This window comes from Rhinolophus ferrumequinum, chromosome 11 (genome assembly GCF_004115265.2).
Source record: "Rhinolophus ferrumequinum isolate MPI-CBG mRhiFer1 chromosome 11, mRhiFer1_v1.p, whole genome shotgun sequence".
Lineage (NCBI taxonomy): Eukaryota > Metazoa > Chordata > Mammalia > Chiroptera > Rhinolophidae > Rhinolophus > Rhinolophus ferrumequinum.
In genome coordinates this window covers 10507411-10651589 of record NC_046294.1, presented here as the reverse complement: position 1 = coordinate 10651589, position 144179 = coordinate 10507411, and the positions used below count along the sequence as shown (strand labels likewise).

The window sequence follows — 144179 nt, the reverse complement described above, 5'->3', positions numbered from 1 at the left end:
TGCCACTTACTAATTTTGCAATTATGCAAATGTGGGCAAACTTCACATTTTTAACGGCTCAAAGCTTCAGTTTCCCCCCTATAAAATGGAGATAATCATAACCATTCTATAGATTCCACAGAGACATCAGAAGAATCAAAATCAAGATGAGATGATGCAAGTGAAAACCTTTGGTAAAGTAGAAAAGCTTTGCATACATATGAGGAAGTTGCTCTTATAGAACATAAGATAAGCCAGAGTCAAATGACCATAATCCTCCCATTTCCCGCTGGTGAGAGTAAGCACATAGGAGTGTGATGGTTCTTCTTGTCAACCCAGGGTATTTACAGTAGGAAGGAAGAATCATCGGGATAAAGAATATCCAGACCATTTTTCTGACTAGTCATGATCATTTGGATACTTGAAAGAGCCTTATAACAATATATGATAAATGATGTTGCCACCCTGGGACACCAACCCCTTATCCTAACATGTCTTCTCCCAAGGTAGACTGGGAAGAGGGTGATCCCCATCATGAGCGAGAGCAACCACACCAACGTGAAGGAATTTGTCTTCCTGGAACTTACTCACTTCCGAGAGCTCGAGTGTTTCTTGTTTGTGTTTTTCCTTGCTGTGTATGTAACAACTGTGCTGGGCAATGCCCTCATTGTGGTGACCATCACCTGTGAGTCCCACCTCCACATTCCCATGTACTTTCTCCTAAGGAATAAATCAGTCCTGGACGTTGTTTTTTCATCTGTCACCGTTCCCAAGTTCCTGGTAGATCTTCTGTCAGAGTGGAAAACCATCTCTTACAATGGCTGCATGGCACAAATTTTCTTCTTTCACTTTGTTGGTGGGGCAGATATATTTTTCCTCTCTGTGATGGCCTATGACAGATATCTTGCAATCACGAAGCCCTTACATTATGTGACCATTATGAGGAGAGAGGTGTGGGTCGCCTTGGTGGTGGCTTCCTGGGTGGGTGGTGGTTTGCACTCAATTGTCCAGATAATTCTGATACTTCCACTCCCATTCTGTGGCCCCAACATCCTGGATGCCTTCTACTGTGATGTGCCCCAGGTGGTTAAACTGGCCTGCACTGACACCTCTGCTTTGGAGCTTCTCATGATCTCAAACAATGGGCTGGTGACCCTGCTGTGGTTCCTCCTGCTCCTGGGGTCCTATACTGTCATTCTGGTGATGCTGAGATCTCACCCTGGGGAGGGTCGGAAAAAGGCCATCTCCACCTGCACCTCGCACATCCTGGTGGTGACGCTTCACTTTGTACCTTCTGTTTACATCTACTGCCGGCCCTTCACTACGCTGCCAATGGACACAGCTGTGTCCATCAATAACACGGTCGTCACTCCCATGCTGAACTCCATGATCTACACCCTGAGAAACCAGGAGGTGAAGTCAGCCATGAAGAGGCTAAAGAGGAGACTTAGACCTTCTGAGAGCAGTAAACTGGGGTGAGCAGTCAGATTGAGACTGGAAATCTAACTCTGATTTGGTATTCTCAAACTGCTAGCTTAAAGGTAAGAGACAGCTAGCTCTTTCTCCAGGAATTTCTATGCATCCTCATAGCTATTGAACTCCATCAGAAGGAATATAAGAACAAAAGGAAGAGATGAAATGAAACAACAGGAACTGTAGGCTTGTGGACTGGGAGAACTAGAGGGTATAAGATGGAAATCAATAACCTAAATGCTATTTTGGTGTAATCTGTGACTCTCAAGCCAACATTTTTACCTCACGTTCACCACCTGAATATGGAAATAAAATTGTCTACTCACAAGGTTGTCATGAGAATGATGAATGTTGAGAGGAGGACAGTTGCAATGGTTAGCACCACTCCTGGCATTAATCAGGCATACAATCAATATTCCCTATTATCTACCCCTCTACTCATACATATGCACACATGCAGAATATGGAGGCCTTTGTTTCACATATGCTCTCTCTAGTGAGTCTGTTATTTCCTGTTGGTTATTAAAATAACTTATTGATTTTATATTTTGAGTACAGAATTTTCTGTGTATTTTCCCAATTAGTCAAAAGAGAAGGAATATTTTCTCTTAAGCCAGATAAATACATGGACAAATCTACACAAGGACCAAGGATTTCCTATGCTCAGTTCCATTTTACTTATTTTCCCACTGAAATTAATCTCAGAAGTACTTGTGCCAGTTGGGGATATATTGCACAAAATCCACAATGATAATTCATTTTATGTTAACCTGAATTTTCTTTTTCCTTCTATTTCCTCTTTCCATTTCACCTCCAAGCCTCTTATAATTGGAGCAAAACTATAGTCTTTGTACATCTGAAACTAATTAAAAAGTAATAATAATTAAATAAAAATTAAAAAAATAATACTCCCCCCCAAAAATAAAGACAATTTTTGATAGTTTAAAAAAAAAAAAACTCTAGTCTTTGTCTGTGTATGCATAAACAATTCAAGACAAGTCACTGTAGTACCAAAAAAACAAACTTAAAAAATACTGTTTCATGTACTCTAGATTCATTTTGTGTACCAAGAGAGAAAAGATACACATCATGTGCTATTGAGGAATAACCACTGGGTCTGTGTTGTAACCCACCTCTCTCCCAAGGGAAAGATTCCGAAAGAGTAGAGATTCAGAGAGACAATGAATCTCCCTTCCGTCTCTATGCTCTCCTCAAATGCCACCCTTCAACCTCGACTGGTCATTCAAAAATTGGCCAAGAGGAGTAAGGAGCTCAGGAAGTTGCAACACACAGAACAATGTTTTTGAAAATTGTTATGATGTATTAATATTTGGCCAAAAAAGATCCTAGTAGGTGAAGCATCTACGATGTTCTCTGAGTCCTATAAGGCACAGACATTGGGCCAAAACTCCTATCAACTGAAGAAATTGTTTAAATGTTTTAAAGACTCCTAATCATATCCCAGTGCTTCTCAAATTTTTTAAAAAATATTGCCTCCAAGGAGATTTTTAGATATTTTTAAATTTTTTCTGATATTTTATTATATATGTAGCACCCCCAGAAGAAAATTTAATACCAAAGACATACTGTATATCTTTTTATGTCCTGAGACTCTGTAAGGGCCACCCTCATTGTAATATCAAATATTTTTTTTTGCCCCCAAACAATCAGGTTTTGCAGCGCGAGACATTGTGGATTATACATGAGTATGGGGAACGCACCTGATGTATAAGATACTCCAAAGACAGTAAAAAACTTTGGTGACAGAAAACAACAGAAGTGAATGTTAAATATTAGGAAATAAGGAATGTCTTCACAAGAACCCACAGAGATGGGGTCAGCATGGTTACGGGAAGGTAGTCTGTCTTTGATGGGACAGTTGAGTTGCATGTAAGGAACAGATTGTCTCCCAGCTTAGGGTTTGTCCGTGGGGATCACACAGTCTCTTTCCAGAGCATGGGTGCTTCCTTAAACACCTGGTTTTAACTCCAAGTTCCCCCAAAAAACCTGTGGAGCTTTCAAAGGCAGCCCCATATCCATGTCTTGCCCATGACTCACTGGGTTTCTTCTGCCTTTGATCCAAGGCCAGGCTTATTCCTGAATCCAGTGACCCAACACTGAAACTTCTAGTCCACTTGGTTAAGTCACACAAGTTCACTGAAACAAAAATAAGCAAGTTGATTCAAAGAGACGCTATTGTTTTATTGAATAATATTTTACATGCCACAACTGTCTTCATAAATAACCCTCATGATAGACAGAGCAGATACTGTTTTCAGGGGAAAGAGAAAGGAGCCAAGTTAACTGAATGCCTACTATGTGCTGGGTACTTTATAAACAGTATATATTTACTCCTTATGCTACCCAATGAAGTAAGTGTATGCTTCCCAGTTTACAGAGCACAAACTTAAAGAAAAATAAAGGACTTGCTCCAGGCAACAACAAAAAAAAAGAGGCAGAATTCCAACCCAGGTGTACTCTACTCAAAGCTCTTAACATTGTCCAACAGTATATCATATTAGAATGCCCTGATATTTTCATCTAGGCCTCTGGGGCACAGAGAGGCAAGGTGACTTTCTCGAGGTCACAGAGCTATTTTCTAGTCTGAATCAGAAAACAAATTTCTATCTGGTATCACAGTATCTAGAACAGTGTCTGGCCCATAAGAAGCTATAAGTAAGAGTTGGTTGAATCTGTGGAATGGAAGAAGATGAATGTATGTAACGAGATGATACCAAATTCTACTTAATCTTGATTTTTAGTATTTAAAACTGATTTTATTTCTTGAACAAATACTTCTTCATGGAAGACAAAGGAAACAGAAATGACTGAATCAGTGAATTGTGAGCTTATACTTTCTATAAGGACAGAATAACCCTATCCACAAACTAGGTAATAGCACCTAAAGTATCTAATAATATCACATATCTAATTTATATTTACTCAACAGTAACACTTTGAACATAGATGTAAAGTTCTTATAAAACAATAGCAAAGTACATAGCAATGAATTAAAACAACAATAAATGATCATTAAAGAGGGTTTATTCCAGAAATTCAAAGAGAAATATTGCAATTCATTGTAATAAAAGATTAAAAGGAAAAACAATGTGATTATCTCAATGATACAGAAAATATTTAATACAATTCAACCCACATCTCTGGGGAACAAAAAACCTAAAAAGCCAGAAACTGAAGAAAAAATGTATTATTTTCATAAAGAATACCTACAAGAAGTATATAGCAAACATTATACCTAATGATTAAACATTACAATAATTTCCACAATTAGGCAATGATGCCCACTATCACCACTAATATTGATCACTAAATTTGAATTTACTTACAATTCAAAAGCACAAGAAAAAATGAGAAAGTATATAATTTTGGCAAGCAGGAGAAAAAATGTCATTATTCTCAGAAATTGAGATGATAAACCAAAAATAATATAAAGAAATTTACTGAAAGATCATTGAAAATAATAAAAGAACTCAACTAGGTGGTCACAAGCAAAATCAAATTACATACTTCATTGATTTCCTGTACACCACCAATATCTATGAAGAAAATGTAATAGAGCCATTTGAGGCAATATGAAAGACCACATATCATCTGAAAGCCCTGATTTAAACATGTACACAGACGTTAGAATTGTTTCTTGCAAATATCCATTTAAGTTCATGTCAGAACTCACAGGAAAGGAAGGGAAAGGCTCAGGACCAAAACTAGATATAAAGCAGAAAACTAGAGAATTGAACACTCCTCCATCACTGAAAGTGTAAACTGGGGAAAAAATCCACCTAGCAACAAAGAAGATAACAACAAAACCTGTCTGCCTCAGCTTGGCTTTGAGTGAAATAAAGATGATTTCTTGAGAATTCAAAACCCTAACACCAATATGGGTTCAAGTTTGTATTGTCTAGGAAGAATGGGAAACCCCAAAGTGAAAAATTAACTAAAAGTGATGTAGGATTACTAATGTCCAATGATGTCTGGAAAAACACAAATACTCACCCTCTTTGAAGGACTGCACACTGAACCCAAACCTTCTAAGATTTCCACATGAATAGCTGAGTATAAATCCATAATTCAAAATAACAAAATGAATGCAGAAACAAGCCATTATTAGCAAGAATCAAAAGAGACCATCCAAACATAATCAGAATTTCAAAGACTTTGAATAGTGGAGTAATCAGATACAGAATATAATATTAATATGAAAGCTAAAAAAAAATGTAAAGGAGATTTTTTTTAAAGACAAGAAACAAGATAATAAAAGAAAAATAGATTTGTCAAAATAATGAAATGGAACTTCCAGAAATTAAAGCTATAATGAATGGAAGAAATTTTCTGAAATGGATCACATATAGACAAAGAGAGAGAATGCATAAAAATGGTGGTTAAGAGAAATGGAGAAGAAAATGAACGAATCTAATAAATAACATATCTGACATGAGTTCCAAAAGGAAAAAAATAGTAAGAATGAGGAAAAGGCACTATTTTATGAGATATAACTGAGAAATTTCCACAATTGAAAAATACAAGTTCTCAGACTCAAAGCATATCATAGAATACATAAACGGTAATCCACATATAGTCACATCGTAGCAAAATGGCAAATCACCAAAGACAAAAAATACATCGTTTCTATATGCTAACAACAAACTATCAGAAAGAAAAATTAAGAAAATAATCTCATTTACAATTGCATCAAAAGAATAAAATACCTAGGAATAAATTTAACCAAGGAGGTGAAAGCTCTGTTCACTGAAACTATAAAACACTGATGAAAGAAATTGAAGATACAAATAAATGGAAAGATATTCCATGCTCAAGGATTAGAAGATTTAATATTGTTAAATGTCTATACAATCCAAAGAGATCTATAGATTCAATGAAATCCCTGTCAAAATTCCAATGGCATTTTTCACAGGGAAAAAAGAAATCCAAAATGTGCGTGTAAGATTCCTAACAGCCAAAGCAACCCTAAGAAAGAAGAACAAAGCAGTTGGCATCACACTTAAGATTTCAAACCACACTACAAAGATATAGTATCAAAACAGTATAGTACTGGCAAAAACAAAACAAAACAAAAAAACAGACTGATAACAATATATCAATAGAACAGAATCAAGAGCACAGAAATAAATCCATGCATATTCAGTCAACTGATTTACAATGGGAAAAGGATACTCTCTTCAATAAATGGTGTTGGGAAAACTGGATAACTACATGCATAATAATAAAGTTGAACCTCTATCTTACACAAAAATTAAATTGATATAGATTAAAGATTTAAACATAAGACTTAAAACCATAAAACTCCTATAAAAAAAAATAGGGTAAAGTTTCCTTGACATTGGTCTTGGCAATGTTTTTTTGGATATGACATCAAAAACACAAGCAACAAAAGCAAAAAAATAATGTGTTACTACACCAAACTAAAAAGCTTATGCACAGCAAAAGAAATAATGAACAAGTGGAAAGATAACCTACAGAATGAAAGAAAATATTTTCAAATTATATATTCAATAAGGACTTAATAGACAAAATATATAAAGAACTCATACGACTCAATAGCAAAAAAAAATAATCCAATTGAAAAATGGGCAGAGGAACCGAATCGATACTTTTCCAAACAAGACATACAAATGGCCAACAGGTACATGAAATGGAGCTCAACATCACTAATCATCAGAGAAATGCAAATCAAAAATTGCAATGAGATATCACCTGTAAGAGTGGCTACCATCAAAAAAGACAAGAGATAAGTGTTGGCGATGATGTGGAGAAAAGGAAACTCTTGTGTACTCTTGGTGGAAATATGAATTGGTACAGCCATACTGGAAAACAGTATAGAGGTTCCTCAAAAAACTAAAAATAGAGCTACCATATCGTCCAGCAATCCCATCTCTGAGTATCTATCCTAAAGAAATGAAATCAGAATCTCAAAGAGGTATTGGGATTCCCATCTTCACTGCAGCATTATTCACAACAGCCAACAATCTAAGTGTCCAACAATGGATGAATAGATATCTTCTTTATCCATTCATCCCTCTATGGACACTTAGATTTGTGTATTATTATCTAATGTATCTATTATCTATTTATTATATATATATATAATATCAGCCAAAAAATATATGTATAATATCAGCCATAAAATACATATATATAATATCTATTATTATCTACTATATATATATATAATATCAGCCATATACATATATATATGGCTGATATTATATATATATATATATAATATCAGTATATATATAATATCAGCCATAAAAAAGGAAGGAAATCCTGCCATTTGCAACAATGTGGGTGAACCTTGAGGGCATTATGCTAAGTGAAATAAGTCAGAGAAAGACAAATACTGTAAGTGATGTATGACGCGGAGCATTATCATGATGGAGGATGATTTACGGCACACTTTAAAACACACCTTCTCTCAACTGTAGCTCACACCCAACTCACTGCATGGAACAAACTCAAACTTGTCACACATTGTTACTAAGGTCTGAGGCGCTGCTTCCCATATTGAGGATCCCTGCCTTTCCGTTAGATGGCACTTGGCAGCAGCATTCACCATATTTTGTGATCACAACAGAAAGGCTCCATGTCACACATCGCTTCTGGTATGGCAATTTCTGTCACATAAAAACATTCAGGCCGGGGGTTGGGGGGCGACTGGTTAGCTCAGTTGGCTAGAGCAGGTGCTCTAAACAACAAGATTGCTGGTTCAATCCCCACACGGGCCACTGTGAGCTGTGCCCTCCACAACTAGATTAAAACAACTAACTTGACTTGGAGCTGATGGGTCCTGGAAAAACACACTTAAAATAAATAAAAGTTGGAAAAAAAAAACACATTATGGTGTGTCCTCATCCACCTTTTTTACCAGATCTGGCGCCGTGCGACTTCTGGCTCTTCCCCAAAGTCAAAATGATTCAGGACACCGAGGCAGCCACGACAGCGCAAATAAAGACACTCATGAAAGAGGACTCCCAGAACTGCTTCAGAAAGTGGCAAGAACGATGGGATGAGTGTTCAAAGTGAAGGGGAGTATTTTGAGGGGGATTAATAGCCATGTGTCTTTTACCGTAATAAATTTTTTTATTTAAACATTCACTGTATTTTTTTATCACACCTTGTATTGTATACTTGTCAGTTGCTAAAAGAGTAGATCTTAAATGATAGCACCACAAAAAGAAAGAATTGGTAAATATGTGAGGTGCTGGAGTTGTTAGCTGACACAACAATTATAATCATTTTGCAATATATAAATGTATCAAATCAATACACTGTATACCTTAAACATCAAAATAATATATGTCAATTATATCTCAGTAAAGCTGGGGTAAAAAAGAACTAACTGCCCATCTCAAACACACAACCTGCCTCATTACAGTTCTCTGTAGACTAGTTTAATGTATTAAATAAAAGGAAAAATGGTTAAATCCAAAGCCTTCATCATTCTGGAAACAGGGGAGGAGCACATATAATATAAAACCATTCAATTAATCAATTTAACCTTAAATGACTACTGTATCTTAAATTACAGATGAACTGTCTACACAACTAATCTAGCTGTTTCTGAATTGAGAGCTTCCGTGAGTAGAATGTTGGAAACCAGGGAAAATATGCATTCACCAAAATCATCTAATTCACATTTCTCTGCGTGTGAAGACTAATAGCAGCATCGTGAGACTATAACCACCTTGTGTATAATTAGAAACTGAACTAGTAACAAAGGATTTTAGGTCTAGTTCTCTTCGTCCGGTTTTTTTTGGCAATCAAATTGAAACTCACTTGTATATAGTGTCCTATGAGCCTTGCAAGCCATGAAAATTGACACTTGTAGTCTCTTGGGCAGAAAATTTGGCAGGTTTTAACAATGTTCTGATGGAGCTACAGATAAGGGGATAGATATTCTAGACTGCCTCTAAATAATAACTTGGATACTAATCAAAATAGGTCCGTGTGTGTGTGTGTGTGTGTGTGTGTGTGTGTGTCAGTAACTTTTTAATAACTCCCATTGAAGCTTCATCACCAATAGCAGAATCCGGCACTTGACTTCCACTTCCTCGTCCAAACTTATTCCCTTTGCAATTCTTATATTAGGCCTGAAGCTGAGGGATTTGTACATAAGACAGGAACACAGTGGGAATTCTTGAAGATGTGATTCTTTGAATCTGCCCTTTCTCTCCCGAAAGGGGAGCAAAAACACTAAAGATATTTAGTCTTCCACAAGACCTTACCTTCAGAAACAAAATTTTTAAGAATTAATGTCACCAGTATTCTTTTCTGCACTGTACCTAACAGCACACATCTTTGTAATTGGAGTTTGAGGATCAAAGTAATTAGGTAAAGACATTAAACTTCTAGCGAAGGCTACGGTTATGCATAGAGGAATTGAGATGTTATTATTTTGAAAATGTATAAATGCTTTGACTTTGTTATTTTCCAGGTATATTAAATGCTTCAGAGCCGAGATGGTCTCAGGGACAGAAACAACACAGGTGGGTACTAACTATTGGGAAGAGAGATGTTGTGGTAAGAGGGATTCAGAAATACAGTCTATTCAGTGTCAGAGAAGGGATCACGCATTGTGACACTTTGAGTTGCTTATTGGTGAGGCTGCCTCAGACTCAGGTCAATGTAAATTGGGCTTCCGGAGCCCCTTTCTGCCAAATTCTTATCTTCAGACAGACTTTATCAAACATTCTTATTGTACAAAATTAGGCTATATATATATATACACACATATATATATGTATATGTATATATGTATATATATATGATATGTGTATATATATACGTATATATACGTATATATATACACATATCATATATATATACATATATATGTATGTGTGTGCATATATATATATATATATACACACACACACATATGATTGAAGGGAAAAGACAACTGTTTCTTCCATCCTATTTCCATCTCTTCCTTTCCTTCAGCCAAACACAGATACATAATATATTCCATATGAAAAGCAAGAATAACATTAATACTTACTGAAGGATGGTAGTGAAAAATTAAATAACTCGATTTTTCATATCTCTTCACACATAGTAAGCACTCAAAAAAATAGTAGCTTTTGTTACTGCTGGAAATCATGATATCTCCTATCATATCTTCTGTCCCACCCAAATCTACCTCTACTTCTCTCATGACACATTTCACATTTTGTCATGTATTATGTTCAGCAATTTACAAAAATCACCCACGTCTGCTCAGCTGCAAGCACTTTGACAATGTGGTCCAATTTACATTTGGAGAGTGCAACAGATGCAATAGAACAAATCATTGTAAAGTATCTAAGAATGATCAATAATAGCTTATTGAAAAGCAGGCATTATTCTGATGATACCAATGTCCCTCTCTGCTGTGTGACCGCTCCCTCTTTCATCTGAAATCCACAAAGGGAAAGAGGCAGAGGCAGGATATGGATGATGCAGTGTGGACCACCTCTTAGAAGCGGGTCACGGCCTTTCTTCTGTGCCCCACACTCCAACAAGGATCACATCAGTTAGACCAGATGAGTAAGTTCTAGAGAATCTCTACACAGCAGTGTGGCTATAGTTAACAGTACTGTATCATGCACTTAGAATCTGTTAAGAGGGCAGCTCTCACGTTTAAGTGTGATTATCACAGTATAAAAAATTAATGATATTCTTCGAGATCTGTATTTATGCATCATTTCAATCTGTTTCCCAATAGCAAATTATAAATATTTTGAAATAATTACTAAGCAATTAATCTAACGAATATAATCACAATGACGAGTTACCTACATGGAATAATAGGCTGCAATTTTCAGAAATTCAACATTAAACAGCCAGGAGCAAGAAAACTGACTCATGCCATGGCAACCCTGAAACAAGAAACAAAACAACATGCTTTCTTTTTTTTAGCAAGACAACACCCTCTTGAAGTCACCAGAAGATCCACTAATCTGAATATTAAACTGTGGACTGGAAGTCTACACTGGCTGAACCATGTCTTACTTGTCTTTGTACTGAATGCTCCTGACATTCAAATATCTGTGGAATAAAAAAACAATACAAATTTAAAACTAAAATACATTAATTAAAATATGCTATGTAAATATCGTTACTTAACACAAATGCTTTTTCTCTCCAAAACCAGTTTTATAGGAAAAGAATTATTGAATGACTTTGTATGTGATAATTTGATGTGATCACCAAATTGTTTACAACCTTAAAAATTTGGACAACTCAACAAATTGCAAACACTACAGCCATGTGGGAAACACTCTGAATTGCGTGCTTAGTGCTTAGGAAGGAAACCAAGTAAATAGCCAAGTACTTTCCTATGAAGTAGCTTGAAACAAAAACTTGAAAAAGAAGATGATTCAATGGAGCTAAAAAACTGCACCAGAGTAAGAGAATTTATTTTCCTTGGCCTAACCCAGAATCAAGAACTGAGCTTGGTCTTATTTCTTTTCCTGCTTTCGGTGTATGTGACAACTCTGATGGGAAACCTCCTCATCGCGGTCACTGTGACCTGTGAGTCTCGCCTTCACACCCCCATGTATTTTTTGCTCCGTAATTTATCCATTGCCGATATCTGCTTTTCCTCCATCACAGCTCCCAAAGTTCTGGTGGACCTTCTGTCACAGAGAAAGGCCATCTCCTTCAATGGCTGCTTTGCCCAGATGTTTTTCTTCCACCTTGTGGGAGGGGTGGATGTGTTTTCTTTGTCGGTGATGGCATTAGATCGCTATGTGGCCATCTCCAAGCCCCTGCACTATATGACCATCATGAGTCCAGGCCGTTGCCTTGCGTTAATAGTGGCTGCCTGGGTGGGGGGTTTTGTCCACTCCATCGTGCAGATTTCCCTATTGCTCCCACTCCCCTTCTGTGGACCCAGTGTTCTTGACACTTTCTACTGTGATGTCCCCCAAGTCCTCAAACTCGCCTGTACTGACCTTTTTATGCTTGAGCTGCTGATGATTTCCAATAATGGACTGCTGAGCACACTGTGGTTCTTCTTCCTCCTGGTGTCCTATACGGTCATATTAGTAGTGGTAAGGTCTCAGGCAGGGGAGGGCAGGAGGAAGGCCATCTCCACCTGCACCTCCCACATCACTGTGGTGACCCTGCATTTTGTGCCCTGCATCTATGTCTACGCCCGGCCCTTCACTGCCCTCCCCACGGATAAGGCCATCTCTGTCACCTTCACTGTCATCTCCCCGCTGCTGAACCCTTTGATCTACACTCTGAGGAACAAGGAGATGAAGTCAGCCATGAGGAGGCTGAAGAGGAGACTCAGGCCTTCTGACACGGTATAGACAGGTAGCTCGCTCCTTCTCACCACCTTTGAAAATGTTTGTCCATCAAATAAACTGTATTTTACTAAAATTTTTCTAGTTAATGTTTATATTTCCACTAAGATACACATCACTTTCAAAGATTATAATTAGCATGAAATAATAATGTAAAAAGATGGGTTGCATGTTACAAAAGTAGAGAAATTGTTAACCAGGGAGATGGATATTGCTTTTCCAATACAGACTTGGAAGAAATAAAGAAAACAAAATTGAAATACACTCAGACCATTTTGTCACATTGGAATTGTGGGTTTTTTCCAGCTCTACTGAGGTATAATGGACAAAAATGAAATATATTTAAGATGTGCAACTTGATGCTTTGATATACATATATAGTGAAATGATCACTGGAGGAGTGGATTAAGGTGGGGTATCTCTGTGTTATTTCTTTCAACTGCATGGGAACCTGCAGTACAAATAAAATTTTCAGTTAAGAAAAAGAATATGTGTGTATATATATATATTCAGACATTCGCACTACATGGCTCCACTGTTACCAGCAAGAGAGCTGAGGCACACATTGGAAAATAATGCAGCTTGGGCATTTGGATTCTATAACGTCTTTCATGAACTAATCACATCTTAATGTAGTAAACAATTCCAAATTTAAGTTTCTCCTTGGACACCTCCCTCGGGTAACAATCTGAAGAGTTTTCCATCTAAGCCCACACTCCGGTGGCTGAGAGCAGGTGCCTTGAAGTTAGCACAGCTTGAGTTAGAATATGGACCTCACCAATTGTGAGTTCTGTGACCTCGTGCAAGATCCTTCCTCATCCTGAGCTTCCTCTGAACTCCAGGCCGCTGGCCACACACCCACCCCTCAGTGCCCTGTGCTTAGTTTGCTCCAGCACAGCACTCAGGACCCTGTTTCCGATTCCTTGTTCTCTTTCTTCCTATCTCCTCCAGTAGGATTATTCTGGTATGAACTGACTTATTGTTGTATCCGCAGCCTCTGGCACAGCAAGCAGAACATAGAAAACACACCCAAAAATTGTCCAATTAAAAAACTCAATGAGTTAATATTGCCTCTCACTCATTTCTGCTCCACAAATCATTGGAGAGTATGATTAAGAAAACAATTGAGTTGTTTTTATTCTCTGATTACATGACTCCCTAAAAATGCCAGAAACCTATGAAGATGTTTCAGACTATGCATATACATTCAAAAAGGTTGGAATGAAGTGGAAAACATTATTCAATATATTGACTCGGCTTGTATTTACTTACTTATTATTCACTATTTACAGCTCCTGGGGGAGCTCCTCCTGCCTATTCCTGGAGGTAGATCCTAGATCTAAATTTTTACAAGTAGAAAAATGTGAATGTCATGGTACAAATCTCAGTCCACCCATCAGACGTTGCAGAGGCCCTGAGGAGGGGATGTACCCAGAGCATCCAAGAAACAGCTTCGTAATTAGATGTGAAGCATCCAAGAGGACTTCTTAATTAGATGTGAAGCAGCAAGGAGGAGAGAGGAAGTAGTTGAGGTCCAAGAGATCATGGTGCCATGGGACCAGGTAATTAGGACTGTTTCGATCACTGTAAGGATTTTGACTTTCACATTAAGTAAGATGAGATGCCCTTGGAGGGCTTCAAAGAGCAGGAAAATCGTGCATGTTTTCACAGAATTGCAGGGGCTACTGGTATGAATTGGCTGAAGAGGGGTAAAGACAAAAACAGGGAGACCAATTAAGAGGCGACTGCAATAGTCCCATGAAAGAAATAACAAAAACATGATTTAGGGTAGTAATGGTGGAGGTGGTGAGAATTTTGAAAAACTTTCAAGGTTGAGCAAGTGGGATTTGCTGATGCACCCAGGGTGGATTTCCTGGCTATGTGTGCACCCAGGAGAACTCCGTCATCCACTTCAGTCATCAGCCATTGAGCGTTCCTTCACTCTCGCCTATGTAACCCCTTCAGATACAATGGTTCCTTCCAATACTTGTGCATCACACTTCACCCACATGGGTGAAACTGCCTGAGGAAGTTGTCCAGAATCCCTAAGAATAGACATTTATTTCCCAAGAGGAAAATCACTAAGAGAAAATATCAGGGTAAGGGGGCAATTCTGACTAAACCGACCTAACAGGATTTTTGCCGAAGGCAGGACAGGGTGATAAGATATCACTCCAGGGATGGCGGAGGATGAGGAACCTGATTAGATATCAAGGGTGACCAGATATGGAGGGGGGAGGGGCTCTGGCTAAACTGACTTAGCAGGATTTTTGCTAAAATTGGACAGTGCAGAGACAAACATAGAGGTCCAAAAGTTGAAGTCTAGTTGAAAAGTTCAGGGGAGAATACATAGAGTTTGGTTAAGGAGAGATTCTTTGTCACTGCTAGAAAATTTTAGACCCTAAACAAAATGTGTGTTCCTAAGCACTTGTGCCTGAGTGACATCTTAATTACTCCCACTGAAACCACCTCACCATCAGCAAAGTTTTTCCACAGCCACATCCAACTACATGCCCTCTGATAATTTTCACACTAGTTCTGGGATTAAGGAACAGGTACATATGATGGAGAACTATGAATCATCATGGAAGAACCAAAAAAATGTTATTCTCTGAGTCTACGCTTTTCCACATAAAGACAGAAGAGAAGCCACAGAAATCACTGGCCTTCAAAGGGCTAGTTAACAGAATTTTCTGAAGCTGAATGAATCGCAAGTTCATGTAAACATTATTTAAATCGTTGGAGTCCTTGAAAAAAGGCTGCAGATTTTAGATAAGAAACATAACTCTGCGTAAGTGTATGCCTGTGGGTTCTGGGTGTCTACGCCTGAGAGTGAGAAAAATTGAAATCTAAATATAATCATCAATATTCATAAATACATTTTGAGTAAAAATAATGTAATATGAGTATATACACAAGATGTTGCATTCCAGGGGTAATTTTTGGTGACAAACAGTACAGCTGAGAACTATTAACAAAGAGAATATTGTGAAATGACAGACAGAAATGAGTTCAGTTTGGAATTGGGGAAAAGGCAGTTTTTGTTTTCTGGGACCCCTTGAATTACACACAGAAGACACTTTTCTCAAGCTTCTTTCCAGTAGATGGTGCGCCTCAAACTGAAAACTACAGAGGTATTTCTTATATTAAAGGTAAAACTAGACAGAAAATATTTTAAACTTTCAAAAAAGTTGAAAGAATGGTACCATGAATACCTACATACACTTACTTAGATTTATCAAAAATAAAAATTTTATCGCAATGAGTTTTTTCTATGTCTTTCAACACCTTCATGTCGGCATCCTTTCTTCCCAGCCAAACTGAGACAGGTTATTTAACATGTTGTTAGGCAGGCGGACAGGAAGGTTCCTGGTGGAATTAACAAAAGGCAGCCATATCCTGAAACTCCACGTTCTGGAATGTCTCCTTCACTCCAGGACAAAGATATAAGAAGTTTAATAAATTATCTCATAAATCCCTTTTGGCAGGACAAAGGAGCAGACCTGATAGGTGTGGGTTCGTTAATCCCTTTAGGATCTGATAGATAGGGATGGTTCATTCATCCCTTTAGGGTGGGCAAACAGGGTAAACCTGATAGAAGAATTCCATTAGAAGGCACCAGCACCCTTCTCCATGCAGGCAAGGGAAGGTATACAAGTAAGAACTTTTACCTCAGTCACTGGACAACCTGGTCGGGACCTCCTCTTGTTCTGAGAGCTCCAACTCTTTACTTTTTACTTTTAATAGACTGTCCTCTTTTATAACTCCTTGCCTCTCCTTGGTCCATGCTTCCATTCTTCGGTTTCATAAGACAAGATCTCAGCACTCACTCACAAAGAAAATACCCTACATCAAAACTTCCCACATATAAGCAACATTTATATATTTAAATGGTCCCCTAAAGCCAGAGCTCCCTTTCTCTCCATTGCCATGTGCCCCAAACATAAATGTCACCTCCATGCAGGTTTCTACGAGCTTGTTAGAGAGAAACTATCAGTTTCTCATACTGTCTTTAGATGGTCCCCATCACTCCTATATTATTATTAGACTTCAATTCTTCTCCACTGGCTCTAGATTATATTCTTTTCTCTCAAGTATCCTAAAACTCTGCCAATTTTCCATCAATATTTGCTAAATTAGATGGACTGAAAATAACAGAAAGATGGAACAGAAGCTAGTGGATGTTATCTGAATTATGAACGGTAGTTTTGTGAACATGGAACCTATTTCTTTCTGACAAATAGACCTGACCTGGGGGCTTTGGTACTTTCTATCCTTCTGTGTAAACCGTAGTCTATTATTTACGTGGGGTCCCTGTGGAAGGCTTTCATAACAAGGTTGGATCTCCTCAGTCTCTCTAGTAACAATACTGAGTTGGTGTTCTCTGGTGATCATTTCCTCTCTCTTTAACCCAGTCAGCATGGATAGCTCAACTACCATTTGGTTCAACACATTTACGGATGAGCCTCCAGTGGTAAGTTTACTCAGCATACTAAACATAGCATTTCACCAGCCGTGTATACTGAGACTTTGCGTGTGTTAATTCACCTAATCCTCATGACGTCCCTGTGAGGTGGGTATTATGATCCCCATTCTATAGATGAAGAAGTGGAGACTCAATGAGGTCTCTTACCCACCCAAATCACAATGACAAAGCCAGGACTTGAGCCCAGGTGGCTCTTGCTGCAGAGACCGTGCACCAGATTTCTCTGGTTGGCTAAGATGAAGTCAGACAAGAAGCCAAACCAAGCAAACACTCCGCTTACAATCACACGCTGTCACCACCCACTGGCCCACTATTACTGCCAGTGAAGGAAAAAATATCTCCTTGAGAAGATTTCCCATAATGGCCTAAAGGGCTTTATCTTACGCAGAACTAGACGTGTCAGAGTCACATTCTTGTGATTAAGTTTAGACAAAGGCAGAACCTCAGGGATCCAACACAAGGAGCAGTTTATTCTCATTATGTAAGAACTGATTTTTCCAGTTGCAGCCGTATCAGGGCCAATCTCTACTGGCTTTGAGGGTTTAACATTGAGGGTTTACATTCTTCCCACCAGAGAGAGTGAGAGGACGTTAAGGAAGATAAAGTTCTAACCAGTCTATTTTCCAATCTGTTGGTATTTGTGAAGAGGCCATACAGGCTAGTGCTTTTGTCTAAGCATGGTAAAAGTAAAGTAATGACTGCTGAAAGCTCTAACTTGAGTCATACAAACCTGAATCCAAATGCTATCTCTGCCATCCACCAGCTGTATGATATTGAGCAAATTATTTTACCTCTTCACAGGTCATAGTGCACCTATTCAAAGGTACTTGTCATATCCATGTCCTGGAGCTGTTGCGAAGGTTAAAATGAGATGCTCTATGTGAAATATACAATGCCTGGCAGTTAGTAAATGCTCAGGTAAAGGCTAATGTCATTATTAATATCCTTATTGCTTGCTCTGTTACACTCTTCTCCTATATGGCCCATACTCCTCATTATTAGGGAAAAAAACTGATGGGATAAAAAACATGAGAATGTACATTGAATTCAAACCTCTACTATCTCAACATTTCTAGCTTTCTGTCATTAACACATGACAGTAGGTTTGCTTGCTTGCTATTTGTGCAGCTTAAAGAGTCATTCTGAAACTGATGAGATAGAGCATAAGAAAGCTGCTCTATCAAAAGAAGATAATGGCTTAAAGATAAACCCCGACTTTGAGAGTAGCGATAGAGATCAGACCAAGAAGTCAGCTCCGTAGGATAGAAAAGAGCTCAAGGAGAGATAGCCAAAGAACAGTGAATGTTGAAGACAAACTTCCCTATGTCCCTCTTTGGATCTGGGCAGTCCCCACAACTATTCATAAACTAACTGGCTCAATTGTTTGCCATGTCTTGTCTCCTGATCAATCAAGCCTAACTTTTTACAACATTAACTTTCTTCCCTTAGCATGCAAATTCTAATAATTCACACTTGTCAAGTCACCATTCCTAGAGTCCTGCTATGTTTGCTCCGTCAGGTAGCTCTGGTCTCAAGAGTCGCTAGGCTTTTTGTTAGGCCATATTTAGGCCAGGAACAGAAACCTTACCTTAAAAGCCATCTTGAAAAAAAAATAATAACTAAGATAAAAAACAAAAAAAAGAAATTAAAAAAGCCATCTTGTGTTGCTTTGTGCCTTATATCTACCAGCTTGTGTTTGCCTTAGGCCTGGAGAAGCCACCTGGAATGTAGAAACCATCTTATCCTGTCTTGCTTTGTACTTTGTCTCAATGGGCCTAGGCGGGCCTAGGCAGGCCTGGGCGGTCCAGATGGAGGCCTGGGGCCCAGGGTGTGGAGCCGGGAGGGCTTGGTCATGCCCTGAAACCCTTTGTTGCTAGAGACAATGTGCAACAAAAAACCCCTGAAGCATTGAAGGGAGAACAACCTTGTTTACCGCCTCCAATAAAACTCCATACCCCTTTTTGCTGGGGAGGTTATGGTCTTTTCTAGCATGATCTCCCGCAGCTCAAACAAGCCAAATAAATTCTAATAGACCCATTTTGGTCTCCTACGACTCTTTCCTCTGGCCGTGCCTAACACTTTTCTTTATGAAATTACCAATGTAAAATGCATACTGCACACCACTTCCTAGTCCATCGCATTCAAATGTGGCTTTTCCTTTCCTTCCTATCTCTTGTGACTCACTCAAATCAGATTTGTATCGCTATGCCAGAATTGGGTGGCACCAAAGATCTATGGGGGTCTGAATCATTACATCTCAGAAGCATAATCTCTAGGAGCAGGAACCCCTGCCACATGACTGTCCCTGATGAGACAGCTTAGCTAGCATGTTGTTAGGTAAACAGGGAAGTCCCTGGTAGAATAAACAAAGGCAGCCATGTCTTAGAACTCGAGGTTCTGAAATGACTCATTCACTCCAGGGCAAAAATGTAATGCACTCTGTGGGTAAATGGGTTATCTCATAAATCCCTTTAGGTTGGGCAACAGAGTGTCTGATACCGTGTTTCCCTGAAAATAAGACCTAGCCAGACAATCAGCTCTAATGCATCTTTTGGAGCAAAAATTAATATAAGACCGGGTCTTATTTTACTATAAGACCAGGTTAATATAATATAATATAATATAATATAATATAATATAATATAATATAATATAATATAATATAATATAATATAATACCGGCTATAATATAATTCCGGGTCTTATATTGATTTTTGCTCCAAAAGATGCATTACAGCTGATTGTCCAGTTAGGTCTTATTTTCGGGGAAACACGGTAGACAAAATCCATCAGAAGATGCCAACTCCCTTCCCCAAACATGCAAGAGAAAGTATAAAAGTAAGAGCCGTTTGCTTAGCCAGTGGGCATCCCAGTTTCAGGTAGCCCCTCTCGTAAGAGAGCTGTATTTTCACTTTAAAAAAAATCTTTGCTCCTCTACCTTTCCTTCCAAGTCCACGTTCTTATTCTTCAGATGCATGAGACCATGATCTCCAGGCCCCAAACAACAGAATCCTATATCACTGAGACGTCCTCAAAACATGTCTCAACATAAAACATAACCTGATTCAATAATTCAGGAAAAGTGGAAAGCAACTGCATCTGATTACAACACATATCATTTATCTGGATGACATAAAATCACACGCTAAGCTGCACTTTTCCCATTTAAGTCAGTTTTTGTTATTTCTTAAGCTCTGCTAAGAGCCATAGAAAAGTCAACTCATTCTGCACACACACGGCTTTCAAATTACCCTTTCCTACATTGCTCCCTGAATCAAACATTTCAGCTACCCATGAACCTAATAACATAAAATAATTCTGAAGAAATTAAATTGATGAATATCAAGAGCTGTTGCCATGCCACCTCCCTAGATTCTAAGGGAACTGTGGATCTCAGAGATATAGATTAAAATAATTGCATAGGGGCAATGTACATGACACATTAAACAGAAATTGCACATACAAATCTAACCACCCAGTCTCTGAGAGCTGCTCTGAGAGTAGTCAGAAAGCTTTGATTTTCCCATTGCTACCCTTTTGCTGAAGTTTCATTTCCTAGCCGACTGCAGGCAAAGTGATTTTGGAGAGGAGAAAAGCTGCAGTCGTTGGTGTGGTTTAGCATAGCACTTTCTTCCTAAGCCAAGGGGGCTAATGCACTGTCTCATATACTTTCTCTAGAGAAAAGGACATGTCCTAAATGTTCACTAGTGCCTCTGCATGTTCATGTGAGATGAGGCAGAGAGGAGATGAGGGAGAGAGAGCGAGGAGGGCTTGGTGACATTTTAATGACTCCCACAGAAACACCATGAATCGGTCACTCAGCTTCCCCATTCACGCCCAGCAATATTCCCCTTGCTAATTCCTTTACTGGGCTTGTGGCTGAGGGCCTAATAGAGGTAGCTGAGACATTGGAAGGCAATGTGGGAGTCAGGATAAGTGATTCCCTGAGGTTGCCTTTTCCCAACTGAAGGAAGACAGGAAGAAAATCACTAGCTTGAGGTAGGCTTTCCATTAAACATAGAATTCCCCCAGAACCTACTTCTTCTGAGATGCAGTGGGAAACCCTAAGAGGATCCATGTCCCACTTGAAGGCTGAAGTCAGTTAATTTGTGTGTGTGAACTTCTGAAACTGAAAGGCTGTTAGTGTTGATTTTTTTTTTTTTTTTCTAGAAAGCTGCACTGTGTAGACTGTTCACATGGAAAGCGAAACTCTTAAATGAAGCAAAGAAAAGTAATAGCTTTTCACTATTAGGAAGAAGGGAGATATGTCTTGCAAAACAGAAAGAAAGTCAGTTGGCTCCAGAGGATGTCATGTATTCTACTTGGTGGGGTGTTGAGGTTCAAAGTACTTTGAAAGTAGTTGAAAATGTGCTGATGTCCCCCAGCTCTCAGGAGGGTCACCACGTGGGGAAAACAGCACTTGGAGATGGCAATTCCTGAATTCATTATATGCGGTCTGGCCAGCTTTTCTTCTTGGCTGCAAATGAAATTTGGGGGGCTTTGAGTCAGGTGTTCTAATAGCTAACTTATCTGTGCCCTCGTGTGCTACTAAATATAAATTAATGCTCCTACAAATTTTAGGGATTCAATCAAGAGTAGAGGCTTTTCAGTACTGGGAAAGAGAAGCCTGTGCCACGAGGGACCTCTGAGAGACTCAACTCAATGTAGAGAACGGAGCAGCATTTGCTCAGTGGGAAGCTGGCGCGTGAGGGTAACCCTCAGTTTGCAGGCTCTGTCCAAGGTGTTTGATAAGCTTACTTGCAAATGGCAATCCCCTTGGGCTGATTTGTAAGAAATCCTTGAGATCCTTAATTTCGACCTTGCAAAAAAACACATAGAATTGTATTTCTTTATCCATTTTCCCCTCTACCTCTATAAGCGCATGTGTTTCAATGCAATGTGCATAATCCTGCACTTTCAAAATGACAGCAGCCATAGGAACCCACTAAACCCTTATTTTCAAGAGGAATGTAAGGTGATGCTACTGAGAACGTATTTCTGTACCTCATATGGAGAACTATGTAGCTGACCCAGGCTCGTGGTGAAGGCATCTCTAAGGACTGCAAAGTCTGCTTTTTCAAACTCTTCCTTTTTTTCCCAAAGTCACTTCTGACACCTCTCATGCTAAGTCACCATCAGATGCACCTCTCACTCATCATGTGCAGGCTTCTTACACCCGCATTTACTTGATTTGCAAATGATTTTCCTGAGCCCGTTTCTTTGCAGGTTTTTCTGGGAAGGGCTGATCAACACTGGGAAGAAGTTTAGTTGCAGCAGTTGAGACCATAAGTCTTTGAAATAAGACAGGTCTTGGTTTGAGACACGGCTTTACCAGCTGTGAGAAATTGAGCCAGTTACTTCATCTTTACGTGCCTCGGTTTCCTCATCTATAAAAGCGGGACAATAATAGCTATTTCACATGGATATTATAGGTTTTGAAAAAGATAAAATGGAGCAGTTGGTGGAGCACATAAGAATCACTCCATAAATGTTTGCTAAAAACAAGCAGAAACTAAGCAAAACAGAGCTCCATTATTCTGCCCACAGTTCTATAAATTCTTTGACTTTGAACACTGCATGGACCTTCCTGGGGCCTGATAGCCATATGACTACATTTGTAATTGAAGAGTCTATGTTCTTTCTGTAAAGGTTTATAATATAAATACCTATATTTACAATTGCATACAAAAATTATTTATGTTTATAAGCACGTGTGTTATAAAATACTCTAATTTTTTTTTTTACATGTCTTAGCTCAAATTCCTAAACAAAAAATAAAAATATCCCCAGAGGGCAGATGGCATTTTCCACTTACGTCAAAGAGGGCTTTGAATCAGGGTCAGTAGCAAGATGAGCCTCTCTCAGACAAGCCCCCACAGCTGGACCTGGCATGTGTGAGCAAAGAATCAGATTTCTCAGTGGCTTTCAGTTTTCAAAACAGACGTCCAATCTCACCTACTCCTTAAAAGCACCTTCTGTATGAGGTAGGTCCTATCGTCATCATGTTGTAGCTCAATTATAAGGGTGCAGGCTAAGAACTGACTTTAAGCCATGCCCCGTGAACCTCATTTGTACGTCTCATGAGTTTCGCAGTATTATTGAGTAACTTGCCCAAGGTCACACCAGCTGGGAAGTGGTAAAACCCAAACTGCATAAATGCTCCAGATAATCCACACACGTGTATCCAAAATGCAGGTGTGGAAAATGATACTATTCAGCACACCTCCTGGACAGGATTTACAAACATGACACACCCAAACTGGACTGTTTATTATATACATCCCATCCCCATGACTTTGGACCTCCTTGCTTCCTTCCCCCTCCCGTTCCCTCCTCCCCACTGATTCCACAAGCTGCAACACTCTTGTGGTCTTAACTGTAAAGTCCTTAAGGAGAGGAACTATAGGTGAGTCACATTTCCCTCAAAAAGACCATCTCATGAACCATATAATTTCACTCAAATTATCAGCACCTCAAAAGCCTCCCTCGTGTTTCGTTTAGTTTTGTATCTTTTCGTTCTTTATATGAACAAAATAAGAGAGTGTACACATCAGTGTGAGGACCCTGCATTTTGGGGCCCTGCACCTACGTCTATGCCCGGCCCTACCCTGCCCTCTCAACAGATACCGCCATCTCTGTCACCTTCACTGTCATCTCCTCTCTGCTCAATCCTAGAAGCTACACTCTGAGAAATCAGGAAATAAAGTCAGCCATGAAGAAACTAAAGAAACAAGTAAGGCATTCAGAAAGGATTTATATTTTATGAGAATGAGACATAACACCAAAATGTAAAGATAGGCATTAAATTTCACTTTCTTGAAATGGGGACAGATCACGTTAATGCCAAACACAAAGGGATGTCTATGGATGTCATGGAATCCTAAAAGAGGTCAGTCCTATATGTGCTGGGGGCTTATAGGTGACACTGCTTTAAGGTGAGACCACATTCATGTCTTCCTGTACTCACTTTGGACTATTCATTCAGCAAATATTTACAGAACACATATTATGTGCCTGACAGTGCTAGGATTTAAATGTTGCAAAAAGATTAAATACAATCATTGTCCGAGAGGCGTGCCCCAAAATGCTTTAATGAAGATACGAACAAAGTGCTGTGGAAATACTATAGTCACTTTACTTGAGAGCTTCAAAAGACATTTGACAGTGAGTACACCTTTTCAAGGGGAAAGAGACAGAGAGGGACAATCCAAGCAAATAAATCAATATGTGCAGAGGGAGAGCCTGGTGTAAGAATGTTCCAGGTTTATGCAACAGGGAGCTCAGTGTAGGCATGACATAGTACACTCATGGAGTGAATAGTTGACATTTAAAAGGAACACTGGGAAAGAACTCCACTGTGGTCCTCTGAACAATGCAAATCCATGACTTCTATGAGGGAGAGAGGGTGCTTAAAATCCTGGTTTCTTCCTGGGCAGGAGGTGATGCTGTGAGTAGGAGGATTGATAAAGAAATAACGCTGATGGGTAGAGGCTGTGGACAGCTAACCTGGACTTGTGAAAGGCTTAAGCAAATACAGGTGCTAAGTACTCCTTTGGGGAAGAAACTGACTCCTCATTGTAGAACAGGATTATCTCAACTTCAGACTAACTAGGCCCAAATTTCTCATTGTTTCTGCACACAGAACTTCACTACTCCTTTCCACTTTCCACTCATTCCACTAGAAGGTAAAGAAAGGGTAATAAAAAGCATGCAGGTTTAATCAGTGAGTCAGAATTTGTTGATCTCTGCAAAGAAAGCAATGAGAATGGTGCTAGGAGAAATGTTTATCTAACAATCCAACTGATATTTTGCTAAGATCTATTGACTTTACAATGTCTCCCATTGTGATAAAGCTCAAGCCACAGCAGCTGGTATTCATGTATTAATCAGAGTAGATCAAACACTTTGACAAAAACATCCAAAATCAAAATAGCTAACCACAATAAAAGTGTATTTGCTGCTCATGTCACAGGCCAACACTGGTCTTTAGAAAAAGTGGTCCCGTGCAGTCCTTTAGAGAGAAGTGCTTCTTCCATCTTGGGCTCCACCTTTCTCTAGATCCTCAGAATTCTCTCCATTTATCCAACAAATGGAGAAAGGGAGAGAGGATTAAGAATTATGGGGAGAGTGGGGAGGAGGGGGGAAGAAAGGGGTCATTATGGGCCAGTCCTGAAAGCAGTGTGTATCACCATTGCCCAGCCTTTGGTCATGTAGCCCCAATTAACTGCAAAGGAGTCTGGAGAATGTTATCTAGCTCTGTTTCCAGAATGAAGAGGAGAACATGAAAAATGGTAAAGTCTAGCAATCTCTTCCTCATATACAACTCATTGGTTAAAAAAAAAAAATCATGATTGGATTAGATTACAAGGACAAAGACATTATCTCTAAAAGGATTCTCTTAATACACAGAAATGTTTGCTGAAAGTCCTACTTGGACCCTTAGAATGCACAGAGAACCAAACTGAAATGAAGGAAATATGAGAAATTTTTTTAATTTAAAGAAAAAGGAAGATGATCAAGGTAAGCCTGAGGATTAGGATGACAGTAGACTAGAAGGTCAGGTTCCTGAGTGCCCAAAGAAGATGGGCCAAGAAGACAACCCTCATTTATTCCCATACTTTCCATAGGCTAGCTGTAAACAAAAGGGTTACTCATGTCAAAGTTCCTGTAGACATGAGTGTCTTCTTTGTCAATTGTCCTTTTCTGTGTTCTCTTCTATGCCCACTATTCAAAAATGTTCTGAAATATTTTCCAATATTAAACATACTCCACCCAAGCATTAAAATCCTACTAAAGACATAAATTTGTCTTTATCTGAATCCATCTGCAGACCATGTCACCATTTACAGTCTGGCTCCATCTTTGCTCTGGTATCATTGTTCTCCAGATCCTCTGGAATTTTCCCAATGAGGCCTTTTTTTCCTAACTCTGTTGACTTTCCCTCCACCAAAACTGGGCAGAGTTTTAAGGAATCAAAGATCTGTGCAATCAGACTTTTTGGACACAAATGATAGCAACCCCAAAAAAAAGCTGCCATGAAGCTGCCTTGGAGTGTGAGGAAAAGAGATTGAATTCAGGAGAACACCATTAGATTTATTTTTCTTTCAACATGACGTGGAATAATTATTTGGATTGATCTACATTTTTCTTCACGTAGACATTTTTTTAGGGAACTATTAGATATTAAACTGATTTTATTTTACCCTGTACAGGCCACATATACTTGGTTTTGCCATCTATGATTTTTTTTCTATGTAAAGAAGGTAGATTTTAAATTTCACAATATTTTTCATAAGCAAATAAATGCATCTATATACACAAACTGGCTGGTTTAGGAGTAATTCTGGGCTTATTTGAAAAATTTCAAGAAGGTTCAGGTCATTTCAGCTTAATTTCTAAGATGCTAGTATAGTCAGCACCACAAAACTATATTTAAGCATCCATAAAATTCATCACAAAACACTACCCTGGAAAGGTTTGCAGAGTTTTACTGCTATTATTTTTGTTGCATAACTTGTCTTCGAAGTCTGAAAGGGAATGTTGTCAACATCGCTCTTACTCACTAAAGTAGACTATTAGTTCAGTACTGTATCAGTAATCTATTGTTGCATAACATATTACCCTAAAATTTAATGGCTTAACACAACACACATTATGAAGAATCCAAGATGGCAGAGTAGATAAACACTGGGCCTGTGTCCTTTTGTGAACACATTAAAATTACAACTAAATTATAGAACAATCAACCTGGAGAACCACCTGAAGCCCAGCTGAACAGAAGTTCTATAACTAAGGATATAAAGAAGAAGCCACATTTAGACTGGTAGTAGGAGCAGAGATGTGAAACAGGCTGGCCCCAAGCATCTGTGTGGCGGTTGAGAATAAGGAGGGATACCTCAACTGCGGAGGTACCCCCCCAGGAGAAGAGAGGGACCCCAGCCTGGAATACTGGTGCCAGGAAGAGAAGCCTTCACAATATCTGGCTGTGAAAGACAGTGGGGATTCCAATCTTCTGGATGAGACAAAAGGCTATGGGAAACCCAGATGTATCCTTAAAGGGCCCACACATAGATTCATTCCCTCACAAGCACTCACCCTGGGCTCTGGTGAAGGGACGGTGACTCAGGGGCATCGGAGGCATATGAGGGGAAGACTGAGGTGTGTAGCTTCCAAGGGAGTGCTGCAAGACAGTCAGAACTTTCCCTGTGTGGGGTCCTCCTGTGCAGTCGTTAGGTGGGTGCCATTTTTCTTGCATTGAGCCAACTCCCACAGGCCAAATCTGAATCTGATTGGCCTGGTGAGCTCCACTGGGACACCACCCCACCCAACTCACCCAACACCTGGAGGCATTTTCTCTCGAGCGGCCCATCCCACCCACATGGCATTCTTTCTGGGAAAACTATTGGAGTTTGTAGGCCCCAGGTGAGCAACAACCAGCCTCAGTGTGCACTGAGACTTTTACTGAGTAGCTCCAGGCTCAGCACTGGCACCAAACCAGAATTTACATTAACCTGCTGACCACAACTCTTCCTACTGTAGTCACTGCTTGAGACCCTGCCTCACACAACTCATGTACTGCACGAGACTTTACCAGTGGCTGAACCTTAAGGGAGCTGGCAGGTGGCAGCTGGCTTTGAGGTGTCCTGGCTTTTTGTGGAGCTACCCCAGGCCCAGTACTGGTGGCAGCCATCCTCATTTCACAGTGTGTCCTCTCCCACACATCTCTAGATTTAGCACAGGCAGCAAAAGCCACAGATCACTTTGTAGCTCCTACCAGGTAGTTCCCAGCTAGTCATAGCCAGTGGGTGACATGAGCCTGCACTGGAGCTCCTTCTAAGAGGCCCCAGAACCAACATACTTGGAGAGTGGCTTCAGAACACAGCAGAGCATCACTCAATTAGCTCACAAACAGCATATACAAAAGGTGGTCTCAACAGGCACCAGAGCCCAATGGGGTGAATCCCACTCAGTGGGTAAGATCCCTGCACAGCAGCCTATGAGTTGTGGATGTGGCCAAACTACACAGCCAATCAGCCTGAGGTTCAATCCCAAACACTGACATGCCAATAGCAATCGAGGCTCAACTATAACAGGAGGGCACACACAACCCACACAAGGGACACTCCTGGAAAACCTGGAGCAGGTGACCAGGGAGGCTGTGCCAGGGCCCCACAGGGCACCTATTACATAAGGATACCTGGCCAAGATTGGGAGACATAGCAGATCTACCTAATACATAGAAACAAACACAGAGAGGCAGCCAAAATGAGGAGACAAAGAAATACATCCCAAATGAAAGAACAGGAGAAAACTCCAGAAAAATAACTAAACAAAATGGAGGCGAGCAACCTACCAGAGACAGAGTTCAAAACAATGGTTATATGGATACTCAAGAAACCTGAGTGAGAACTTAACAAAGAACTTACAAGCATAAAAAAGGGAAACAGAAACCATAAAAATGAACCAGTCAGAAGTGAAGAATACAATGACTGAAATGAAGAATGCACTAGAAGGAATCACTAGCAGACTAGATGAAGTAGAGGACTGAATCAGCAATTTGGAAGACAAGGTAGCATAAAACACCCTATTGGAACAGCAGAAAGAAAAAAGAATTCCCCCCCAAAATGGGGATAGTTTAAGAAACTTCTGGGACAACATCAAGCATAACAACTTCGCATCATAGGGGTACCAAAAGGACAAGAGACAAAGCAAGGGATTGAGAACCTATTTGAAAAAATAATGACTGAAAACTTTTCTAACCTGGTGAAGGAAATAGACATACAAGTCTGGGAAGTGGAGAGAGTCCCAAACAAGATGAACCCAAATAGGCCCTCACCAAGACTCATTTTAACAAAATGGCCTAGGTTAAAGACAAAGAGAGAATCCTAAAAGCAGCAAGAGAAAGACAACTAGTAACTTATAATGGAGCTCCCATAAGATTGTCAGCTGATTTCTCAACAGAAATTTTGCAGGCCAGAAGGGATTGGCACAAAATATTCAACATGATGAAAAGCAAGGACCTACAACCAAGGGTACTCTACCAAGTAAGTATCATTTAAAATCGAAGGATAAAGAGCTTCCCAGACAAGAAAAAGCTAAGGAGTTCATCATCACCAAACTAGTATTACAAGGAATGTTAGAGGAACTTCTTTAAGTTGGGGGGCGAGGGGGAGAACAAAATTATGAATAATAAAATGGCAATAGCTACATATCTATCAACAATTACTTTCAATGTAAATGGATTAAATGTTCCAATCAAAAGACATAGAGGGCTAAATGGAGAAGAAAACAAAAACCCTTACACATGCTGCCTACAAGAAATTCACTTCAGATTGAAAGACACACACAGATGGAAAGTAAAGGGATGGAAAGTTATTTCATGAAAATGGAAACAACAACAAAAAGGGCTGGTGCAGCAATAGTTATACCAGACAAAATAGACTTTAAAACAAAGGCTATAACAAGAAACAAAGAGGGATCCAGTAATCTCCCTTCTGGGTATTTATCCAAAGAAATGCAAAACACTATTTCGAGGGGACCTGTGCATCCGTGTGTTCATTGCAGCATTGTTTACAATGACAAAGATGTGGAAGCAGCCTGGGTGTCTGTCGATGGAAGAATGGATAAAGAGGAGGTGGTACATATATTCAATGGACTATTGCTCGGCTATGGAAGGAAATGGGTTCTTGCCATCTGTAGCAGCATGGATGGACCTGCAAAGTACTGTGCTAAGTGGAGTGTTAGACAGAGAAAGACAGATGCAATGGAATTTCACTAATATACGGAATCTAAAGAACAAAACAAACAAACAAACGAAACAGAAACAAACTCATAGATACAGAAAACATTTTGATGGTTGCCAGAAGGGACAGGGGCTGGAGGTGTGGGTGATAAAAGGGGACAGAATTAAGAAGTACAAATTGGTTGTTAAAAAGTATTTATAGGGATGTTGGTATAGTATAAGGAATATAGTCAATAATATTGTAATAAGTATGTATCGTGTCAGATGGATACTAGATTTGTTGGGGTGATGGATGGGAAGGGTTTGGGGGGCAGGGTGAAAAAGGTGAAGGGATTAAGAAGTACAAATTAGTAGTTACAAAATAGTCATGGGGATGTGAAGTAAAGCATGGGGAATATAGTCAATAATATGGTAGTAACTATGCATAGTACCAGGTGGGTACTAGACTAGTCAGGGGGATCACTTCTTAAATTATAATAAATGTCTAACCACTATGCTGTACACCTGAAATTAATACAAAATAATATTGAATGAATTGTAATTGAAAATTTAAAAAAGGGGGGAAAGATGAGGGGAATAAGAGGTCCAAATTTCCAGGTATAAAACAAATAAATCATGGGAATGTAATATACAGCATAGGGAATTGTGGTTGAAAAAAAGGCCACATACTAAACCTGACAAGCTCAGCAGAGGCCAGCATGACAGGCCCTGCAAACTCAGAGACCAAATTTAACCACATAGGATAGTCTGAACATAACAATTCCTAACTAAAAGAGGGCCATGGCCGGTAGTCACATCCTTGGCTTATAGCTTCCTTGACAAAGGTCAACCCTTACTTTAAGTGAGCCCATCTATTGTCTTCTTTCCTCTAAGATGACATACCCTTGGAATGTCAGAGTAATCCATTTTTCTGGACCCCTCTACACACAACCCACCACACCAGAGCAGGAAAATACAGAATCCCTCAGAGTTGTTCGTGTCCTCTTATTACCATTGCTGTGTGCTGTAAAATGCTAACTATGAACTATCCTGTACCCACCAATGTAAAAGAAGTATCTATCTCTCCAATTTACTATTCATTCAATCCCAGAGATGTCCCCGCTTTGCTGTCTCCCACCACTTTAATCTACCACCAATGGATTTCATGTAACCCTCCTCCTTTGATTCTAATGTATAAAATAAGTTGCAAAACCACCATTTGGCAGAGCATTTTCTCAACCTGTTGAGATTTTGCTTCCCGGGAATTGTCATCAGTTTGGCTCAAATAAATTCATTAAACTTCTCTACAGGTTTGGATATTTTTTACATGGACAGAATATAGTCAATAATATTGTGATAGCTTACTATGGTGTCAGATGATTGCTGGACTTATCATGGTGATCACTTCTTTAGGTCTATAAATGTTGAATAACTATGGTGTACACCTGAAACTAATATAATATTGTATGTTAGCTATATTTTTAATAAAAACATTTTTTGAAAACTTTATTTTACAGTAAACTCTTTTTCAATGCAAACAGCTAACTGTGATACAGCATAGCTGTGAGAATAGCATGGCTCTGGAATAGCTCAACAGAGTCACAGCTCAACTATGAAGCAGCGTGGCTGGTGAGAAGGGCTGTGAAGTGGCCCTGGGGAGAGGCAGCCCTGCTCTGCTCCACCTGTACCTGTACGCTCTACTTCGCACTCACCTGTTCTGCACCAGTTTGTCTATCTGCTCTGCTTTGCTAAGGTGAGACTTTTTTGGTTTTTCAGCTCCAGCAGGGAAAACACAGACTTCTGTCTTCAGTAGAAAGGGAAAGTGCACTCCCCCGCCAGAGGGGAGCTGACTTATATAGAGAGAAATCCCTGCCTTAGACCCTGATTGGTCTGTCTTCATACAAATGAGGAATCCAAATCCTCAGTATTTTTGTTTGTTTTGTTTTTATTTCTTTTTCTGAGATTTCATTGTTAGTATATAGGAATGCAATGGGCTTGTTTTTTTTTTGGTTTTTTGTTTTAATTTTATTGGGGAACAGTGTGTCTCTCCAGGGCCCATCGGCTCCAAATCGTTGTCCTTCAATCTGGTTGTGGAGGGCGCAGCTCAGCTCCAAGTCCAGTCTGTTTTCAATCTTAGTTGCAGGGGGCACAGCCCACCATCCCATGCGGGAATTGAACCGGCAACCTTGTTATTGAGAGCTCACGCTCTAACCAACTGAGCCATCCTGCTGCCCATCCAAACCCTCACAGTTTGATTGGTCCAAAAAGCACTGTCCAGATTGCTCAGAATGGAGCTGCTCTGCTTGGGCCAGGGAGCTGTGCCCTACAACTAGATTGAGAAACAATGGCTTAAGAACTGGGGGCAAAAAAAAAAAAAAAAAAAAAAAAAAAAGACCAAGACAAGGAGGGTAAAGGAACATGTCAGAAGTAATTTAGAGATACTAAGCCCTTGTGACAAGGAGAATGCTCTCCCAAGCTGGTGTCCCTTCTCTGGGCCACCTTACTTCCTACCCTAGTTCAAAATGAAAACAAAAGTCTCCATGCATTATCTAAAAACTGCATGTGTGTTGATCATTTTATTAAAAATCTTCTTAATTACTCTGAAAAAAACTATCTGCCCCTTATAAAAACTAGAAACATTTGAAGGTGATGAAACCCTGAGTTATTGACGGGTGAGTAGATCGTTGAGAGTGAGCCTAGAAAATTAGCTTTGTGCTGCTTGGGCTTCAGAGGAAGGAGAACAGGAAGAAAGTTAGCAAAGAAGTTCTGCTCTGCTGAGAACATGAGAGATAAAGGACAGTGAGGTCTGGAGGGCTGAGTAGTCTGCAGCAGGATGAGGGGCTGGTTTCAAAACGGGGAGATTGTGGAGGGAAGGAGTACAAAGAAGTGTCGAAGATAAACACAGCCAGACTTCAAAGGAGTGAAAACAACTGTATTCAGTCACTCCACATGGGAGGGAGAGAGCTGAGTCCTATTCCAATTTGCACGGAGGTGACTGGGCATTCTAAAGGGAAAATGAGACAGAGGGACAAGCCATGGCTCAACAAACTCAGAGAAGTGGAAATTGCAGAGTTGGTCAATGTCACTGCAGTTTAGACCAGTTGTGTCTGTTAGCTGGCAGTTATGGAAGATAGGCTTCTACCTTAGCACAGAGGCTGAAGTCAGGCCTGTCCTTTCTGATTCAAAGGGATGGCTCCCAGGTCCTTGAGAGCGAAATACAGATTCACAATTGCAAGGCCTTTTTAGTGAATGCTCTAAGAAAGAGAGGTCAGGGGCCTATCTCAGTGCTGGCTGGAACAAACAGTAAACTCTCCAGGCAGCTTTGTGCTGTCGCAGACAGGCATTTTAATGGGAGGCTGGGGTCATCTGAAGGACATGCTTTATTCTTCCAGAGGCCATGCTGAAGTTTGGTCCTCTCTTGGTGCAGAGGTTTGCACTGAGTCATTATGTGTTGAGAATTCTGTTATTCTCAGGAGCACAAGGAAACTTTTAGGTATGTTCCTTATCCTAATTGTGGTGACGGCTTCATGGGTATATATGTATGCCCAAATGCCTCAAATTGTACCCTTTAAATGGGTACAGTTTACACCTCAACAGAGCTGATTTAATTTTTTTTCCCCAAAAACCTGCAAAGGGCAATGTCATTTTAAGCAGTTGGCAAAACCACAAGTCAGATGCCTCTTAACTCCCAAAATGGTACTTATTTTAAATGTCCTCTTTAAAACAGGGTGGGAAGCAGGTGAAAGTGTTGAATTAGGATTTATAGGAAGTGAAGGTTGGTAGTAAAAGTAAAAAAAAAATTCTGTTTCTTTACATTTTTGTTCTAAATTGTTTTACCTGCTTTTTTAAATTAATAAATTGTATTTCTTAGAGCAATTTTAGGTTTACAGAAAAATTAAACAGGAAGGATAAAGAGTTCCCACACACTCCCTCTCCCTCCACCATCACCATAGCTTCCCTTAGTAACATCTTGCATTAATGCGCTATATTAGTTAACAACTGATGAACCAATATCGATACATTATTATTGTATAATGTCCATGTTTGCGTTAAGGCTCACTCTTACTGTTATTATAATGCAGGGTCTCAGCTCCCACTCCCCGCACAAGAACGCAGGATATGGTGAGGCCCAAAAGGAACAACAACGGAGCCACGGATAGGGGAGTCATACCACTGTATTCTCAATGGCGGCTGGTCGAGACACAAAAGCAAACATCCACCAGTACCCCAAGGAGGGGTCTTCCTGCACCCCAGTCTTGCTGGCAGCTGGGTGAGACACAGGAAATAGGATCAACATGATCTGCAATGTAATCCACAATCCGCTTGCTAACTGCACTTGTTAGCCGCAATCCGCCGTCCACCTCTCTGCCAACCAACCTCCTTGCCAGCATAGCCACTGCAGTTTTAATAGTGGCTAATGGCTAACTGGTAACAGCTAATGGCCACACAGCCACAGCAGATGGCCATCTGATTACAGCTGATGGCCATCTAATAACCAAGCCACACCTTTCCATGTCAGGCCTAGAGCCTGGAAACTGCTCTTGCAGTTTCACAACAATCTTCCCAGAATGCCAGCATCCTGAATAAACCTGCTTTTCTTTCCACCAACCTCTTGACTTTTAACTTTTTCAGTGGCAAGCAGCCTACCTTAGCACAGTGCCAAACGGTAGCCCAAGAGACATGGGTACAGAAGGGTGGAATATTTCAGCATGGTTGCCTAGGCAAAGCAAGGCAGACACTATTGACAAAACTTACATTTACTTATGTCTGATCCAGGACACATGGATGCTTTACTAAAGTTGGAAGATCTTTTAAAAATCTACCATTTGCTTCTATTGAGTTGTTACTTCCTGCCTAGAATTAAAATCATTCACCACACTTCTAATTTTAGCCTTGAATTTTAAGTATCTAATCACCAATGTAACAAAAACATCAAGAACAATTGAAACTTCCCTTGGAGCTGAGTACAGAATCACATTCTGCGGTAACCAGGATGTTTGTCCATCTATCAACAGCAGCAGATATTTTCTTCATTGTAAATCATTTTTATTACAAAAAAACTCATGTTTTGCTTAAAAATTAAACTTGCTTATTCCTTTCTTTAGCATTTAGTCTTTCCTTTCTAGAGGCAAATAATAAATTGAGGGTTCACAAGAGACTATTTAGTTCTAGAAAATATACTGTGTGTGTGTGTTCTGTGTATATACATGTTTGTTTATATATAAACTGCTTAATATGAGAAAATACATAGTATGCAGATAATTTTAAAACGCACACACTTAGTTTTAGGAGACAATTAATTGATTACGGTGTTTCTAAAAGACTATGTTATTTTGGAGACAAGTGGTATACATTGAAATCCATTTCCTATGAGAACATGTTCCTTCTTCTTCAAGGTGATGAGAGCATCTGGGTTCACAACGACCTTTTAACATATGAATTTTAATACAGGATTATTTAGATTTTTGTTAATAGTTCAACATCTCCCACATTGGGAAGCTGTACAGCAGTCCATCCCTATCCACAGGGATATGTTCCAAGACCCCCAATGGATGGCTGAGACCATGGATAGTACCGAACCCTGTATATATTGTTCTTTCTTATACATACATACCTATGATAAAGCTACATTTATAAATTAGGCACACTAAGAGATTAACAGCAATAATTAATAATGAAATAGAACAATTATAATAATATACTGCAATAAAAGTTAAGTGCCCATGGTCTCTCTCCCCCCGCCGTCTCAAAGTATCTTATTGTACTGTACTCACCCTTCTTCTTCTGCTGACGATGTGAAATGACACAATGCCAAACCTACTCCTGAATCTGTGTAAACATTCCTCACTTGTAGTAATGGCTGGGGCATCACTCGTTTCAGGAGATCCCTTGTGAAGTTTTCACATAGGCTCAGCATTTTCTGGCACAACACGTTGTCATCTATTGGAGCAAGTTTTCAGTCCACGTCCTCCATCCACAAATTGAATGACTTTTCCATCTTATCGAAGCACTTATCACACACCATGGCTGTAATTTTTGCAGTATTGAGGTGCAACCGCAAAACTAGCACAAATTTCTTTTTCCTTCACAATTTCATGGATAGAAAATTCATCCTTACCATAGATCTTAGCAACTTCAGCGTACGATTTTTTTTTCTTTCCTTATTAAGTTGAGAACTTTCACCGTTTCACTTTAGGAAGCGCTTTAAGGTGTCTTTTTGGCTACGGTTTCCAGGCAGGAATTCCCGCCCGTTCTCAGGAATCTTTTTCACTTTCCCGTTCCCGAATCCCGAGAAAAATTGGTCAGAAAATAGGGAAAATCAGCTCCTTGAACCCAGTAATACCCACAATGGGAAATAAATGTACTACTCACAATGTATCTCTTAGACATTTTCCCTATTTATCACTAGGGTTTCCAGGCGTGAATTCCTGCCTGTTCTTGGGAATTTTTTCACTTTTCCGTTCCCGAATCCCAAGAAAAGTTGGTCGGGAAATTGGGAAAATCAGCTCCTTGAATGCAGGTGGTTGGTAGTATCAGCCGTCACTTTGTGGAAACGATTCATCGTGGAGAACTGAAGACAGTTTATGTCTCGGGATTTGGGAACGGGAAAATGAAAAAAATTCCTGAGAACGGGTGGGAATTCCCACCTGGAAACCCTATTTTTGGCACATCTGAATTGCCAGGATCACTACTCTTGCACTCTGGGGCCATTGTGAAGTAAATAAGGGTGACTTCAACACAAGTATTGCGATGCCGTGACAGTGGATCTGATAACCAAGATGGCAACTATGTGACTAACGGGTGGGGAACGTCTACAGCATGGAGACACTGGGCGAAGGGATGATTCACGTCCAGGACAGGATGGAGAAGGGTAGTGTCATGCGGGGTCTCTGGTCCCACGCCCCACATAAGAACACAGGATATGGTGAGGACCAAAAGGAACACCCACGGAGCCACAGATAGGGGAGTCATACCACTATATCCTCCCTGGCGGCTGGGTTGGAGACACAGGAAGCAGGAACCACATGATCCGCAGCCTGCCGTCCACTCCTCTGCCAACCAACCCCCCTTGCTAGCCGCAATCTGCCATCCACTTCTCTGCCAACTAACCAAGCAACTTGCTAACAATTCGCCCTTGTTAGCATAGCCATGGCAGTTATATCAGTGGCCAATGGCTAACTGGTTACAGCTGACGGCCATCTACTACCCGAGCCAGCACCTTTCCACATGAGGCCGAGAGCCTGGAAACTGCTCTCTGGGACTCTGTTCCCACACTAGCATGAGATGTCATCACACAACTCAGAACGACAGCACACAATTTAAACTTATGAATTGTTTATTTCTGGAACTATCCACTTAATATTTTCAGAGTACAGTTGGCCACAGGTCACTGAAAGCGTGGCAGAAAGCGAATCTGAGGATAAAGGGGGACTACTGTATTTCTAATGAACCCCCTCTTGAATTAGGAGCCATGTCTACTGAGCACAATGTTTTGTAATGTTTCCTTACCACTAGAGAGGGCTATTCTTTTTCCATGTTTCTCCCTTTGAAGGACATTTAAAAACTTAACCGAGATTTTGATTTCCAGAGATGAAGCCTCGAAACCCATTTCACATTCATTTTCTCTCCCTAAGATTTCAGATCTTTTTCTTAGGAGTGGAAGCAACTTTATACATGAACTCTTACACAAATTAAGAGGAGCAGCTTGTAGATTTTTCCTGAGGTGCTTCTGGTAAAGGCCCCTTGGGCTCCACAGATCAGAGATAGAAACACCTCTGCTAGGGCACCCTGTGTGCTGTCAGGCCAGTGGTCCCCAAACCTCAGTGGGCATAAGAACCACCTAGCGATTTAATCAAAATGCAATATCCCAGACACCATTTTCAGTAGATTCAATATTTCTCTCATGGATACCAGGAATCTCCACTTTTAACCAGCAGCACCCCACCCCCACCCCCATCCTTCCCGTGAGTCTGATGTAGGTGGTCTGTGTAACACCACACTTTGAGAAACGCTACTCCAGATCAGTGTTTTCAAACTGCAGATCCTAAAACTCTAAGCATTGTGATGTCATTAGTAGGTCTGAATATGCATTCTTAAAAATGAAACAGAATAGTCTGAGGTAGAATAGAAAAAGCACACAACTCATCAAATGTGTTTAAAAGTATTATTTCCTGAAAACTTTATTTCAGATATACACATGAGTACAGTGGTCTTGATGTAAATAAAATTTATTTATTAGCATGTGCTCCAGGGACAAATGTTTGAAGGACACTGGGCTAAGATGTACTCTCTTGTTCTCATGCCCTCAGTCCCCTAATATGCAAAAGCATGCCTCGTGCTCTGCTCCAGCACCTTTCCTAGATCTGTCCAATGTCAACATTCAGGAAACGTGTAACAGCCAACAAAAGGAGCCATATCCTGGATCCTGAAAGCCTGTGGGCCTCTATGAATAAACCAGATGATTCCAACAAATCTGAAAGTCTAAGGAAGTAGGGGAAGGTGAGGCCCCCAAGGACCAAGGGCCTTCACACCTTCGTGAGCACCATGTGTTGAACCAACCTCATGGCCCTGAGAAATCACATCATAAAACCATGTGCCTTTGAGAAACAATTGAAGTCAAAGGAAACATGCACCTTTGCTAAAGAAATGAAAATTTGCACCAAACCATTTTAAAACAGTGATTTCTACACACAACTTGCAACTTGTTAAAGGGAAGGTAGTCCCTGAAGACTAAAAGCTCAGAGGCAGGTTGGTGAAGCAGGGCGTTATTAAAGTGGTACCAACGAGTGACACTTGGATTGTTTCCAATTTGGGGAGATTATGACCAGACTTGGTATAAACATTCACATATAAGTCTTCGTGTAAACGTGTGCTTTTATTTCTCTTGGGTAGAAGCAGGATTGTTGCATCTACAGTAAGAGTTTACTTTTATAAGAAACTTCTAAACTCTTTTCCTAAGTGGCTATACCATTTGTATTCCCACAAGCAATATATGGGAGTTCCAGTTGCTCCTCGCACCTGTCAGCCCTTGGTATTATTGGTTTTATGCTCTTGCTTTTTAACAGGTACGTTAAAAAAGGTATGTAGTGGTATTTTATTGTGATTTTAGTGTGCCTTTTCCTAATGACTAATGATGTTGAGTATCTTTGTGTGTGCTTATTTGCCATCTTTGTATCTTCTTTGATATATCTTCTGTTCAGATCTGTGCCCCCTTTTTTAATTAGGTTGTTTGTTGTTATTACACCATAAGAGGTTTTTTAAAAAAAATAAAATAAATTCAACATACAAGACTTTTATCAGAGAAGCCTTTTGCAAATATTTTTCTCCTAGTAATCTGGGACTTGTCTGTTCCTTTAAGAGTGTCTTTAGAAGAGTAGAAGATTTTAATTTTGATGAAGTCAAATTTACTATTTTTTTTTTTTGCATCGTATTTAAGAAATTTTTGCCTAACCAATGATCTCAAAGGTTTTCTCCTATATCTTCTTCTAGAAGAAACACCTAGTAGTTTCAGGTTTTACATTTTGGTCTATGATAAACCTTGCCATTTTGAAGTTTAAAATATAAAATCTCTGGCAAGACATTCCCCTGCAAAGTGTGTGCTGTTTGTAAACCTTGAAAGATGAACTCCAAAAAGCCTGATCTTTCTCTTTCCTGGATATCATTCAATTAATACAAGAGATTGGATTAAATTTTCTTCACAAGAAGATCAAAAATTTTAAATACCACTATTTAAAAAGACCTTTTTTCATACATTAATTCAATAAGCACGAATCATGTGCCTATTACAGAGTAGGAACTGGGTGGGGTACTCACTGAGACTCTGTCCTTGACCAAACTTCAGTCAATTTCCCCTGAGCCCTCTGCTCCACTAGGCCTCGACCTTGGCCCGCATCCTGTCTTCAGCCTGCATTGCCCAGTTTTAGCAAGGATCCTATGAAGTCAGTTAGCAAGAATCTCCCTACCTTTGGCATCTAATCACCTTTGATAGACATCAAATTCCTTATTCCCCACCGTTGAATTTGATCACCCTGCCTGCCTTCACCAAGAATCCTGTTAAGTCGGTATCGCAGGAATCCACTACCGGGTGATGTCTCTTCTTGGATGTTGCCATCTGACCCCGCCTCCCTAACTCTGCTCCTTGGCTATAAATCCCCAGCTGACTTCACTGTATTCAGATTTGAGCCCAGTCTATCTCCTCTATTGCAATAGTCTGGACACTTATTGCAACAGTCCTGTGTAAAGTCTTCCTTACCATTTCAACAAGTGTTGGAAAAAATTTGCCTTTAACAGTACCTAGGGGTGCAGTAGGGGAAGATAGAAAAATGAACAAGGTGCCCTGACCTCATGGGTCTTAAAGCCACAGAACTGAGTGGGGGCTGGGAGGCGTTTCCAGTTCTACTGATGCTGAGGCTGAAGGCAGGAAAGCATTACAGAAGTTGTATCCAAACTGTCTGGGACTGGGAGTAACCGTTCTTTAAAGGTGATAACGAGAAGGGGAAAGGTATTTTTAATTTAAATAAAGTACGAGGTCAGTGGACTTGGAGTTAATCAACAAAGGAGTGAGGTAGATAGACTTCGGGATATTCTCAACTACGTGGTGGCAGCATCTTTTAGTAAAAATAGCCCCAAGCAGAGTTTAGGAAGGAGCAGGAGGAGGGTCCAGGACACACCCCGTAGCACCAGCCTGCGAGCAGCTTGAGCAGTCGGAAGGGCGCAGGCGCGGCCGAACGCGGGGACCCTGCACCTCCGGAGAGTTGTGGGGGCTGCCTGCACCTCCCGAGAAGCTCCACACAGGGGCAGCCTCGGCGACCAATCTGGGAGGGCGCGCAAGCAAGTGGGACTGGCACCGCTAGCACAGCGCGGAGCCCGGGTCCAAACCGCAGAGTCTCCCGCTTCCCGAAGCAAAACGCAAGATCCCCTACGAGACTTAATGTCGTTCTGAGAGAAAACGTCACCACCCCCTGGCTCCACTGGGGCTCGAACCCAGGACCTTCTGCGTGTAAAGCAGACGTGCTAACCGCTACACTATGGAACCGCATGTTTCAGGGGCCTTCCAGAACTGATATCTCTACATAAAGACCGTTTTTCTTCCTGATTTGGAATGCAGCTGAGAGATGATCCCCGACACTCACTCACCGACAGAAACTTTCAAAAGAATTTCAGATTCTCAAGCAAACTTCAATCCACGCTTCTCTTTGGCGATACAGGCAACATAATTTCTCGGGGAAAGAGTGACCTGATCCACCGGACAGACACCGTTCCTGCATTGATGTAAGTAGCGCAGGAAAAGCTGCGAACACGTGGCTCTGTGGCGCAATGGATAGCGCATTGGACTTCTAGACAAACCAGAGGTATTCAAAGGTTGTGGGTTCGAGTCCCACCAGAGTCGCTTTTGTTTTGATTGAGGGAGAAAAGAATGGAAGGAAGTAAAAAGAAAAACTTATTTAAAATTGCCGATCCGATTTGCCCACTATGAAAAGGAAAGACTCTCATTCCAGGCCGTTGTTCTCACTCGGAAAGGTGTGAAGAATACCGTTACATGAACCTTCTCAATCACTCTCACGTGTCTCCAGAGTTTCTGATAACGAGATGAAGAAATTAGCAGAATGTGATAAATACTACTGAATAATGTTTTTTTCCTATACAGTATTGTTCTTTTGCATCAGGAATAAAAATTTTTAATTGTTCTGAAACTTTTCAGTAGATCAGTAGTGCTCAGGTTTTTGGGAAATAAGGTTGGACATGTCAGGTATCAGAATAGCTCAGTGGTTACAGTGTTGAATTTAGGATCCAGTACATTCATACCTGGTAGGTTTGCATCTCACTTCTGGGAGGGGTTCCCCTTGCTCTTCCAAGCAGTAACAGAACGTTTCCAAATGCCTGAAGATTTAACCATGGTGAAGTGTTTGGGTCTCTATCTTGCAACCCTAGGCGGCCAGATGAGAGTGGCAAAAAGAATCTGAATGGTTAAAATAGCAATGAAATCTGCAAGTTAATGACTTTTTGCCAGACATGGAAAGTATAGCAACAACTTCAGAATTGATGGTTTGGAAAATATTACAAAGAAAAGGTCTGCGTGAAACTATACTACGTTGTGGGAAAGGGGCACTGGGATGGAGGGCGCAGGGGGCACATTGTGCAGTAGAAACATTCACTCTGAAATTAGTCAACAGTTATCTCTTAAGATCCTATGGGTCAAATAGTGTTCTAAATCCTGGGGTTGTGGGAATGCAAAAAATTTTTTAATTTTTATTGAAAACTAAACAAAAGAATAGCAACAAAAAAGACAAGGTCCTAACCAAGAAAGCTACTGCCTAGTGACATTTACAGAGTGGCAGAGGGAAGACATGTTTCTAAACAAGCAAATAAATAGAATAGAATTTATAAAGAAAATAAAAGGGGGTGGCACGATTGAGTGGCATAGAACTTTCTCAGGACAAATTTATTCCATTTGTTGATGGAAATCATTCACCATAACCAGAATGTTCTTTCCTTTTCCCAAACAAAAACTTTCAAGGACCAATTCTGCCCTATGTCTTCCACTAAAAGCCTTCCCAGATCTACGGCCCTCTTTCAACTCTCCATTGATTCATTCAACAACAGATTTGTGCTGCCCACTGACCCAGGCACTGGGGATATACAGGGAGTTTCTGTCTTCAAAGCAGAAACATTCTAGAGGACAGACCAATTAAACAGGTGTTCAAGATTGGTTATAGTGGGTGCAGAGACAGGCTCAGAACCCCCAGTAACTAACTCCATCTGAAGAGGATCAAGCAGGAATCTCTGGGACTAGTCCCAGATTCCTATCTTTACAGATAAGCAAGAACTTCCCAAACCAAAGGAACTTAGAAAGTGGGACAACGTGGCAAGTCAAGATGAGGGTGGGGGGAGGACAGAAATGAAAGCACTATGGTTGTGTTAAATGAAATACAAACAGGTCTAGTTAACTCTCTTTATACCAAGCAGGCCTGTGCCATACTATTAACATTTGATTATATATAATTTGACTTTTTTTCAGTGTTTGGTACCTGTCAATCTAGTCTGTCCTAGGAGAACAGGAAACAGGTGTTTCTGCTCACTGCAGCTCCACTCCGCAGCCAATGTGACCCCAGCTCTGTTGTAAAGAGCTGAGGTTAGGCCAAAGGCTCACTAACTACCCCCAGGTTTGACCTCATGGCACAGGAGGCTCCTTTGGAGCGGGGACAGCTGGTTTTAGTGTTCTCCATTGAGCCCAGACTTGTCATCTGATTTTTAGGTTTCCACATTTTCATTTGTGAGAACTGTACCTAAGTAATTTGCGATTTTTCAATACCAGCAACTCTCCTCCAAAACCATGAAGTGTGGTGGAAAGGAAATTTGTGCTTTTATAACCTTCTCTGCTGGGATCTGTAGAAAACACAGGATATGCGATCCCAGAGGGTGGAATAATTTAACACACCATCATTTTTTGTTCTTCATGTAATTTATTACAAAAAAAAATACATGCTTTTTTTTAAACCCAATAATACAGATGTATAATATCTAAGGAAATGGTAAGAGCTTCCTCTAACACACTTCACTGTCATTCCTCAAAATGTTTATCAGGTTTTTTTCTATCCTTAAACATCTCTGATATATATGCAAATACCAAATGTACAAATATACATAATTTAAGGATTTATATACATATCCTTTCAATTTTTCATACGTTATATCATACATGTTGTTTAGCACCTTGTTTTGTTTTTTTTGCTTAACGTAACATAGATATCTTCCCATAACGGATCACGTTTTAAACTTTGCTCATACTTCCCGATACATGTCTTCATAAAAGAATGCCCAGCTCGTGGTTCCCCTATTTGGCGGGGTCCTGAACTCCAGAAGAGCTGAAATGCTTGTGAGGCTCCGCCCCATAGGACTCTCTTCCTTTCAAGAGGTCTCTCTCATCCAGTGCCTCAAGGGATGACATGGAAATGAAGGAGCAGGACGAAGGAAAAAGCTGACTCATCCATTATGTACAGGACACAGCTACCCAGGTTAACAGGACTCCTAAACACAAAATCCAGCCTGTAGCTTGCCTGATCAAAACCTTCCAAATGGACGCTTCAGGAAAAAGTTCAGAGTCCCTAGTGAACGTCCTTTCGCGTTTGCTCAGGATTCTCTTTCCAAGCCTTCAGTGGCGCAGTCACCATGCACATCTCAGTTAGGCATCACCAGCGGCTGGAAGACTTGGAGGCCCCTGACTTCTGGCGTCGGCCGGGGCCGGCTTCCCACCCTCAAAGCGCTCGACTGGGTTTCTGTTCTGCGTGTCTTCCCGCCCCACTGAGGATCGGGACTGGGTCTTTGCAGCCCCGCAGGCTTTGCTTAGGTCCTAGAGCGAGGCATGCATTCAATGAATGTCTGTCCAATGGGTGATTGAAAACTTAATCAATTATTTGTAATGCTCCCCACCCACAAGACGCTCCGGGGCTCTTCAAAGACCAAGATTGGGATTAGAAATCCCGCTACTCACCAGAGGCCCGCTAAAATCTTAGTGCGGAGAATTCCTCGTAAACCGTCTGTTCCCTTTAGGACGGCGGGGGCTGGGACGCTGCCCGGGGGGGGGGGGGATGTAGATGCGGCAAAAAAAAAAAAAAAAAAGAAGGAGAAATAAAGACCATTCTACCAAACACCTGCTCGACCTTGATTTTGCACTTTCACCTCAGGGAATCATCGGCCACTTGGCCTATTTACTACGGGTTGGCGCAAGAAAGAACGCTGCTTGTGAGTCGGGTTAGCTCAGGTGGTAGAGTAGCAGTCTCTCACCCTGAGTGTTGCGGGTTCGAGTCCCTGTTCAGATGAAGGTTTTTTTAAGTTTGCGAAATAAAGTCTCAAGACCACACTCACTCAGCAGGTGTGAGGTTATGCAAAACGCACAGGGGTTCCGCTCTCAAGGAGCTGGTAACCCAGATCTCCCGTGGATTTGAAAAGGTGGAAGGGGAGGAAAGTGCTTGAATAACCACCGCTTCCTTTATCTTTCAACCTTCGTGTGCTATGTTTTCGGATATTTTTTCCTTAAAACTAACATGTATTACTTTCTATACAAAACATCAATAAACACGACAAGAAAAGAGAAAAGAGAAAAAAATAAGAAAATCAAAAATAAAAAACCCCCAAAACGTCAATAAACACATAACCAAGAAAATGTCACACCTGTCATCAGAGTCATGACAGTAATGCAGTAATTGTGCAGCTCAGACATTTTATTAAAACCGCGGTGAGAAAACTGAGCTTGCAAGAAATACCTCAAATCGAGACACGTGCTTGTAAATCAACGCCCCCAGCTGCGAACCATCCGTCAGCAGATTTTTAACGCGCCAGTGGGTCCCTGGCCTTGGGGTCTCTGCTGTATAGACAGACAGACGTTATTCCGTCTGTCGCGGATGAGACTACTTTAGGAACCGAACCCAAGATCTTCTGCTTGTAATCCAAACGTATTGGCCACCACGCTATGAAATTTCATGCCACACGTTACAACCTAATACCCAGTAGTCTATCTAGATGGAATGATTACAGGACGGGTGACAATCGTTACATGATTTATGATTTCCTTTAGAGATTTAAGATCTTTCTCCTCATAGTGCTGTACTAAACACTGTCGTCGCGTGCCCACTAAGAGATGTTGACTGTGGGTGATGTAGGTACAAGGGTCCAGTGGGAATGGGGAAGGAGGGGACCCAAGAGAGGCTATACGTACTAGTAGTATAAGGAAAGGAATGGAGTCCAGTCCTACACCTGGATAGGTCAGCAAAACCTCTGCCGAAACCCGGGATCGAACCAGGGACCTTTAGATCTTCAGTCTAACGCTCTCCCAACTGAGCTATTTCGGCGAGATGGAAAATGTTTTCTAGGCTGTTAAGGCAATTTAAAAGAAGAAAAAAAGACGTATTCTCCACTTTTTTTTTTTTTTTGTATTCTCCACTTTCTTAATTCTTAATTTCACTTTCCAAATAGCATTGTGTTTAGCCCTGCGATTTGGGCCGTGAATGAGAAAATTCCTGTCATGTGAGGAGAATTTCTCTGTCTGCCTTGTCCCAGGTTATCTTTTATTGTCTTCCTAATGCTTTTCTGTACCTCTCCCAGGGGTCTAATAAGAATAAAGACAACCACTTATTACATGTTCCTACTGTGTGCCCAGCACATGATCCACGTGGTGGCATTCAATCCGCTCCCCCACCCCCACCCCCCCACTCTCCCCACCCCGCCGCGGCCAGCTTGATGTGATAATATGACTATTTTTAAATGAAATGACTAATTTGTCCCAAATCATCCAGCATTGAACCAGAGCTACATATCCAGCTCCAAAGCTAAAAAGGTCTTGGGGGAGACAGGCTTTAGGTTTTTTCTCACTTTTCACATAAGGGTGAAAACCATAGATGGAGTGGGAGTGAACTACTAGAGAGGAGGAAGAAGAACTAGGAGGCCTCAATGCTCTCCACACTGTCCTCTTCTTGCCCGTGCCTGTTCTTTTGTCATTCAATCAGAAAATGGAGCAAAGAAACTCACTTTTCAAGGTTGTCAAAAGTGTACTTGATCACTTTCTAAGGGACTTCCTCAGGAAGAAGAAAAATTAGACTGTTTGCCAGAACTTATATTGTTTCCATTCTTGGAATGCATCGCTTTCTTCAAGAAAGAAGCCGGTCTTAACGAACCAGCCCACTCCTCCTTGGATCAGTGACCTTTGGCTGTCCCTTGAGCATATATACCAACCAACACAAGTCCCACGAATATGGGCTTATGATCTTGGACATATTGGGAATACATTTCTTTGAAATGGTTCCTTACCTGTTTCAATCTGTATGTTTCCTTCGTGGCCTAGAAAGTTCTTTAATAATAATAGCTACAATGTATTGAAATCTTACTTTTAGGCAAAGAATCTATTAAGTACGTGTGTGTTATTTTATTTAATCACCGCAAGTTTATGAGATGGATGCTGTTAGTACTATTCCCTTTCTCCTGATGAGGAAACTGCCCTCGGGAGAGGGTGGGGTAATTGTGGGTCTGTGTGGGCCCAGAGCAAGACATTCGTACAAGGACGATGGTGGCCCTGCCTCCCACGTTAGTGCTACCTCCATCTTGGCCTTGCCAGGATCCCCTGGGCACCATAGTCCATCAGCTAGAAGGGCATCAGCCCACACCCCCATACTGTTAATGGGAGATCAAGACCCACTTTCTTCTGTTGCCTGGCAGAAGCAAGGAAGAAGGAAGGCTCAATCTCTAGCTAAGAAAGAATGGTCCCTTCATTTCACAGGGAAAATTAGTCTTGGGGAACCCAGCTTCTTGATGTCCACAACCCAACTTTCTCAAAACCTCTCAGGAGCCGAATGTTTCCTTTATTAATTTGTACTCGGTGGGAACTTTTTTTTGTTTGCTTTCTGAATCTTGGGACTTGTCTCATCCCTTGGATGCATTTCCCCCACGTACCCTCTTCCCCCCACCAGTAGAACCTGCCATCTCAACCTCAATTCCTTCGAGTATTCAGGGTCACACTTTGGGGGGAAGGGGAGAGATTTGACCTCGTTTAGAGGGGGAGCGGGCTCTGTTTGGTGGCTCGGATTCTAGCTGGTCAGCTCTTCCTTTTCAGAGTGCAGAAATATTCTCTAGAAGCGTAGGAAGGTGGCGTGCAAAGGTGCAGGACCCGTGTCATATTCTGCAGGCACCTAGCCGGAGGAAGAGTTCTCAGTAGCCGCAAACACGAGAGCGAAGGGAGGACACAGGGGTTAGGGGGACCCGGGGACTTCCTGAAGGTGTCTCTATTTCCCTCCCCTAATTACAGGCTGTAGCTTCGACCCCGCAGGCGGGCCGGTGGTTGCAGAATAAATTAGCCTACTTAGTTCCTGAGCCACTTGCAGCCTTCCGGAGAGCTTTGCACAAAGGACCGTGGTATCAGTCCTCGTGGAGGGCCCGTCTTTTCCCGGAAAGCGGTTGGACAGGAAGCGTACAAGCGCCAGGATTTTACTCCTTTCTTTAAAGGCAACCAGCTAAAAAGTGTAGCGCCCTAAAGCTGGGTCTAATTTTTTTAATTAAACTGAAAAAAGAAAAAGAAAATGGCTACGCCCGAACAGGGACTTGAACCCTGGACCCTCAGATTAAAAGTCTGATGCTCTACCGACTGAGCTATCCGGGCTCGCAGGGGGAGGTGCATTTGAATCAATGAAGACTGTGTGATCCTTTGCGCCGCGAGATAACGGACACCTTATTGAGCGAGTTCCCGGTCTCCTCTGCGTGGTGTGATTCAATCGGGTTCCAATCCGAGGAGTCTGAAAGGACGGTAGCGAGTCGTTCTTTGGCAGCTGCAGATTTATGAAATAAAATAAAACACGCCCCGTTTCATTTAGAGATCCCTTGGCAAACGTGAATCCAAGTTCTGCCAAACTCTGCGAAGGGAGAAGCCGCCTACTGCCAGTCATCACCGCTGTGCGTTTCTTTGTCCCAAACCAAAAGCACACCGGGTCGGCATTAACAGTTCAGTGTTAATGGCATCAGGCTGCCCTTTCTTCCGAAAGCACCACTTTGCAGTCTCCATTCCCCATTCCAGGCGCCCACCTCAAAAAGGAGCGCGGAGCACATTCGCTGGAAGAGACCACCTGCGCTCTCGCGCAGCAGCGATAGCAACCGCCATTGGCTGGGGCCCCTCGCCAGCCCCGCCCCCACCGGCCCCGCCTCGGCGCACGCGCGCTCACACCGCTCTTAGCTGGCTGAAGCCACGTTCCCTACTTGTCGCTGGTACGAGCCCTTTCAATCCTCTGGGCCTTTGCCCTCTAACTGTAAGGCCACCTCCCAATCACTTCTTCCCTGTCGTCCTTCCCAAGCACCTTTGAGAACTCAGCCTAACTGTCATCCTCCCTGGGAAGCTCCTGCCCTTCTCCCCGGCACTGTCGATCAACTAACTATAGGTCGAGCAGGCAAGGGTGTGAGCAGCCCTGTAGCCAACGCTTTAATATAGAGACATTCAAGTGATTTGGTAACACACAGGAACGACTAGAGGCGGGCAGAGTAGAACCTGGCAGGGAAAAAAACAGGCATTAGCACTGTGCCTTGAAAGACAGGAGTATGCCAGGCAGGCAAGAATGGTGATTCAAGCAGAGACACCCTGTCTTCTCGGAGCTTCTTCCTGGTATCCTAGGTATTTTCCACAGGGATTGCCCCTTTTCTCTTCAGGCTGGAATCTGGGAAATGTTCACCCTTTCAGGCAAAGGCCCAACATTTCCTAAGAGTATGCCACCCACCTTCATGATCCCAAGGTAGTTGACCTTTGCTCAGTGCACTTTTCCCTGGTGAGCAATAATAACAATCTCAACCTTCTCTCTTAACTGTATGTAACACTTTAAAACATGCTGTCAGGGATGGATAGATAGATAGATAGATAGATAGATAGATAGATAGATAGATAGATTAAGAAATTGGATGGTGGGGGCTGGCAAGTCTAAAATCTTTTGCGTAGGGCAACAAGCTGGAAATTCAGGTTAAGAGTTGATGTTGCAGACTTGAGTCTAACTTTAGCAAGGCAGCAAGCTGGAGAGTTAGGCAGGTTTTGTAGGTTACAGTCTTGAGAATTTCCTCTTCCTCAGGAAGCCCTAGTCTTTGTTCTTAGACCTATAGATGATTGGATGAGATCCACCCACATTATGGAGGGTAATCTGCTTTACTCAAGGTCTACTGTTTTAAAAGTTAATTAGCTCTAAAAGGCACATTGACAACACCATCTTGACTGGTGTTTACTGGGCACCATGGCTTGACAAATGGACACACAAAATTCACCACCACACATGCTGACATACATCAAGCCTAGTTTGAACTGCCTAATCTCTTAGTCCACCATTTTGTTTTCTTTCCTTTTGACCATCATTGTGTAAGGGTGAATTTCGGGGAATCAATATCATAGTTAGACCTAGCTAGTTTGCAGTTAGATCCACCTTGATATTTACCTATTTTCTCCCCTCACTGATGGACTTAAGAACTGTGTTCTGTTGATTCTCTTTCTTAAGGCTACACATACTTCGCTAATCCATTTAATTAGCAGAATCCTAACCTGAAAAGAGCCATTTCTTAATCCTCAGGTGCCGGGACACTAGAATCCATTTTGCAACTACTGTACCTGCAGTTTTCACTGGTAACGCATAAAGTCCCAGGCTGTAGTGGCGGAGTCCGTAGATAACATTATCTTAAAACAGACCAGACCCCAGAAAGCGATGTCAGCCCTGGGACCTGCCTGACCGACTCCCCCTCTCCTTTGTTCTTCTTGTGTACCTACAAACCTTTTGATCAGTCTAGAAATGGGGAGATGGTCTTTGGACAGGAGACTCCCATCCGCCTAGAGTAACAGCATTCTGAATAAACCTGCTTTTCTTTCCACCAACCTTGTCTCTCGATTTTTAACTTTCTCAAGCGGCAGACAGCTGGACCCTTAGCATGGTACCAGTTGGGTTTTTCAAAAGTCCATTATCAAAATGCATCCTTCCACCCAAGAACCCAAAGATTTAGGGGATGAAACCCCTCATCTGCTAGCATCTTGGCACAGATTAACAGAAAAGGGAGGGTATATAATGGGTCCAAAAGCAATGTTTCTCCATTTTGCCTTTCACCATACCACATTTTTAGAATGTAAGGACTGGATCGCATTCCTTCCCTCCCCCACCACCACGCCCAGGCCCAGCCTGGCCTGGAGGTGGAGAGAAGATATTCCCTAGGCGCATGTTCCGTGTTCCATTGTATGTACCTTGAGTGGAGTGGCTCATAATCTTAACAAGGTTGGTTTTGTTGTTGTTGTGTTTTTTTTTTTTAGTTAAGATCCAGTCCAGAGTCTCCAAGTTTTCTTCTCCTGTATCACCATTCCCGACCAGTGTGGACAACTCGGGAAGCCTGGGGACAGGTGGGATTGAAACTAGAGGGCAACAGAGTCTAGGGCTCTTGCTGCCTGTGCCACTCAGCCAATACACAGACACCAGGGTTGAGCTATAGGAATAAGATAAGCATTTATTGTCAGAGTACTGGTGATCTGAGAAGGCAGCAGGGTAACACCTTCAAAAGCTGCCTTAATATTCTCAGACTGGCTTAGGGTATTTAAGGGAAAATGTGGGCACTCCTCCAGAGGCTTCTGTGAAGGTTCCAGAGGTCTGCACAGAGCCTTCCCTCTGGCAATGTGGTTCTCCAGTGATGTCAGCAACTGAAGAACAATGATGGGAGGAGCCTGGAAAGAAAGCTAGACCATAGAGATTGTGATCAATGAGCCCAAGGGTATTAATCATAAATTTCAGGGTAATTTACTGAAGCAGGGAACTGGAACAGGGGACCTTCCGAGCTCAAGCCGCAGGGGGATGATTTATTATTGTTAAACTCTAGGTCAAGGAGATCACCACCTCATCCATTGCCTCACCACCAACAGTCATTTTTAGTACCTGTCCAAATATGACTACACCAATATTAAGAGCACGATTTCTCATTCACCCTCCAAAAAAGGGTCAAATTGTCTATAGTAAGCTAGAATGCCAGGCACAGGGCCCCTTGCCCAATGAATGTACTAAGTCAAGGAAGAGAATATGAAACAATGTCGACTCTTTTCTCTCAAACAAATGCCTCTGAAAGATGGTAAAACAAAACAAAACGAAACAAACAAAAACAAAACAAAACTATAGGTCGAGGAAAGGTGAGGCCAGGAAGTTACTACCGGGCTCACAACCAGGCCCTCCTTCAGAATGACTGATTCCAGGGGTTTCCTGAGGATCCCCCCCCCCCCCGCCCCCCGTGGTCTTGTCATCTTCTCCAGTGGTGATGAGAACAAATCAGCTGATGTATGTAAATGCGCGCTTTGGGAACCGACAAATGATAAGAATAAAAAAACTACTGGTCCCCTGTGAAATCCAGTCGGTCCTGAGTGGAGTTTCTGAGTATCTTTGCCCCAGGTGGGGGTGGGGGGTAAGCGGGGGTGCATCGAGTTCAGAGCGGTTGGAGGATACCATGAACAGTAGTGGTTTGCTATTTAGCAAATAAAAATACAGTTAGAATTTCAGAGAAACAACGAATATGTAATTTGCATTTTCCATGCAATATTTGAGATATATACTAAAAATATATTCGTTATAAACTAGAAAGGGCTTTCAACCCTCACCCCCACAACCACCAAAAGCTGTCCCAAATCCTTGTTATTGTTAAACCAGCTGGACCCGGCCGAAATCGAGGATTTCTTTGGTGGAGAGGGGGGCCCAGGCTGTCACCACCCCAGGCGAGTCCGCGCCCACCCCAGGTGGAAGCGGGCGGAGGAGACAGTGTAGCCTGAACCCCTAACGTGGACTCGGAAACAGGAAAGAAGGACTGAGAGGATCTAGAAAAAAGTGAGCGGCGAGTGGTGTCACCCAGACCCAAGATCCAGGAAGGGATACTGACTTTACACGAAACAGTTTAAAAGCAACAACAAAAATCTCTTTTCGGTTTTCAGTTTTCTCTCACCCAGAGGGAAAAAAAAAAGAGATCAGTCCACCGTGTCAACTGCAAGCACATTACCAACCACTTGTGAGTGGGCATGCTATGTCCACCGGGTGGCGACATGATTTTATAGTAAAGAGGCTTGCTTCGGCCGGTTGAAAGGGCAGTTGGTGGTGGCACCTAAAACTGCTGCCAAAACCCGGGAATGGACCAGAGACCTTTATATCTTCAGCCTAAGGCTCTCCCAACTGAGCTATTTCAGCAACTCTTGGGGTGTGGGGCAAACTTTTTCCATATATCTGTAATGAGTTAATATTTGTTTCATTACAAAATAGGTCAGCTCAGAGGTTCAGCGGGAAGTAGGCATTCAATAAATACCATGGAAGTGATGAGACATTGCCACAGTTTATAAGCTACAAATGGTAAATAATTTTACTTTTCTCAGTTTGTTTTTTAACTGCCCTGCAATCCGCTTTTCTCATTTAAAAATAAATCATGGACAATCATGGACTTCATTTCCTGTCAGTTATGTAGACCTATTTCATTCTTTTTAACCTATGCGCAGTATGGGGATTTATGGATATAACAGTCCATTTAATCAGATTCCTAATGATGGACACTTTGATATTTTCCCCTAGTTTTCATTATTTAAAAAAATACTGCAATGACTATCCTTTTGTATTTATTTGTTTTTCTTGTGAGAAGGCAGATTTTCCAAGGTCAAAGATATGAACATTTTGAATTTTTCAGATATTGTCAAATTGGACTCAAGAAATGTATGGAAGAGGACAGCAAGGCTATTTGTACAGGCTTCAAATGTGGATTTTCATTGTTACCTCCAGAAGAGGTATACATAATCATTGTATGTGTATGTTAAAAGTATTGATTTGCTAAACGTAAATATTTTAAATATACCTCAATTTTTGTAATTCCATCTTGGCATTTTGAAATACATAGACATTGTCAAAAAGTGCAATTAGCTCAGGCCTCTCTCAAACTCTGAGAAGCAAGCTCTGGTTTAATAATATCCCCTAATATCCTGATTGTCTCCTACCTCCTCCCATTTCATAATTTTGCATTCTTTGTGTGTGTGTATGTGTGTGTGTGTGTGTGTATTTTACATATATATATGTATGTATAAAATTGCAGTAGTCCTAGCCTTAATTGAATCAGAATCCTCTGCAGATGGGGTCAGGATTATATATATATTTTAAGCTGATCAAGTGATTTTAATGTTCAACTTCTCTCAGCATCCCACTTCTCAGTTCTCACAAAAAGTGTAGTTATACATATAGACCCACGTTTTAAGTTGCTTACTCAATCTGTCCATAGGCACCTCTAACTCAGAATGTCCAAATAGGAATCTTTCTCTCTAAGTTTGTTTATCTTACTACCACCTTCCATCTAAGTTTCCCAAGCCAGAAAAATACTACTTCTTTTCTCCCTTCGTCTGTTCTTCACCCATAATTGCACCTAAGTGCTGGTCATTCCAGTTCAATATTTCTGGAATCCCTCCACTTCTCTTCATTCTCAAATCTTTTTTAACCCCTTAATTCATAACCTTAATCAAGGGAAGATTAATTCACCCCTTAATCTTCCTATGTATGAATCATTTTCCACACTGGAACTCATCATCTTACTTAAAATCCTTCACTGGCTCCTTAGCTGAAAACAAAAATCAAGGCCTCTTTATATGGTATATAAAGACTTCCCTAACCTGGGTTTTACCTCTTTCCAGCACCTTATTAGTGCTCTCTCCTTGACCCAAAACTCTAACCATCCATGCAGGCACCCACACTCAGCATGCATTCCTTGACTTGGCTCTTCATCTTTGTCCATGAAGCAGTTTTGACACTGCCCTTTCAATACCCCCATTAAACGTGCAACTCTCAACTCAGATACTTTCTCCTAAGTTCTAGAAATCTTCTCCCCATTCCTATAGGCTAGTTGCCCCTCTATAGGGCTTTCATACCACTTATCAAACTGGATTGTAATTGCCTGTTTATCTGAGCTCTTTCTTGCCATTTGCATCCATAATGTATATTACATAACAGGCTGGAGTAAATGTTCAATGAGTGAATGAAAACATGTCTAGCCATCTCTCAGGGCCAACTAGTTCTTTACTAACTTCTAAAATCGCCTGGTCAAACTCAGATGTGATCTCTGCAAGGCGATATATAGAAGATTCTGAGCTCTTTAGTTCTTGCCTTTAAAGATGCCTCATCTGACCACCCTGCCTCCTTCCCCTGAGGGATGAATGTGAATCAAAACAGGAGCATGCTACTTGAAAAGCTGGTAGGGAGGAAAGCCTGAGGAGAATATAACTACAGATTATTTTGTGAGTTTTGGAAGAGAAAGCCATGAAAGGCTTGGAATGCTTTCTGCAGGGCAGGCCAGAGTCCTGTGCAAAAGCTTTATGAACTTACAGGAGCGAGCTCTAAATTTTGATCACAATCTTAGAGTTTCACAAGGTATACACCTTATAGTGAATAAATTCCAAAGATTTTTCTGTCTCCTTTTAGCACTAGACTGTAGCTTGGTTTTCACTCATCTTGCTGAAACTAGAACAGACCTTTGTAATGTATAGGTTTAATATTTTTGTGGGACTTCAGATGTCCTGATGAGTGTAGTAATTTATAATTTTGCTGAGTCATAATTTTTGATCATGAGTGTGGTTGACTCCTCAGGACCCATCATGTCACAATGGCCCATTAAAGGGCTAAAGGAGGGATTATTAAAATGTTTCAGGTACATTTGACTGCTCCTAATGGAAGAAATTATAAACCACAGTGGTAATCAAGATTGCAGGATAAGCTCTCACAAATGTCAAGCTTGCCAGAAAACAAAAACAAAAAACATTGCTGAAACTTAACCTCAAGCCCAGCAATGGGCATCAGGCAAATGACTTGAACAGGTAAGTGGCCTTCCCAAGAAACAGGCTAGAAACACAATCTCTGACAACATAGAGCTCTGTCTGTGGACATGAGAGCCTTGAGAAATCAAGGAGCCTGGAGGCTGAACTTTAAGAATGCACCTTCCTTCAGGTGGACCCACGAAACAGTACTAGCCGAATTCATAAGCCTCTGCACAGAGAAATGCACACTTCCGTGTGATGTGATATACTAACTTGGGAGGAAACAATTTAACTATCAGCTGCCCTCCAACCCAGTTTCTCCCAGAACACAAGGTTGGAGAGGTCACAAACTTCGCGGTTAAACAAACCCAGCTTTGAATTCCAACAGGGTGACTAACCAATCAGCTATGTGACCTTGAGTCAGTTTGTTAGGTGACTTGTTTGTGCCTTTCTTCATATTCAATGTGACGATTTAACACTTACCTCTTATGATTGTTTAAGTGTAAGCCAGACAATGCCCAGAGCTCCTGGCCCGGCTCCCCAGACAGAAGCAGATGCTCAGGAAGTGGGCGGCCCTCCCAGCCGGCAGGTGCGTGCGCTGATCTGCGGCCTCTCAAGCCCCTTTGATTGGCTGCCCCCGCCTCCCTCCCCTGAACTCGGCAGAGAAAACCTAAACAGGCATTTTTACCATCTTTACTTCTCTCCAAGGTCTTCAGGTCAGTACTCAACGTAGGAAGTATTCATGTAGGGATTCAAAACCAGCTAAGAATTGGAGACTGCAAATGGGCAAGAGGAAATAAATTCAAGATTTTTATTTTTTGAGGTGAAACAGGCCCAGTATCGATAACACGAGACACAATTTCCGAATACCAAGGTGGGACACTGACGATTACGTTACATTGAAGCGGTAGGTGCTGTTCAAGCTACTCTTTTGAACATTGGCCCTCCAGATGTTGTCGAACAGTTGAAACATCTGGAGATCTGTGCCCAGTTTTTCCTTCAGTGTCTCACGAAGATCAGCCCCCCAGACTGGGCCAGTTCTCCACCTCTTCCCACCACCATTTCCTACTTAGTAGGAGTGAATAAGACAAACAATATGACTTTTTAAAAATTATTTAATTTAGTAGTTTTCTTGGAAAAAAACAGTAAGGCAAAAAACTGAAAATATATATATAGTTTTGTTTTGTTTTCATTTGACTTTATTTCACCTGAAGGGCTTGAAGCTTCTTCCATTAGTAGGAATCTGACTGGGGATCAGGCTGGAAATGTAGTGCAGATGGTGGAGTAAGAAAGGGGAAGACAAAGCAGGGAAGTTGTTCAGTTGGGGGATTCCCACTCTGTCTAAAGCCTCAATTCATCAGGTCGTGCTTTTATGGGCTTCCTTGAAAGAAGCCCCAACACAGCCCCTTGCTTATGCTGGGAATAGAATCTGGTTCTTAGGAGAAAATTCCAGAGCAGTTGCCCGTCTCAAGTTCATCACAGCTGAGAAGGGAAGGAGGGTGGGAAGGCCTAAGGAGCACTCATTCACCCAGTATAAATCCAACTGCCCTGGAGGGCTGGCTTCTTCTGGAATGACACTGCCCCCTAGGACCCACACTGGCTGAGGCTCAGCAGTTAAGGAACAGAAACAAAAAAATACGAATGGAAAGCATACAAGGAAGGCACCTCACTCTGTGATCCTCAACCAAGGGTGGCTTGCAGGGGGGTGAGATTTCTGAACAAGACAACTAGAACAAAAACAGAACGAAGAATGAAGGCAGCCAAGGGCCCAACAGGAGCAGTTCTCTTACCACCCCGTGTGATGGTGCTTTCAGCCCCATATTCTAGGAAGAAGGCTCTTTTGGGAATCAGCTGTGTGCTGTGATTTGGACTGCATTTGCTTCCATGTTAAATTGGAAATTACCCTCCTGACTTTCGACCCAGACTCTCCGACAAGAGCAGGAAACAAGGCAGGAAAGAGGTTAGGATTTCATTTCCAAGAGTCAGGTACTTAGGAGAGCAGACTTTAGACAGCAGTGGGCACCCCATGATACAAACCATGTTCAGTAGCTGCCAGACATGATCCTAATCAGGGTCTGAACCTGTCTGACCCTAAAGAACAGAAAGCAGATGAGGCTGCAATCCACATGAACGTACGTATCCAAGAGAGTCCCGGGGAGACAAGTGATATCAAAAAACAAGATTCTTAATGGGAAGAAGGAAAATCAAACAAAAAAATTAGATTTTTCTCTACATATATATAATATACAGATATTTAACACATTATTCCATAGGTGGCTCCAGTCCTTGGGGCTTGAGAGATGGTGACAACTTTTATTCCAGATGAAGTCCTTCTCTCAAATTCTGATGTCAATCAGAACGGGATAGGTAATGCTTTGCTCCCCACTGGGGCATACACCCCAACTGGTATTGCGCCAAAAGAGAAGAGAAGCAAGAAAGGCAATGAAGGATGGGGATGAGGAGATGAGGGGGAAGTGGGAAAGCAAAGTGGCCCGCAGTCTTCTTCCATCCTGCCTTGTGTTCTCAGAAGTTCTTTGCCTGAGCAAGTCCGTAAAACCCCTTTGTGAGGATGCCGCAACCCTCCTACCAACCACCCAAGTGGCCTCTGCTTGCTGTCAAAGAAGACAGAGAACAGCAGAAGGGTGTTTTACGTGAGTGAAGATAGAAACTTCCAAGAATGTAACAATATTCCAACAGTACAGAACAATCCCCCTGGTGAGTGGTCCAATACGCAGCTGTCTAAGTATGGACACCCCATGAAACCGACCCCACTGGTAAACATATTTCATATTTCAGGCCTAAGCTCCACCAGTCTTTCATGATGCCTGTTGGTAAGTCTTACACGTTTCTTTTCAAAGGAACTTCTAAAATCAGCTCTTGCTCTCAATGGCACCAAAATGCCCGATTCATAATCTTGTGTAGATCTTGGCTGAGCAGGACACTAAAAGGGGAGGGTGAATGACATCACCTTAAATGGGGGCAAAGGGAGAAGGAAGAGCCAAAAATGCTTGACTTTGCAGAAGTGGAATAACACTAACTTGCAGCCACTAAACCTCTCCCGTACAAACATAGGTATCTAGTATGTTGATTTCAGTTTCAATCAGCTAAGGCAACCAGCCAATCACCACCACTGGTGTCTGCTTCTGGTGATTGATTTGGAAAAAATGATTGGTTAAGACAGACAAATTTGAGGAAAGCACTCAGTAAGGGAGTCCCAAGTGCCAGCTTTCCCGCACATCCTCTGTCCTCTTCGCCTTTGGCTCCTCCTTTTCATTACTGCCAGCTCAGAAAATGTCCGGGCATGAGGTCCAGTCCTGTTTTTCTTTACACTCCCAGTATCCTCCCCTGTAAATATGGGTTAACTCCTTGGTAACAGGGTCCTTCTTCCGCTCAAACCACAGTGCCTTATAGGGATCATAGGGAGTGCCTAAACGGGAAAGAGCGTAGAGAAAAACAGAATCAGAGCCCAAAGCACAGCAGTATTCCCTACACATCAAGAAACCGACTGGAGGGCAGCTGCATTACCATCCTCTGTGGCTTTCATAGCTTCTGCTTCTCTCTTCTTTCTGGAAAGCCTCTGTTTTTCCTCTAGGCGTTGCTTCTCAGCATTTGCTTCATCCCAGCGCCCATTTTCCATCAGTCTCTGGTCGGGCCGTAACCGGCTGTCTGTGGGGGCAGTGCCAGCTTCCCAGGCATTGAGAGTGAGAGCAAGCTCTGAGAAGTAGTACATGTTTTCTGCATTCTTCCTAAAAGTTAAGAGGAGAAAGAGAAAGGGTAATGCCAGAGTCCAGGCCCCAGTTAGTTAAGGAGCAACAAGTAAGCACACTGCTGACAGATTACATCACCAAGGCTGTTCTACAGGTGCCAAGGCACAGGGACCACATCCCCTTCCCCCAATTAAAAGACCCAAACTGAACCATTCCTCATCCTCTCCCCAGCATCCTCAATTCCATAGTTTTCTGGGCTTGTGTTGTGTTCAGCTGAAAGCAGAGAGAAACTCATTAGGAAGAATGAAATATTCTAGTAAATGAAAATTCCTTACTCCTGGATCCCTGCTTTCTTTTTAACCACTTTCTGGGATAATCTTGGCTGTTACTATAGACTGAACATGTTAAATGATGATGGGAGACACATGGCGTGTATCTTAATTTATTTCCAAAGTCCTGTACATTATCTCAGGAAGCTTTACATTGATGCTGGGCCTTTAGGCCAAACTGTTAACAGGTGGTGGCATCTTTCTCCTCTAGACCCTTCTGAATAATTTTGCTCTAAATTATAGAAAAATATCCTTCTGAATCCAAAGGACCCGACAGAAAGCACCAAATGTAGTTTGATCAGTTTGAACTTTGTTGGGACAAAGCATGCTACAACTTCAATCATACAGTGACAACCTTCTGGTAATCTCTCCAAAGGTTTGGGTTTCTTTTGCTCAATAATTAAATCGGAAGGGAAGCAGAAATGCCGTCAATATTGATCCGAGGTTGAGGCCAGAGTACTATCTGGGCAGCATGCATATTCATACTCACGGTAAAGGATTCCTTTTCCATAACATGACCCTGCTTTCCTCCACTTCATGGCCTCTCTGTCGAGCATCACCCCCATTTTCCCCAACGACCATCTGTACTTTGAAATAATCCATTTTCTCATCCCATGTCCCCAGCAGGACAAAGTGAACTTTTCCTGATAGATCTGTCACTTCCCCTGTCACCTGTAAGGATGAAGAACACGGCTTTGGAGTACAGATCAGAGTCCCTGTGGGCTAGCTTACCTGACTCTTCTGGAAACCAATGTTCGTTAAATCCTGTTATGACAAACACCATGGAGTCATCCAAATTATTTAAATTTTCTTGAGATGCTTAAAATAACTGAACCATGAGTTGGGGGGTTCATTATCATTTTGTTGTATAGGAGTTTTTGTTGCAATGATATGTAGGATAAGGATCTGACTGGTACTGAGAATTACAGTATTTTCTTCTCTCCAGAAATCAGAAAGAGGCACAAACAGATTTAAATCCCCAACTATTCTTCACTCCCATCGACAAAATTCATGGCACAGTTAATTCCACTGTGGAGTAACACACAGCTCTCACTCAGACTCATTCACAGGTCAAAGTGACCACGCCTCTTCCTGTAATCCCTTTAGTCCTTCTTGTGTCCATTTTCAGTCTCTCATTGCTCTTGACTTATTTTCTAACTTCTTTCCCAGAAAAGAGAAGGATATGATTTAGTAATGCAACATAGTCTCCTTTCTTGCTGACTTTCTCCCTTCCCGCTCCTGTTTTTGAAATCACCATATAGATATCGGGGGGTGCCAAAAATGTACACATTTTAAGAGATGTTATCTATCTATGTATTACTTTTCGAACTTGAACTGAATTATGGTAGCAATGTGTAGTATGATGTTCGCTCAAAACATGGCATTAATCGAATGCTAGCGTCATTCACTGTATTACAATTAGAATACAGTTTTTCCTTTCCTAAATTGTGTATACATTTTCTTGGCGCCCTCTATATATATATTTAGATTATCCATCCATCCGTCCCAGCCCCAAAGATACTCCTTTCGAAGGGATACACACTAAATGAAAAAATTTAAATTCCCACTTCTCTTACCTTCCTTGCTACATCCCGAGAGAAGTAGCTATAAGGAACAAATTTAAGATTGCACTTGTCTCCTGTCTTGTGATTCACAATATCAATTTCACCAGACTAAAATGAAAAGAATCATGGATTAGTTTTAGTAAGACCGGATGACCTGAATATCTGCCAACCCCATCCATGCCTCCTGATTCTTTACTTTTCAGTCTTACAATCTAGCACTCCCTTGCTTAATGTTCAGGTCTTTGCCAAACTTGAGAGACTGTGGAATCCCTTTGTAACCGTGGTTTCCCAGGTTGGGATGAAGATCAATGACCCTTTTTTTTTTTTTTGAATTGTGTGTCAGCATATACAGTGATATTTACATAATAATTTACTTTTGTAAAACAGTCCTCCACTAGTACCCTTCAGGAACCCTGTGCTTAAATCAAAGTACTCTACTCATTATTTCAAGGCTGCAAACGGCAGGCCTTTTTGCACTTTATTCATTTCATTTTCTCCCTCTCTCTCTTCTGAATGCAAACCGCTCTTGAAGACACAGCTTAGTTCCCACACCTCCCAGGAAGCTTTTCCTGACTGCTCAGACATTCCCTCTCCTCTGCACCCATTGTCATGAGAGCATATTGATAATTAAATAGGTATTATCTTAGTACATCTCTTATATTACTGTATTTTGTTAAATACTTTTCAACTTACACGTATTCGTCACATGTCTCCAATGATACAACCTCTCTTTGAAGGACAACGTCTCATCTGACTTTGTATCCCTAGGACCTGGCAGTAAATGTCTAATAGTAAATGTCTGACTGGCAGTAAATGTCTAACGAACAACGAAAGGATAAAGAGTAGGCGCCATGTTTATTATTTTCTTGTATCCTTTATAGTGTCCAACACCGTCCTAGGGTCCCTGAATGAATGTTATACCTTGGTCGTTTATAATAATTTGTGCTATAGACACTCAAGGAGATTGGGGTAGGGGTACTGCCTGAGAGAAATTCCTTAGGAGAAACTGAGAAGCTAGTAACCATGGTCTGGGGCCAGTTCCCATGTCCTAAATACTGCAAAGATGTACCTAAGAAGATATTCGGAACTTGAGAAGCCCATTGGGCACCCCTGCTCACCTGGTCTATCCACAGCTTGCCCACGATAATGTTGTGCACTGTTGTAGTGACCTTCTTCCAAGTGTAGTGGTGCCCGGTTGCGTGGAAAATACAGTGGATGCTACCTGGAAGCACAGAGAGGCACACACATTAAGCCAAATATTAAAAAAAATAGGACCATGTTAGCTAGAAATCATGGGTTGATTTTCTTCTTTCGATATTTCTTACTTTTAAAAGGAAAACAATAAGTCAAAAAGGATTTATAACCTTCTTAAATGTTGGAAGTACAGACTGATTTTTAAATTTATGAATAAAACATAACTAAATGATGACAAACACTGATAAATGATACAGCTTAGCTAGGAGGCAATGCTGTGCAATTGTAGAAATAAAAAATGAAAGCAAGATTTTCAATATTTTCGCCAACTATGCCTGCCATACCAGCTGCAAAATTTATAGGAACAGGTCAAACCTGACCCAGTATGAAAAAATAGAATTACATTGTGGGAAGGAGCACTCCTTGGGATTGGGGACCACGCCCTGTTTTTAGTAACTAGCTGTCTGACCTTAAGGCCACTTATCTAAGGACCTTAACAATAAAACAGTAGTAGATAGAGAAGGGGCTTTGCAATCAGACAGGACTGGATTCAATCTTGGCTCCACTGCTCATCAGAGGTGTGACCCTGTATTGCATAATAAAGAATTTGTCTGCTCTTTGTCCACAGTTCCTGGGAGGAAACCTCTAAATTCTTGGAATTTCCCAAGCTACAGTAATGTCTTTGATACTCATAGAGGCCCTGACAGTTTATGCCAGGGAATCATCATGGTGGGCCCCTAGATAGGGATGCTAGCAAGATGGATCAGGATGAGGATCAGCAGAAAGACCAACCACGTAACTAGTCACCTGAAAGGGGTTGGACCTCCGGACCTCCTGGGAATGAGATTCCTTTCCCTCCAGCGAGGGAAGGTGGCCTGGATAGTAAGCTCAATCCTGTGGCCAACGATTCAATCATTCACGCCCATATAGTGAAACCCCAATAAAATCTCTGGACAACGAAGCTTGGTGGCACTTCCTGGTTGGTGAACACATCAGTGTGCCAGGAGGGTGATAGGCCCCGATTCCATGGGGAGAGGGGATCAAAGTTCTATGTTCAGGACCCTCCCAGTCCTCAGCCTATGTTTCTTTTCCTTTGGCTGGTCCTGATTTGTACCCTTTATAATAAAACTGGAATAGTGAGTACAGCATTTTCCTGAGTCCTGGGAGTCATTATAGAAAATTATCGAACCCGAAGGATTTGTGGAATCCCCTGAATTTATTTATTTGTATTTCTTTATCCATCTGTAAACTTGGGGTAAACACGTCTTGTTGTGCCTTATATGTCTGTTTGTTTACCCAGTAAAATACTTGAAAAATAATAGGAACTCAGGAGTTACAGTCTTCTCATGTTCCTGTGAACATGTTCAAATGAACACCAAACCAGAATCAGTGGTTTGAACAGAGGTGATATATGATCGTATATATACTCTACATAAAACAGTCAATTCCAGTCATGTTATAACTCTAAGTTCCCTCTGTTCCCACTAGTGAAAAGAACACTGTGGCTTAGGTTGTCTTTCTTGCACCAAAGAGGCAAGGCCCTGGTAGCTGCAGCAGCAGTGACAATGCCGACAGTGGTGATGTTAACAATAATAATGGCATCTCTGGGGCTGTGAGTTGTGCTGTGTGTGACACTGTGCTATGTCCTCCTCACACATCATCTCATTGAACCTTCACAACCATCTTCAAAATATATCATATGTCGCTGGCTCAATACCTCTTCCAGCACTGTAGTCTAAAGCACGACCATCTCTTGCCTGTACCTCTGCAACAACTTCGTTTTTGGTCTCCCAGCTTCCACTTTTGCTCCCTTAAAGTCTCTAGTCAAAATGATCTTTTTAAAATGTGTCATATCAACTCAGCGCACTGCATAAAATCTCTCGATTACTTCCCACTGCAGTTAGAATACACACCTTCTGAACTCATCCACCACGGCCCTCGTCGCTCACTGAGCCAGCTGCTGTGGCCTTACTGTTTCTCAAACATGTTAGGCTTGCTCCCCGCTCAGGGCTTTACCTTCAGGGTTCTCTGCCTGGTAACTCTCTCCCTCAAGATATCTTTTGGTTGGTTTCCTTTTGTTATTTAGGTCTCTGCTCAAATGTAACCTTTTCAGAGAGGACTTCCCTGACTACCCCACCCAAGGAACCACACACATACTCGGTTTCTCCATTAACCCCTATCTCCACTTACTCTATTTTCTTCATAGACTTACCACTGTATAAAATTAAATTATTTATATATTTACTTTGTTGTCTACTTAAGAAAAGAATGCAAGCTAAATGAGAGCAAAGTGGCTTCTGTTCACGGATGTATGCAGGACACCCAGAATATTTTCTGGCATATAGTAACACTCAAATTCATCTGTTGATGCCTCAGCTGCAGGCACTATTATCCCCTATATTTGTTTCCTGTCGCTGTTGGAACCAATTGCCACAACTTAGTGGCTTAAAAAAATACAATTTATGCACTTACAGTTCTGGAGGTCAGAGTCTAAAATCAAAGTGTCAGAAGAACTGTGTTCCTTCTGAAGGTTCTAGGGTAGAGTCCATTCTCTTGCCTTTTCCAACTTATAGCAGTTACTTTCATTCTTTGGCTTGTGGTCTCTTTCTAGCATCACTCAAATCTCTTGCTTCTGTTGTCACTGATTCTGATCCTCCAGCTTCCCTTGCTAACAGCCCCTGTGATTATATTGAGCCCACAGAATAACCCAGGATTATCTCCCCATCTTGAGATCATTAACAAAATCACACCTACAAAGTTCCTTTCATTATGTAAAGTGATATAGTCATAGGTTCCAGGGAATAGAATGTGGACATATTTGGGGGGCGGCGGGGGGGCCTACTACATCCCTGTTTTACCACTGCATACTCTGAGCTCAGAGAGATTAAGTAATTTGCCCAAGGTCACACAGCTACAGAGTACCAGAGGTGAAGTTCAAAATAAGATCAGAACATCTGTATAGCCAATATCGTAACCCTTATATCTCACCATGATGATGTACCTGTTGTTCTGGAGGGTCCCCTCCAGCTCACCCAGTTCACAGGGATAGTGGAAAAACAAAGAAAGCCTTATGACTGCCTTCCTTTATATAATATTTGTGTCTTGAAAACTTGACATTATGTTAAAGATCTAAAAATAGAGCCATTTAAAATGTATGAAGGGGAAGGAAGACAGCCACTTCCAGAACGGTGGAGTAAGACTTCCATATATCTGCCCCTCAATAAAATCAACAACACTAACAAAAATGATCAGAATCAACTTTTTCAGAACTCTGGACATTAACCAAAGGCTTACAAGAATCCCAGAGGCATTTATTAAAAATAAATAAATAAATAAATAAATAAATAAATAAATAAATAAATAAAAAATAGCTGAATCTCAGTAAGAAAAATGAACTTTGTGGCAGGCATTTCAACTTGTTCTATTCCCATCCTCCTCTCCCCCACTTGGCCATAGCCTTGAAAACCAGCAAGCAGCCTCACAAACATTTTTAGGGAGCTTCACACTTCACCAGCAAGTATGAAGCTCCCCAAAAGCCCCATCCTCAAAGAACTGTCATTACGTGACCTATGCGGTGGTTCCTTGTAAACTCCCGCTCACAGGGCTTATCTTTATTTGTCCTGACTCAGCACCTGGTCACCTCAAACAGCCTTTCCCCCCAGGGCTATTATCGAAATCATCAGTGTTTATACAGCAAGTGTTAACACAGCAGCTGCCTAAGGTGGTGATAATGGTTGGAGTAGTTGAAGTTGAAGAAATATTGGCCAGAAAGTCCCTAAATTTGATGAATATATTAGTCTATACATCCAAGAAGCTCAATGGACTCCATGGAGGATAAACTCAGAGCACCACACCAAAATCCATCATAATCAATCTATTAAAAGACAAAGAGAAAATCCTGAAAGCAGTAGGAGAAAAGTGATCCTCAATAAGATTATGAGAAATCGTGGTGGCCAGAAGGCAGTGGGAGGACACAGTCAAAATGCTGAAAGCAAAAGACTGTCAAATGAAGAATTCTATACCCAGCAAAACTATTCTTCATAAACACAGGAGCACTCAATACATTCCCAGATGAACAAAAACTGAAAAAATGCATAGCTAGCAGATTTGCTCTTTAAAAAATACTAAAGTCCTTCAGGCTGAAATGAAGAAATACTATACAGTAACTTAAATCTACACAAAGAAATAAAGAGACCAGTAAACTACAATTAAACTATATAAAAGACACTATAAATGCATTCTTTGCTTACAACTCTTTTTTCTCCTATATGAGTTAAAAGACAACTGCATACAGCAACAGTTATAAAACTATGCTGATGCAATTATAATATAAAAAAATATAATTTGTATGAAAATAAAAGAACAAAAGAGGGAATGGGGAATGGATCCACAAAAATGGCAACATTTTTGTATACTATTGAAAAAAGTTGGTATTAATCTGCACTAGATTAGAAGTTAATTGTAACACCCATGATATCCACTAACACCCATGATAACCACTATAAAAATACCTTTAAAAATATAGTAAAAGAAATAATAAGAGAAATAAAATGGTAAAGTAGAAAAACATCTACTTAACACAAAAGAAGGCACTGATGGAGGAAGAGAGGGACAAAAAAGACAAAAGATGTACAGAAAACAAATACCAAAATAGCAGATGTAAATCCTTCCTTATTGATAATAATAAATACAAATGGATTAAAGACTCCAATCGAACAAACTTAGAAATTGGAATAATCGATAAAGTATATGAGGGGAATTTCTCGACTAAAGTACCACTCAGGGGCAAATTCAAGGTCCTTGAAGCCCAGTAGTGTCATTGACACAGAGATGGACAGGCTGGATGGTTGTTTTATTCATATTCTCAAATTGTGATTCTTCTTGGGCCAGAGAACTCCAAAACAATAAAATAATTTTCTTATTTAAATAGATCTCTTTAAACCTCAAGGCTATCATCTAGTTCCAATACGCTGGAATTTGATGAGAAAATTCGTATTTATCCTCTAGCATAGTCTTCGTCATTTTGCAAACTCCAATCATATTTTCTAAAAGCATTCTTCTTTCCAGGTTGCCAGACTTCTAACCTGTTTAGTCTATTTTACAGGGCGACTCAGATCCCCTGCCACCACCTCAAAAAACCATCTATCTGCCTATCACTCGCAACCTTGTTCCTGTATCTTTCTTCAGCAACATCGAATGGCTTAACAATATACCCTCTCAGAGATGAGTGCCACTGCAAATGTAAAAATTTCACTGCATGATTCTTGTTCCAAGTCACTGATCCAAAAAAATGCAATACAGCCATCCCCAGGGCTAAAGTTTGGCAATCCCACTCTTTATCCTTCTGTGTTCAGTGTCCTGTCACTATGTCAATTCTTTGTTCAATCTCCCTAAAAGGCTGATATCTTTGTTTTGTTCACTTGTATTTTCCAGGCAGCCAAAGCCATGCCTGGTACGAGGCAGGTACTCAGTGTCTAACAGATGAAGGGACTTCAGACAACACATCCCAGTGACCCGAATCTTTAAATAACCATAGGAATGAAATCCTATCAGACTCTTTTAACTCTATAAAATTAGATCACCACTATGACCATGTTCATCCAGTTATTTATCCCTCAAAGAGTTGCAGATTAGTCAAATTACAGAGAAATGTATAGCACATCACTGGTAAGTTAGGTTTATTGCTGTTTATAAAATGTATATACAACCCTCCTTACAATTAAATATAATCCCTCTCTTTAGAGATCCTCAAACAGCCTCTGAAACTCTTCTCCACGGGTGGAAATCATACTGCAATATGACCACTGACACCCTAGTTGAGCAAATTAGTTGTGAACGTCCCAGGCATTTACTGCTCTTAACCCTAATATCAGGGGTGCCAAAAAACATGTACACACGACTTGTATTTATCTTTTGTTATCAGTGTATATCAAAATGTATATACATTTTTTTGGCACCCTCTGTACTTACGAAATTATTAGCTTCAAAGATAGTTAAGGAATTAGAAACTTTTTAGGTCCTCAGTCAAGATCAAGACCAAAATCACTTAGTCTCCTTTTCAACTAAGAGCCTTCTGCATATTAACCACGAACTGGAAGTTAACACTCTAGTTTCTTTTCTCCTTTTGTAACAGCAAACATTCCTGGATTTTTTTCTGGCTAATTTCTAGTTTGCACTATACCTGCTTCATTTTGTGTTTGAGAGAAAGAGAAATTTATTAAAGACGACGACTATACTGCAACAATCCAGCACGGCTATGCCTCATGAAAGCCCAGAACCAGGAAACAGAAAGCCATCAGAGTTCAGACAGGTACTGTCAGCTCTGTCTCCAGGGAGCTACTTGGTTTCCCTCTATCTGCTTTGTGTTTCTTTTTCTGTAGACCAGCATTCACTCTTCAGTACACACATGGCCAAATGCGGCTGCTCTAGTTCAACAGAGTATCAAGAATCTCTGCTACACTTTTTAAATAATCTCATTTCCCTTAAAGTTACAGACTCTCTAACATTGCATATTAGAATTGATCTTTTTGATGTTGCTGCAAAATTAATTTGCAATCCCGTAAGATCTTTAAAAATAAAGTTTCATCTTACCTGGAGTTCAGCCATGACATAAATGATACCTGATGCATCCGGCAGAGGAAGAGAGAGAAAGGAGAGGAGAAGGGGGAAGGGTAGCTGAGAAACCTAACCTTGTAATCACCAGAGTTTTGATTTATAGAGAGAACCTGATTTCTAGGGTAATGGGAGAAACAACACCAGTTAAGAGACGGAATTTTTTTTTTTGCAGCTTAGAATTTATATTTTAAACTACTACTTAAAGATGCATTAAATATAGCTGAAGAAACAAAATACTGATGATTGGATGGGTCCTTAAAGAGTCCCATGCCTCCTCACTCTGATACTGAGAAATTAAATGACCGGCACAAAGTCAGCTAGAAGGCTGCCCAAATCAGACTTCTGGTCTCTTGACTCCGGAACCAGTGACCTCCTCTACCATGCTGAAAAATCTCTCATTCCTGCAGCACTAACTCTTACAAAGACAGTGGGCTTACCGAGGGGCATAATGGAGAGGTATTTGCCTCGAAACTTGCTGGTGATTTTGATTTCCTGACGCAATGTCCAGCCATTTTTGGACTCGGCATGGTGCGCAGCAGCAGGGGGATGATGACTCACCTTGAAGAAATTAGTGGTTCAAATTAAGAAGGAAGAAAAGGAGAAGGAAAAGATACTGCTTATTAATTGGTGATAAGCACCCAAAATCACACTTGACATTTTCACACCCACAACAGTAGGTGACTAGCAGGGCCTCCAGTGTGGAAGCCCTGGAGGAAAAGGCAGTCGGGGCAATAGGGACTGGAAACATAACAACCGGGGGAGCAACCAAAAACTCACGTCTTTCACTAAAAAGGACATGTGTCACAGTCCCAGGTGCCCTTACCTGTTCGCAGAGGGATCGGTATCCATTCTCCTCTAATCGATCTAGCTCGAAGGTCTCCCCAAGGAGTGGGTTGAAGGGCTTGCTGGTACGGAAGACAGTAGTGGAGTAGGAGGACACGGTGAAAGCTGCAACATAACAGAGCTGTTCTAGCGAGTTCTCACATTTTGCAGCTCGGTCTAACAGCTCATGGTATTCCAGATCTTCAGTGAGGCGCTGAAGCATGGATAAGGGCTCATTAAAGTTCACCTGTCAGGAAAAGAACAGATATAAAAACTTTGCCCACACAGCTACAAGAGACAGCTTAATTTTTGCAGGTGGAGAAACATATTGAGGTGTGGAGATGAAAGCAAATCACTGGGAAGAGAAGAGGCCTCTGTTCAGTGGAGCAGCTATAAGATCTGCAAGCAATCCGTTCTCGCAGGTCAACTGCTCATGTCAGTGAGTGGTCTACACTGCCATTTCCATTTATTTCACTAACTATAAGCTCTTTGAGATGGGAACATGCCTCTTCTGTTCATCACCGCACAGGCAAAAGTCATCAATGCCTAGCACACAGGAGACCGTATCAAATACGTACTGAACGAATGAATAAGAGAGGGAATATATTTTAGCACAAGTATACCCAGAGAGGAAGTTAAATATTTACAATTCTTGAGGGAGGAAAGAAAGGGCAGTAACGTTTTAGTACAGGCATGTCCTGGCCAGTGAAACGAAAACATTACAAAAATCAGCTTCCACTCCTGGACTAGATGATCGCTAAGTGTCGGTTCACTTCTCCAGCCGGCCAGGTTTCTGAGTTCTTAGCTCTGAGGTTGGACGGTTGGTTTTTGGACCTGGAGGGCTCATGATGAGGACTGAGACGGGCTGTGAGTGCTTCTACCTTTCAAGGTTCAGGGCCAGCTTACGGCGCTCAACCACTGGGTATTTGTGAGCTTCTGTTGGGGAGAAGATGTTCATTCATTCATTCACTCACTAATTCATTCCACAAATATTTACCACGCCCTCATGTGTGCCAGACCCTAGCTACTCACCGGGTATAGAGAAGTGAACAAAAGAGACATTGTCTCCCCACCCTCTGCCCCTCGCCCCTTAAAAAAAGAGTTACCCTCTCAATTGACTATTTAGAATTTAAGATGACATTAGTATTTTATAAAATGTTATAAAAAAGGTTAGGTTTCCAGGCTAGCCCATTAAAGCTTCTTTAACCTGCAATACAGCTCAACAGGCCTGGATTTCACTAGCCCGAGTTCTGAGTCCAGATAACAGAGGAAGGGAAAAAAAATGTCCTTTCTGTTGAATGGTGCTGGCCTGAAGCAACATTTCAGTTAAACAAACCAAACAAAAACACTTTTCTTTCCTATGGTCCCATCTCTTTTTCTGCATTTTTGTCCAACTTCCTACCTGCCAATCCCTGCGCCACATACTCCCTTAATATTTACTGTCCTCCCAATTATGAAATATCTTGTAATTTTCGCTATAACAAATATTGAACACAAAGTATGAAGGAAAAAATTTACTTGAAATGCCATCATCCAAAGATAACCATTATTAAGATTTTCATGTTTGTTTCTATGCATTTGTACATTTCTAAAAAAATAAAAAATGTACTACAGCCTGCTTATGCTCTGAGAAATATACCAAGCATTTCTCTGTGAAAATTTCCCAGTTAAGACAGACCCACAGGACAAACATTACAATATCCCACTTACTGGGAAGTAGGATCTATTGTTACTCAACCAAAATAGAGTGCCACACTCCAAAACCATCTTCTTGACACTGAGAGGAGAGCACTACGATAAGAAAAATGCACGCTAAGGGGGAACAGACTGATAAAACTTGGATCCTCAAAAGTTTTTTTTTTAAAGAGGGTGCTTATTTAACCATGCCAACAAAACCTATTACTGGCAGAATTTCAGGCAACATTAAGTAATATTTCCACACATTTTGAGGAAAACTGAGGATGGGTGGTGTCCCCCACTGGTGACTACAAGACATATGAACGCTGCCTGGGACTAGAATCAGTGCATCCTGACACTATCACTGATTCTCACACACACAGCCCGGTCCCCCAACAACTGCTCCAGGAACCGCAGTTTCTCTAAAAGGGCCAAGCTTTTCCTATTGGTCATTTGATGACTCAGAGGACTAATAGGCAAACAAATGAATCTGTGAATTTAAAATGGAAGGAAGCAGGAAATTAGTTATATACCTGATGGACAGTTGGGCAGCCAGAAAAGACAATCTAGAGATTAGCAATAGTAGGAAGCCACGAGCACTGGTAAGCTGGAGGGGCAAAGTACACTACTACTGCAGCCCAGAGGTGGAGGCATCCAGCAGAAGCGACAATCCCTGTAAGGACCCTGGGGTTTCTCCCTTCCTCCCCACTCCAAACTTCTACTGGTGCCTTGCACTGTTGGAGCCCAGCCAGATGCCACCAGACATGGAAGCCCAAGAAACACTGCCTAGAGGGACCAGCTTTCCTGTGACGCAGCACAGAGCAGGGGAAGGGCGATGACTAGATCTGAGGCAAACAGGTACAGGACTGTACATTCCTAGGGGCAAGGTCAACAAGGAACTGATGGTAAAGGCGGATGGAGAGGTCACCTAGATGCAAGCTGTTTTTAAGCAGGATCCTCATTTCCGAGGCGGCAGAGACCTGCCTTTCCAGACTACCTTCCCAAGGCACTTCCTGCAAGGCGCCAACGAAGTGGGGTCTTTTTAGACCCCAGTGAACCAATTATTTTAAGTTTCTGCAGTGTGTTTACTCATGGGCTTTTCTTGTCTGGAGGTCAAGATTTTTCTAACAAAAGTCCTACACATTTACATATACATCTATTTGTTTTCCAAGAACCAGTTAACTAATTACATCAACATTTGCTGCATAGTACATACATACCAGGCCCTGGGGAAGCATCAAGATTATAAAGACCACTAAGACAGTCTCTGCCCACAAGGAGCAGTCTATGGTGAGACAGAAACCACGCACTGGGCCATAAGCCCCAAGAGCGGAGAATGCTTTCTGTGTGTCTATATGCCACGTAACCAGCTGTGGACAGAACCTGCAGCCACCCTCCACTAGCGATTCTTCCCTTTTTCTACAAGTAGTAGAACCCCCAGTTTTAAACTAAGTGATGCCACCCAGAATAGAAGTCTTCATCTCTAGCTTCTTCTTCAGCTTGCTATGGCCATATAACCAAGTTTTGGCCAAAGAGATTGGAGTGAAAATGGTTTATGCAGCTTCCAGGAAGCACTCGTAAAAGGAAAAAGCATGCCCTCCTTCTCTTTCCTCCCTGCTGATTAGAGTGAGACCCTAATGACCCAAACTACAGCAGCCACTTCGGACGTAGAAATTGAGGCCACAGGGAGCAGGGCAAGAGGGCAGAAGAGCCTGGTCCTGACACTGCAGAATACAGAGCCAGCCTGGAGCCACACACTCTGGACTTGATCGTGAGAAGGAGTTCAGCTAGTATTTGTTTAAGGCAGGGGTGGGTCAGCCCTTTCTGTGAAAGGCTAGATAGCAAATATGGTGACTTTGAGGGCCATGCGGCTCCCGTCACAACCACTCAACACTGCTCTTGTAGGATGAGCGCAGCCATAGACAATAGATAAACGAATGTTACCGTGTTCCAATAAAACTTTATGGACATTAACAACTAAATTTCATATAATTTTCATGTCACAAAATATTATCCTCCTTTTGATTTTTTTTCAATCATTTAAAACAATAAAATGACTGTTAGCTTGAGGGCTGCACAGATAGCAGCCAGATTTGGCCCAAAGCCCATAGTTTGCTGCCCCCTGGTTTAAACCAATATATTTTGAATTCGTTTCTTTACACTGAACCTATACCCAACCGACACACTAGTACACCACTAGGCAGATAGCAGGTACTCAGAAATGCTTGTGGAATGAATGAGCAAGTGATATCCACTGCCCAGACATAAACAATGGAACTTGCTGGAACACAGGGCAGATATCCCACCCTGACCGGATGCCTGGGTGAAACTGTGCTGAAAGAGATGGTACTATAGGTGAATCTTGAAAAAAGGGTTTTTGGCCATGGCAAGGGTGGGTGGTGAGCTGATGAAAGTTCAGTGTGTGCAAATGCCCTGAGTGCCTGCAGGTAATGCCCAATGACCAAAACACTAGACGTGTGGGCACAGCCTTGTCCATGGGGAGAAAGTACCAAGCCCACCAAGGAATCTGGTCTACCCTCAAAGCCATAAGGGTCCAGTAAAGGATTTTAAACTAAGGAGTGACACAACTACATTTTCAATTTGAAAAAGATCACATTGGCAACAGTGTGGACAGACTGGAATGGTAAGACTGGCGGCAGGAAGTCAGCCCAAACACCTCCTACACCATGGAGATGGCCCTCATCTTCCTGGTCGGAATGAACTGTTTCTGCATCTGTGCTCCCCAAACCATTTCCCATAAAGTACTTCAAACAACACTATCCTAGAAAACAATGTTTTCTACCTGTTTTCATGTCTGTCTCCTTTAAACTACATGCTTCCTGAAAACAGAAGCTATGCCGTGTTTGTCTCTACATGCCCCCAGCGCAGCTAGCTCAGGAATCTGCTCTTAAGTAATTTACTGAATAAATGCATCGGGCCCTAGGTGATCTGGGAACATACCAGATCCACAGCCCACATGAAAGCAGATCATTTTAAGGAATAGTTTATGATGCTAAAGGTAACAAAGACCACGCCACAAATTGCCACATGTGTGCGTGGGGCTGTCACGCCACCACTGTTCCCACCGAGGCCCGGGAGGGGAGAGCCTGCTGGCAGCACCCCGGCTGTGCCAGAACCTCACCGGCATGGGGATCTTAGAGAGTTCTTTCCCGATGCAGTTCTTCATGATGCTCCATAAATTGAGGCTATAGTTTGGCTTGTATGGTATTCTAGTTCTCTTTTCCTTCTTGGTCTCTTCCAGCTGATGCCTGGACTAAGAACAAAAACAAAGCCACTCAATCTCCCACAAAGAACAGAAAACCCAGTATTTATAACCGTCCTTTTCCCCATGCTAAAAAAAAAAAAAAAAAAAAATCAAAACCAAACAAACAAAAATCTGTATTTTCTGTTTCTCTTAGCGCTTTAACAGCAAATCCTTGGGAGGTACACCCCGAGTCCCTCATTCCTGATAACACCCGAATAAGAGTTACCTGTTCATCAAGGCTGATGTCACTGCTGGCTCCGCTGATGTTGCTGCCAGTACGCCTACCCGGATGGGAAACACAAGCATTAGAACAGAGACCTGAACTAGAGTGTGGTCCCCACCATGTCATTACAAAGCAGACTGCTAAGCACACTCCACAAACTTATTAATGGGCGATGGAATGACCCTTGGAATATGTGTTCATTTAAACATCTCTGGACAACTTGCTCAGGTAAAAAACTAACAGTTTTGTACTTACTTAAGGAAAAGAGCCCAGATCTCAATGAACATTGACAACTATGGTACTCCCGCTGAAACATTTCTAACCTGCTGATGGTCAGATACATTCATTTTTTTTCAGGGAGTCAAGGATAACTTACTTGTGGCCCAAATTTTCAGGCATGGTGATGATCTCGGGAGCATCAAAAAATTCATTCTCATCATCCTCATCACTCATGTCTCCCTTGCCCGAGCAGCACTGATCTACAAGGAGAAAAGCCTCATTCGTTACCTTCGGCTGTATTTACCAAAACCTGGCACTGCAGGATCTTTTCGGTGCTAATCACAAAGATAGCTACAAATGGTAGAAAGTGGTGGAAGAGCCGCAAGAAATAAGTGGCTCCAATTACATTTCTGCTGAGTCACTGACTCTGGAGAATCGGGAGTGCTGTCAGTTGCAGAAAACCACCTGGCTCCTATCGGAACAGGCTACCCCGAGGTAGTACCTTACCTTTACCAGAACCTGTGCTGCCAGGTGTGTTCGCTGGCAGCACCGTGGCTCCTCGGAAGGCCCTCTCCAGGTGATTATGCTGCTTTGCCAGCTGCTCCAGGGTTTCTTCTAGCCGGATACGCTGGTCTCTCTCATACTGTAGTGACTTCTGCCATTTTTTACTATGCGTCTGGGCTAACATGAGGAAATCTCTGCAGGCCTATAGGGGTAAAGAGTTAATATGTGTCACATCAACTCAACTAGTGAGAGATACCCCTCAGGCCCATTAAGTAACTTTATTCTGGGAACTTTAACAGGCAGATTATAATAAATGAAAGACTTTCCCTGTTATTCCACAGAATCTGGGAGAGCCAGCTCTGTGATGCAATCAAGGTCAACTCCAGAAAAAAAAATATGCATGGTTGTCACGCTTCTTTTCTATTATTCCTGGTCATGAGGACCAAACAAATGCCAAGTGAGCAGTAAACCTAGACAAAGTATTTGTGGCAATATCACACAGGGCAGCTATGGGAACTGCACCAAAAGGAAAAAAAAAATCTACTGACTTAGAGATGAGGAAAAGCATAGGGTAATTGCTTTCAAAAAATTTTTAACTAAACTCAAGTCACCTAAAGCTGAGGAATTCGGACACTGAGAACAGATAATCTGTACTGAATTAGACCAAATGTGAGGAAACTTAATTTGTTGTTATTTTAGTCACTAAGAGAAACAACTGACCTTAAAAATTAGAAGCCTACCTGAAGAAATCAAAGAAGGGCTCTGGAGACAAAACACAAATCTGATCACAGCAGTCCCTTCCCTGGCTCCCTGTGGGTACTGGGACCAAATCCTAACTACTGCTTATGAACGTGAAGGGCCCTCCATAGTCGGGACACCACCTGCATCCTCCTCCCCAGCGCCTGCTCCTGCACATTCCGGCGGAGCCACACTGAGCTGTTACCATTTCGTGGACTGACAGGCTTCTTTCAGGCCTGCCTCGCCACAGATTCGCTCTGCCTAGAATGCCCTTTCCCACCCCCTTTTCTCTATTTGGCCAAGTCCTCTTCATTCTTTAAGATCTATGGCAAATGTTACTTCTGTGACACTTCCCCCAGTCTCCTAAGCAGCCAGTCTCTTCTCTACATTTCCACAGCACTTGGCACATATGTCTATTTTACACCAGCCACAGCAGTATTGTGACTGATTTTCTCTTTCTAGATGGATCACAAGCAACCTGAAGACAGTTTATAGTTCATTTGCATACATATCTCCAGCTCTTAACTTAGGTGCTTTGTATAGATTAGGAGACTGGTAAAGTTTGCTTAATAAATAAATGAAAAAAGGAACCAATGTAATCTTAAAATTCAATGCCCAGTTACAGAGAAACTGTAAGGTAAATAAAATACCTACTCCCACGGTTCAACTATTGCCTATAGGCCAATGACTACGAAATCAGCAATTCCAGCTCTGGGCTCACGGAGCTTCACACCAGAATGTCCTATTGCCTATTCAGTGGCTCAGAGTAATCTCAAAACCAATGGGTCCCAAACAGAACTCAGTGTTTCCTTTCTGACTCTGCTTCTCCTTTGCTGTTCCCTGTGCCACCTGCCACCTGCCCAAGCCAGAACATTAACAGGTATCCTCGATTCCTACTTATGAAGTCCTATTGATTCTTCTTTAACATTTCTGGAATCTGCGCACTTCTTTTCATCCTTCACACTCACAGGCAGTACAGAGTACAAACATACCCATAGTTGGATTATTGGGGCTCCAATCACAGCTCCATCCCACTATCTAGCTATGAAATTCTGGGCAAGAGATACAACCTCTCTGTGCTTCATAGTCCTCATCTGGAAACAAAGAATGACAACAGTAACTACCTCCGAGTTGCTGCTTTACATGTAAAGCATTTAGAACCATATGGGCTCACAGTAAGCTTTCAATCAGGTGTTAGCTATTATATTAAGCCTGCATCAAAACCGGTCGTATCCTCTTTTCATCCACTACTACCAAGCCCATCTAGTATGATTTGCACCCCATCCCCTCCCCACACTTAGCTCCTTTCCAGCCTCAACTTGAGCTACTACTTTGCTCTACTAATTAACAGTCAATTATCAGCAGTTCCCAGACTTTAGGAGAGAGGGAAGGATCCGCATATGCCTCACCTCCACCTGGATCAACTCTGCTTCCTCACTTCCTCTTAATGATGTTGATCGTAACTAAAATTTAGTGAGCAACTATTATATATCAGGCACTTGGCTGAACACTTTACATCAATTAGCTAATAAAATCCTTCAAGAACTTTGTGAGCGCTGGCTACCAGTATCGTCACTATTTACAGAAAAGGAATTGAGGTCACAGAGAAAGTAGGTTGCCCAGGTTATAATGGAGGCAGCTGGACATCAGGGCCCCAATCTCTCTATTGCCTTTTTGCATGGGGAGACTCTCTCTGGTCTTTCAAAACTTAGTTGAGGTGTTACCTTCACTAATTCTTCTACTTTGAGCTGGACACCTCCAATGTACTATACCACAGCAGCCTGTGCTCATTTCATCACACACTTAGCACATTCCATAATGATCTGGTTACTTCTCTGTCCCCTCATTAGAGAGTTATCTCCCGAGGGCCGGGACCACATCCGCATTTGTTTTATGTCCCCTAGCATAGTGCCTAGGACACAGAAGGTGCTCAATAAATGTTCACAAATGGAGAGACTGTCAAATTTACTCCCCTGGTTAGATCCACTGTGGTAGTTAAGAAAAGCTATATCCTAAGCAATCAAGAAATTGAGTGAAATGTGTTCTTCCTTTGATATAACTGCCCCTTTACAGATGTGACATGCTACCATATTAATTTTTAACATGCATATTACACTTAAGACCTTGCCATCATCACCTAAAAGGTATAAAGGAAACAAAGCAGGGATAAAAAACATTTTAAGCAACAACCAGCTATGAAAGGGGTGCGGGCAGAGTACTAGGAGAGAACAGAAGGAGAAAAGTCTCCTCCAACTTCCAAGAAATCACTCCCTTTGACCAAACTCTGGACACCCACGACTTAGGGAAGAACTGCCCCAAGGAAGAAGGAGGAGCATATTTTTAAGAGTCAAGTCCAAACGAAAGTTCCAGTTTTATGAGAAATTTTTCAATCAAGAGGTGTTTTATTTGGCAAAATTTTCACATCGAGAGTAGAAAAAAGTTATCATGGAGCAGGGTGCATTCACCTGACAGGGATAAAAGGCAACGTCCGCTATCAGGAGACTGTTGTGTCCTGAGCTGTTCTATATAAAAAGTATACTTATTCAGTATTGATTAATGGAGCTGTATGATTTATGAGGTTTCCCTGCTCAAGAGAGGACCGGAAAAGCAGGCACACAGTCACTGAGAAGTACGGCAGTTTGGACAAAGGGCACATGACTAGATGTCAGAAACACAGCATCAGTGCTGATGAGCAGAGCAGCCTGGAGACAGCCGATCTCCCTGCAGAGGACAACATTTTTCCCGGGGGCACAGGGAGAAACTTTTGCTCTCCAGGACCCACATGAGCCAAACCGATTCCAAGCAAATGTCTTATTATCACTCGCCAACAAGGGAAAATCTGGCCCTAGTGAAGTAATTTCATCCTGTTTAATAAGATAGAAATAAACCCCTGCTTAAGCTGTCTCTCAGAGTACCCTTCTCACTTGCATTATGTAACGCCTTCATGTTCTCACGTGGAAGCTACTAAAACAACCTGCCAGGTGAGAATCAGTCACCAGTAGAGGAAAAACAGCATGGTTTACACGGTGTATTGATTTCATACCCATCACCCAGTATTTGAGACACATCACTAATGCCAGTGGTGCTTTGGCTTTCCTTAGAGGCTTGCACCCAAGCCGCGGAAGTACTCCACAAACCAGTAACAGCCACCGAGGAAGCAGTCCCAAGGAGGCAGAAACGCTGGCCCCTTCTTTTTAAGCAGAAAATGCCCAAAGCTGAACATTTTGTATCACTCAAAATGACCCCTGAAATTAAGGACTAAGGATGGGACTAAATAGTATTACAAGGTTCTCACTAGTATTTGATGCAGCCTGTAGGCCAGAATATGTTAGCAAAGTAAGGCTCAGACTCCAACTTAAGGCTCCAAGAACATGACAGTGGAAAGGACCCATGAGATCTTGTAATTCTAAGAGATCAAGCTAGCTCAAAATAAATTAAAAATAAATCAATACATACAGACATACATACATACAAACAAACCTGCAACCAGAGAGCTTAAAGGACACAATTAACGTCACCATCTGATGCCCCGCTGGTTGCAGAAACAGAGCTGAAACTCTGGACTCCTAACTAACTGCCCGGCTGGAGCAGCGTCCTCCTAACCAGTTGAGCAGCACATGAAAGTCACTGCATCTGCGCACCCTGTTCTATTTCATGCAACCAACAATGTCCGAAATCCCTTCAGCGGTGAAGCAGGACCTAAGATTCTGCGTGTTATCCATTATAATTTTCCCCGCATTTGGGAAGAATTACATTCGCAGAAGGAAAGAATCGGGAGCAACACAGGAAGCATCTGCGCTTACATTGATCATGGCATTGGACGTGATCCTAAAGAGTGTGGCCCGCTCGTTGACCTGCTTGATTTTCTCGTTGCTCTCGGCAGGCAACCTCAGGGACTCCAGCTCGCTGAGGGAGCGCTGCAGCGCCGTGCCGTGCTTGGCTATCAGGTCGTTGCACGTGCTCAGGTCCTCCACTTTGCTGGACAGGGTCCGGAGGGTATTCTGCAGCTCCGTCTTGTCAGTCTGTGAGACAGACTCTTCATCTCCTGACTCATCTGCAGAAGCAGAAGGTCAGTTACGTGATTCCAGGCCCAGGAGTGAAAGTCTGAACCCTACCAATTCTGCCCGCCACCCAACTGACTCCTCACACACTGCATTCTGCTGACCGACACTCGCATTCACTAGACGACTTCTCTCCAGTGTGGCCCACAGCCCACCTGTATCACAAACGACAGAGAACAGGTGCAGTCCCTGGCCCCCCCACCCCCAGGAGACTTTGATTTGGCTGGTGTGAGGCAAGGCCCAGGAATGTGCATCTGAATACGCTGCCCAGGCAATCGTGATGCACAGTGAAGGCTGAGAACCAACGACCCAGAGGACAGGATGGAAAAGCTGGCTGGCTCTTGGGGTTGGGGATGAATTATCAAGCCTTTTAACTTTAGCCTGAGGGTTCCAATCCAGTCCAAGCTGATTATTACTGCAAATCCATCATCACCCGCTGGGTGACTGGTGGGCCCGGGTGGCACGCGTTGAGAAGCATAGTCCATCAACAAAAGATTCATTAACTTATCTTTTCTGAAGTACAGTTCAGGAACTTCAGGATGAGCTCATCTGACAGTAAAGCCACCACTACGCTGAAGCAATGCAAGGTCTTTTGGTAAATGACTCTCCAATAATCAGTCTAGTAGACAGCTATGCTGTACCTCTCGCTATCACTTTTGTATGTAACACTTTTGTAACTGCAAAGTGCTTTTCCAGCAGTGTCACCTCCTTTGGGGGAGTTAACATCAGCACTAAAATCAAACAAAAGAAATAAGACCTGCCCTATCTGCTAGACAGAGAGGCAGGGCCAAAATGAAAACATAACCTGTTACAAACAAATTTACAAAGCAGTGAATTTTCCTTTCATGGCTTAACAGATATTAAATACAGTACGGGAAATGACAGGGGATAAGAAAAACAACAGATGAACAAAAGTCAGCAGGGGACCATCTTGGTCAGCTCTAGTAAACAAGCTCAGTATGATTAAACTATCAACATCTGGGGGAAATCCTACCATTTTCCTTGAAGAAAAATCAAAACATAATTAGATAGCTTTTATTAGTGAAACTAAGGCAGCAAAGTGATGACTTTTCATAGAAAACATCACATATAATGTTTCTGATAGCCTACGAAGATTGTTTCAAACAGTTAAGCAAGAAGACGTCAGGAGAAAAGAAAAAAACTAAGGATAGATCCAAATTGTGAGTCGTTATAATCCCAAGACTGACCTAGCAATAAAATAATCATTTCTCAAAATTCTAAGTCAAGGGCCGTCCCGGTGGCTCAGGTGATTAGAGCTCCATGCTCCTAACTCCGAAGGCTGTCGGTTCGATTCTCACATGGGCCAGTGGGCTCTCAACCACAAGGCTGCCAGTTCAATTCCTCGACTCCCCAAGGGATGGTGGGCAGCGCCCCCTGCAACTAAAATTGAACACGGCACCTTGAGCTGAGCTGCTGCTGAGCTCCGGGATGACTCAGTTGGTTGGAGCATGTCCTCTCAACCACAAGGTTGCCGGTTCGACTCCTGCAAGGGATGGTGGGCTGTGCACCCTGCAACTAGAAAAAAACGGCAACTGGACCCGGAGCTGAGCTGCGCCCTCCACAACTAAGACTGAAAGGACAACAACTTGAAGCTGAACGTGATTGAAAGGACAAACCTTGACTTGGAAAAAAGGCCTGGAAGTACACACTGTTACCCAATAAAGTCCTGTTCTCCTTCCCCAATTAAAAAAAAACCTTAAAAAAAAAAATTCTAAGTCAATTGGTGTTAAAAGCCAAAAGGACAACTGTATATTCCTATAGGACAGTTTCTCAACTGCAGCACTACTGACATTTTGGGCCAGATAACTCTTTGTTGTGGGCAGCTGTCCCTCTGCTTTGGAGGCTGCTACAACTACAGCCTCCCTGGCCTCTGCTCACTATAGGCCAGCAGCACCACCACCCCTCAGCTGTGACAAGAAAAATGTTGCCAAATGTCCCCTGCAGGGCAGAACCGCCCTCAGTTAAAAAGCACCCCTCCAGGCTAAATACTGCAAGCCTGAGGCATCAAGGAGATGGTTGGTAATTAAATGACAATGAGACATAAAATAAGATTTGTGCATGAGAGGGGCAAGTGGAAAGTTTCCCAGACATAGTGTTCTTTGCTCCCTACCCGATTCTGCCAGCATCTTCACAGCCTTGGCCTTGGCCAATTCCAGGGCTGTCACCCAGCGCTGCCGCTCCACTTCCGAGCTAGCCTTCAGATGGTAGGTCTGAGCACCCCCGTTGGAAATGATGAAGTTGCAGGAGTCCTCCACAGTGATGTTGGCTGTGGCGAGGTTGATGGTACCACGGCAGGTATGTCTCATTTCTGCCTTTGACCTGTAACAACGGGACAAAGACATGCTAAGTAGAAAGCTGATGGGTGGTTTATCCTTGATCACATTCTATTGCTTTTCATAATAACTCTAAGCCTTTTGAAAATACAGTAGTCTTGGGAATGAGCAAGTTTTAATATTTCCCTCAATGGGTCCCTAAAATTCAAGAAACAATCAGTGGGGATTTCCTTTCAGAGCCTAAGTGTTGTTTCTGAGTCAGATTTTATTGCTATGCTGCTCCTCTCACCCTTAGCTTTTTAAAGAGAGACTTCACTGAACCATAACTACATACAATATAAATTCAGCAATTTTAAGTGTAAGACTCTGAGTTTTGACACACGTATATAACTGTGTTTTAACGACCGTCACAATCAAGAGGTAGACCATTTCCATCACCCCAAAAAGTCCCCTCATGCCGTTTCACAGTCAGGGATTACTTTTTATTTAGCAAGTTATAATTATAAAATAGTGCTTTATAAACTCATGCAACAAAATTTCCTATAACGATCTCCTTCCCTAAGAGAAAGAATAGTTCCGTTTTACACATACTGAATAACTCCCCTCCCCAATTATAAGCCAGCCCAAATGAGAACTGTCACACTATGCTTAGAATTGTATTGCAGAAGTGTACACTTAGCTGTTTAGAGTGTTAAATATTGACTACAGCTCAAATGATATGAAACAGGAAAAACTAGCTTTCTGCGGGAGCAAAGAAAGAATAATCATAAAAGAATCATCAGGTGGTATAATCTTTCTGGAGTTATGTTCTTTCCCGAGGTCCACTGACCTCTACTGGTGGGAACTCCTAAGTCATTCTATTAATAGCTAGGAAAGATTCAGCAAATCTGTTCTCAGAGGACTGGGTGTAAAAATTTTCCCCATCTCTATTGACTGACAGTTCTATTAATAGACTAACTTTTGAACTTTACAGCACAACTTTGGTGACAACAAGCTGCAAGAGACTTCACATAAAATAACACGCTGCTAGCAGAACTGAGTCTACAGTGCAAATCGTGCTTCCCCACCACCTGCTGGCTATGCTCAGGGACCTGCCTGTTGAGACAGCAGTTTTCCCTGACCAACTTGGAACATAAAGAGGTCAAAGTCTTTTGCCAACTGCCACAGTGCAAAGCAGAGTCATTTCCCTTTCACCGGAGCCGAGCAGCCAAACACACCTGGCACGTCCACAATTCCTGCATGCCAGAAATGACACACACCCCATCTCCTGAAATTAAAATTTGGTATGTTTGAGAAAGTCGGTTTACTGTGCTTGGGAAGACAGATTTGCCATTGTTCAGTCTGTCACACGAAACTGGTTTTTCTTCCTCAAATGCACAAATGAGCTGTATGGGATGGCCAGGGGGTCTCAATGGGCTGGGCCATTTTCCATCCCCTGCACCTGCCACACTGTAACGTGAATCCATTTTTTCTGTTCTTACCTCCCCTCCCCCACTCCAAGCTTCGGTTACATTACGCATAATTACAAACCCCCGCTGCCAGGCGGCTCACCCTTCGCACACTGGCCCTGCGTTCCACTCCAAAGGTGCTACTTGGGTATTCTACCTCACTCCTCACAATGTGCTGGTACTTTTCACAAATCACTTCCCAGGAATCTCCTCTGCCTGGTCATCTTCATGAACTAAAGAAGTTTCTCAAATGACAAAGTCTGTAGCAGTTTTAAAAATACCAAGGAACCCTGCCTGGGAGTAAGGCAGGCTTGATCTCGGAGCTCTTGGGTTTGGGCAAAATACACCAATGGTTGTAAGTGATCAGTACAAAAGCTGGAAAGATGATTTTCAGGATTCAAGTTCTTCAGGTGTGGCAGTATTAACTGGTATTTTCTGGCTAGAAATTTCTTCCCTGAAAAGGCCAGCCAAAACAGTAACTCAATCTCTAGAAGACAGCCAGGGAAACCAATACCATGGGCCTGTCACGGTATGTCTGGGAGAGCTGGGATTCTACATATGGTTTTAAGTAACTGGACATCTATGTAACTGGGTATGTAATGAAGAACAGGTTATGTAAAAAGAGGGAAGTGGTATTGCCAAAGCCCTTAGGAAAGTTCATCAGAGGATGGGTCTTGGAAGTACATGATCTCAGTTAAAAAGAAAACAGTATTTTGTAAAAGGCATATATAGGAAATGACAGGTTTTGGAGGAATGACAACTTGGCTCAATCAACGCTAGGGAGATGGGGACCCGAAGAATTCTATTAGAAGAATAAACTACCACCACAGTTGGTTGGAAGCACTTTAATGTGATTTTGAGGACAGAGCATAGATTTGATAGTTCTGGATCCTGTTGTGTGGTTTGTGGATGGGACTAGGCAAGCACAGGCCTATGGCGTATTTCCCAACACGTGGTATTGGTATGTTTTAGAAGTAGTTTTATTTGTAGTCAGACAGATACCACTAGCTCTTGTAAGAGAGAAATCAAAAGTGATTACAAGTACTTGAAGAGACAACATATAGTTACTAATGTCTAGTGAAGATAAAATTGATCAAGACTGGTACTGATGAAACAATCAACCAGCCTGGAAAGCGGATCTGATAAGAACTTGGATGAGGAAAAATGATCACAGAGTAAGGCCTTCAGCTGATACACAACTTTGAAAATGGGGAATCAGTGTTAATAGTAACTTACAAGCCAAGTTAGAGTATGAATCAACTGAAGGTTAGAATGATGGTCGATGTAACAGGAAAAAATGAACCTGAGTTGGGGGAAAGCTTTGGAGCAAACTAAAATTTTAGATTTGTGATCTTAAAGTCCTGGATAAGTAATTAGAAGGGGTTAAAACTAAAATTAATTCTGAATAATGCAAATGATATACACAACTGTTCACAACTAATGTTGCTTAAGCAGTGAGGATGCAGTAAAGCATTTCCCACGGTTCCTATTTCAACAACCTGCAACTCCCGCCTTCAATTTCCCCTCAAAACTGTCTAATAAGAGTCAATACAATGGAATCGATAAAAGAGATATTTGTTCACCCTAACTCTCCTGGTGGCAGAGTGACTATTGGCAGAAGAAAAGAAATATAGAGGGAGCTGCTCTTAACAACAGTGTTTTGGGTCCCAAATAGGATGGTCTTTAAAAAAAAAATTTCAATTAGAAATGCCATTATAATAAGCAAAGTCTCCCTTAAAGGAGACTTTTATACAATTTGTATAAAGTAAACAGAGTAACCATGATCTACAAACTTAGTTGCTATTGGTAAGTAATTATCTCTGTATCTGATTCATGTAACACTAACTTGGGTTTTAGGTTACTTTGGTGTGAACAGAAATAATTTCAAATCCTGACTCCTCAAGACCCTGGGAATGTTGCCCAAGCTAAGTCTCAGTTTCCTCATCAGTAAAATGGGAATATCTCCTAACTCCCAGGATTGTTGGGACACAACAAAATACTGTATGTAAAACACCGATCCAAACTGTTTATGCCTCAGAAAATGTTTATGTCCTATCCCCAAATCCGGTTTCTTAACCCCTCTATCTATATTAACAGGAGTAGCCAAAAGCATGTTAGGTTAATTGCAAGATTGTGAGACACTATAAATATACATTAAACATTCCACCAAAACACACACTGTTGAACAGAAGTAATCATTCCAAAGACATGGATTCTTCTTTTAATAAAACTGAAACCTAACTAACCAGAGACCCCAGAAAAACTGGATAGAACACTTCATCATTCCCATGGGAAGAGGTGAGGCAAGCAAAAATAAAAGCAGCACTGGAGTGCACATATCCATTCTGGGCTGTCTAGAAGGGAAGCATAGACAAGTCTTGGAGACACAAGGCAGACAGGACAGATACAGAGGCCACCCTGTGTGTGGTGTCCTTGTGCCTGAATGTGGAGCGAGCAAAGGCGGGTACATCAAGGGCTGCTAATAACCTTGAAATTTGGAGGCTGGGCACAGTTAAGCCTTGGGACTTTTACTGTAAGTTCCTTGGGAGCAGTGCCTGGGCTTTGTTCTCCCATGTGCGCCCCTTGGCACCTACAACAGTGCCTTCCTTGCAGAATTAATCATTGCACCGATTGCTCGTGGAAACATATTGGAAGAGGAGATGCTCTTCAAACAACTGGAAAGGCTAGGGACCGAAAGGGAAGGTACAGCACCAAGAGTGGGTAACCCAGGTGGAGGGGTAAGTCCTGGGGCATTCACTCGCGATGGTGGGCTCGTGTCGCGGGCTGTCAATGCGCGCAGGTGACGGAAAAGGGCCTGTGGCGACCTTGGCTGTGGTGCCGGCTGGAGGGTGACGGCGCGGGGGCTGTGGGTTACAGTAGGAGACCGCGCCCCGGAAGCAGTTACCTGTAGTAGCTCAGGAGCCCGTTGCTCAGCACAAACCACCGCCGCTGGTAGCCTTTGATATAATTGGTCCATTTGAAGAGCCAGCCTTCTCGAGCCGAGCCCGAATTCCCAGTTCCCGAGCCGCCTGAGCCCCCCGCCGGCGGCGGAGGGGCTGGGCCCGCCGCCGCCACTCCCCCGGCCCCAGGACCCGTGCCGCCCGCTGTCGCCGCGGCTACGGTGCCCGGCGCGGCCCCGGAGCCTGGTCCCGAGTCTCCGCGGCCGCCGCCGCCTCCTCCCACCACCGGGGGACCGGTGCCGCCGCCGCCCGGAGCTGCAATGGCTGCCGGGCCCGGGCCCACCACTCCTCTCAGTTCCGTCGCCGCCATGAGCCGCCGCCGTCCGGAGATACAGGACCGGAACCTCCTACGAGAGCCGGCGTCGCCTCCCGAAGCGCCCCACAAGGCTAGCGCATCAGCCGCCGCCGCGCACCGTCCCCGCCCCTCCAGGCCCGCCGTGGGGAGGAGGGCTTGGTCCCGGGAAGGAGGAAGTCGATTGGTGCTGCTGTTTGTCACTTCCGGAAGACCCCTAGGCCATTGGCATTTCTCTGGGCCCTGTCATTCCATACTGCCCAGTGAGAGCCCGGGGTCTGGGAGGACTCGAGAAAGTAGAATGCCCGGCCAATCCGATCGCTGATTGGCTAGTGTTTCCGCCACTCATTTCAGTTTCTGCTCTCGTCACCGCCACGTCACCCCCTCCCATCATTCTTCTCAGCGTCCCTCTTCCGCCCTCACGGATTGGTGGTGGTTATCAGCTGCTCAATCTTTTCTACCACTGACTGAACGAGTTGAGGAAAAAGAGGAGGAGTCTTGTCGCATCCTCACTTTCATTTCTTATTGGTTGGCATGCATATCACTCACATGTTGGGAGCAATGATTGGTTTCAGAAATTGTCTGTGAAAGCCATGCTGACCAATGAAAGAAAAAACCTACTGGGAGAGGGGCAGGCCGGAGCAGCCAATAAAATCCTGGATGAGCGCGTGGGGGGCGTGCCCGTCTGCTTCTAGCTTCGGGGAAATTGGGAGATAAAAGCGAGGCAGTTTCACAAAAGCGTTTTTGATGTGAAGTGCAGCTTTGGAGTCCCTGTTTCTGAGTTAAGACTTCCACAGTTTCCTTAGGAAGAGTGATTCTCAGCAATCAGGCTCTGCTTGATTCTGCCCCTTCTAGGCCCCCTCCAGCCGCTGACTCCAAGCTGGAGGCCCAGATTTTTAGGGAGCCCAAAAATAGCTTCCCCAGTTCCCTCCTGGATCCAAGATTCTCCTAATTCCCTTCTCTGGCTTGCTCATCATCGCACCGTACCCCTTATCTCCTGATTCTAGGCTGTCATATGGTTCACCTAATTTGGTCCCACCAAATGCCCTTGTGGGTTTTGGCATAAGCGCAAGTGTATGCGTAACTGTACAGAAAAAATGTCATTTTTGACTAATTGACTTTGTTCACACATTTGTGAAAGTAACAAATTCAGACCCTTATTTAACATTTAGATGTTGTAAACTACTGTTAAAATGGAGCTTCGGGGAACCTGTTCCATTTTGCTGGTAAAGACGGGTAATAGAAACAGCTGTTAGACACTGTAAAATTGCTTTTCCTTGGCAATGTGCTCCCCGGTATGAAGAAAGTAAAAGATCCTTTTTTAGACAATGTTTTTAAAAGGAAATATTTATTGAATTCAGAAGAGAGAATACACTTTGAAACTGTAGTTAAATGTCGGTTACTTGAGGTTTGTTTTTTTTTTTTTTTTTTTTTTTTTTTTTTTTTTTAACTGAACTAAAGTGAACCCATTTATGTTCAGTCCTGCCTTTGCTACTTACTGGTTCTATGACTTAAGGAAAGTCATTCATGTAGGTACTCCAAGATTCAGTTTTCACTTCTGTTAAATTGGAATAAAATCTTACAGGGATGCTGTTGTGATTAAATGTATTTGAACATGTTTGATAAACTGCAAACAGCTACAGAAAGGCGAGTTACCAAATACACCCCTCAGATTACTTGCCAATCAGAAAGGTGAAACACATATTTTTGCAATGGGGAAATCTGGCTGTCCCTACCTTAACCCAGTTACCCAATGTAGCATCATTAACCCTCGGACAACCAAATTGTTTTATGATGTGCCTCCTATGCTGCAGCATGAAGTATACAGCACCACATACTGAAGTTTCTTTTGCTAAAAATGTTCAACCTAAATCCAATCAAGCCTTTAGATTTAACCCATTTACAGGGGCTTAGAGGAACCAGTTAGACACCCCAAGGAAACAATCAGATAAATCAAGAACATGAGGCATTCTGTAAGACAACCGGTTTTATAGAACACAAGATTAAGGAAAACTCATGTCATAAAACAAGATCAAGGGTGATTGTTCTAAATTTCAAAAAACTTAAAAGCCAACCAAATGCTTGATGGATTCTGGTTCTGAAAAAAAAAATAACCAGCTTTTCAGACATTTTGGGGATAAGTGGGAAATTTGAAAATTGGTATTACATGAGTTATTTACATTTGTTTACTATAATATTGTATATAATATATATATACATATATATACATATACATATATATATACATATATATATACATTATATATATATATAATATTGGTATGATGGATACGAAGGAACACATCCTTTAAATTTGGAGAAATGTTTAGGAGTGACCATTGTTAATAGTTTGACACATACAGTAGTACCTCGGTTTTCGAACTCAGTTTTCTCCGTTGACAAACACTTCGGTTTACGAATGCCATAAACCCAGAAGTGAATGCTTCGGTTTTCGAACACACCTTGGAAGTCGAACATGTCGCGTGGCTTCCGCTGAGTGCAAGATCCTGAGGCCTAGTTGTAGGCTGTTTTTGAACGTTTCAGAACTCGAATGGTCTTCCGAGAAGGATTATGTTCGAAAACTGAGGTACCACTGTATCCGTCTATCTTATGGATTTTAAGAATTTAAAAATTTTAATGAAATATTTTGACACCTACACTTACTAGTTTGCTAGGGCTGCCATAACAAAATACCACAGATGGGGTGGCTTAAACAATGGAAGTTTATTTTCTTACCATTCGGGGGGCTGGAAGTCTGAGATCAGGTGTCGGCAGGGTTGGTTTCTTCTGAGGCCTCCCTCCTTGACTTTTAGATGGTTGTTTGCTCCCTGTGTCTTCACGTGGTTTCCTCTCTGTGCATGTCTGTGTCCTAATCTCTTATTAGGACACCAGTCATATTGGATCAGAGCCCACCCTAATGACCTCCTTTTAATACCTTTTTAAAGGTCCTATCTCTAAACAGTCATATTCTGAGGTACTGGGGGTCAGGGCTTTAACTTGAGTTTTGAGAGACACAATTCAGCTCATAACATACATAGGATGCCTATGATATATGAGTTATGAAGCACTACAGTAAAACTAATACCCATTAATCCACCATTCAATATTGTATACAAAATACAAAAATGATCAGTTTCATACATCTTTATCCCAATCCCATTCCATGGTGTATTGAGGGGGAAAAAAGTGAAAATATCTATAATTGTAACTATGTATGCATATGCATACAGAAATCACTTGGAGGACAATACACTAAACTGTTAGCAATGGTTATTCTGGGGGGTGGAACTTGCGATACCTTTGTAAGTTACATGCATATTTCTCTCTGGTTCTTTAGATTGGTATAAAATCTAAGCAATTTAAGGTATTCTATTTCCAACTGGCAAAAGCACACACATCACTGATTACCTAGTTCCCTTATAGATTATTTCCCTGCTCTCAGGTCTGATTTAGGTTAATATTGCCTTGAAGAATGAACTTGGTTGGCTAAGTTGGGGAGTCACAATGAATAATAAATGACAAACTCCTTACAACAGCCTGATGTGCAACATTTGGGAAATAAAAGGTGGACGCTGTTATGAGACCTGCAATCTAATCACAACTGTGCCTCTGTTGCCAGGAAAAGGGCCAAAACGATGATATTAAGTGATTTTAAGATACTGATTCCTCAGGTTACAGACTTGTTTCCTAAAAACCCACATATTTCTTCAGGATCACAGTATTTTAAAACATAGTTACACAAAATATAAGGTGACTTCAACCTCTCCACTTCTACTTCTCATACAGTGGACTTCACGGCCCTTCAAAAGTATATGGTATTTTATACGACACCCAGTTATCTGGATCAAACTCAGTCATGTCTTGGTCGTCCTAATGATTGACAGGGCAACTTGAGAGAAACCTAGGTGACTGACATTTAGGCCAAAGCAGATCTTTCTGGAGATGGAGTTGGAATCCATGTTGATTCAAAAGTCAGTTTGGAAAAAATGGAATTTAGTGTAAATACAGACGCTTACTGGGAGATATAGCTTGGACTTATCAAAGTGGTTCTTTGATCTCTCAAGTGGCATATTATTTTAAATGTTCAATAATGTAATAACTGACCACACTTTTCAGGATAATTGCGTTACTTTCACATGACTTTTTCAGATCCCTAGCATGTTCTTCTGTTACAAAGTCAAATGCATTGGCTCTGAAGTCAAGCACAACTAGTCACTTTTGCTCTGCTAGAACTTACTTTTTCACTAGAAATAGAGGGCGATTTTCAATTTTTAGAAAATAACCCCCGTTTTGGTAATAACAGCAATACATGCTCATTGAAGACAATTTGGAAAATAATGGAAAAGCAGGAACAATCACCTCTACATAAAATCCCTCACAACCTCTCCCCTTAAAGGCAATCACTGCTATTTGGTCACCCTTGATTATATTCTTGTTCCCATTGTTTTTTCCACACAGATTAAGTCATATACATAGAGAAAACCTATTTTATTCTTAACATTATATTCTTAGTAGTATTTTCCCATATAACTAAAATTTTCAAAAACAATTAGTCTTTAAAAATATTTCTTCTAAGCATATAAGCAATGCATTTTCTCTGTAGAAAATTTGAAAAATACTAAAAAGGAAAAGAAAGGTCCCCATATTTACATCACCATGTATTCATTTTCTTAAACAATGGATTCAAAGCATATACATTTATGCTTTCCCCTCATACTGTATCATAAACACTTTCCATGATTAAGTATTCTGCCTTTCTACTTGTCCATGACACATGGATTCTCTTTACTTAACCATTTTTGTGATGTTAGTCATTTAGGTTATTTCTATTATTAATAATGCTGTGATGTATCATTACTTTGGAATATCTCCTTAGATTTCTAAAGCCAAATAAGTCAAAGGTTATGAATAATTCCAAAGCTCTTCACATTGCCACAGCACTTTCCAGAAATGTAAACACTAACCCCCCCTCAGTGTGAGTGGCAGCCCCAAATTCTCACTAGCATTATTTCTAAAGATTTTGTTAATTAAGTAAAAAATCTTTTTTTCTCATTACTAGTGGGGGTGAACTTAATATTACTTGCATTTTCATTTGTGAAAATTATTTACAGGTCTGTTACCTATTACTTATCAGGGTCTTCTTACATATGATTACATACATTGATGTAGGTTTTTAACTGTGCTATATTGTTGTAAATTATTTTAGTGCATCACCTAATTTGATTAGTTTTGACATACATTAGCAGGAAGGTTAATATTGCTCTCATTGACTACTCAATCTTAAACAAAACAGTATCTTGTGTATACTTCACGACTCAAAATCAGTTGGTAGTTACTATTGTTATAGTCATAAAGCAGAAGCACTTAATTCTTAAACTCAGTCTTTTCCTCACAAGATACATTAATACTACCATTTTCCGGACTAGGACCAGTACTTCTCAAACTGAGGTAGAGAACTGTGACCTAGAGAGGAGCAGAACATACATTCTTTTCTTGGCCTTACCACTAACCAGCCATGGGACCTTCTGCAAGTCACTTCTCAGCCAGAGCGTCAGCTCCTTTGCATGTGGACACTGGCTCTCTCAAGTTTTCCTCACTACTGACATTCTGAATCGAGGCTTCTGGGAACGCAAGGGCACCTTCCGGCCAGTTCCTCCCCAGCCAAGCAGAGCTCCATAATGAGACTTACGTTCTTTCACATCAGAGGTGGGAATGAATCTTTTAGTAGGGCATAGTTTAACTCCTTCACAGCAATAAGAATACCTTGTATGAGTCCTCTGCTCTGCTGCTCACTGGCTGTGTCACCTCGGGCAAGTTCTTTAACCTCAAGGAGCCTGTCCACTCATTAGGAAAAAATAAGCTCCATGTTAAGTGGGTACCCAATGTTAAATTATCTCGCTTCCTGTTGACCATTCTTAACTTTTTTCTGCCTTTCTCTACTTGTTTGCCGAATCATTTTTCAAATAAAAGGTCTCGCATATTTCTTATTGAACCAGTCAACTAGTGCAGAAGCATAGAAAGAGAGAAAAATCATTTTCCCAGTAAAACATGTCCAGTGTCCAGGTAGTGGTGATGTTTTCAGCTTGCTATGGTAGGACGCCAGTGAGCTTGCTACAGTATAAATGTGTGCCATCTCATGTGATTCCTACAGATTCACCTTGGTTCTTCCCTAGTGTGTCCTTGGATTTTACTACCTGATTTTACTACCAGTTTTCATGCGACTCTATTGGAGGGTGGGGTGATTGTGCTTTTTGTTTCTTGGCCAGGAATTGCTGGATCCTTTGATCCTGAAAGTCTTGAGAAGGCATGGTGAGGAAAAGAGTCAATTACAATGGCAGAGAAAGGGGGACGGAGAGCTGAACCTCCTGAGTATTTGAGAGTAACAATGATACCCAAGTCTCAAATAACATACATTTACTATAAAAAATGACCAACTTTTCCCCATCTCCTCTGAGATGAACTGTGAGATGTTGGGTTAGAGCTGACCATGAGGGCAGCTTAAAGTCAAACTAGGCTACCTGAAGTCTCTTAAAAAGGTCACATATGCCTAGAGAGATGGGATGGAGAAGATGAACTGCAGTGTATCTACCACAATTCATAATTCCATTTTGTAGTTAAAATGGGGAGGGGAACTGAAAGCACTCTAGGTTTTTAAAAGACAGTTACTATGTAAACGTAAGATCTTTATCTATCTCCCTTACAACATAATTAAAAAGGTAAAAACGTTTATAGGTAATATTCTTACTGGTCCCTAACACCAATTGGTTTGCCAGTCTACCTAAATATGCTTGAAACACATTAAAAGTCATGTTCAGGGGCGGCCCGGTAGCCCAGGCACTTGGAGCACTGTCCTCCTAACGCCAAAGGCCGCCGGTTGGATTTCCACGTGGGCCAGTAAGCTGTGCTCTCTACAGCTAAGATTGTGAACAAGAGCTCTCCCTAGAGCTGGGCTGCTATGAGCAGCTGGAGGTTGGTGTGAGCAGCCAGAGCTCTGTGAGCTGCTGTGTGCTGCCATGGGCTGCTGTCTGCTCAGCCGGGGGGAGCACAAGGCTCATAACTCCAGCATGGGCCAGGGAGCTGCGCCCTACAACTAGACTAAGAAACAACAGCTTAAAAAAAACCGGGGGGTAGGGGTAGGGGGGGCAAAAAAAATCATTTTCAGAAGTAACAAGAAAGGAGAAATGTAGGGACACATTTTTTTTTCAAGTATACAATTTGTTTTATTTACAATACCCTATAAAAATGTAAATTTAGAAACTTTAATTTTTATTAGAACCAAACAAAAAAGATAAAAGCACAGAAAGGAAGAAATAATAATCAAGTATTCACTTGATCTTTTGTGAAGTGGAAAGGCAGGAAAGGCCCATAGTGGAAAGAGTCAGTAGGTAATGGCAGAGGTAAGTAAGCTAGGTATATCACTGGAGGACAGCTAGTGAAGCCTGGGGCTACAGAAAGGGAAGAAATGGAGAACAACGACAGCTGGTTATAATGGAGAAGGACTTTACTGTTGTACAATACTTGTATGTGCAAAATGTTTATTCTCTTTAAATATCATAGTCTGTGTCCCCCCCTCCCCCAACTACATTCGCAAAGGTGAGAACAGTAGAAAGTGTATCAGGACAGTCATGTAAAATGAATTCAGATTTAATTTTCTGTAATCACTAGGGATCAAAACCCCTCATCCTGGTTGAGTGTTGGGTGGGAGAGGGACAAGTGAAAAGGGTCATGGCTGTGCCTGCTAGGATTCACACCCAGGTCCCTGGCTCCTGAGACAGGACTTGGGTGAGATGAAGTAGCAAGGGCAGCAGTTCTGCCCTGAAGAGGAAAGCAAGCCAAACTTAGCTTCCATGGTTACATCTGGAGGTTTCTACCCATGACACCAAATAAAAATGGGAAGAGAGAAGTAAAAGCATGGCTTACTGAAGTGGTCTCAGGAAGACAAAAGCTACACTGTGGAAACAGACTCTATGTTAGAATCATCTTGGGCAATCTTCCATGCACTTGAGGGGAGAGGCTCAAGTACACCGTAGTTGTAGCAGGAAAAAGGTTTAACTGTGTGCTGTTTCCATTGAGGTGGACAGAAACAAAGGAAATTCAAGTGGGGAGGAGAAAAAACAACTACCCAGCTTAGAGCTGGGCATCAGCCAATTAAGAGTTCTGATTTGCTTAAATGTGCTGCATATCCTGTATTTATATTAAAACAAGTAGAACCCACCGAATTAATTACAAAATGGACCAGAAACATTAAAAATACATCAGCTGGTTTGTGTCCACAGGAGGGATGCGGCAACTTAAGATTTCTTAATCTAACCCATTCTTTAAGGATCCTCTGGAGACCACATAAACATATGTGGAGGGGTGTGTGTGCGCATATACATATATATTAATTGTATATAACTGGCTCTTCTATAGTCGTATTAATGTGGGGCAATGAAGACGACTTCAATGGGACGAGGGAAGAAACACTTGGGCAGGCTACAATCTACTCTGAATTGGAATAGTGGTGGTGGGATAAAGGGAGAGATTATATTTGTGTCTCTAGGGCAAAGAAAATGCAAAATTGAGAATTGAATAAAAATAGGACATGCAGAATTGTAACACAGACGGTAAGAAGAAACCAGCAGAAGTATCACCCAGTCAATTTCACAGAGCAGTGGGGAAACACCTGGCATTTAGAGACAACCCCTGTGAACAGGAATCGGTCCCACAGATGCTTTGGGGGATAAGCTACCTTCCCTCCCTCATTAAAGACACTCCATTGATGATGGCAGCAGTGCAGGTGACAGCCAAAAGGAGGTACAGGACACATTTGCAGATCTTTTATCGTATCCCCTGAACTAGCCTACAGGTGTAAAGAAAGAGAGAAAGGAAACTTGTTTGTATAAGTGAGTTAAAACAGAAGGCAATCTTTTGCATTAAAATCACATCTTTGTAAGAATTTTATAACAAAACTCCTATGATATTTCTACCCTTAGCATTCAGTCAGCTATGAGGGTGTTGCTGCACCCAGGACAGTGTTTTATATCTAGCAGATACACATATATTTGATACGTCTTTAATCTCTTCCACCATAATTCCGTTTCATGCCCCCAGACCTCCTCATCACAACTTCTAAAGTGCCAACATTAGTGAGATGGGGAACTCTCCTGTTGCAAACTTACTGCAGTTTTGTCTCCAGCAAGTTCAGTTTCTGACGGTCAACATAGCGAGAAAAGAGAGATACTAGGTTTGTGGGGGTAGAGACTGGCTTGGCCAGGGCTGCTTGGGGAATCCTCAGGAGTTCTCGGGTGGCCATGAACATCACCTCCGCCCTGACAGGGAAAACCCAGGAAGAACAAGGTAAGAATACGAATGGAAAGTTTACCAAAAAGAACTTAAAACAAAAGAAGAAATACAGCCCAGACTGACCACTGGCTGTTTTCCGTTGATTCTGCAGCATGGTCTGAACTCTGAAGGTCTTCCCCACGGCTCAGGACGAGGAGGAGCAGTGACAGGCCAAACTACAAGAGGGGACAGAGGAGTCAAACTCAATACTACATCGCATCCTCCTCCGGCATGGCTGAGGGGATCGCAGCATTGGATGGGGCGTGGCACCAAATCCAAACGATGCCCCCACTGTGCTTCTCTGTGCAACTGGGCAAAGATCAGACAACCACGAGTGGGGAGGCTATCTGTCTCTTTGCACAGCAGCAAAAAGCACAATCAGTGGAAACGGGAAGTCCCAGTGTCCAACAGTCCCCTCTGCTCCCCAGCCCACCCTGTGATAAAAAGATAATTGTTCCCTGCCATGGATAATGTGGGATTTAGTTTTTCTCCTATTTATGAGAACAGAAATAGATTAAAAACAAAAGTTAAGTGAAGACTTACTATAGAAAATTAAGGTTCATGGAAAAAATAAAAAACGTTAAATAGAGTAAGATATTTTGAATTAAGAAAAAAGGGGTTTAGACCCGTGAGAAAATGTACAAAGAAAAATAACTGGAATGATCAGGATACAAAGAAAAAAATTCCTTAAAAAAGGACACACCTATCTAGAAATATGAAGGCATGTATAGGATGTTAGTAAGAGTCTAAAAAAAAATAAAAAGTGAGAAAGGATAAACAGATAAAATCGTATCTAGAATTATTAATATGTAGCAACATGCTTTAGAGACTGAAATAGATGAAGATTTGCTTTATTACATTTGTTTCATTTAGTGGGTAGCAAAAGCTAAAGGGGGCATAGAATGAAAACACAAATTGGGACAAAAACTACTAGGTTCATGTCTGAGTCACAGTTATGATGGATCACAAAGAGAAGGTGGGGATATTTTAGGATTCTATCCCACCTTTCTGAGTTCCCCTCATAGAGGGTAATCTTGCCTTTTCATAAAAGTTCCCTTCGCGTCAGAAAACACTGGGCTATATAATCTCGTTTGACCTCATGATTTTCTGCCTTTATCCAAATTAATACCAGGAGACCAAATTACATGGAAGGCACTAACTGATCACTCCAGAACCCACCTCTGTCAGCTGTTGATGTACTGCCCTTCAGAGTCATGCTTTGGCAGGTTTTCAGGGGCAAGGAAGGAGGCTACTTCCTCACTGCTGTTAACAGATGGCCCCTAACGAGAGCCCTCTGGGTCCCAGGCATTATAATGAATAGTTCAAAGCTGTCCTATCATCTAATAGGAAAACTGACATCAACATCATCGTCCCCACTTTACAGATCAGGAAACGGTGGCTGAGCAAAGTGAAATAATCTGGTCAGGGTCACAACCCTAGAAAGTGGCAGGCAAGGAATGAAAACTCGCTCTAACAGCTCATGTTCTTTCTCCCGTATTATGCTCCCCGAGTCTCTGGCTCTTTAGTTTGATGCAAATAAAATATGAAATGGGATGTTCTACTATTTACAGTCTTAAAACAGAGACTGCTTCTTATCCACTTAAGATGCTTTCCTCCTCCTATCAGGACTCTGATTTTATTTGTGGTGACAATGGTGTGAATTGAAAGATGTTTCCAGCCTTCCCTGCCAGCTAAGTGTGGCTAAGACCTGGCCATTGAGGTTAAGTAGTTGTTGGTTAGAACTCCTGGAAAAGGTCCAAATAACGAAGACAGACAGCTAATCCACACCCGCTGGCCTCCCACACGCACCTCCCTTCTGATGAAAGGTGAGGTCTTGAATTCTACGACCATCATGGATCCTGAGGAGTCCTGAGCGTGTCAGGACCTGCTAAGGTGACAGAGAGAGCAAACCAAAGGAGCCCACGTGCCTGACAACACTGTGGAGCCACTGGACCAGGTTTATTCCACACGAAATACATCAAATTCTATTTTGTTGAAACCACTGTTCCTTCTAGCCTAAGCAGCTCAATGTACCTCCTGACTGAAGGAAACCTTATTTACAAGCTGCCACGGCCACAGCAGCCATGTTTATCTGTAAGTCAAACTCAGAAGCCGTGCGCAGCTCAGGGACGTGAAGGGCAAACCCACCTTGTTCTGGAGCACAGCAGCGAGGTGAGGGTTGGAGGGGGCTGGTGCGGCTGCACTCTGAGGTAGGTTCATCAGCTGCTGCAGAAGGCCAGTGACGGTCACTGATGGAAGATGATAGAGGAGCAGAGAGAAGGGACTCAATAAGCACGGCAGCACCTACAAAAAGAAAGGCTTTAGATCCTGGCAACTGTTACTCCAGTGACCCTCCATCAGTGGGCGCAGATGAAAGGATGATCAGCTGTCATATGCAACTGCCTGAGGCAAGCTTTAACAAAAACAGGGCTGACGAGTCTAGCAGGCACTACTAGAGTCTCAACAATGAATTCTAAGGTATCTACTGAGAACTTCTGCAACTCCATGTGCATAGGAAACGTCATGACTTGTGTGAACCAAGGGTATAAAATCACTTCTCAAGAACACAAGAATCAAGATGAAACACCAGTATTTTAATTTATTCTACAAATATTTAAATGCCTACAATGTGCCAGGCATTGCAGGCTAAAAACAAAAGTTAAAAGGACAGCCCCTCAGGGATCTAAAACAGTGGGGAAGATAAGTAAATTGGCAATTTCAATATACTATGAGCAGCACTCTAAGATAGGTAAGTTCTGAGTACCACAGAATTACTGAGAAGTATTTTCAGGCTTAATTCTATCTTGTTTTATCTTTACAAAATCTCAATGAGGAAATGGAGCACTGATTAACCAATTTTAAAGCCAAATCATCAGAGGCTCAGTGTTCAGTTACAAAGCTAGTAGCTAGAACCAGAATCCAAGGCTGTTGGATTCTAGCCTGCTTGTCATTCATTCCTTTTTGCTGTAAGGCCCAGACTGGACAGTTAAAAAGCAGAGCTACCGATATAATGAGGTTGTAATAACACATGAAAGGAAATCAAACGTGCTTCCAGCACTCAGTGCCCATGGTATAAAAAATGATTGATTGCTTTTACTTTACATAGCATCCAAGGATGGAGTAGACTACTTTTTATGATTCACTACTCTAAATAAACAAAGCTCTAAAAACTAAAGTGTTTTTAAACATACACAAAACTATAAAGAACAGTATAATGAAGTCCATGTACCTATCACCAAACTTCAACAACTATTTAATCAATATTTTGCTAATCTCATTAAACCTATGTTCCTCCTGTATCATTTCATCTATAAAAACTTCTTTGTATCTCTAACAAACTCTCTCATCACAATATTGTCATACCTGACAAAATTTAATTCCTTAAGATCTAATATCTACTCCAAACTTAAATTTCTCCAATTGTCTTAAAAATGTCTTATCATGATTCAAGTAAGATCCACACATTAATTGTACGTGGCTGGCAAGGCGTTAAAATCTGCTAACAGGTCCTTTGTCACTGTCCATCTCCTTTTCTCATACCTTCTATTTGAAGAAACTGGGGCATTTGTCCCATAGTTTGGATCTGGCTAACTGCACCTCTGTGGTGTCATTTAACAGGTTCCTCTGTCCTCTTTTGTTCCCCATAAAAACTGATAGCTAGAATTAGAGGTTTGATTAGATTCAAGTTCAATGAGCGGGGGGTTGGTAGAGGCTGACAGAGAGCAAGACAACTTGATGGGTAGAACCGCATACTTTCTACTGTATCACAGCAAGACGCACATAGTGTCTGGCTGTCCCCCTAGTAGTGTTAACAGAGATTAGTGGGTCCAGATGTTGTTAGCTGCTCCAACCACTGTCAAGTTCCCCACCCACCTTTGACGTAATGCCTTTAGCACCAGTGATGACTGCTGTCCAGATTAACTGCTTTTCCATTAGGGGCTATGAAATGGTGATTTCCTAATTTTAACATACTTTTTTGCATTTATCAGTTTTCTCAAATTCTTCTCTAAAGAACTTTATATTATCAATTCTCTGGTCACCATGACATTTGGTTGTAATAGAAAGACAGAATAAATGCTTGACTCTTTTCCTTTACTTACGTTTTCAGACTAATCTGTTGATGGCCTGGCAATCTCTCAAGGTGATTAAAATATTTTTGGTATCATCATAAGCTCATTAAATACATTTGATATATTTCAATCCACTGCTGTAATTTTTCTTTAAGATGCAAATAATCTCATTTTTACCAATAGAAGCCCCTTCAAGTTGGTTTGTGCATCTTTTACAGAGGACCCTAGTAATCTTTTAGCTTCCTTGCTTTCTGGCACAAGATATTCCAGGGTTATCTTGTACATTTTATGCCTCAGACCCGGAACTAGCTATTACTTCAAGGAAATGGTAAAGATGTGGTCTAGTACTCGTTAATACATATTGGTTAAAAACTTAGCCTCTGTATCTAACCAAGTTTTTCTCACTAGCAGGTAAGCTCACTACGGCAGGCATCTTTGTTTGGATCCCTAACTCCTAGCTCTCAGAATTGGGTGCTGCATTTTGAGAACCAAGAACAGTGCCTGGTACATAGAATTGTTCAGTAAACATCTGCTGAATGAATAAAGCTTTCCCAAACTTGTTTCCATTGATGAGTTTCCTCTGAGATTTTGATGAGTGAGCGCCTGTCTCATTGCTTACAACAATTTATATGCTGTAAGGTAACTATTCCTTTCAATCTTGTCTTCTATTTTCTAGGATAAACCTTAAATCCTTAACCTCCAACATATTTCCTCCAACCCACTTTCCATTCCTGACATCTGTAAAACAATGTACTTGTCTTGTCCCACTTCACTTTTTCCAATGATGAGACCTACACTTCCACTCACTTCTGTAGATGCTAAAATTACAAGATGGAATTTTTTCAACTCTATTTCAGAACGAATAATTTTCAAGTCACTGATAAGACATCTTGGGATCATTTGTTTCCTGGGGACTATTACCAGATGGTTAATGCTCAACTTGCAGTCTAACAGATTCACTCTCATTAATTCTATTTTTTTCAATCTCGCCCTTAATACTAGCTTTTTGTGCTACCTTTATAAATTTCTTGCTTTGAACTTCTAAGCCTGTTCTGAATTTTGCTATTCTTTCAAGTGTTATGACAGAGATAAGCAGAGAACAATTGTTACCAAGAGTTAACTTGTAAACTTGATAGCCATGTTTCAAATTCCAGCCTAGTTCAGATCATGATAAAAGTTATTTAAAAGCACTGGCCCGATTCCTGTGGGCAGAATGCCATTCAACTAAGTCTACAGGTGAACATGAAGCTACTGACAACAACCCAGTGAGTGATACTTTATATCCAGAAAATTAACCAAGAGCACAAATTTGCAAATGTTAGTGAGCATCAGATTCAGCTGGGGGCCCTGTTATAGATACAGAAGCCCTGATCCTTCCTCTGTAAATTCTGATTCAGTATGCTTGGGGTAGGACTGAATTATTGCTTCCCAAATAATCTGGACAGAGACCACAGCTTTACAACTATGTCAAATAAAATGGAATTACTGCTTTCCTCATGTTTAGGAACACAGTCTGCTGGACAAAACATGGGCTTAAAAATATAGGCCTGGAGTCAAGTTTGCCTTTAAATAATCAAATCATACTGCCAAAGGTTAGACAACACAACACAAAAAGGAAGAGGGAAGGAAAAGAAATTTGGATCCTAGAAATATTAATAAGTATGAAGACCCGAAGGAAAGATGTCCCACGTGCTCGGTCACCTCATCTTGTGCATCCTTCTTGATAAGGAAAGGGAGGTTCCTGACTGTTGTCAGGACAACGTCAACTGCTTGCTCTGTGGGGAGGAAAGGGAGAATACGGGCGACCATTCGCTTCCCTTTCCGGATACACATGATCTGTACAAAGTGGTCATCACTTGTCCTGCAGGAGAAGGAAAACGCTAACTTAGGTCAGCAAGAACAATTTATTGAATCTTACATTTATTGAATGAATATACTGCATTCATTTGCACTCTACAATTATCTGTACTACAAAGTAGTGAGAACTACTACTTCAACTCTCAACCAAGTAATAAAACGTAATTTTTCAAGTTTCACAAATGTAGAACATCATTTCAAAACTTGTATGCCAAAAAAACTTGGTCAAACTGCATATGCATTAATTTCCTTTACTAGCTTTTAAGTAACTATACAAATAGCATGGTTAATACAGCAAAATCTGAAAAAAATATATAAGCAAAAAGGAAATAAAAATATTCATAATCTCAGACTTAATTAGTGGTACCATTTAAGAAATTTTTGCTGTGTATTTTTATCTTTCATTAAAAAAAAATGGGCCTATAGAATTCAGATGGCTTTACTTCACTTTTTCCAACAGCTTCTTGTGAACCCTTTTTCCATATCAATAAATACACTTCAAGGATATACATTTTAAGGACTGCAAAACATTTAAATGTATGGACAAACCCACATTTATTTAACCAGTTCCCTGCCAGCCCAACTCCAGAAAAGGCGTGTTGAAAAGAAGGTAATTATTTTACATTCTGTTTTGTGTACGTCCTGGCTTAGAAGAATCATCAGTTCTCGTGAAGGGGCAAAAAAAAAAAAAAAAAGGGAGTTATCAGTAGATTTCCTCTTACACTCAGCAAATAAATATTTGGGATTTACAGAACATTGATCATTAGCAAGACTCTGTTCCAGATACTGGGTGGGAGAGAGATGACAGCGATATAGAAAAAAAGATATATTAAGGAGCTCGGTCTCCACTGGAAAGTGACTGTTTTCCATAGAATATTGAGTATTCTACAGAATCCCAAGGAAGTTTAAACGTTTATACTTTTCAGCTTAGCAGGAAAGAAGGTACATAAAGATTTCAAGGTTGAACATGTTAGTAAGCATAAACCAGGTAAAATCTGTAAGCTCAAAAACAGAAATAATGTTCTCCACTGCATCTCCCTAGTAGATACTGAATAGGTATTTGTTGAAAAATGAATTCAGAATGAAGAGGTTTTTTTCCCTGGCTTGACAGATTCAGAAATGTTTTCTATGAAGTGGCACTTGAGGAAGGACAAAAGGACAGACTCAGAGCTCACTGAGATGGTAAGGAGGGCTATCTGTAAGGCAGCAATGTATAAAGCTCAGTTTCGCAGAGTAAGGAGTCCAGGCAGTCCCATGTTTTCCTCCAAGTGCAAAATTCCTACCTCTCTTGTCCAGGCAATTTCCCCCTCAAGTTTTCATACATGCTACAGATTTTGTGCTTTCTTTCATCCATCAAGGCAGGTCGCTCTTCTTCTAGACTTAGGAGATAACGCCTTTCATAATCCTCCACGTCAAGGAGTAAACTGTAGGTCTACGTGAGACACAAAGCAGGACACAGCAAGGCAGGTCAGGGTCAGATTATCAGATCAACAAGTTCACAGTTTAGGACTACCGATAAAGATCAAGTGAAAACTCATTGGAGTAAGACTGAGAAAAAAAAGGTGCTCTTTTAAATCCAATAAAACATGGTGAAAGAACTTAAACAATTCTTCAAACACCGTTCTTTGTCCCCCCTTGACCTCTAATCCAGAAGGTAACGACAGTGAAATGTTACACTTTCTAAAATTTCCAGCAGCAACAACAGCACTGTAATATAAACAGTCTGTGTCACCCCTCTAAGTTCTGCCTTACATTTAGAAAAATGGAAATCGTTTTCCTACTGTGTGTCAGGCACTGTTCTAAGCACTTTGCACGTACGTATTCACTCACTGAATACTCACTACAGCCCAGGGAGAAAGAGACATCGCCATTTCTACACATGGAGAAACTGAGGACAGCACAGAAAGGTTAACTAACTTGCCTCAAGTCATTAACTCAAAAATGAAAAAGACATGATTTGCAGGCAGTTGCAGAGTCTGTGCTCTTAATCACTATGCTCTATGGCCCTGCCACATGGGATTTATGCTTTACAAAGTAACTGCCTGTATATTACCTTGTTTTTCTTAGGAGCCAGCACAGTGTCCAGCACCCTGGGAGTGCCCAATATATGCGAACAGACTTAACTGATTAAATTAATTCATAAGCAGAACAATCTAATTTTTATTCTCATTTTTCTTAGAAAGGTGACCTACCCAAAGCATTCAGCTGTGACCTGAACAAGTTTGGACAAAACCCCAGTACTTTTTTTTAATTTAATCTTTTTCAAAATTAAATTGATAGGTCCGGCCTGGTAGCTCAGGCGGTTAGAGAGCCATGCTCCTTACGAAGGCCGCTGTTCGATTCCCACATGGGCTAGTGAGCTGCGCCCTCTACAGCTAAGATTGTGAACAACAGCTTTCCCTGGAGCTGGGCTGCTATGAACAGCCGGAGTTTGGCGTGAGCAGCCGGATGCTGCGGGCTGCTGGGCTGCTGGGCTGCCGTGGGCTGTCATGAGTGGCCGGTGGCCAGCGTGAGTGGCCGGCAGCCATCATGAGTGGCCGGCAGCTGGCGAGAGCTGGCGAGAGCTGGCGTGAGCTGTGAGCGGCCGACCGACAACCGGTGACTGACTGCGTCAGCCAGCGGGAGCGCAAGGCTCTTAACACCAGCATGGGCCAGGGAGCTGTGTCCTACACAACTAGACTGAGAAACAACGGCTTGAACCGAAGTGGGGGAGGCGGAAGAAAGGGGAAAAGAAAAAAAAATTAAATTGATTGGTTTGACATTGGCTGGTAAAATTCTACAAGTTACAAGTGTACAGTTGTGTAATACATCACTTATATATTTCATTGTGTGTTCACCAACCAAAGTCAAATCTCCTTCTATCACCATACATTTGACCCCTTTACCATCTTCTACCTCAACCCCACTTCCGTTTCCCTCTGGTAACCACTAAACTGTTGTCTCTGTCTATGAGTTTTTGTTTGTTCATCTTGGACAAAACCTCAGCACTTCTAACCATAACTGCAGTGCTCTTCCCATGGGGCCATATATGAAGTATACAACACTCCTTTCTACTGTGCTCCAGTACACGATAGGCACCTAAACAGAATATATTCTTTAATTAAAATCACAGAACACTAGTTGATTGCTTACTTTTCCATTTCTTGGGTACATATACATTTGAAAGTTCCTTATTTGAAACTAACTATAGCAACAAGTTCTATAACTTACTTTCTCAATTATGACAAGGGTTTTTCGTCTCTTGTCCCGAACCTGTTTTTCTTTTGTCTCCTAAAAAAAGAAAAGACTATTTAGTGTGAACTCTTTAGCCTTGTATAAATAAGTTTCTAAGTGCATATGTAATTTCATTTGTGACAATACTTTGGGTATAGAATCTTGACTCTTTGAAAGTTAATCTAAAAACACTAATGTGGACAGAGGTCATAGAGCTGACTGAATCAACCCATACACAAACCACTGAATTGAACCTCATAGATAAGCAAAAGGCAATCGTAGAATGCAGAAGATGAAGATATCATAGAAACATCTCAAAACACATAGCAAATGGTAATTTAGAGAACTGGAGTAAATAGCTGACACTGTTTACAGCCAGCTGTCTAGCTGACAGACTCCTGACACCCCGGGTCCTGTCTGGCTGCCTTAGGGATGGAGGTGTTAGTGTCAGCATACCTGAAGAGAATGAGAATGCATGACAGGCCGGCTCAGAAGCTCCAGGTTAGTTTAGACTATACCCGGCTCCATTATGCCCGATTCCTTCCACAATGACCCCCAAAGCACTAGTGATGACCCAGAATTTCTTAACCAGGCAGTTCTGCTGACACTTACATCATCTTCACTCCGAGATGTCACAACAGCATCAATCATTTTCCGGGGATTATTCACACTAGAGACAGTAAGCTTTCCCAAAGAGCCCTCAAACTGCACTGCAAGGACAAAAAATTTCCAACAAACAAAAACTTAGCAATGCAGAGGCAGGCAGCTTTCGGAGACTTTTATTCTCTATTCTTTATTTATAGTCTAACAATTTACTACAAAAATCCATGTATTACCTAAAGCAATCTTATCAAACTCTATCCTTGCCCATATTTTTTGTTGCAATAATAGTCAAGTAAAAATCTGAAGTGTTTCGCCCTTATCTATTTTAGGGATCCTAGAAATTGCAACAGGTTTTAAAAGTTATGGGTTCTCAAGTAGAAAATGATCTAAAAGGTCATCTGTCAAACCATTAATTTTCAGTGCTTCAATAAGACCAGTCTCTGCACTGAATAAGGACAATGGTACTTTACAAATCCGTTCCAAACATCTCTGTTCACTCATCTCTACAGTTTATTCATATTGTATCACATCAGCAACCTGTCAAATTCCTCTTACTAGGACCCGTGGTGAGGACCTCACCTGGCTTATAGGCGTGCTCCAGTTTGGCCACCTGAGGGGTAATGAGCTTGGTGCGCTCCTTTTTGGGGCCATCACCTTGCACTTCTTCAGCAGCTGACAATTTCTCCAGTTTTTCAAAGTAATTCTGCAGTGTGGGAAGTGGGAAGATGATTTCAGTTGCAATGCCAAGCACAGAATATGGTAGCTCTTTATCGTTAAATAATTAGCAATAAATACTTGCACTAGTGTCTGTGACAACTTGCACTCTTATAAATATATTGACCTCTAATTTTTGTTAAACTGCTATAAATTTACTTTATCAAAAAATGCCAGCCTTCCAAAAGACTAATCATCCATGGAAACATCTTTATAATTAGACTGCTATTATTCTTAATCGAAAGAACCACATTATTGACGCCAAAGGAATTTGAAAACATTCGTCTGAGAGCTTCTACATGTGAAAAATAAAAGGCACACATGCAAAACTTTTAGTGAACAGTGTGAGAGGCTCTCCAGCTTGAAAAGAGGACAGAATTTGCTGAGTCAATTCTTATCCACTTGAAGACTACCTCAAAGAAACTTCTATCAATATTTAATCCTACCACTATTTAAACGAGTGCCTTTACCAGAATAAGGGACTAAACTGTTATCCTGAAAACTAGCACAGTGTTTACTCACCTGGTAATAAAAATCATCCAGGTAGGGATCAGTGCTCTGCAGTTGCATCATCTGGATTTTAGAGACCCAATCCTTTTCTCGCTGCAACATGAGATTGGCATATGGGTCCTTCCGGAGATGGTCCTGATGACTGCTCCGGTGACTTCCTCTGTCTCCTGCACCATTGAGATTCCGATGCTGACTGAGAAACAAACATATGCCACATTCACTCCAAGCGGGCGCATTAATTATATCTTATAACACAGGGATAAACCAGGCCAATTAAAAAAAAAACATTCCCCTTGGCTTTTGTTAAAAGAGAAGTGAAAAAGAGCTGAATCTTAACAGAATTTGACAGTAAAGTGCTATGCAACACATAATCAAGGAAATAAAACTAAGATCTGACTTCCTTAGCATATGCTAAGTACTTTTCACCTGTGGACTTCTGCACAAGCCCTGTAATAACCCTATGAGGTAGGTGGTTTTATTTTCTCCACCTAAGACAACAAACCAAGGCCAAAAGAAATCAAGTAATTTGCCCAAAGCCATACACCTGGTGGCAGAGTAAGAGATTTGAACACAGGCCAATTTGACTCCTCATCAATATACTTTTTTTAAAACTTGTTGAAAAATCATGAAACATTTCAAAAGCCCAGCAAATACTGTAATAAACATCCATTTACCTACACCTAGACATAATGAAAAAAATGTATCGCTTCATCTTTAAAAAGTAGTATCAGAGTAACACAGTGTTACAATTAAGGCTGCAGGCCCTGCTACACTGCTCTGGATCCCAGTTTCCAGCTGCCCTTCCTAGAGGAGCGACTGTGCTTTCCTCCCTGAAATGTCTTTATACTTGTATTAATTGTGTGTCCATCTTTGAATTTTATATAGTATTATTCTGTGTGCCTTTTAGTTTTACATAAATGGTACTAGACATGTAATTCTCCTTGTTTCTTATTCATACCATATTTTTCATATTTACCCATGTTGATAATATACCCAGATATATACTAAAAGGTAGAACTGCTAAGATGTGGATGTATTCACATTTTCAACCTTATTTATTGCCAAATTTGCTCTTAAGAGGCTATATACTCCATTCTTGCCAACAATGATGATGAGACACTTCAAATTTTGCCTGTCTGATGATATAAAATGGTTGTCTAATTTTAATCTGCATTTTTCTGATTACAAGTGAGCTTGATATTCTCTTCCTTTTTATGAGCCATGTAGGATCTACTGGGAATTGTGTGTTTGTGCATGATGTCTTTTATTATACAGAACAGTTATCATGAAATCTATCCTCTTAACAAATTCTGAAGTGTACAATCCCATACTGCTAATGACAGGTACTAGAATTTTAGTATTTTAATATTTTTAAAATTAATATTTTAAGAGCCCATACTGCTTTTTCCCTGTAAAAAATATTCAACTTCTTTGAAAGAAGGAATTACACATTGAGAACTGTAAAACTGAAGGCTGAAGAAACCCCAAAGTTTTCTTTTATTTTCTTATTTTTATTTATATATATATATATATATATATATGAATGATTATAAAATACCAGCTCCACGAAGGCACGGGTTTTCTACTCGTATGTCTGGTTCTTTCAATTCCCAAAATCTACCACAGTACCTGGTGTACAGCTGGGGTCACATATATAAATATATACTTATATTTGTTGCATAATGATTAAATAATTATAGGTAAGATTAAAGAGTGACTGTTGGCTTTACCTAAGAACCTAATGTAAGGCTATCCACTGTGTTTCAAGATTACCTCAGAGCTGAGACGGTAGACAAAAGGTAGTTAAGAGTATGGTAAGAACTTGGTAATGAGTGAGTATAAAATATTAACTAAAAAAAGATCAGATCTAAACTTATTTCTGATTTAGGATCAAAAGAATTATAGCAATTCTGGGAAATTAGTTGATAAAATCTTGTCATTTAAAGCTAGTGTATCAAAAACATAAAACGACAGCACATATGATGTGACTTTACCAGTAAAACAAGCTCAATACTAATTGAATTTACTAAAAAAAGTAAACTAAATTAGTAGTACCTTGGTACACTGTCAAAAAGAAAAGCTGAATTAAGAAACCACAAAGGAGGAGGATGAGAACTTACTTTCTATTCTGTTGCTGTCTCTGATGCAAGAGTCGACGGTGCTGTGGATGGAGGTGAGTGGTGTCGGGTCTAAACATTGGGGCCTGAGATCTAAGAAAAAAGGGAAGAAATTTTTAATTCTGCTGTCTTGATGATTTGAAGTTTTCAAAAATGTTGTCAGTAGAAGATACATACAGGTTCATCCAAGAGACTATTAAAACTATTCTAAGGAAACCATGTAGAAGGAAAAGATAGTCATGTTTTCATGTCTTCCACAAAGGCCAATTCTCAACTCTGAAGATGAGGATCAAAAAATGAGTAAAAGAGTATAATTCTTTTTCTTTTTGCTCCTGTTAAACAGAAGTCTCTACATAGATTTAATGTAATTAATTTCAACTATTTGAGAATGACATTGAAAATACGCATGTATGGTTAATTTTATGTGTCACCTTGACTAGGCTATGGTCCCGTTGTTTGGTCAAACGTTAGTCTAGATGTTGCAGTGAAGGTATTTTGTAGATGTGACTAATTCACAATTGGATGACTTTAAAAGACGTCCCTTGATGATGTGGGTGGGCCTCACCCAATCAATCGAAGGCATTAAGAACAAAAACTGGTTTTCCAAAGAAAAACGAATTTTGCCACAAGACTGGAACACAGAAGCCCTGTCTGAGCTTTCAGCCTGCCAGCCTACCGTACAAACTTCAGACTAAAGACTTATACTTCAATATATAAATTAAAAGCACCTTGTTACACTGTCAAAATTAAAAGCTGAATTAAGAGACGGACCGGGGTCTCAGGCGGTTGGAGCCCCGTGCTCCTAACTCGGAAGGCTGCTGGTTCAATTCCTACATGGGCCAGAGGGCTCTCAACCACAAGGTTGCCGGTTCGACTCCTTGACTCCCGCAGGGGATGGTGGGCTCCACCCCCTGCTACTAAGATTGAACACAGCACTTTGAGCTGAGCTGCCGCTGGCCTCCCGGATGGCTCAGTTGGTTGGAGTGCAGGCTCTCAACCACAAGGTTGCTGGTTTGATTCCAGCAAGGGATGGTGGGTTGCGCCCCCTGCAACTAACAATGGCAACTGGACCTGGAGCTGAACGGGACCCTCCACAACTAAGATTGAAAGGACAACAACTTGACTTGGAAAAAGCCCTGAAAATATACACTGTTCCCCAATAAAGTCTTGTTCCCCTTCCCCAATAAAACCTCTAAAAAAAGTTGAATGAAACCAAAGGAGAAGGATGAGTACTTACTATGAGTACTTACTTGCACATATATGTATATACAACTAATTTATATACTACATATACATATATGTGTATGTATGGTACCTATGTGTGTGTTTGTAAAATGAATATAAAGTGAGACATAAACTTGAGAGGAAATGGAGGTGATTAACCAGTAATGTGCAAGTGTACATAGGAAGCATGTGACTTGAGGGAAGTGTGAGTCATAAGAGAACTTGGAGACTGTCAGACATTTCTGTGTTTGGCAACTTAAGGATTCAGTAACAGCTCAAAACATGTCAGTTGCAAATATCAAGAGATTTGGCCAATAATGTACAAACAAACAGTGGCATTTGCTTTGCATACCTTAGATTTTGCAGGTGAGGTCCTGGGCCAGGGGGGTGCTGCTGTGGAGGAGGTGGTGTAGCAGGGGGTGGAGCACTAAAGAAGGCACGGAAGCCTGGTGCTGGGGGAAGCATCTGCCCAACTCGCCCTTGCAGCAACTTAGGATTCATGGCAGCAAGCGGACTACCAACAAATCCAGGGACCCGTGCAAACTGGCTGGGAGACATCCGTCCAGGCTGTAGCTACATAGAGGGACAAAATCTTAGATTTAGTTAATCAGTACGTCCCCTTACTTTTATCCACAGAAAAGTTAAAACTGTACCCATCAATAATTTTGTTTGAAAAGGTAAAGGAAAATATACGAGGCAGTAGTGGTTGATCAAAGAGCAAAGAAAAGCTATGTAGCGAACCTTGGAAAGTAAGAGAGCTCTTTATGGGTTGGGCTAATCACAGGCTTACCTGTGCTCCTCCAAGAAGCTGTGCTCTCTGGAGGGGGCTGAGCACAGGAGGAACGCTAGGAGGAAAGGGGTGACCCAGGAGGGAAGAGTTCTAGGAAAAAAAAAAAAAAAGGAAAAAGTTATACTCACACCATGAAACAGGTAAATCAATATAAGGGAACTCAGTAGAAATGCAGAATAAACTTGGATATAAAAACTCTTAAATTTACAGTCACTCGCTTCTCGGCCTTTTGGCTAAGATCAAGTGTAAATTGTACAGTCAAGCTGTCCACTGAAGAAATATAAAAGAGAGTAATTATGAAATTATGAAGTACTATGATAATGTAACATGAAAAAGAAAGCAGGAGGATGAGGGACAGAAAAGCAGGAAACCAGAGGACCATGCTGAATTTAGATTTTTTAAAGAATTAAGGTACTGAACATAACTGAACATGATAAACCATGTCTCTGATCTGGGACCAGAAGATCCAGAAATTCAAGAAGGGACATAGAAAAAATATGTGTAATTTAAGAAATGTCAATATACTAGTATAGTGATCACACAGGTAGTGATGAGAAAATACAGACTGCACATTGTAATCAGGTTGTAGAGTGACATACCGGGACATTGCAGAGCTGGTTTGGAGACATCCTCTCACCATAGGGAGCAGGATACCGTGGTGGCATTGGGGGCCGAACATGGACAGGCTTCGGACACAGAATCTATCAGGACAAACATATGTACAACTACACTCAATGAGGTCAGTTTTTCCTCCACCTACAGTCCCTCCCCTCGAGTACTGGCAGACACAGAACTCAATGCAAAGCCCTACTTCTAAGCAAATTGCTATGGCTATGGGCTCACATACACAACCTCTGGTCACTTCCTCTCACAAATATCAAGCAACGTGCCACTTTTAACTGAGGAAGATTTAGCTAATTCTCCAGTTATCCCCACCCTTCCATGCTATCTGAGGGAGGTACCAGCAGATATTCGGACTTGCAAATTCTCTCCAAGAGGATATATTTTGGTAGCAGTGAGGGAGAAGGAATGATAAGAAAGCTGGAGGATTAACTAAGTCCTATTCTGAAGCCCCTGTGATATGGCCGCCATGCTCAGCTCTTGTGTGATACATTGTGACTCCACCATTTCATAGGATACTGAGCCTAACTAGGCCATACCAACACCACCCTCCCCCCATACCTTCCAAATTGGCCTTCCTTTTCAGCTGCTGGTTTCAGGTGGAGGAAAGTCTATGGAACAGGACTGCACAGGCTCTAGGGAAAGCAGGGATATCTTAAAGGTAAAAAGGGATGTGGACAATGCTCTGTGTTCCCACTCCCCCCAGCTTGCAGTTACCTCTCTGCCAATGTTTTGGGCAGCCAGCATATATCATAGCCAGCTTTTAAAAGGATATATACACTAAATGTGGTTAACTACCCTTTTTCCCCCAATTAAAAAGCAGCAGCAACAGGAGCAGCACCAGCAAAGGGCATTAGGGAATGTGTCTCTTATTGGCACTAATTTCTCCTCTAATTGGCTAGTTTGCTTTCTAATCTAATGCCTACCCAAACTTCCACCCTCCTCCCAGCATCACCAATTTTCCAAATAATTTTGCCCAGATTCCCAATATCCTGGGCTGAGTGCCTGTTAATGAGAGGTACCTGTTGGTTGAAGCTGGGGACAGCCATCTGCTTAGGTGGGGTGCCTATGGGGACAGCTCTAACAGGAGGACTCCCGATGATAGGTGAAGTGGACCGCCTTGGTAATGCACGCTCAGAAAGGTCCCGATCATCTTCTGGGCCCTGGGGGGGCCTCTGAGGCAAGGCATATTCTAATACAGACACCGCAGGCATCTCCTAATTGAGGCAATAGGAAACACATTAGCTAACTTGAAATATTTTAATGATCTCTACAGTGGCCAAAAGTACCAAGAAATTATTTTTTTTTAATTTTATTTATTTTTATTTCATATCCAGTAAAATTTGCCCTGTACAGTTCTCCAAGTTTTAATAAGTGCAGAGTCGTGGGTCTGCCACCACAGTCAAGATACAGAACGTTTTATCACTCCCCAGACTTCCTTCATATTGTCCCTTTGTAGTCCACCTCTCCTATCACCCCAACCACGGGCAAACACTGATCTGTTCGCCATCCTTACAGTTTTGCCTAGAAATGACTTTTGAAGTAATTCGAATCATAAGCTGAAAAATTCGAGTTCCAATAGCTTCTTTTCAACCATTTCAAAGTAAAGCACAGTCAAGTAAGCACTACCATGGAGGCTGGAAAGGTACAACCAACCGGTACACTGAGTGCTGGGTGAAGTAATCTACATAAGACTGCAAATGACATCCAATTCTATGTTTCTGTAAGGAAAGGATGCCAACAGGGGCCAACTTGAAATTTTTGCACAGTAGGAATTTTATATAAAATGTTTAATACCTGAGCAAGCAGTGGTCCTCGGATTCGCCTCAGAACTTCAGATCCATCCCAGATGCTGGAATTGAGACTTCCTGGTTGGGACTAACAAAAAAGGAAAACATATACAAAGTCTGGAATACTGTGGGCCCTCTCTGCGTGACTTACGTGTTTTTAAAAGGTGAGCAAGGCTCCAAAAGAGCCTCAACTGCTTAAGAATAAGAAATTATATAGTGTTCCAGGATATACACCATTTCCCAACTTCGTCTCCAGAACTGCTATCAGGAATTATATTAACAATTTTCTATGGCATACGTAATTCTCTCATTATAGTAGATGAAATAAAATGGCAAAGCTCAATACTTCACTTTAATTACTATTAGTCTGCTACAGTGCTCAAACCAGAGTAACTTACTCACTTGCAAAACTGGCCTGGTCTGCACTGCCCTCATGATAGCTGGATCTTCTAGTTCATTTTCAATCACCATCTTACTCAGCCTTTCTGCCAGATTCTCCTCATGGTCACCCAACAAATCTATTTCATCCCTTTCTCCATTGCCTGTTTGTTCATTGACTGTCACTGGTAGCTTCTCTTCCAATTCAGCTAGTCGCTCATGTGCTTCCTGCCAATCATCATCTGTAAGGAAATCATAAAAAAGAAACATAGTTCATATTGGAACAATAAGTTATATAAAATTCTTCTGTTAACCAAGTGAATAATTCCAACTCCAGAAGATAGGTGGAAGATTAAATTTCCACTTAGAGATATGAAATAAGGTTTAAACTAAGGGGCACGTTAAAGTGGGCTTTTCATTATTAAGAGCAAATAACATCATACCAGGAATAAAATTCAAGCATTTAGTCATACCTTAATACATTATCAATGGTGTCCAAACTATATTCTAAAACCCATTTCTAAACTGTTCACTTTGAATTTCTATGACATTTCAGGCAAAGACTTTCAAGTTAAAGCTCATTGCACTAGCACACAACTTTCTCTTAAGATTAAAACTGCCATCTTCTTTACAAGTTTGTGAATCCATTCATTTCAATTAATATTTATTGAGCACCTATTATGTGACAAGCACTGTTTTAGGCGCATAGGATACATAAGTGTACACAACAGACAAGGATCCCTGCCCTCCTAGTTTTCCTTCAAGCAGGGAAGAGACAGGTAATACACAGTAAACATAATGAATAATTAAATACTATATTTGAAGATGAAATGCTACAGAAATATGAAGACAAGCAGACTGAAAACTTTAAATAGGATGGTCACAGGTACATTTCATTGGGAGGATGACATCTGAGCAAAAGATTGAAGAGTAAGATAGTTAGCCACGTTCCAGGCAGAGGGAGTCAGTATAAAGGTCTTACGATGAGAGGCTGACAATTTTGAGAAACATAAAGGACCGTGTTTAGATTGGAATGATCAAGGGAGGAGAGGAAAAGAAAATGAGGTCAAAGAGGTAGTAGGAGGCAGCTCCTTCAGATCCTCTTGGGACAACATGGATTGAAATGAGGGGTCACCGGAGGTTTTGATGTGGCTTGACTTTTTGAGGGAATCACTCTGGCTTCTATGCTGAAAACAGATTGGAGTGGGGTGGGGAAGGGCAGCAATCCTGGAAGCTCGGAGGCCAGCCAGGGGGCTACTGAAGTCCGCCAGGGCAAAGATGATGGGGAGTTGGCCCTGGGTCAGCTGCTCTTCTGCTGTAATGATGTCACTGCTATTCCTGCACACTACTATATAGTCTGTAGCACTGGCACTAGGTTGCTGGCTCATTTTTATGCTGACACAGCATTATTTTTGAGTCCCACTATAGCACAGATGAGTATCTTCACCAGTTTCTCTAGAACCTGACCTTACTTCCATCACTTCTCTTATTCCAGGGTTCCTCAATCTCATCATACCATTCTGCTTCCATCATAAAAGCTCTACTCATTATTTTGCTCTTCTCAGTATTCAAATTCAGACACCTTTCCCTCTTCACCGCAGCTTTACCTAAATAATCTTTTAATTTTAATTCTACCTTCACCTCATTTAAACACGCACTACTTTGTAATCCACAAAAAAACCCCAAAAAACCCACGTTTTTTATTTGCAAATTTTCAATTAATAACTGTAACGAATATTACACACATCTTAACCTCTTAAGCAAATATTTAAGTAGGCTAAGTCCCTTTCAAGGTCAGATCATAAACATTTAAAATTTGCTATTTTGATTACATAACAATGTATCACATCACACAACAGGAGTGGTCCAAAACGTAAGGGAAGGGGGACTTCCACATTTATGGTTTGGTGTGTTCAGAACCACTGTGTAGTCTTTGGGCACTGTGGTAGATCTGAATGTATTACTTGTGGTAAAGGGAAAAATCCACCTTAGATGAAAATTGTAATATTAATTTAAATTATCAGTTAGCTGAAAAAAAATTCTTAAAGAATAGTGTAATTAAAAATCAAGTGTGAGATTAATATTTGTGTCACGTTTGCTAAGGAAGAGTAAACAGAAAGTTTTTAAAAGACAAATTACTTTTTTGTAATTTTACTAACTCAGCAATACCAAAAAATGGGAGTCTATAATCCTGAGTAAGGAATTTTTTTACATTTATATTCCAAATTTAAGAAGTTAATTTGTTAATGGATTGATTCTAATGCAGAAGAGTTCTAATTTGCATTGTTTTCATTCAGCACTTCCCATGCTCACCTTTACTAACTTTACCAGCTCCTACCAAAGATCAACCATCTACTTGTCAATAATTACATTTTAAAAACACTGGTTAAATTGCCACATTTTGTGAGAATGGCTCTGCCGCAAAGTGTTATTGTTCCAAATATGAAAGCAAAGAAATCTGTGCCACAGAATACCATCATCATCAGTTCAGGCCTTTCTTGCTTTTGTGAAAAATCAATGTCAGAGACTGCAAGCCCTTACTGCAAGAGAATATTTCCTTCACTCTGTATCTTTTTCAAATGACCTAAAAATATAGAACTTAGATATGCCAATGCTGGATCTCAAGCCACATTGGTTAAAATGATAAAGGGTAGGAAAAAGAATAACAGAAACGAAGGGCAAGGGATAACTGTTTTCCTTCAACTCATTAACCCATACACTTACGTGGGTTCCTGAATTCCTGGTTGCTCCTATCATGTCACACTGGTTGTAATAATTCTCCTCAAGTCTGTTCTTAAGGATATTTTTGAATAAGAACAAAATGATAAGGTGGTAGAAGTGATTTAACTTGAAAGTAATCTCAGTCCCTAAAGATTACAGCAGCTATCAATAAAAGGGAAGTAGATCAAATGGGGAGTCCTTCCATTCCACACGGAGGCAAGAGATTCCCAAAGATTCCTCGAAGACTGTTTTAACATAACTGGAAGTTTACACTGTTTATACTGACTTAACCTCTCTATCACTTTCCTTCCTCATTTGTTAAAATGAGGTTAATGATAATACCTACCTCTCACAAAGTTGCTGTGAGGATTATATGTAAAACATTTAGAGTGATGCCTGGTAAGTAGTAAGCACTTTGGAAGTGTAAGCTTTTATTTTTAGAGAATGAGCTGAGATTACTGTGGCCCACTTACTGCTCTAAGATGATGCAAACATTTTTCCATGCAGAAGACAGTGACTAGTTTCTTAAAGAAAGATGACATCAGAGCATTTGTAGCCAGTGACTTAAAATAACTACTGCACTAACGGGATTCATTCAAAACGGTCACTCTTTGAATTAGAAACCATCAAACCAAAGCATGTGTCAAAGGCCTGACATTTTATCTCCTGGTTTAAACTCTTTATACCCCCTGTATGGCTACTTGTAGAGGTGTATTAAACAAGTCAAGGGTTGACTTCAAAAGCAATTTCCCTTTCACAAACTCTTATAGTATTTAGATCAAGATGTCACCAGGAATTAAGGTTTTAACTTTACAATTCAAGTATATTGAATTATAAAGGGATCACATTTGGAAGTCTTTTCTGCATTATAAACTTTGTTGACCAAGAAGTCCTTCTTAATCACCTTCATGCTCCAGGGTACGAAGTGGGCTAACCACATGGTATTTCACTGCCTTTGCTTTCTACTACCTGTCCTTTGCTGTGTAACTCCAGGGGCTTTTTCAATGCATGTGGACTTTTCTTTCTTTCTATCATATAAAACACAATTCTGCACACTCTAGCATCCTTTTAAGGCAATATTTCCCCCATCTTGTGCGGAACACAGAGACTCAGGGAAAAAAGACTGTCTACAGAACTCTGGAAATCAGTGAGAAGGAAAGACTATTCATCCTCCATCCAGGTTCAAAACTGGGGACATATTACTACGCTGCCTCACCTTAATATAGTATCTATAAAGCAATTCCATCAACTTCATCTTAATACTGAGGAACTTTCTTAAAAATGGTAACATTCAGTACAATATTTTAAAAGAAAAAGAGTTCTAGAAACAAGCACAGAATGCTTGTCGCTTCTATTGTATCGTATAGGTTATTACTAACTTTCAAAAACAATTTGCAGCTCACGTCGGTTCCCTGCTTTCCTCATTCGATTCTATTGCTTTGCCCTATGATCTCCATAGAGAGAGAGCAGCATCTTAGATCACATCATCCTCTTGGACGATCTTATCTCTTAAACAATGGCTATAATACAAAAGGTCTTTGGTTCCCCTTCTGTATGGGTCTATCTTCTACCTTAAACACTTCTTGTGCTGCTCCCTGTAGTGGCAGTTTCAAGCTCACTGCTGAATTATGTAAACTCCGATTGACAAATAGTATACTCTTTCATTTTTGCCAGTTCATTCAACTCAGTCAAGTTTTAATAAATTTAAGCTGTTTCAGCCACTGTAAAACCAGTAACCATTATAACAGTTTTAAGACCTCTTCTTTTGGGGATTACCCACTACTGCTAAATTTCCTCTTCTTATTACTTAACTTTGAATATTTGTTGCATAGACAGAGTGCTTGATTCTAAAGAAATCATACACATTTACACATCCCAACCAAAAGAGCTATTGCTATTTTCAATAACAACAGTCATGGCAAAAATATTTGCATTGAGTCTTACCTATTCATTTTTTTTAAAGTACAGTTTAATTTTAGCTTATTAGTGTACTTGTTCTAGGATCTCTAATTTTCAAACTTGATCATATAAGCTTGCTCTCTAAATTTCCCATCTCAGTAATCAAAACTCTGTGATAACTCTATGGCCTCTTAAGTATAGTTTGGCTCTTTAACTTTTTATAACCTTTTCCAATTCCTAGAATATTTATCTATATTCAGAGTGGGAAAATTTCATCTGTGCATAGCACTTTTCTAACTTATGAAGACTTTTTATAACCAAAATTCTTGGAATAAAAAGATTTTTATTTTATTGAAGATACTATAATAGCAGGGTCATACAACATACAGTATTGATCAACTGAATTTTAACACATACATATCCGCATCTGAGTTTTTGCTAGTCCACTAGTTTTCCTTAAGTTACATAATCCACAAATAAAAATTTTCTTCTTCAAGGATTATTTTAATCTTTGTAAAAGGTCTACTTCTATAACCATTTGAATTCCTTACAGTGTCAATTTACAGCAACAGATTACATTGCTGGAAGAGACAGGGCTTAGAGAACACCTGGTTTTATAAGTGAGGCAAAAAGAGGCCCAGAGGAAAAGGGTATATGCTCCCAGTCAAGACTAGACTATTCTAAAACCAAGAATAGAATATTTTGCTAAATCAGTGACTAAGATTACTTCTAATGAGACAAAGTACTTATAAAAGAGAACATTTGAAAAGTGCAAGAGACCAAGATGACATTATAAGAGAAAGATGTCACTTACCAACTGCACCTGACCCAAATGTATCATCATTGAATTGATCAATCTCTTCATCTTCCTCTCCCAGGCCCTGAAATGCATCCTCATCTTCATCCAGAGGACAATCCTCCAAAGACTAAAGAAAGAGATTTAGCTGTTCATGAAGTTCACAACCTCATTTAAAAATGTTCTAAAAATGTTCATCTTACCTTCCCAATCAACGTAATAGTTCCATTATGACTTTCTGTAAAGATGGCATTTTTTTCTATCCCCCAATTTTTCCAACATTGGAAAATTTCAGTATCTTCTTTCAGTTTCTCTTTCCTATACCTTATTTCATTTAACCTTTTCCCTAAAACATCCCATTTCTCTATTTAACGGGAATCTAACAAGAGCATTTCTTTATGGCCTGATGGCCTGCCAACTTCTTTACATCACTGGTTAGAATAGTAATGACAACAGAAAATGAACACTTTATTATTTTATTTCAGTTTTATATGTATTTTTCAACAAAATTCTCATCTTCCCCATATTCATGTCATCTTTTTAACTATTTTATTATTCCCTTTTAAAGGTTTCTCTTCATTTTCCATCTTTCTTCCTATAGGCCCAAACTCTGGTTATAAAACAGAAAAGTAAAATTTCAACCACAATTATGTGAACCCTCAAAAAGTTGTGATATGGCAAATTCAAGTTCTGGCTCCCCTCTTACAAGTGGTGTGAACTTGGGCAAGTCATTCTTTGAGATTAATGCATTAAATATTGCCTCTTGAGCACCTATTGTGTCTCAGGCTTTGGTAGCCTCTCAGCCTCAGTCTCTTAAGTTGTAATACAGGAACAATACCACCTACCTCATAGTTGCGAGGATCAAATGAGGCACAGATGGCACAGATTTAGGCAGTGTGGACTGCTGAACAATGCTAGATATGACCCTAACAATTTAGGTGGGTTCTATTTTAAACATTCCCCTCCCCTCCACTTCAATTTGATTTATTTGCTAAGGAATTTTCTTTTTTTTTTTTGGGCAACTGCCTACCGCATCTCATCATCTCTATCCGTGTTTACATGAAGTTAGTTGGGTCTTAAACCATTTCCTATCAAGTATAGGTGGCCCCAATTTTCAAAGGCTCAGAATCGGCATTCCACACTCTCAGTAGGCAGAGTGTGATCTCCTTTGCCTAGCTACCTGTTAGCGAGGCTGTTCCCAAAGGAAAGGTTAGACCAAAGGGCCATTCTACCCCCCTTAAATCCAAATTTACACAAAGCAGGCATGCAACTGCCTCTACATAAAAGGCAGCACCCAGCAGCACTCCTTCCCAAATCACATAGATCGACTCAAACAAATCACTGGTTTTTAAATTGGGAAGACTCTTAGGGATTATCCAGACCAGCTCTTTTATTCTACAAATCCAGAAAGTTTATGTCCAGAGACTAGGAGTCGCTCAAGGTCATACAGTGAATTAGTGACAGGGTCAGGACTCTCAACTATTGCTACATTACCGGGACCATCACCAAACTCTTATCTCCCTCCACTCGCTCAGAAGGAACTTCTGCTGGACACGCCCCCTCCCAACTCGGAGCCCAATTCAGTAAACAGTCTACGGCCCCAGTCAAAGGGCAAGTCCCGGCCCCCTTGACCCGATGGTTGCCCGGGTGTATGGGTGTGTGTAACTGGAAGGGAGGTGGTTCCGGGTCCCGGGCGGGAAACGTCCTGGGCTTTCCCGGGTGACTCTTCCTCAAGAAGAGCCACGGGATGGGTGCAATGTGGTTCCCTCCGCCACTCCTCCCGGGGTGGGGCTGGCGGGTGGTCGGGTTACGGCACTTAACGGGTCCTCCCCACCCCAAAAGAGAGGCCAACTCTCCCCAGCGGCAACTGATAGAACAGTCCCGCCCCCTGAAGCCAGCTCACAGCTCTCGGATTAAACCCACGAGCCTAGGCCCAACAGACTCCTCTTGGCCCCCAGGGTCTCACCGCCTGCCCCCACCCTCCCCAGGAGCACGGGAAAAACGCGCGGGGGATGAGGGAGGAAAAGGGGCGCGTGAAGGAGGGAGGGGCCACTTCCGGTCGCAACAGCTTACCTCGTAGCGGAACATTCTTGGGGAGGGAGGGGAGGGAGCGGGGAGGGGAATGGGGGAGGGAGGGAAGAAGCGTTGACTCTCCGGGCTCCTCCGCGCGTGGGTCCTCCACCGGCTCGCGACCCCTGGCCGCCGCCGTACGCCGGAGCGTGCGTGGGAACGTGCGCAGGCGCGCCTAGGGGAGGGCGTCCGCCTCTTTCGGCGCCCGGCGCGGCGTCTGCGCTAGGACAGATTTGGCGTCCCGCTTCCTAGTCTCAGCGGCGGGAAGGAGGTCCCGTGGCGGGAGACTGCGCACGCGCTGCCCGTCGGGGGCTTCTTCGCTTTCGGCCTTGCAGCTCCGCCCCCGGTTTCTCTGTGCCCGCCCCAGCGTTCAGGTTTGAGTCACGAGTTTTCCGTCACCGTCGGGGTGGAGAAAACCCTTGTGATTGTCACAGGATATGGCTTTGAAGAGTCCCAGGCTTAGTCTGGGCTAGGAGAAGTGGAGATTCCTGGGCTATTTTTCCAACGTCTAGCACGGTCTTCGGGCTGTTCGGCGGTCCTCACGATAAATAATATACGCCAAGTAGAGGGAAAAATAATTTTAAAGTTCAGGTCATCCAAAGGGGCTGAATTCGTCGCCACTTTCAGCGGCACGTCACCCGCTGAATCAACAGCAGGTCAGAGCTGTGATTTATGTGTCTCACAGTGGCGACGGCGTCCGTTTTTTAAAAAAGTCGAAGGCTTATTCCGGAAGCTTCTACCAGGATGATATTTTTGGGCGCCAGGAGCTCAAGGCACGTGGAGCAGGAGATCCAAAAAGGGCAGCACAGCCATGGGCAGCAAGGTCATAGAGGCTGAGAAGCGCCAGCCTGAGTGCGCCGCTGGGTGACACCACTTCCTTAGTGGATCAAGCCCAGAAAACTGCCCAGGTTATAAGCCTTGGCATCCTGATTCCAGAAGTCTGTTTGATGGTTTGTTAACGTCCGCGCGGGTCCTCTCATGCCCTTTCAGACCGTTGAGCTCACGGAATTATCTCTTTCCCCCTAGGGACTACACTTCTACCCGGAGGAATGAATTATTGTGCCTTTCGCAGCAACTCCTGATTTCCGGTGTCTAAAAATGCAGCCTCGCTTTAGAATGGTATACAGTAAATTCCTTTCATGTTAGTGTGATTGGATTAATCCAAGTCTGAGTGCTGGAAACTGGATTTGGAAGTAGACGTTCTGGGTGGGAAGCAGTGCTTTGTGTCACTGGCTTTCATTTTGGGCAAGCTATCTAAATATGTCTGAGCCTTAATTTTCTTTTTTAAATGGGTTTTAATGAAATCTGCCTCACAGACTAGTAGTTCAATGGCATGATCATGCCGATACTACTACTAATAATGGAAGTCTGCCTGGCAATCTGCTAGGGGCTTTATATGGATTATTTCATCAAATCCTTCCTTATGCCAACCCCATGAAGTAGGTACTATTATTTTTTCCACTTTATAGATGAGGAATCTGAGGATTAGAGATGTTAAGTAATTTCCCCCCAACCACTCAATGATAAGTGGCAAAGCTGGCACCTGAGGTCCGATTCCAAACACCCAATCTCTTAATCATTGTGACAATTTAACAAAAGCAAATATTTACGTAGGCCAGATTTGAACCTTAAAGAAGTGGAGCGGGCCAAGGATAAGATGATAATTCGTTTTCAAGCATTTATGGAATATTATAAAACTTCTTATGCTAGGGAACAGCATGTCTTAACAGTGACCAAAGGATTGTTGCCATATAGACCAAGGGTTGGCAAACTATGCCCCTTGGTTGGATTTGGCCAGTTGCCTGTTTTTGTAAGAAAAGTTTTGTTGGGTACAGCCACCCTCATTTATTTACATACTGTCTTTATTTGCTATAGGGCAACAAAGGCAGAGTTGAGTTCTTACCTTGGAGACCATTGGGCTAGCATAGCCTAAAATGTTTACTATCTGGCCCTTTACAGAAAGTGTTAGCTGATCCTTGATGATGCAGGTCATGTTTTCTGATCATTATTGTTAGAAGTCAGAAGTTTACAAGAAAACACCTATAAGCCACGGGCTTTTAAGTAGCCACGGGCTACTTAAAAAAACATAGTGGAAGGCAGAAAATATTTTTAGGATGCACGTGTAAGTTTATATAAGAAAGTAGGAAAGCCTGAATATAAGTGAACTATAGGATAAACTCAAAGAAAGTAGAAGGAAAGAAATAATGGAGAGCAAAAATGAAAGAGACAGAAAACAAGGTGTCATAGAGAGGATCAACAAAATTACCTTTTTTTATTTTTTATTTTTCTAAATTTATTGGGGTGATAATTGTTAGTAAAATTACATAGATTTCAGGTGTACAATTCTGTATTACATCATCTATAAATCCCATTGTGTGTTCACCACCCGGAGTCAGTTGTCCTTCCATCACCATATATTTGATTTTGTTTTAGCTGTGTAATAGGCCCATTATTAAGATGGAGCGGGAAAGAGTTCTTTTCACAAGTGATTCACTAGAAATATGGTATGATGTCTCTGGAGAGTATCCCTTCCGTGGGTGGAAGAAAATCTCTCCTGTATGCCGGGTAGGTGGAAGAGGCTTTTGACAGCTGAGAGAGGATATCAGTTAGAGAGAGCCACTGGGCTTTCTTTGACATTGCCTGTCCTTGCTCTGGAAGCTGCAAGTAATCCATTGTGGTATTTACAGACTGGATACATCTTTCTGTTTTTTAAAATTATGGTAAAAACCACATAAATTTTACTTTCCTGTGAGACTAGTTTAAGATAGTATTAATTTTCATTAAGTAACATACAGCTCTAAAACAGTGGTTCTCAGCATCACCCAGACGGCTTGTTAAAACACAGACTGATGAGTCTCATCCCGTTTCTGATTCAGTAGGTCTGAAGTGGGACCTGAGAATTGCAAGTTCCCAGATGGTGCTGATGCTGCTGGTTCTGGGACTATACTTGGAAAGCAGTTGCTTCAACACATTTTCCTCAAGTGCTTGCAGAGGGTTATAGAGAGGGAGAGAGAGAGTGGGGGGCTGCCCAAAGGGTCATTTCTCACGTAGTCGTGACAGATATCCCCGACAGTTATGGGAACCATTGGTGCAACAAATCTTAGGACACAAGGATTAGTAATATAACAAAAATAAAAATTTACAAGGCAAAACTTGGGGTGCATTAAACATGGCCACAGAGTCTTACGCTAAAGAATCCTATCAAGGTGGGTTCTATTTCTCCTTCTCTTTGAATCTGCACTAGACTGACTGCTTTGACCAGTGGAGTATGGGCGAGGCGATGCCATGCCAGTTCTGGCTCTAGTCTTTAAGAAGATTGGCAGTACAGCAGAACCCTCTTCTCCAAGGGCGTATGTTCCAAGACCCCCCAGTGGATGCCTGAAACTACACAGTGCTGAACCCTAGATAGTCTATTTTTTTCCTATGTATACATACCTATGATCAAGTTTAATTCATAAATTAGGTGCAGTAAGAGATTCACAATAAGTAGTAATAAAATAGGACAATTATAATAATACATTTACTGTAATAAAAGTTGTGTGAATATGGTCTCTCTGTCTCTTTCAGAATATCTTATTGTACTGTACTCACTTTGACACTTAAAGGAAGTGCTTTGCGGCCTCTTTTTGGCATATCTGAATTGCCAGCAGCACGACTCTTGCGTTTTGGGGCCATCATTAAGTAAAATAAGGCTGATTGAACACAAGCACTGCGATACTGCAGCAGTTGATCCGAAAACTAGATTGGCTGATACGTACCTAATGGGTGGGGAGACACATGCAATGTGGAGACTGGACAAAGTTATGATTGATGTCGCGGATTGATGACGGAGCTACTCAGAATGGTGCACAATTTAAAACTCATGAATTGTTTATTTCTGGAATTTTCCATTTAATATTTTTGGACCACTGTTAACCATGGGTAACTGAAACTGTGGAAAGTGAAACTGGGGGTAAATGAGGGCTACTGTATAAGTCCATGTAAGATGCTCAATTGCCTTGCTGAAGAAGATCGCATGGAAAGGCCCTAAGACTCATGGAGAGAAGGAGGAGTCCAACTGTATCCATCTTACCAGACATCCCATTCAAGACACTAGATATGTGAATGAAGCCGTCTTGGACCCTCTAGACCAGCTCAGCTACCAGCCAAGCATCAAGTGATTCCTTTCTACACCATATAGATCAGAAGAATTACTCAACTGAGTCTTTTCCAAATTGCTGGCCCATAAAATCGTGATAATAGAATGGTTGTGGTTTTAAGCCACAAAATTTTACAGTTTATTACTTACTAAGAATAAATCTGTTTAGAAAAACTACAGAATTTGAAAATAAGGAATAAGGATTACTTTGTGCCCTTTCAGCGTTACCTAACAAGTCTGTAGGGCCTTTTGTTGACGTTCTAGGGGAGGTGATTTTAACTTAGTATTTATTATTAATGAGGTCCAGACTCATTAAAGTTAGATGTTAATTTGTAGACGATTGATAAGTTGTGAATTATTTTTGTCCAGTGGAAAGGATTTCATTTTGGTAGAAAAGATAATCCCAAAGGGGACATTTTATTGCCCTGCTAGACATTCACTTGCATTATATTTAATTTTTGAGTGTTATTACAACATTTTTTTCTCTATGTGTAGTTCATAGTTTCTTGTATTCTCTCTTGAAAATATAAGAACCAGCTTTATCATCCTGCTGGTTCTCTCATTAATGTGATAAGTAAGTGACATGCCCATAATATATTTGAATCATGTTTTTAACCTGGAAACTATTTATTTTGGCAAACTTATTTATATTGAACATTAATTTTTTTAGGGGATTGAATTCAGTATGTACTTGTTGAAAATCTATTATGTAAAATGTTGAGAATATGTTATGCAAAACGTCATGAATGAGCAAGGCCTAGGTTGTTTATAAGGTCTGAGTTAGTGCTGAACTGTAGTATATTAGTTTTCTATTGCTGTTGTAACAAATTACTGCAAACTTAGTGGCTTAAAGCAGCACAGACTTGTTCTTTTAAAGTTCGGGAGGTCGGTTGGTGTCTAAAGTGGGTTGCAGTACAAGGTTCCTTCTGGAGAGAATCTGTTTTTGTTTTTTTTTTTTTAGCTTCTAGAGGTTGCTTGCTTCTGGCCCCATCTTCCATCTTCAAAGCCAGCAGCGTAGCATCTTCCAAACTCTCTCCCTCTTCCTATCTCACTCTCCTGTTGTCACATTTTTCTCTCCCACCCTCCTACCTCCTCTTATAAAGCCCCTGATAATTCAGGGTAATTTCCCCATCTCAGGATCCTTAATCACGTGCAAAATCCCTTTTTACCAGATAAAGGGGTCTTCGCAGTTTCTGGGATTCGGACATAGATATTGTTGGGGGCATTTTTCAGCTACTATCTGTATGTGTGAATTATTGGGGGGTATCCAAAATGATTTTTGGTAGTACAGTGAGAAAACTTTAAAGTTTATTTGTTTTGTGTATTATTTAAAGACGAAAAATAGAAGATTTCACTAGGTGAAACTAGGAAAGGTCATAAAAGGAGAATCACGAATGAATGAGAAGATGGAGGCCCACCCTCCTGCCATAGATCCCAGAAGGGGCAGCCCAGTGCTGACCAGGCCTTGATCGTAAGAATGGGCTGTAGGGACATCCCTCTTGTGTTCGTATGTGATTGGCTGTCACTTAGAGGTGAGGAAATGTGGTTTTCCAGGGTAGATCATGGCATTGGAAGATAAAAGCAGAAAGACAGTTTTTAGCACATATTTCTGTTACTGAACTGGTAAGAGGAGCTGCTGGGTGGGGGGGTGGTTCTTACAGTGGCGTGGCTTCCATTATTTCCTTTTGATTCTCTGACATTGCAGGGCTGGGATGGGGGCATAAGGAACTATTCCTCTCGTCATTGATCTGTATTACCCAGGAAAGGGATGATGATTCCCTCCTTCCTGGGCCGGTCCCACTGAGAAGAAGTGATGGAGGGCAGAAACTATATAGTATTTCTTATTCCACATTTTCTCACCTCATCATCTACTTCCGCACTTAATGTTAATTGTTCAAACATTTCTGAGTTCTTTTAATCATAAATCAATATATAGAAAAGAACTGGCAGAATAAAAAATGACCTACTAGTTCATAGGAAATGTCTTCATACACTATACCTTGTAGGCCCAGGTCCTCCTCAAGTATCCTTTCGTATCTCCATGCCTTGGGGTCTTGTAGTTGCTGTAGAGTCACCAGAACAGGGTTGAGTGGCAGCATCCCATTCAAGATATATCCTTGCCCATTTTACTGGCAATAGCTGGTCCTAAAGAAATAGAGGGTGAGGAAAAATTAAAAAAAGAAATGGAAGGTGAGAGGGAACACTAAGAAGGGTAGGAAGTAAGGGAAGAAATCATATAAAAGCCTAAACAGCCTCTCTGCCTAACTCCCCGTTTAATACCTTGGCATTCCCTGTGCCTAAGGGCTTACTGGTGGTGTGTTTCTGGCATTAGTTGGACTTCCGTATTTCCCCACACCCAGGTGAGGGAAGGGAGGTTAGCTTCTAGTTTCTGGTCTTTTCCTGGGGCAACTAGGGAAAGCAAAGAGAGATCAGACTGTTCACTGAGACTTCTATACTTGGCTGTATCTCTTTGGACAAACCTTGCACAAGGAAGAGGGGCTTGTTCGACAAAGTCTGAAACTTAGTCAAAATTCCATGAACACTGTTAAAAGTCTTGAGGCATTCTATTAACTAATCATACAGAAGCCGGATGTAAAAAAGTACAAGGATATTTAGGAACTCAGGCATACTTGGCTTCCCTCACCTGTGAACTGATATTTAAGACAGGAAAATTTTGATCGAGGGGATGTCTGCATGAAGGGTTTCTTCTGTTTCTTTCTTACTAGGTGAGTTAGGGTACCTATAACGTAAAACACAGGGCATTTAGGATTTCGCTGGTTAATTTGGGATGTTGCAGTTGTCAAATGCATATAACAAACCGTCCTGAATTGAGTGAACTAAAATAACAGTAATGATTTATTTCTCTAGTGAATCTCTTATTTGGCCAGGACACTATGGTAACAACTAATCTCAGCTGCAGGTGGCTTTAGCTGGGACTGCTTGAAGCCTGGGACTGACTCCATGACTCCATGGTTGGTTGCTGGAATCATCTGAAGTTTTACTCATTATCTAGCAGTTGGTTCTCGTTGTTGGCTGGGACCTGGTGGGATTTTCAGCCAGAGCACTTACATGTGGACTTTCTATGTGGTTTCTTTCTTCACAACATGGTGGCTGGGTTCCAAGAGCAAGTATCCCAGAAAGGCCGGTTGGAGGTATATCCCCTTTATGACCTAGTCTCAAAAGTGACATAGCATCACTTTTGTTGGAGTTACAGGTCCACCCAAACTCAAGGGGAGGGAAGAGGGACCCCACCTCTGGATTGTCAGCATCATGATGTGAGGAGAACATATGGGAAGGGTATGTCATTGCAGTCATTTTTGGAACATACATCTGCCATAGGAGCCAAAGAGCTGAAGACTAGACTTTTTGGATAAGACAGGCCAAGAAACCTCTTGAAACCAAAGTCAGATCTTGCAAGGTAAATATCTCTCTCTTAAAAAGTCACCACCACCACCAGTACCACTACCTATGTTTATATAATGGTGTGTGAGGACGGGACAGAATTAGAGGGCACCTGGGAAATCTTTGTAATGTTGGTGTGTATGAAATCTTTGGTAAGAACATGCCCTGATTTCCATGGTGGAGTATAGACTATGTGCATGTGAAGGCCCCCCCCCCCCGCCCCAAAATTCAGCTTGTCAGTGGTCGCTGTGTTCATTCCAATCACTCCTAAGATAATGGGGCTTTGTTCACTAACATCTTGTGTTTATTATCTGTTCCTGCACAAAAAATTACCCCAAAACAGCTAAAAACAAAAATCATTTATCTCACAAAGCATTGGAGGATCAGGCATCTAGGAACAGCTTCGTTGTGTGTTTCTGGCTTTGTGTTTCAGGAGGTTGCAGTCAAAATGTCACCTAGGGCTCCAGTCATCTGAAGGCTTGACTGGGGCTGGAGGATCTGTGCCCACAATGGTTCGCTTACATGGCTGTTGGCAAGAGGCATCAATTCCTCCCCTCATGGACCTTTTTTATTTTTAATTGAAGTTTATTGGGGTGACAATTGTAAGTAAAGTCACATAGGTTTCAGGTGTACAATTCTGTAATACAGTATCTATATATCACATCGTGTGCTCACCACCCAGAGTCAGTTCTCCTTCCATCACCATATATTTGATCCCTTTTACCCTCATCTACCAACCCCCTCCCCCTTACCCTCTGGTAACCACTAAACTATTGTCTATGTCTATGAATTTTTGTTTCTTCTTTTGTTTGTCTTGTTCCTTTGTTGTTTTCAGTTTTATGTACTGCATATCAGTGAAATCATATGGTTCTCTACTTTTTCTGTCTGACTTATTTCGCTTAGCGTGATGATCTCAAGATCCATCCATGTTGTCACAAATGGCACTATTTCATCTTATGGCAGAATAGTATTCCAATGTAGATATATATACCACATCTTCTTTATCCAATCATCTATGCAAAGGACACTTTGGTTGTTTCCATGTCTTGGCCACCGTGAATAAAGCTGCAATGAACATCAGAGCACATATATCTTTACAGATGAATGTTTTCAGATTTTTTGGGGAGATACCCAGGAGAGGGATTGCTGAATCATATGGTAATTCTATTCTTAATTTTCCATAACCACTGCACCAATCTGCATTCCCACCACAGTGTACGAGGGTTCCTTTTTCCCACGTGGAGGTTTCTATGGGGCTTCTTGATTGTTCTCAGGACATGTCACCTTGTCTTAGAGTGAGTAATCGGAGGGAGAGGCTGCAGCCACAATATCTTTTATGGCCCAACCTCAATAATCATATATTATCACTTCTGCCACATTCTATTTGCTAGAAATAAGTTTCTAAGTACAGTCCATACAGAAAAAGAGGGAGATTAGGGGAGCCTTATAAAAAGAGGAGTATCAAAGAATTATAGACATATTTTAAAACCACCACAGCCTGTTTGAAGACAAACTCCAAACCTTTTAACCATGGCAAATTTCTGATGGAAGTGATTATTAAATACCAGTGATGCAAATAAGGTGGTATCGGTGCAGGAATATATAGACTGACTTATGGAACAGAGTAAGCAGCCAAGAAACCGAACTTAGCATAAACGTGCACTTAGAATATGACAAAGATAACATCTCAATTCAATGGATAAAGGGAATAGGATTTGAAAATGATGCTGAAGCAATTGGTTGCTTATTTTGGGAGAAAAGTTAAAGCCTTATGGTACAGTATACACCAGAATAAAATCCAGCATGATAAATAAGTTCATGTAAAATTTTAAACATAAAGCTGCAAGAACAGAATATGGGTGACTGTTTGTGTGATTTCAGCATAAAACTTCAGAATTTAAATGAAAATGGAAAAATCACAAAGCAAAACTTTTAATACTGAATTTCATAATGATAACAAATATATGTATATAATATCATTAACAAACTAGAAAAATATTTTCTACACGTTATAGAGGGAAAGTGTTGACATAAAATACAAAGACTCAGAAAAACCCACAAAAATTTCAAATGGCTATAAAATACAGAAAAAGATCTAATTAAATGTAAACAAATAGTTGCTGTTGTAAAACTGTCAAATTGACAGATGAAGGAAAGAAGGAGGGAGGGAGGGAGAGAGGCAGGGAAGGAAGGAAAGAAAAAGAACAAAAGAGAGAAAGGAAGGAAGAAAGAAATGGAAGGAGGGAGGGAGGGAAGAAGGAAGGGAAAGAAGAAAGGAAGACAGTCCAGTGTTGACCATGAAATTATAAGATGAATACTTTTGTAAGTAGTCTGTGCGAGTATAAATTAGAAGGCTTTCTGTCTGGAATGCAGTCTGGCAATGTGTAAGTAGGGGTTTAAAATATTTTGACCCTAAGGAAGTAATCAGTTACACACAATGAATTATACATAAGCATGTTTATCACAGTGATACTTACAATGGTGAAAAATTGGTAGCCATCTAAATATCAATAAAGATAAATGGATACATTGTGACAATCATGTTTTAGAAGGCTACTTCAACATGGCAGATGTTTATATCACAAGTTAGCAAATGAAGCAGGGTATAAATCTTCTAATAATATATATAATGTATAAAGTGCCCAAATATTATCTGAGGTTTGTTTTAATTGGTAGGGTTAAAATTGATTTTTTACTTTTTTTCTATCTACTCTTTTGATTTTCAACTTTTTATAAAATGGATATGCACTATATTTAAAATTGGAAAATGTTATTTTAAAAGTAGAAACAGCTTCTGTTTCAGGTCCTGGAAAGAGGGAACATTTTAGAGTACTTTGCATGTGAGAAGAGAGAGTGACATAACCCAGGCATAAACCTTGGGGAATGACTAAATGTCTTATAGCAACTCAGGGACAATTTGTTACAGACCATTTTATGCTTTTTCAATGTATTTATGTTCCACAATCTCATTTAATTTTCTTAAAATCTTTAGTAGGTAGGAATATAGCTATTAATTCCTCCATGATGTGGCTAAGGCACAGAAAAGGGAACTAACTGTCTCTTTATCTTGCAGGGAAGAGAGGCTAGCACTTAGATCTCCTTGTACTTATCAGTGATTACATAATTCTCGGCTTGCTTCTTGTCACAGGACCATGAACCAGTTGTGATCTTGTCACTGATAATCCCAGTGAACTCAGGACAAACCAGTAAATGACTTTTCTCAGGTCAAGCTTCTTATATACAGAGGGTGCCAAAAAATGTATACACATTTTAAGAAAGGAAAAAACTGTTAATATATACCAATAACAAAAGATGAATACAAGTCATGTTTGACTTCTGCAATTACAAGAGGTGCTCAAAGTGGTTACCATCAGCATCCAGACACTTCTGATTATGGCAAACTACTGCTTGAGTGACGTTGACCAAAGTGTCCACTTGTATACATTTTTTTTGCATCCTCGGTATATGGAAGAATGACCTCAATGATACTAGAAGAAAAAAGAGAATTCCACCCAGAATAATTTCTAGCTAATTCTCTGAATCTACCAGGTTTCTGTGGTTGGGACAACTCTAACAATTCCGCTGATTCAAATAAAAATTACATGGGTGACACTTGGCTTAGCCTATAAAGAGTTCAGGTATGCTCAGAATTAAAGCTGTGGTTACAGACACCAAAAGCACCGATCTCTGGTTTCTGAAAACACAATCATACTGATTGGGCCACAAAATTGGCAGTAAAGCCTAGTAGGATTAAGAACTTGAGTGCTGGAGTCGAGCAGACCTGGGACCATCACCTAGCTATTTACCAGCTGTGTGACCTTGACGACTTCGTCTCTATACACTTCAGTTTCTTCATCTTCAAAGTACAAATAATATTAACGTCTATCCTTTATTTAAAGTTATTGTGAAGATTAAATGGGCTAATGCCTATAAAGTGACTTGTCAGTGTCTGGTGGTATTGTTATTACAAGCTGGCTGTTACCATAATTGATTTTTCAAAAACTGTATTAATGGTGCTTTATGAGTCTGGCCACAGACAACATGAGTTCTCATTCTGATGTAACATCCCTGATGATCATTTTTCCTGCTTCCAGTTCTCCATGTACAATCTCGTGTCTTTCTGCACCTGGTTATCTTCACAGGAGAAAATATAATTATGTTGGTGCGGCATTGTTACTACTCCAATTTGAAACAGGACAGTATAGTCCCATGAGGGACTCCAGTGACCATAAAAGTACTCTGTCAGACGTCTCTAGTATATCTTTACCTTTCTGGATTTAGTGACTGTAATTGACAGCTTAGGCTGTTTATATTTTATTTCACATTCTCCCAAGAAGGAGGGCTTCACAGCTGTCATATCTTGTGCACCATTGTACACCTAGCATCTATCATATAGCAGCAGAATACAGGAAATCACATAAGAATGAATGCATGCATGAATGAATGAATGAATGATTTCTTAGAGTGTATGCTAGGAAGAGGAAGAACATACAGTATAGTTTGGGAGACTTTGAGGTTCTTACAAGGACTAGTGCAATGTAGGGTCTTACTCTGATCCTCGTAAGAAGTGAAAAATAGTAGGCACCTTATGTAGAACATCCTGAATCTTGGAGGTAGAGCCAAAAGAATTTTTGTCTGATTCCTTCGGACCACACAGGTTTGTGTTAAATAATGGGAGGTTGAGGAGTTAGCCTCTTTACCCATGAAATAAATGATCGTTGCTGTCATCGTGACTAGATGCATGGCCTCTCAGTTTTCTTCATTTTGAAGTTATGAGATGTTCTTTTTTTTCTTTTTTTTTTTTTTTTTTTGCTGTGAACCCAAATTGGAAATTGTTCAGTGTACAGTAAAACTTTTCTGATCCCCTTTGTCTGTCTTCACTTGGACTAAATTGTGAGAACAAGGTCCCATGATAACAGGCAGGTCTGCAAGTCACTGATTATCTGGGTAGAAAGTCAAAATGTAGATCAAACTTCTGTGGTGCTGCCTATCTTCCAGATTTTTGCAGATTTTACACAAAACCAAAGACAGAATTTTTTATTATTCTAAGGGATAATTAGGATCACTTTGTTATTATCAAGAACTCTGATGGTATATTTCCTTTCCTACAATCTGTATCCAGTTAGCTCTTGAGTACAGAGGTAAGGAATCTGACACCCTAAAAGGCAGCTAAGAGAGAGGCTGGTATTGGCTGAGCACTTACTGTCTTCTGGAAGGACGACCCTGTCTTCTAATACAAGTGTTAATTCTGAAGATTTTCCCCAGTCCTAAAGCCTCTGCAACTCCTGCAGCCTTGCAGTTGTTTGAGATCCTGCCTCCAACCAAGTGCCAGGTCGTGACATACACCTTGTCACTGCTGCTCCTTCTCTGAAGTCAGACTCACCTCCAGGAATTTCTGTCAAAGTGTCTCAGGAGTTTTGCATCTTGCTCTCTTTTATTTGACATGAGGCAGTTACCTTTCAGAACCTGGTCACTAGGAATTGTTTCACAACCCACAGGTGAAGTTACATCTCCAACAGTAGTTTAGAGCCCTTAGAAATTCAAAGCAGGACAAACAAAAAACCTTATTAGCCACTGTTTAGTAACTTTTAAAGAGTAGACTTCCTTTCTGTTGAGGCTGTCATCCCCTTTCTCTGTTATTTTCTATGATAGTGTCATTAAGCCAGAAAACAACCACCAGAATGGTTTGTGCTTCTGGAGTAAGACCGCTAGTGTCATTTTCACAAAATATATTAAATCATATGATATTACTTAAGTAAAGGTTGAGAGATTGAGTCAAACTCATGATTATTTTGATGCAAGCCCCTTGAAATTTTATATGATGAAGGAAAAATTTTGGATTAACTGATGATTTCATTGCTGTTCCTATATTTATGAAGTTATGTAGCCACAACTCTAGGGTATGTCTTTAAACTTCTGAAATCATTATTTCTTCGTTTTAAAATTGGCTTGATATCGCTATCACCGCAGGGGAATGCCACCACTATTTTCAAGGGTCTGAAAATTTCCTTTATTATAGAGGGAGAAGTTTGAGAAAAATAGGTGAACAAATTCTTGTGGATTTTAAAAAATACTCATTTAAAAATAATGTAAAATGTGCATATATCAGAATATGTAAAATATAATGTTTTCTAAGTGCTTTTGCATTCCTCTTTTATACTAACACAATCTTGTGAGGTTGAGATTATCATTCCCATTTTACAGATGCATCAATAGACGCTCACCCAGGCTAAGTAATGTAAAGTGCTTGAGGCAGGGCAGAAATCCAGGTTGCATAATGCGAAGTCCCCTGTCTTTTATTATATGAAGTTGCCTTTAGTCTATATTAGTGTGGCTATAATAATTGTTCCTACTTGTTTTTGGTATTAAGCTCTATAAGTTTAATTCTATTGACACTTCTTTCTAGTGATCTTTTCTCCTTTTACCCTTTGTTTTTTTAATTCCATATTTCTCTTGGTCATATAACCCATAGAAGAGGATTATTTTCACGGTCACCTGGCTCATAAACCATCTTTGAATTTAAAAGAGACGTTTTTTTCAAGTTAAAAAATTAAACTCAGCAAATTATTTTTCAATAACATTTAGAACAAACATGAATTCCTTCTGTATAAAAGTATACAGATCAAATTATTAAAGACAAATAATAGAAAAATTGGATTTTTAATTACAATAAATATATACTCAAAGTTACTAGGATATAATTTCTTATAAAATATTACACATTTTGCTTTCATGGAAATGAAACTTTTATGAATATTTTAATGCTAACTAGTTCTAATATTGTCATTTTGTATAGACATTATCACTAGATTTGACAGTCATCTTTCAAATGCTGTTGTAGATCTTAAGTTTTTAATATTAAATTTAAGAACCTACGTTCTCTTCTAGTAACTGATACTGGCAAAATTAAAAATAAGAGTTAAAAAATCATGAGAACTAGATAGTATTTGAAAATGCGTTTAGTAGATTATTACTGTAAATATATTACACTATTAAAACAGGAATCTCTTACTACAGTTTAGAAAACTACTTAATGTTTTTAATTCTCTATAACTTAGTTTACATCAATATCACATTCCTTATTGTGTTCATCACTTAATTTCAATTATAAATTTTTACGTATGACTATACAGGTGTATTTTATTCATAATTCTTTAAATTATATGTGTGAACTAGAATACTGAAAAGACCACAAAATTCTCAGTAGTATAAACCTTTCTTTGAAAGATAATATTGCTGTATCCAATAGAGAAAAAGAAAAAAATTGATTTGAAACTACATTTAGATAGGAAATGAGCTGATGTAGGATTCATAAATCACAGTTGAAATGAGTGTTGCTCTTTCTTTCTTTTAATTTTCTAGGTTGGAGAAGTTGCCATCAGACTTAGAGACTGAAAAATTCACTTGGCATCAATAATATATTTTGTCAATGTCACTTTTTTTTTAAAGAACTTATTGGTTCCTTTAATTGTTTCCAAGGGCATTATGTATAATGAATTTTGGTGTTTGCATCATATTGCTTAAAAGACTAATTTATATAAAACATTGTACCAAATTATAACTTGGAAAAGTAAATTCAAAAGTAGATACTCTCTAAAGTATACCTTTGGCTTGCATTCTAGAAACTATATCATTATTTATATCATCAGCAATTTTCTAAAGAGCATTGCATACTTCCTTTACTGTGTATTTATTTATTTGAGAATTTTTATGAGTTTATTTGAGTCCAAACTGACAACAATTGCCAGGAAGCAAGATCTCATAAGCTCCCCGCTTTACCGTGTTTTTAGAAGCATGACGACAAACTCAACTTTTCTATTACATATTTGACAAAGTTCCAAATTTATATTTGGTAAATGTGTCCTCAGTAGGTTCTAGGATTTTGTTGGAATTGAAAAATAGTTGTATATCTTTTGGATGATATGAAGTTCACTGGTATCAAATGAAAATGTTGCTACATTGCTCACTATAGAACGGTCTGGAATGTTTAGAGGATCTTCAATCTATTATGTATTCCATACAAATTGTACCATTGTCATATATCAATCACATCAAATTATTTTTATCTGGAGTTAGGTCCTTTTGGCAGACAAAAAAAAAAAAAAAAAGAAAAAGAAAAAAAAGAAAGCTAATGTCCACTTAGAGCATCCAGGCACAACGTCTATTATATGGTAGGTCCTCAAAAAATAGTACCTCTAATCATCCAATCATAAAATCTCTCCATATTCTGATTTGTTATATGTTAAATAGTAATTGTTCATGTTATTTTTCTGTCCCATGGTTCACTGTTATTTGATTGTTTAAAAACAAAATCCCTAATTGCCATTCAAGACACGCTATAAGTTCTTTTCTTGCTTCTTAAGTTTCATTTCATTTCCCAGTAGAATCTCAATTTTACTCTGCATTTTAATCAAGCCATTTCCTAAATAAGTCCACACTTTCCTACCCCTGTGCCTTTACTCATCTTATTCTGTCCTACTAGAACACACTCTATGATCTCTTCCTGTCAAACTCCCACCTATCATAAAATTCTTACTTAAAGATGTATTTTCTCTATAAGGTCTCTCCAAATAGCCTAATTAGGAATAGGCTCTTCCTTAAACTTTTATAGTTCTTTATATAAACCTTTCTTATGGCATTCTGTTTTACAGGTAATTGTGTACTTAAAAATTATTAATTGTGTACTTAAAAATTATTACACTACATGTCTGATTAAGGGCAAGTACAATGGTGAACTTATTTTTTTTTTAATTCTGCACTTACAGTTACTCGATAGATATTCATTGAGTTAACTGAAGTCAGTCTTCTCTGACACATAAATGGTGAGACATCAAAGAAGGTCAGGAGATAAGAGAAGAGGTACTTTAGAAAGCCTTGATTATTCATGATACTCACAGTAGATGTTTGTTTAATGAATATCTGTTTTGAGTGTTTCCTTTGTGCCAGATAATGTATGAGCATTTAAGTTTGCCGTTGAACTGAGAAGTAGACACAATAAACAAGGACCTAGAGGTACTGTCCCCCAAAGCAGCAGGACTTTGAAACAGAAAAAGATTGGGGACTACTCTTGGTGAGAGCAGAGATTTTAAAAGAAGTAAACTTTATGGGGAAATGGCATCAATTAATGAGAAAATTAGAGACAATAGGAAAATCTAGGGAGACTAGGTGTAGGTACTATAGAAGAGCCAAAGATGAACATGGCAAATGACAGTAAGAATTAGAACAACTCAAAAAAACAGTTAGTAAATACCTGTCAGGCAAATTGAACAAATCAGGTGTAAGAATTGGACTACATGGAGCCCAGATCCATTGAAGCTTCCAGTAGAGATAAAAATCAGTAAAAGGTCAATATAGAATTGCCAAAAGCCATGAAGAATGCACACTGTCACTCCAGGAGACTAAGAACCAGGGACCAGAGCTGTTGCAGAACTTGTGTGGAGAAAGACTGAGACCACAGTGGATGATCATCTCTAAACCAAGATAAGGAGCAGATTGGGCAGGGTGGGGCGGGGGAAGGAGAGGGGAGGAGGGCGGGGACTAAGATTATCTCCAAATGTGGGAGTTCTGCCAGTCCTGATGTATCTCATGATAGAAAAGAAACTATGCAATGTCGACTTTTCGACTTCAAATGGAGATGAAAAAAGCAACTGAAGTTGGATACTCCATAAGTTGTATCCACCAAGTCAATCTGTGGTTTGACTATTTATGAGAAATCCAAGCTCTATTAAACCTCTACACTTTTAATTTTAGCCTTGAGAACAGGAAACTTGCAGATGTATAGGGACTTTCAGGAAGAAGAAAAATAAGATTTTGTGAGACCCCAGGATGTAAAACAAAAGCCAAGAAGAAGAAATTACAGAGAGATAGCTTTTAGTACAATGAAAATGGAATGTCTAGATTGGTTCTGGCTCCGGGTAAAATGAAGTAAGCAGTATCTCCTCTGTCCCTCCCACTGAATGCCCTTATAAAATTTGAACAGAAAGCAAGGAGCAGCCATGTGAGGACTCTGAAAAGCAAACAGTAACAAACAGTTTGGGGAAGAAGACCAGAATTAGAACTACAACTGCAGTGGTGGTTGGTTTACCCCCTTTTTTGGTTCCCTCTCCAGTATCCTCTGGCCTGGACTCAAGGCAGCTGGAAACCCAGCAGTGGGCCTTGCCACGGATAGACAGGGCTCCAAGAGGAACCCTGTAGTCCAGACTTGAAGATGGAGACAGGGATCTCCTGCTGGTGACGATGGCGGCGGTGGTTCCTATAGGCACCTAAAACCCGTTGGGAGGGTACCTTCTCCAAAGGAACTGTTGTTTCTAGAAGGTAGGGTGAACCCCTGTTTATTTTTTTCTCTGTCCTGTCTTCCTGATACCTGGACTCAGACATGGATGTGGTCCTGAGAAACTTCTTTCTGAGGAGGGTAAATAAAGCCTCAGCCTTCTGACCAAAAGGAGAATGTCAGGGAAGGTACCAGGGAGACTCAGGAGAGGATGGAGCTCTGGAAAGTGACCCAGTCAAGTTGTTTTGGAACTCGGGGGCTCACTTGAGAGCCATCTACTGGTGGAAATGATTCCAAACAGCATACTGAAGCCTAAGACCTGAACTAAGGGATAAACCACTTTCCAGGTACCGCACTGGACACTGGGGAGAGCACGCGAGGCAAAAACTAATTTCACTACTTATATTAATTCTGAAAGCATAGCAACCACATGCAGTATTTACAAAAGCAAGACATGTCCACATTGCATAAAAATTGTAATTTCATGTGCCTTTATTACTACCGGAGGCCGTATATGAACCCACATAGGAAATATTCACCCATATTAAATAAATGGACCTGGCTGAGAGGAGGTTGCACTTCCCACTCTTGAAATAAAAGGGGAGCCAGTGAGAGCCCCTCACAACACCATGCCCAAGGGAAGGGAGCTACACCCTACCTAGGCCAGAGGGGTTAGCAGACAGAACATTCAGTTTCATAGGGATTCTGTTAAAAGGATCAAAATGATATTCTTGGAAGAACTTTGTACATAGAAAAGTACTATATACATGTAATGTCTCTACTTTGACATTCAAAGGGGTGAGTCATGTAAATACAGAACATTGCCTGTTTTCACTCATCTTAATGAATGAAACTAGGGAAGGGAATAATCAAAGGCCATGGACATGAAAAAAATAAAAGATACAAAAGAAATAATTAGTTTCAAAACCTGGACAAGAACCAGAAATGGAAGCTGGAGTTTTGAATGTTGACGCTGGAGCAAGAGATTTGTCAGGAGACCCGGCTTCAGTTTAATAAGCACCCACTCTCCAGACTCATCACCCTGGGCCTTATTACATGAAGTTAGGACCTTCAGGGATACACCTGTGGGCATGATGTAATAATTCTCTAATGATACTATGTGACCTTAAGGCATAATCATCAGGCTCAAGAATAAAGTTGAATTTGTATTAAATTAACTCTAACCAAGAGAACTTAGATAATAACTGGAAACAAAGACTCACTACATATCTACCTAAAGGATGCCAGGTCCCAAATGTTGGGGTCAATAGTTCAGAGATATTTTCTGGTTTCATGCATTGGCACAACTCATTTTTAAGACTCTGCACTCTTTCCTCGTGTCTTACAAAGCCGTAGCATCTTGCTTATCCCTCAGATTCTTGATCCCTTGGAAAAATCAGTACACTTAGGATAGTAAGTTAATGATGGGGAAACTGAGAACAGCGTATACACATCCAGTCTTATCTAAAGGAGCTATTCTCTGCTCAATTACTTCCTGTTGAGTTACCATGTTTATTGCCTTCATAGCAATTACCGCAGTCTAAAATTACCTTTTTTATTTGTTTACTGTATATCTCTCCCATTAGATTGTAAACTACATGAGGGCAAAGACCTCTGTTCATTCACTGCTCATTCCCAGGATGTTCCAGATCGCCACACACAGTAGATACTCAATAAATAACCGCTGAATGAATAAATGAATGATTGATAGTTGCAACCAAGACTCGTAGGACCATTGCAACTGGAGCAGAATGTACTCATTACATTACATTCTCAATAGACCATACTTCATGCTTCTCTAGAGAGAGGTAGTAGGGAAAGTGCCCTTGATCTGGGCTCCATGTCATCCTCCTTCTGCGTGCGGCTTTATTACTTTTTCGACTCGTGAACAACGGGGAGGGATGCAGAATCTGAAAGCAGGAGAGAGCAAAGGCCTCATCGTAGGCCTATCGACCGATTCTTCTGCGTCTGTTCGTATTCTGTCTTCTTCGGTCTGATCTGATCGCTTCTTCTTCTTTCGTATTGTCTTCTTTTCTGTCTCCTTCTCCTCCTCCTCCCCCTTCTTCTTCTTCTTCTTCTTCTTCTTCTTCTTCTTCTTCTTCTTCTTCTTCTTCTTCTTCTTCTTCTCCTTCTCCTTCTCCTTCTCCTTCTCCTTCTTCTTCTTCTTTCTCTCTCTCATCAGAAGAATAATATCTGAAGCATGCCGTGAAGTCTGAGTAACATGATATTGCCTGGAGTTTCTTCCCGGAAGATGTGTAGATAAGTGCTAAAGTTCATGAGTACACGTAAGGAAGTTCCTCCCTTTTCGTTCCTCAAGTACATCCACTGGAAGAAATACATGTTATCACAGATGTGCACCATAGGGACTCGGACTTTGTCTCTGAAGAGACTGTCACTGAGCTAGAAGCACCTGGCTGCTAAGGATTCAGGGAGTCTCCCTCTCAGCACAGCTGGGGGTTTCCCACGTCCTGAGAAAGCAGTTGGGAAAAGCTGAAAGACAGTCATAGAAGAATAGTTGACTGTTAGGCTCTGGGCATAGTGCATTGGCCCACATGTGTGACGAGGAGCAGTGGGGGGCAGCTAAGAAAGACAGTATTTTATGGGGTCTGGGTTAGTCTTTGAAGTATTTCTGTGCTTTAATTGGTGTGTTCAGCTTCTTCCATTAGCTTACTTAACCTGTACTTCTCCAGACGATTTTTGTTTGTTTGTTTGAGTATCACCCATTGGTTGTGGCAAGTTTTATGAAATATTCAAAGATGGACATGGTCTCTGCCATCAGCGAGGTCAGCATCTGATCTGGGAGGTGAAACACACAGGCATGAAATGTTTCCCTATTAATAAAGTCCAATGTGAGACTGTCCCTTGAAAGGGATATATCATAGTTAGAGGAGGGAGGGAAAAACGGGTCAGGGAAGGCTTCATGGCGGAGGGGAAAACTGAGCTAACCCTGAAAGGATGACTGAATTAGTGACTAATAAATTAATTCAATATATTTGAGATCCCTAGGTACCAAGCTAACAGAAATTGTTTTTTTTCTTCCAAAGAGGTCAGCCACATGTACTTGAGGGAGATAAATAAGGGCACTACAGGTTGCAGCGGCCGTGATGGGGTTACATACAAAGTACAGCGAGGGACAGTGTGGTCACTTTCCCTGTCATGGGAGGGTGGTCAGGAAAGCCTGTTTAGAGGAAGTGTTACTGAATTGAATAGTTCCATAAAAATACATCTCCTTAAAAGATATGTAATAGAAAAGAATTGGTGGCATATCATTTACGTTTTAACCATCCTCCTTATCCGAAACAGTAAAGACTGAAAGCAGTGAGATAGATGCTTATCAAGTCATTAAGAGGAATGGAGAAGTGGGCTCTAGACTTCCCTCCACAGCCCAGAATTGGGCACCGAGAGGAACTCCTACCCTTATCTGAGAGTCGGGGGAGTCAGGGAGTCCCCACTGATGGAATTTTTGGCTCCAGAGCTACGACGTCATCTGCTAGACTCCCTGCAGGAAAACGGAGGCCTCATACCCAGGCCACTTCTCTCTCCAGGTTACTCCGTTTTGATTCATGTCTTGAGGGAGTGCATCTGATTGGTGGAAACTAAATTACATCCTCAGGTGCTAGGGTGTCTGGTAGTCTTTAGCTTTTTAGGTTCTGAGGCATGTGAGGGCTCACCAGACGGTGGTTGGAATAGACTATGTACCACCAAGTTGCCATATTCTCCACAAATTGTGCACTGACCTCAGATGGCGAAGACCATCGAGTACCATAGGCCTGGATAGGTGGGTCGTCTAATTGTACCGGCAAATTACAGGTCAGAAAATTGTCCCACACCATTCAAACATGTGGAGAATATTCAAATTTGTAATTTATAATTAACACACACACACAGACGTGCACACGGGTGCACATACGCACGCTCACACTCACACCAACCAGCTGGTTATCTGCTGTGCCCACTGCTATGCTCATTTCATTTATTTATTTATTTATATTGCAGTATCATTGACATATAACATTCTATTTGTTTCAAGTGTATGACATAATGATTCAATATTTGTACATATGCAAAGCAATCATCACAAGTCCAGTTAACATCTGTTGCCACACATAGTTATAAAATTTTTTCCGCGTGATGCGAACTTTAAGATCTCCTCTCTTAGCAACTTTCAAATGTACAATACAGTATTGTTACCTGTAGTCACCAAGCTGTACATTACATCCCCATGACTTATTTATTTTATAACTGGAAGTTTGTGCCTTTTGACCCCCTTTACCCATTTCACCTGTGCATTACCCGCCACCCCTGGCTGCCACCAGTCTGTTCTCTGTATCTGTGGGCTCCATTTTCTGGTTTTACAAGTATGGAACAATTCATGAACATGCACGTCCTCTTTGCCCAGGGACCATGCTAATCTTCTCAGTCTTGCTCCAGTTTTAGTATATGTGCTGTGAAGTGAGCACTTAATTTCTTTTAAGT

At 41.1% G+C, this 144179-nt stretch overlaps 4 protein-coding genes, 1 long non-coding RNA gene and 5 other non-coding genes across 12 annotated transcripts; 4 read left to right on the top strand and 6 right to left on the bottom strand.

Moving 5' to 3' along the window:
* Positions 1 to 499: 499 nt before the first annotated feature.
* LOC117030873 (olfactory receptor 4D6) lies at positions 500 to 1540 on the top strand. The gene has a single exon (XM_033121119.1). It carries the CDS (start codon positions 514 to 516, stop codon positions 1456 to 1458), a length of 945 nt encoding a protein of 314 aa, XP_032977010.1. The 5' UTR covers positions 500 to 513; the 3' UTR covers positions 1459 to 1540.
* Positions 1541 to 11801: 10261 nt separating this feature from the next.
* On the top strand, positions 11802 to 14536 carry LOC117030861 (olfactory receptor 4D10). Of its 2 annotated transcripts, XM_033121104.1 has the most exons (2): positions 11802 to 12782; positions 14498 to 14536. In XM_033121104.1, exons 1-2 carry the CDS (start codon positions 11853 to 11855, stop codon positions 14534 to 14536), a joined length of 969 nt encoding a protein of 322 aa, XP_032976995.1. In that variant the 5' UTR covers positions 11802 to 11852. The 2 variants fall into 2 exon arrangements, with proteins under 2 accessions (XP_032976995.1, XP_032976996.1); XM_033121105.1 differs by lacking the exon at positions 14498 to 14536 and having other exon boundaries at positions 11802 to 12807.
* A 26415-nt stretch (positions 14537 to 40951) lies between these two features.
* On the bottom strand, positions 40952 to 41024 carry TRNAV-UAC (transfer RNA valine (anticodon UAC)). Its single transcript has one exon. It is a non-coding gene; the product is annotated as a tRNA-Val (tRNA).
* Positions 41025 to 41291: 267 nt separating this feature from the next.
* Positions 41292 to 41378, top strand: TRNAR-UCU (transfer RNA arginine (anticodon UCU)). Its single transcript is given in 2 exon segments — positions 41292 to 41328; positions 41343 to 41378. It is a non-coding gene; the product is annotated as a tRNA-Arg (tRNA).
* Positions 41379 to 45764: 4386 nt separating this feature from the next.
* On the bottom strand, positions 45765 to 45837 carry TRNAF-GAA (transfer RNA phenylalanine (anticodon GAA)). The gene has a single exon. It is a non-coding gene; the product is annotated as a tRNA-Phe (tRNA).
* Positions 45838 to 48061: 2224 nt separating this feature from the next.
* On the bottom strand, positions 48062 to 48134 carry TRNAK-UUU (transfer RNA lysine (anticodon UUU)). The gene has a single exon. It is a non-coding gene; the product is annotated as a tRNA-Lys (tRNA).
* Positions 48135 to 56608: 8474 nt separating this feature from the next.
* Positions 56609 to 87475, bottom strand: OSBP (oxysterol binding protein). The gene is made up of 14 exons (XM_033120033.1): positions 86850 to 87475; positions 82334 to 82542; positions 79945 to 80195; positions 75407 to 75605; positions 75057 to 75159; positions 74684 to 74738; positions 74335 to 74466; positions 69517 to 69762; positions 69131 to 69251; positions 62003 to 62106; positions 60897 to 60992; positions 59810 to 59991; positions 58809 to 59029; positions 56609 to 58710 (listed from the first exon to the last, which is right to left on the bottom strand). The coding sequence occupies exons 1-14, from the start codon at positions 87212 to 87214 to the stop codon at positions 58568 to 58570; spliced, it is 2427 nt and encodes an 808-aa protein (XP_032975924.1). The 5' UTR covers positions 87215 to 87475; the 3' UTR covers positions 56609 to 58567.
* Positions 87476 to 94397: 6922 nt separating this feature from the next.
* Positions 94398 to 122049, bottom strand: PATL1 (PAT1 homolog 1, processing body mRNA decay factor). The gene is made up of 19 exons (XM_033120299.1): positions 121897 to 122049; positions 119842 to 119953; positions 114432 to 114649; positions 114037 to 114117; positions 113262 to 113456; positions 112218 to 112319; positions 111619 to 111708; positions 111181 to 111401; positions 109608 to 109697; positions 107500 to 107680; positions 106843 to 106966; positions 106273 to 106370; positions 105658 to 105717; positions 103731 to 103879; positions 102292 to 102451; positions 98669 to 98824; positions 96605 to 96696; positions 96358 to 96507; positions 94398 to 96038 (listed from the first exon to the last, which is right to left on the bottom strand). The coding sequence occupies exons 1-19, from the start codon at positions 121909 to 121911 to the stop codon at positions 96017 to 96019; spliced, it is 2316 nt and encodes a 771-aa protein (XP_032976190.1). The 5' UTR covers positions 121912 to 122049; the 3' UTR covers positions 94398 to 96016.
* An 82-nt stretch (positions 122050 to 122131) lies between these two features.
* Positions 122132 to 126946, top strand: LOC117030295 (uncharacterized). 2 transcript variants are annotated; one of them, XR_004424356.1, is made up of 3 exons: positions 122132 to 122267; positions 122920 to 123012; positions 125461 to 126946. It is a non-coding gene; the product is annotated as an uncharacterized LOC117030295 (long non-coding RNA). The 2 variants fall into 2 exon arrangements; XR_004424357.1 differs by lacking the exon at positions 122132 to 122267 and adding an exon at positions 122285 to 122801.
* A 17111-nt stretch (positions 126947 to 144057) lies between these two features.
* On the bottom strand, positions 144058 to 144163 carry LOC117031412 (U6 spliceosomal RNA). The gene has a single exon (XR_004424550.1). It is a non-coding gene; the product is annotated as a U6 spliceosomal RNA (small nuclear RNA).
* Positions 144164 to 144179: the final 16 nt, after the last annotated feature.

What these genes read in the sequence shown, in the direction of transcription:
- LOC117030861 (XM_033121104.1), top strand. Translation starts at nt 11,853, where the DNA reads ATGGAGCTAAAAAACTGCACCAGAGTAAGAGAATTTATTTTCCTTGGC. An exon ending in GACTCAGGCCTTCTGACACG is followed by an intron (nt 12,783 to 14,497) that starts GTATAGACAGGT and finishes AGAGGGGTAAAG; the next exon opens with ACAAAAACAGGGAGACCAAT.
- OSBP (XM_033120033.1), bottom strand. Translation starts at nt 87,214, where the DNA reads ATGGCGGCGACGGAACTGAGAGGAGTGGTGGGCCCGGGCCCGGCAGCC. An exon ending in TCTCTAAGATCCCCATGCCG is followed by an intron (nt 69,763 to 74,334) that starts GTGAGGTTCTGG and finishes TTTTCCTGACAG; the next exon opens with GTGAACTTTAATGAGCCCTT. An exon ending in ACCGATCCCTCTGCGAACAG is followed by an intron (nt 69,252 to 69,516) that starts GTAAGGGCACCT and finishes AATTTCTTCAAG; the next exon opens with GTGAGTCATCATCCCCCTGC.
- LOC117030873 (XM_033121119.1), top strand. Translation starts at nt 514, where the DNA reads ATGAGCGAGAGCAACCACACCAACGTGAAGGAATTTGTCTTCCTGGAA.
- PATL1 (XM_033120299.1), bottom strand. An exon ending in TGGATGATTTTTATTACCAG is followed by an intron (nt 106,967 to 107,499) that starts GTGAGTAAACAC and finishes CCCACACTGCAG; the next exon opens with AATTACTTTGAAAAACTGGA. An exon ending in AAATTGCCTGGACAAGAGAG is followed by an intron (nt 102,452 to 103,730) that starts GTAGGAATTTTG and finishes CTTCTCCTGCAG; the next exon opens with GACAAGTGATGACCACTTTG.